Source organism: Hakea prostrata, chromosome 3 (genome assembly GCF_041222555.1).
Source record: "Hakea prostrata isolate BN-2017 chromosome 3, UWA_Hpros_2, whole genome shotgun sequence".
Lineage (NCBI taxonomy): Eukaryota > Viridiplantae > Streptophyta > Magnoliopsida > Proteales > Proteaceae > Hakea > Hakea prostrata.
In genome coordinates, this window is record NC_142602.1 from 5,767,505 (window position 1) to 5,908,520 (window position 141,016).

At 37.3% G+C, this 141,016-nt stretch overlaps 14 protein-coding genes, 1 non-coding gene and 2 pseudogenes across 21 annotated transcripts in view; 9 read left to right on the plus strand and 8 right to left on the minus strand.

The window, feature by feature from the left end:
• The first annotated feature begins 418 nt into the window (after positions 1-418).
• LOC149020328 (HVA22-like protein a) lies at positions 419-7,335 on the plus strand. The gene is made up of 5 exons (XM_089148444.1): positions 419-597; positions 781-807; positions 898-1,020; positions 4,175-4,418; positions 6,975-7,335. Exons 1-5 carry the CDS (start codon positions 536-538, stop codon positions 7,038-7,040), a joined length of 522 nt encoding a protein of 173 aa, XP_089004570.1. The 5' UTR covers positions 419-535; the 3' UTR covers positions 7,041-7,335.
• Positions 7,336-7,700: 365 nt separating this feature from the next.
• On the minus strand, positions 7,701-11,925 carry LOC149020329 (mucin-like protein). The gene is made up of 3 exons (XM_089148440.1): positions 11,194-11,925; positions 8,604-8,793; positions 7,701-8,158 (listed from the first exon to the last, which is right to left on the minus strand). Exons 1-3 carry the CDS (start codon positions 11,826-11,828, stop codon positions 7,952-7,954), a joined length of 1,032 nt encoding a protein of 343 aa, XP_089004566.1. The 5' UTR covers positions 11,829-11,925; the 3' UTR covers positions 7,701-7,951.
• A 410-nt stretch (positions 11,926-12,335) lies between these two features.
• On the minus strand, positions 12,336-19,592 carry LOC149020330 (microtubule-associated protein RP/EB family member 1B-like). 3 transcript variants are annotated; one of them, XM_089148443.1, is made up of 9 exons: positions 19,175-19,592; positions 18,861-19,002; positions 18,090-18,158; positions 17,909-17,995; positions 16,191-16,297; positions 15,969-16,108; positions 15,799-15,875; positions 14,962-15,075; positions 12,336-12,819 (listed from the first exon to the last, which is right to left on the minus strand). In XM_089148443.1, the coding sequence occupies exons 2-9, from the start codon at positions 18,969-18,971 to the stop codon at positions 12,670-12,672; spliced, it is 855 nt and encodes a 284-aa protein (XP_089004569.1). In that variant the 5' UTR covers positions 18,972-19,002; positions 19,175-19,592; the 3' UTR covers positions 12,336-12,669. The 3 variants fall into 3 exon arrangements, with proteins under 3 accessions (XP_089004569.1, XP_089004568.1, XP_089004567.1); XM_089148441.1 differs by having other exon boundaries at positions 12,337-12,819; positions 18,861-18,993; XM_089148442.1 differs by lacking the exon at positions 19,175-19,592 and having other exon boundaries at positions 18,861-19,168.
• A 2,510-nt stretch (positions 19,593-22,102) lies between these two features.
• LOC149020331 (small ribosomal subunit protein uS4y-like) lies at positions 22,103-26,091 on the plus strand. The gene is made up of 3 exons (XM_089148445.1): positions 22,103-22,180; positions 22,368-22,749; positions 25,523-26,091. The coding sequence occupies exons 1-3, from the start codon at positions 22,153-22,155 to the stop codon at positions 25,704-25,706; spliced, it is 594 nt and encodes a 197-aa protein (XP_089004571.1). The 5' UTR covers positions 22,103-22,152; the 3' UTR covers positions 25,707-26,091.
• Positions 26,092-28,495: 2,404 nt separating this feature from the next.
• TRNAL-AAG (transfer RNA leucine (anticodon AAG)) lies at positions 28,496-28,576 on the plus strand. Its single transcript has one exon. It is a non-coding gene; the product is annotated as a tRNA-Leu (tRNA).
• A 3,604-nt stretch (positions 28,577-32,180) lies between these two features.
• Positions 32,181-33,010, minus strand: LOC149020333 (transcription factor ILI5-like). Its single transcript, XM_089146910.1, has 2 exons — positions 32,857-33,010; positions 32,181-32,617 (listed from the first exon to the last, which is right to left on the minus strand). The coding sequence occupies exons 1-2, from the start codon at positions 32,971-32,973 to the stop codon at positions 32,459-32,461; spliced, it is 276 nt and encodes a 91-aa protein (XP_089003036.1). The 5' UTR covers positions 32,974-33,010; the 3' UTR covers positions 32,181-32,458.
• Positions 33,011-43,391: 10,381 nt separating this feature from the next.
• On the minus strand, positions 43,392-46,606 carry LOC149020334 (F-box/kelch-repeat protein SKIP11 pseudogene; annotated as a pseudogene). Its single transcript, XR_016172186.1, has 3 exons — positions 46,370-46,606; positions 45,812-45,929; positions 43,392-45,631 (listed from the first exon to the last, which is right to left on the minus strand). The product of XR_016172186.1 is annotated as an F-box/kelch-repeat protein SKIP11 pseudogene (transcript).
• A 10,877-nt stretch (positions 46,607-57,483) lies between these two features.
• On the plus strand, positions 57,484-63,837 carry LOC149020335 (Cyclophilin-like peptidyl-prolyl cis-trans isomerase family protein). Of its 2 annotated transcripts, none has more exons than XM_089148448.1 (8): positions 57,484-57,661; positions 61,162-61,275; positions 61,362-61,510; positions 62,364-62,436; positions 62,526-62,615; positions 62,878-62,917; positions 63,041-63,094; positions 63,185-63,837. In XM_089148448.1, exons 1-7 carry the CDS (start codon positions 57,557-57,559, stop codon positions 63,079-63,081), a joined length of 612 nt encoding a protein of 203 aa, XP_089004574.1. In that variant the 5' UTR covers positions 57,484-57,556; the 3' UTR covers positions 63,082-63,094; positions 63,185-63,837. The 2 variants fall into 2 exon arrangements, with proteins under 2 accessions (XP_089004574.1, XP_089004573.1); XM_089148447.1 differs by having other exon boundaries at positions 63,012-63,094; positions 63,185-63,836.
• LOC149020336 (tubulin alpha chain pseudogene) lies at positions 63,478-64,290 on the minus strand (annotated as a pseudogene).
• A 3,936-nt stretch (positions 64,291-68,226) lies between these two features.
• On the plus strand, positions 68,227-75,777 carry LOC149020337 (ABC transporter B family member 19-like). The gene is made up of 10 exons (XM_089148446.1): positions 68,227-68,874; positions 69,001-69,055; positions 69,497-69,672; positions 69,824-70,024; positions 70,443-70,702; positions 70,797-71,113; positions 71,220-71,443; positions 71,659-72,478; positions 72,579-72,820; positions 73,964-75,777. The coding sequence occupies exons 1-10, from the start codon at positions 68,629-68,631 to the stop codon at positions 75,170-75,172; spliced, it is 3,750 nt and encodes a 1,249-aa protein (XP_089004572.1). The 5' UTR covers positions 68,227-68,628; the 3' UTR covers positions 75,173-75,777.
• A 5,674-nt stretch (positions 75,778-81,451) lies between these two features.
• LOC149020338 (transcription factor PRE6-like) lies at positions 81,452-83,575 on the minus strand. The gene is made up of 2 exons (XM_089146911.1): positions 83,088-83,575; positions 81,452-82,758 (listed from the first exon to the last, which is right to left on the minus strand). The coding sequence occupies exons 1-2, from the start codon at positions 83,214-83,216 to the stop codon at positions 82,606-82,608; spliced, it is 282 nt and encodes a 93-aa protein (XP_089003037.1). The 5' UTR covers positions 83,217-83,575; the 3' UTR covers positions 81,452-82,605.
• A 9,318-nt stretch (positions 83,576-92,893) lies between these two features.
• Positions 92,894-95,239, minus strand: LOC149020339 (Glutaredoxin family protein). The gene has a single exon (XM_089146913.1). It carries the CDS (start codon positions 95,116-95,118, stop codon positions 93,736-93,738), a length of 1,383 nt encoding a protein of 460 aa, XP_089003039.1. The 5' UTR covers positions 95,119-95,239; the 3' UTR covers positions 92,894-93,735.
• Positions 95,240-103,933: 8,694 nt separating this feature from the next.
• On the plus strand, positions 103,934-106,081 carry LOC149020340 (homeobox-leucine zipper protein ATHB-13-like). Its single transcript, XM_089146914.1, has 3 exons — positions 103,934-104,204; positions 104,295-104,671; positions 105,394-106,081. The coding sequence occupies exons 1-3, from the start codon at positions 104,078-104,080 to the stop codon at positions 105,739-105,741; spliced, it is 852 nt and encodes a 283-aa protein (XP_089003040.1). The 5' UTR covers positions 103,934-104,077; the 3' UTR covers positions 105,742-106,081.
• Positions 106,082-109,843: 3,762 nt separating this feature from the next.
• LOC149020341 (NAD(P)-linked oxidoreductase superfamily protein) lies at positions 109,844-111,798 on the plus strand. Its single transcript, XM_089148449.1, has 2 exons — positions 109,844-110,512; positions 110,789-111,798. The coding sequence occupies exon 1, from the start codon at positions 109,893-109,895 to the stop codon at positions 110,478-110,480; it is 588 nt and encodes a 195-aa protein (XP_089004575.1). The 5' UTR covers positions 109,844-109,892; the 3' UTR covers positions 110,481-110,512; positions 110,789-111,798.
• A 7,948-nt stretch (positions 111,799-119,746) lies between these two features.
• LOC149020342 (transcription factor MYB124-like) lies at positions 119,747-126,111 on the plus strand. 3 transcript variants are annotated; one of them, XM_089148452.1, is made up of 13 exons: positions 119,747-119,888; positions 120,471-120,591; positions 120,696-120,742; positions 120,829-120,885; positions 120,977-121,049; positions 121,515-121,570; positions 121,667-121,846; positions 121,927-122,099; positions 122,383-122,522; positions 123,799-123,941; positions 124,024-124,241; positions 124,346-124,491; positions 125,270-126,111. In XM_089148452.1, the coding sequence occupies exons 2-13, from the start codon at positions 120,505-120,507 to the stop codon at positions 125,384-125,386; spliced, it is 1,437 nt and encodes a 478-aa protein (XP_089004578.1). In that variant the 5' UTR covers positions 119,747-119,888; positions 120,471-120,504; the 3' UTR covers positions 125,387-126,111. The 3 variants fall into 3 exon arrangements, with proteins under 3 accessions (XP_089004578.1, XP_089004576.1, XP_089004577.1); XM_089148450.1 differs by lacking the exon at positions 119,747-119,888 and adding an exon at positions 119,916-120,109; XM_089148451.1 differs by lacking the exon at positions 119,747-119,888 and adding an exon at positions 119,917-120,109 and having other exon boundaries at positions 124,349-124,491.
• Positions 126,112-127,138: 1,027 nt separating this feature from the next.
• On the minus strand, positions 127,139-133,885 carry LOC149020343 (UDP-galactose/UDP-glucose transporter 3-like). Its single transcript, XM_089148453.1, has 7 exons — positions 133,471-133,885; positions 132,956-133,053; positions 132,696-132,826; positions 130,294-130,324; positions 129,168-129,271; positions 128,884-129,005; positions 127,139-128,004 (listed from the first exon to the last, which is right to left on the minus strand). The coding sequence occupies exons 1-7, from the start codon at positions 133,572-133,574 to the stop codon at positions 127,599-127,601; spliced, it is 996 nt and encodes a 331-aa protein (XP_089004579.1). The 5' UTR covers positions 133,575-133,885; the 3' UTR covers positions 127,139-127,598.
• Positions 133,886-139,652: 5,767 nt separating this feature from the next.
• The window catches only part of LOC149020344 (putative serine/threonine-protein kinase PBL3), a 5,713-nt gene continuing 4,349 nt past the window's right edge, over positions 139,653-141,016 (plus strand). The window contains exons 1-2 of the mRNA XM_089148456.1: positions 139,653-139,935; positions 140,919-141,016. The exon at positions 140,919-141,016 is cut by the window's right edge and continues 243 nt beyond it. Coding sequence (XP_089004582.1) covers positions 139,872-139,935; positions 140,919-141,016 — 162 coding nt within the window. The 5' untranslated portion in view covers positions 139,653-139,871. The remainder of the gene's footprint in view (positions 139,936-140,918) is intronic.

Genomic DNA, 141,016 nt, shown 5'->3' on the forward strand with positions numbered 1-141,016 from the left:
TAAATCTTATCAGAAGGATAAATGAGACTATTCACCCTGTTATATATGAAGATATAATGGTGTTAGTAATTATACCACTAACCATTATATGAAACTTCTCTACCAAAAAAAAACCATTCTATCAAACTTGAGTCATATGTTTCTTGAAGGAATCCCCGGGCTATTTACTCAAATATTCTATATTTTTCTCTGGTTGGGCAAAAAAAAAAAGATAGTTTTCTCTTGCTTTTACCCTTCTGCCATGCCATGCCCTCCCGATTACTGGGTAGGTGAGATGCATAAAGAGTTTGATTTAGGGTGATGGAAATCGGATGTTTAATTTCCAGTAGGTAAACTAACATCTGGGACCCACTAGTTTTAGCAGTGGTCAGTGAGTAGCAGTTTTGTAAGCTAATCCTTGGAATCAGGATAGTATTATTCTAACCTTCTTCTATTTGCTTCCAAAATCCCTTTCACACAGTCGCCCAGGCAGGAGTGCAGGACAGTAATCTTATTCCCAGGAGTTTAGAGGAAAGAAAGTAAGAAATCTTAAGATATGGGTTCCGGAGCTGGGAGTTTTCTCAAGGTGGTTGCGAAGAATTTTGATGTTCTTGCTGGGTATGTCTTTTAAGCCACGATTTCCTTTGTTCGTTTTCATTGGAATGTGCTTTTCCATTTTTCTTTCTTGATGGTGAATTCATGGCTGCTTAGTACATATTTCAAACCCATTTGAACTATTGCTTTGCGGACGAGAACGCGTATTTTTTTTATCTAACTTTGTTGGCTTTGTTCGATCCACAGGCCCGTGGTTACTCTGGCTTATCCTCTGTAAGTGGGATTTCCTCTCATTTATCATATTATGAAATTTAGGTAATTTAAATTCTGGGTTTATGGTTTTATTTATTGGCTTATTCACAGGTATGCCTCAATCAGGGCTATTGAGACCAAGTCTCCAGTGGATGATCAGCAATGGCTCACGTATTGGATTTTGTATTCCATGATCACCCTATTCGAGCTTACCTTTGCTAAAGTTATTGAGTGGTAAAATTTCCCCATATGATTTCCTTTGATGCTCAACCAAATTTGGTGATTTTTCTTCTATCCTGAATTGGATGGATCTCCTTACGGGTTTTGCAATCGAGTCAATTTACTGTTTCATACCCCACCAGCCGTACCAGGGTACATATACCCCATGTTTGGAGCATAAATTAATCTTTAAGGAAGCAAATGCATTATTAACAATAAGTGTTGCTTGGTACACGCCTGCTTTGATGAGCCTCGCCTCCCTCGTTCAGGCTCTCGCTCGAATCGGAACTCTTACATGGAACATCTTTGTACCTTACACACCCGTTTGCAATTTTATAATCTGTGGTCAAAAGACATATGAGATAGGTCTTATTCCCCCAGACAACATCAAACTGTCTTTATAAGTGAGGACGTGAAGTAGATATAGTTTTGAATGGCTGAAAGGACTTTGGAAGTATACCAAAAGTAGAGAAAGAGGAACAACTTCACCTTTTGAATTTCTTCTCTAGATTAGTTATAATCTGCCTTAACTGATGCATTTTGTGAAGGTAGCTTTAGATCAAAGGTTGGATGCCATTACAACCTGACTACTGAGTAGACATAAGGTTATTCTTATATCTTTGAGGCAAAAGTTACTTGTGTTATCATATTAAATATAAATAAGGGCACTGTGTTCTTATATAAAATGATACAGATCTTATTGATTTTAGAACTTCTGATGTTCTTGCACCAGCTTGAATTGATTAGGAATTATTCTAAATATTTTGTGTTTTTCCATTTGAAAGATTTCACTGTCTTTGGAGATCAGTATACTGTTCAATGATTAAAAATATGCTGAATTGGCAGAATCTGGTGATTGGACTTGGAATTGACTGACCCAATCCCGACTCTCCGAAATCCTTAACAAGGAAGTTTGAGCCAGTCTAGGCTGAGTCTGACCTAGGATGACCCTATCCACTTTGTTCTTTCCTATTCCAGGATGATTCTGTCAGAATTGTTGAATATTGATCCTATACCGGACCCTGAGTTTTTAACCAGCTTGAATTGATTAGGAATTGTTCTAAATATTTTGTGTTTTTCCATTTGAAAGATTTCACTGTCTTTGGAGATCAGTATACTGTTCAATGATTAAAAATATGCTGAATTGGCAGAATCTGGTGATTGGACTTGGAATTGACTGACCCAATCCCGACTCTCCGAAATCCTTAACAAGGAAGTTTGAGCCAGTCTAGGCTGAGTCTGACCTAGGATGACCCTGTCCACTTTGTTCTTTCCTATTCCAGGATGATTCTGTCAGAATTGTTGAATATTGATCCTATACCGGACCCTGAGTTTTTAACCAGCTTGAATTGATTAGGAATTGTTCTAAATATTTTGTGTTTTTCCATTTGAAAGATTTCACTGTCTTTGGAGATCAGTATACTGTTCAATGATTAAAAATATGCTGAATTGGCAGAATCTGGTGATTGGACTTGGAATTGACTGACCCAATCCCGACTCTCGAAATCCTTAACAAGGAAGTTTGAGCCAGTCTAGGCTGAGTCTGACCTAGGATGACCCTGTCCACTTTGTTCTTTCCTATTCCAGGATGATTCTGTCAGAATTGTTGAATATTGATCCTATACCGGACCCTGAGTTTTTAACCAGCTTGAATTGATTAGGAATTGTTCTAAATATTTTGTGTTTTTCCATTTGAAAGATTTCACTGTCTTTGGAGATCAGTATACTGTTCAATGATTAAAAATATGCTGAATTGGCAGAATCTGGTGATTGGACTTGGAATTGACTGACCCAATCCCGACTCTCCGAAATCCTTAACAAGGAAGTTTGAGCCAGTCTAGGCTGAGTCTGACCTAGGATGACCCTGTCCACTTTGTTCTTTCCTATTCCAGGATGATTCTGTCAGAATTGTTGAATATTGATCCTATACCGGACCCTGAGTTTTTAACCAGCTTGAATTGATTAGGAATTGTTCTAAATATTTTGTGTTTTTCCATTTGAAAGATTTCACTGTCTTTGGAGATCAGTATACTGTTCAATGATTAAAAATATGCTGAATTGGCAGAATCTGGTGATTGGACTTGGAATTGACTGACCCAATCCCGACTCTCCGAAATCCTTAACAAGGAAGTTTGAGCCAGTCTAGGGTGAGTCTGACCTAGGATGACCCTGTCCACTTTGTTCTTTCCTATTCCAGGATGATTCTGTCAGAATTGTTGAATATTGATCCTATACCGGACCCTGAGTTTTTAACCAGCTTGAATTGATTAGGAATTGTTCTAAATATTTTGTGTTTTTCCATTTGAAAGATTTCACTGTCTTTGGAGATCAGTATACTGTTCAATGATTAAAAATATGCTGAATTGGCAGAATCTGGTGATTGGACTTGGAATTGACTGACCCAATCCCGACTCTCCGAAATCCTTAACAAGGAAGTTTGAGCCAGTCTAGGCTGAGTCTGACCTAGGATGACCCTGTCCACTTTGTTCTTTCCTATTCCAGGATGATTCTGTCAGAATTGTTGAATATTGATCCTATACCGGACCCTGAGTTTTTAACCAGCTTGAATTGATTAGGAATTGTTCTAAATATTTTGTGTTTTTCCATTTGAAAGATTTCACTGTCTTTGGAGATCAGTATACTGTTCAATGATTAAAAATATGCTGAATTGGCAGAATCTGGTGATTGGACTTGGAATTGACTGACCCAATCCCGACTCTCCAAAATCCTTAACAAGGAAGTTCGAGCCATTCTAGGCTGAGTCTGACCTAGGATGACCCTGTCCAGTTTTTCTTTCCTATTCCAGGATGATTCTGTCAGAATTGTTGAATATTGATCCTATACCGGACCCTGAGTTTTTAACGATTGATGCTCTTATTTCTTAAAACGCCTATATGGTGTCACTTCTTAGAATTCCTCTATTCTTTTCCTAGAGGATCGCTTCTTTGCATGAAATGTTCAATTATGATAATTTTTAAAGTTTTTTAATCTGTTCAATTCCCAAGTTCAGAGAATAGCATTTTGACCAGACATGGCAAGTGCAGTGAACCAATATTAATGTTAACCTCTCATTTTGCCTGCAACTTTATTTTGTAGAAATAACGAATTATGAGAATTATCTTGTGCAATATGTTATGGTCATCTTTGACAATTTTTTCATCCATGGTAGGCTCCCTTTTTGGTCTTATGCAAAACTGATTGTCACCTGCTGGTTGGTTTTACCTTACTTCAATGGGGCTGCTTATGTTTATGAGCATTATGTTAGACCTTTCTTTGTGAATCCACAAGCAGTTAATATATTGTGCATCCCACGGAAGAAAGATCCCTCAAGTAAGCCAGATGACATTCTAACTGCTGCGGAGAAATACATCGAAGAAAATGGACCTGATGCATTTGAGAAGCTCATTAGTAGGGTAAGCATGATGACCAAGAATTACTTTATGAAAGTCCTTTTTTTTTAGCCTTAAGAGTTAACTTAGTTCTCAAAATTTTAAGTTAAGCTGCCTTCTCAGTGATGTTTGTTTTGAGTTCGGGGGTTTTATCCTGCTAATGGGTGACCTGAAAAACTAATACACATTCCACATCAACTACTTCCTTCTACATGGGTTTGTTGCTTCGTTTTTTTTTTTTTGGGTTTTAGGGTTGGGGGGGGGGGATGAGGGATGAATTTGGTGGACAAAAATTCTAACATATGTAATTTTGATGGTATTAAAATTATAATTTCCAATCTTCTTTACCCTATAGTGCTCTCTGTGTTTGTTAAGCGTGTCCACTGGCTGGGTCTTAATCAGTCTTGCATATCTGAGGCACAAGACTGAAACTGACTATTCACATAATTGGTCCTCCTCAAAGCCAACACCAGTTAATGATCAAATTGATCGTTTGTATTGGTCTTAAATACTTTTGGCTGATCAATCTTAATTGGTTGGTTAAGGAATTTTTTACCTATACTTCAAGCTAAATTGTTCTATAATTAGTCAGGTTTCGAGAAATGCTGTTTTAATTTTAGGCGCCATACTCTTGAAATGGAAGACACAGTCTCAACCACATGCCTTAGCCGTTCTTCTGTTTGTTCATGTACATTCCAGAATGGACCTGTCTGAGAGAGCTAAATTGGCCTCATTCATCTGTCTGTTCCTTGTGCCAGTATTACCTTTCCTCGTGTTGAGGATTGAACTCAGAAAGGGCTATCTGCATCCATCAATGCCATTTTCATCATGGCTTATCTAACCAGAATTGCTAAAAAGTAAATTTAAATATTGAGCTTGGAGGGGGGCAGGTACTGTAATTAGCATCAATTTGATCGTCTTATTATCTAGCCATTTCTCATAAACTGATTCCTTTTGGCAAGCCCATAGATATGTGTTGTGGCCATCAATGGAGATGGTCCCCCAACTAGTCAACTGCCAACTCCAGTTGATGAACTCATGCATAAATTTATTTAGTTTTCTCAGGGGATGGGGATGGGGGTTGGGTTGGGTATCAGTGGGCACTTAAGCTTCAAAGACTGTTCTATCAGTTACTCATTCTTTGATTGTTTCTAGTTATGCTGAATCCTTGGACAGAAGCTGATTGGAGGGCTAGAATTCATGTGGCCCACTCCAATTAATTTATTTTAGAGATTTGGTAGTTGTGATGGTTTTGCCCCTTTGTTTATTCTTTATGTTAATCATTTTCAGTAAGGTATGTTTTTGTTGTTAAAAGTGATCGGTTGCTGTCAGGAACTTACACCATGCCTGTGCTGTAGCATGAGCATTTATACCCAAACACCAACCCGCCCACCCACCCCCCTTCCCCGAATTAAAAAAGAAAGAAACTGTTATGTTTTGACCTGAATTCTTGTACCCGATTGGGAAGATGGACCCACACTGACATATTTTGATAGGAGACCCAAATGACATGTTTGCAAAGATTTGTGGTGGGAGCGGAGGGCTTGGGTATGTAGACCACCATTGATCTTTGTTTGTGGAGGGGGTGCGGGGGCAGAGCCCCTGCGGTACGGTACTGTATGGTACGATCCGTTTATCCGACTGGAGTCTAAACATATGTATCTTATGTTCGCCTACCACATTAATTGAGAGATTTGGAATTTTCGATTAGGATTTTGGGTGAGAGTTGTGGTAACGCCACCTTGGCGATTAGTTGTGAGATCTCCTTTTGTTCTTCTTCTACATAGTGGAAAAACTCTTCTTCTTCGCCCGTGTACGTAGCATACCACATCGGTGTGTGAACCACATTAAATCTCTATGTATTTTCGTTTTTTGTTTTTTTTTTTTTTTCGTTATTTCGTGGTGTTTGTTCTAACAAAAATAATTTAAATCCTGGCCCCTTGGGAAATCTAGCAAAGCCCATTAGATAATGCATAAGCATGTGGCCTGTGGGTCAATGTGAAGCACACCATCGCTGTTAGGGTTTTATCTCACATCTTGTTTCCCTTATTTAAGAAGCCAGATGAGTTGGAATTTAAGTTCTTTCATAGTACTTTGGATCAATTCCAACAACAGTGGAAGCTTGTCCGGAAATTTGCATGAATGCAGCCAACAGGTTTTTTGGCATTTTAATTTTTACTGTATGGTGCCACTTTCAGGGTATTTTTGTTTGCCACTCATTTCTCTGCTTGGGAATCTGAGCATGTGGAGTGTTAAGGTTACTGGTGTTTGTATTATCTGTTGCCAACTGAAATACAATTTGGGTACTGGGGCTCTGATGTTGATTACTAAATTGCACATGCTTGCTAGTCCGGAGGTTTCCCACAATTTGGATGGTTTGATAGCCATGTTGGCTCTCCTGTGGTATCCGACCCAGTTACTGCAGGATTACAAAGTCCTTTAGCTATACAAGACATCACAGATTGTAAAACATTGAAAATTGGAGTGTTTTTTTTTTTTTTTTTTACTTTTTTTAATTTCTCCTCATTTCACTGTTTACTGTCAGGAATGTAACGATTTTCCGTGCATATTGTTTTGCAGGCTGATAAAGGTGTGTCATACAGGGGTAATCACACGCTCTTTGATGATGATCATTATAGATACTGAGCATTTCAATTGTCTATGTTTCTCACAGATGGTTTCTCAGATATAGAGTAAATCCTTGTATCAACTTTCCTCTGTAGATATTTAATCTTGCTTTTTGTGGTCTTCCTTTCCCTGGAGGGAGTACCTTTTGCTTCTCTAGTTGTCTAATACGAGTCAGAAAGTTACTCATTACATTGCACTTCGCTCGGGTTTCTTCGAAGCTGAATCCATTGTTGGTGAATAAACTAAAAACCACTGTGGAAGATACCTCAAGGGGCTGCCTCTGAGATTAGACACTGCTCTGCCCTCGTGATATTATTTATATTCTCAAATAAATCAGGATTATCAGTAAAGCCACACGGCCCCAGGGAATTCCATTTATTTGTTCAAGTGACAAAGAAAGTAGAGATTCTAGAGGAGCATGTCATTCGTTATCTATTAATTGTTACATGAGTACACCATAGACACACAAAGGCTATGTATCAAACTGACAAACTGGCAACATGCAGAAGTGATTTTACACGCACTGTATGGCTCACAAAAAAAGGCCTAGAACTCAACACATACATTGAGATTTGAGATGGTAGAACAAGTGATATTCCGAGAGGACTGAGGTTTAATACAGCTTTGGAAATATGGGATTTGCGTTAGAGCAGATTGGAATGCGCAACAAAGAAATAACATAAACAACTACGTTCCAACCTATTGTTACTTATCCGCTACCTTATTTAAAATTTTCAAATGTATTTCTTGGTAGAATTTCTTTTAAATCTGTGATTACTTCATTACATGCACGCCAAAGAAATAACATAAAACAACTATGTTCCCACCTTTAGCCTGGTTAAATTTTCAACCATGGTTACTTCATTACACTGAAGTTCTCCTGGGAAACCAAATATCAGGGCTCCCCAGTGATAAATTTTAAGATGCAACTACCTCCCTCTTAGAGGTCCAACACTGCTCCCAATAGCTGTTCTCTCTTCCTGGAAAGGTTGGGTTGATGCGTCAGCTAGACTGGGAACCCTTGAAACGCTGCCCTTCCCTTTCCTGGCATTTGGACCAATCACTTCTATCATGTACTTCCATCCATCAATTGGTCTCCTCCGGCTAAATATATGAGATTTGATAAAGCTCGCAATCTGCAAGGGAACAATGAAGGGCATGTATTATCTGGATAAAAAGGAAACATGGGCGCAAAAACAGGTCAAAAGCAACTCTTAAAGCCATTCAAAAACATTGTCAAACAGCTCCCTGTTACAAAATCATGTCATGCCACAATCCAAATGTTTCTATCGAGGAACAAAGAGTACATTTAGATCCAAATATGGACAATTCTGTGTATCGTAACTCTGATTTCAATCTCTGATTTGGGGAATTGCTTTGGATTGACCCTTTACTTCTCCATTTCCTCTCTTTTGATGCAACCCTGGCTTCCCAAACCCTTGTTCTGGGATCACCATGATCCGTCCCCAGGCATCATTAAAAATTACGTTCATACCAATACCATACAACTGAGCAGTTCAAAATGTAATTCAAAGCTCTAAAAACTTCCCCGTTGGAATTTGGAAAAAGAAGATTGTTTACCTGAAATTTACAAAATGCAATTCGACGCTCAAATTCTTGGAGGAGAATGTCTTCTTCCCTCTGCGACATCTCCCAGATATTGCCATCTTGAGTTTTTGATGCTGTTTCCCAACCATCCGGCTTTGTTCTAAACTCTGAAGTGCTTGGAATCATGGAGTCATTTAATTCATTGTTACCAGATTCAAAAATCCTGCAATCAGTGAAGAAGTAGTGAGCAAACACCACTACCAAACCCGTCTAGCATGCAGCATCAATTACTTGGCATCCTACCATGGCCAAAGTAGTTTTTACATTGACACTTCGATTACTTGGATATGCCAAATGATTGTGATAAATGGTCATTAAAGAATATAACTACTCCAATGGTTTTGATATGTTTCAAAAATTTAGAAAGCCAACTTGGCATCATGTAGTTGTTCGAAACTTAAGTTCATGATATTGGAAGAATGAATCCTGAGGTATCAAAAGTGCAATAAATGTAGCAGACTCCACGATGGAAACAATATCAAGCAAAAGGACTAATTAATGGAGTTGTTCTGTTACTGAAACTTGAAAGCAATTGTGAGAAAAAGCAGTTTCTCCCAGTTTCTGTTTGGCTGACTCCTAAAAGATCTCATCCAGCATGCGAGCAATGGATACATCAAGCTCTCACCCTTCAAAGCCAGGAGAATATCATTTTTTATGAGACAGATTTCTGACGTGAACAAGGTCTGTCTGATTCTATTGTTTCTTCTGAGCAACATGTGGCCACCATGTCACAACATCAACCCACTCGAGAGGATCATAAAGGTGAGCATATTACCAAGCATCAGCTACTCATAGAACACTAACATTCAGTGAAGACTTCCACACAAAATAACGGCACAAAGATAATAAGTTTGTATGAAGAGACTGAACCAAAACCAGAAAATGATTAAGTCTTGGTTCAATCGCAAATTAAAAAAGCAATATAGAGGATAATGTTTCAAAGGGACTCATAATATGATAAATGAGAGTACAAAGTATTGAGATTGACAGATTCCTTTAAAACTTCAGCAAAAATTTTATATGACAGTCGAACAAAAAGCAATGATGTTATAGTGCAGAATCTTAGGCAGTTAAGAAGCATCAGATAGATAAACTCAGTGTGAGTGGGATGAGACTGTAATGTTGAGATTGATGAGTGGCAAAGTAGAAAGGATAACATAAGGAATGATCATATAAGAGTTTATCTGGAGTAGCTTAGATACATGCATAGGTTAGACCTCGAACTTGGAACAAAACTGACTGGAGAATAAGGATCCATGAAACTGACTCCATTTAGTCAGGATAAAGCTGAACTGTGGTTGTTGTTGTTGACCAGTTTACAACGTGGGACGCCTATCTTACTTTGGATAATATTTACTATTTCCTTCTTTCTTATTTTAGTATTTATATAAAGCTCTGCCTCCTATTTCATCTTTTATATTGAGCATTTAGAAGACTGGCTTTGCCTTTTTTTAATTCTGAGAGATTTAGAGCAATGTTATGGGATGTAAGGCAACCCTTGCAGATGTTAAGGTATGATTAGTGGGATTCCAATCAAGTTCCAGGTAAAGGAGCTTGGTCCATATGATTCTACTTCTCTTCCTTTCTTCATCATCTTGTTCACCATCAAATCAAATCAGTATTTTCTGTTTTCTATTTTTTCCTAGTACCTATGGTTTCAAAATTCAATCTTCCTGTTGTTTTATTAGAGTCACAGTTTGAGTTTGGTAACTTGTTTTACTCCATTTTAATATCAGATTTGGATTTCCAAAACCTAATTGCTAAATTTTTTAGTGTGTTCTGATGCATTCTCTATTATTGTTTTGAGCCCATTAAGACCCACCATCAATAATCAATCGTGGAAATCTAGTGTAAAGAATCAAGTTACAAACAGAAGATCTTTATAACTAGAAATTAGATAATCATATCAGACCCCTCTCTTGAGGAGCTCCACTTCATAAATCAGATCATCAACCAAGATCTCACTTTAATCTATATAGCTAATTCCAAAATTTTGGTTTCTTCTATATCTAGTCCTTTTCCCTGCACCAGGGGTCTGTTTTTCAACTGAGTTTGTCAACCTAAACCTTCAGGCTCGCCCACTGAGGCCCACCCGAATTTGAAATAGCAAGCTGAATGACAGTAACCAAGCACTAGCTTAAGTCCAGCATCTTCATTGAACAATAAAATTACACTAATGAATCTAGCAACACCTCTCATTGATTGCAAAGTTCTTTGTGAAGACAGGTGGTGCCGTAATGCCATCTGAGATTTAACTTGGGGATGATTCTGAAGATTTCAATAGCAAATACGATGCAGAGAACAAATGACCTAGAGAATTGCTCATTCTATAGATGTAAATAATAGCGACAAATGATCGGAGGGTAACTTGAGCCTCAAAACAGTTCGATGGAAGTCATGAACAGCTTAAAACCTAAAAACCCTATAATCACGCAGTGCCCCACCAAAAAATGTAGGAATCCAAAAACAGCAAAGAAAGAAAAGTAACTAAGAGAAATGCTTCACTCGTAGAATCACAAGATTATGAGAAAAATTATTTCTAGAGAGGACCAGAAGTACTCACTCAGAACAGCTGTCGAGCAGCCGGTCGATATCGTTAGGGCCAGTAGCAGAGGTGGTGGAATCCCCAAGCTTGGCCTCCTCCTGCTTTTCGATTTCTTTCATCCACAAGGCGGCGTGAATTCTCTGCTTCTTCAAACGGTAATCTTTCTTAATGTTCTCTAAACTGTAAAGAGAGCCTTCCCCATGCTGCTGCTGCTGTTGCTGCTGTTGTTGCTGTTGTTGCTGTTGTTCTTTCAACGCGGACTTGGAAGATCTTCCCCTTCGCTCGTTCCAGTTGTCGTTCATGTCCTCAACGAAAGCCTTGGTCTCTGTGTCAACGTCCGATGGGAGGACGACACTGGGGACAGCAGAAGAAGGAAAGTTGACGTCTGTCTCCCATGGAGCTCTGCGAATGTTCTTGTTGTTGTCTTTGTGGGTTGATGAGAAATCATCTTCCGGAAGCCAAGCAGATTCCCAGGCATCGTTCCATTCATCGTCTCCGTTCTTCGTTGAACGATCGGAGGAGGCTTTGTTCGATAGCCTCCTCAGATTGCTGGTGATCTGATTGAGCACGGTTTCCGCCGAAATTTGCAATGAGACCCGTTGGCCTGGTGAGCTTGTTATTGCTACAGCTGAGAATCGTCTTAGGGTCTGCATCCTCCCTCTACAGTGCTTCAACTCTTAAACCACTCTTTGCTTAGCTTTGCTTTTTCAGTCAAAGGAAATGTGATCTCCTCCTTCGCCCGTTAATCTTTTTATATACAATTTTTATTTTTATTTTTAAGGTATTAAAAATATATGTAGAGAGAGAAGGTATTTTGGATCCTGGATTGCATTGCCCTCACACCCCTCCCCCCTCCACTACGTTTAAAAGAAAAACCTCTACCACCTTTGGTTCAATATCAATACTATGCTTATGCAAGACCACCAAAGAATAACATTGTGCTCGCCCTGACCGGTAAAGGCCTGTGCTTCCCTCGGAGGTGGGGAAAAAAATAGAAGAAGAAGAAGATGAACAGAGGAACATGTAAGCCACCATTATCTCCGTACCAAAAATGAGAGCCATCATGCTTAATCAGATAATGTTTTCTATCTTTCACCACCGGAAAACATCAATATCATAAAAATGTTTCAATAAAATCATTATATAATTTACTTTTAAGATTATTTCAGAGATGGCAAATGGATTGGCTCTAAGGGTTGCTAAACCGGAACCATTGTGCCCCTTGGCCAGCATCCTGATCAACATCCTTTGTACAGAGAGAAGTTCCAAGAATAAATAATCCAAAGTCCAGAAGGCTAATTAATTGGCCTTACCCAAATGAATGACCAAACTCTAAATTCTGTTACAAGATGTTGGGAATGAAGAACAGGAAGTCAGACCACTGGATGTTCCTCAACAAGGCAGCTCTCCAATGAGTTGGGATTGAAGAACACTAGTAAAGTGAGCACCAGGTAAATTAGAGCTGGACCGTGCAGTATGGCAAGATTTACACACCTACGCATCATCTTCTACTTCAGCTGCATCTGCATCAGCATCAGCATCAGCATCAGCATCCACAGTTCTACTTAAGAGTTCTTGAGCCTCAGCAAGAGGTGATTCTTTTTCATCTACTGCATACAGGATCTTTCTGATTGCTGCAGCCATCTGAATGAGATATACAAAACACTAGCTTAGACTACTTAATAATTTCATTCTGGGCATCTTTATATGTATTTTCATCAATTGTAAGTATGTAAAACAATAACCAGTGCCCCTAATATTGATAGCATGAACCATGGTTCTGATAATGCATGCATGAGAAATTACACACACCCCTCCCCAACAGGGGGGTGGAAAAAATAGTCATGACCAGCCAAACATACTCTCATGAACACACTCACTATTAGGCAAGGAGAGAGAAACCTCATTTTGCACAAAAAGGAAAATGAGAGAATCTACTTTGGACAGATTTGATGTGGCATCTTTTGGCTCCCTTCTAGCCTTACTTTTTTAAGAAATAACAGTAGAGATTTGAGGTACCCCCCCAGGGGGGGAAGGCGTATTTATTTTGTCACGTGGAACAGGTGGCAGATAATAAATAGATAAATAAAGGGATGTAAGGATTAATAAATCTTTTCATCAAAAAGCTAATTATTTCGATCCCTCAGATCGTCTTATGAGACAGGATTTTTTTTTTTTTTCTTTTGGGGGGGGGGGGTGTGCACAGAACCATCACTTCCTTGACAGATGAGAGACCACAATAGCACAGTCCCTTTTCTTAATAAAGGGATGAAACTCCAGAAGAAAAGGAAAGTCAAGAAAACATTATATGCAGAGTACTTGAGTCACTTTCAACCATATAAAGATTTTTAGGATATAGACATAGTAAGGATTAATGTTAATAAGAGGATCACATTGTACAGTTGTTTTCAAATAAAATAAAAAAGATGGTCAATGTACAAAAATGGTACATCATAAATAAGAATCTACTAAAAAGAAAGACTAATAATCTCAATTACCACATTAGCTTTTTTTTCTTCCCAAGATATTTGAGAGTCATAAAGCGCATGCATTTTGTTGTTTTTGAAAAGATACTTAGTCCAGGTCCCAAAAGAGGGGAGAACCATACAAAGCATTATCTCAGGACCCTTGAAGCTGAGATGTTTCCTTGCTTCTGGGTGAAGCCAGCAGCTGAGATATGTTACATTTCACGCCTTACATATACTTCTAAAACTAATATTTTCTGTCAGAAATTTCTCTTCTGGACTCCCAACTAAGATCCACGCTCAGTATTATCAAAACAGAGCAGAGTGGGAACTAGAAAGCTCTACGCAGCCTTACCCCTGTTTCTAGAAAGCTGTTTCCAGGACTTGAACATGTGACCAAGCTTTCAGATTTTTAACATTCAGACTTGAAACAGTAATTATCATGCATACCAAACCTCAGCTAACTCAACAATCTTCAGCTGACATTAACCCACCTAATCACATTTTTCTTTTGGAGATGAATAACCCACCTGATAACATTGTTCTGATACCCATTCTATCTTTCCCAAAAACCCTGGATGAATCATTCACTGAGGAAATGTAATTTATCTCTGCTAGATTCCTGATCCAGAATTTCAGTCGCCTCTTATACAAAACTTTATTTTCTAATGTCTAAACGCTGGATAGTGTAGGATCAAATAGGAAAGAATGGAACTTGCTACCTGAATAGTACAAAAATTCTGGCAAAAAAATTATAGCAGAAAAACTTGACCCCAAAAACCATTGTACAATAAACACTAAATGTCATAAGTGCAATTTCATCTAATTATACAAAAATCAGCCTACTTGAAATAATAAAGTTCAGAGAAATTAAAGATCGCAATTTTTGAGCAAGTAAATGATAGTTTTTGCATAGCAAGAATATGTAAATTTGTACACCTTAATAACAATGGCATTAGATAGAACAGAGGAATTTTAGGAAAAAGATAAAATAGAGAAATAGGAAAGAGAGCAAGCACAAATGCACTTTAACAGTAAATTAAGCAGTTAAAATGCCCAACTGGGAGCTACTTATTACCAATCATTTGGTGGTTTTTCTTTTTCTTCTTCTTCTTCTTCTGCTTTTTTTTCTTTTCTTTTTTTTTTTTTTTTTTTTTTGCAAGGGGGGTGGGATGCTGATTAGGGGGGGGGGGGGGGGATGCTGATAAAGAAGGTTATAAAATGGTAGAAATTCATTCTGAAACTTCCCCTTAAGTAGAATTTCAATGTCTCGTATAGTAGGAAGTCATTCTGAGGCTTCCACTTAAATATTAACTCTTACCGGCTGACGTGCCAACCCATGAGTCTGACAAAGAATTTCAATGTCTCGTAACTTTGCAAAGTAAAAATCTCTCTCTTTTTCCAAATGATCCACTGAAAGCTTGAGGTCCATAATCTGCATGAAGCACAGAGAGAACATTTTATTAACACCATGCAAGCACCTCAGAGCAAGGAAAAGCAAAAGAGAAAATCCGTCACACCCCCCCCCCCAATCCCGCCACTTGACATAATATTTGTAACAAATAAAAATTTGAAAAGTACATGTATCATTAAATTTGGCTAAAAGCGAGCCACTGAAAACTATAGGAAAAAAAAGAGGGAAGAGATGCATCAAGCATGACCGTTATTAGTTAAATGAATTTGGCCGCAAAGCAGGGAGGGGAAGAGATGCATCAAGTAAGAGGTGGATTTGGTCACTTTGAACCCCTATTGAGAACGGGGGACACAGCCATGCATGCTTCACATGAAACTTTTGGTCACAAAGATAAATAAATAAATCAAGTATCAGACGGTGCTTGGCCATAAGACCCATGACTCAAACATGGTTCACATCAATCTGGTGCATAAAAAAGCTTCAGCATACTAGGCAAAAGGATATGATATTACAATTGCTGTGGGAAATTTTATAAAAGAAGATATCCCTCTCAATATCCACACAGGAATAATGGGGAAGAGAGAAGATATATCAAAGCCATTAAATGGTGCGCTTTACTGCCACAGCACAAATAGATAATATCATCTCCTCAATCAGATACACAAATGCCTCAAGATTATAAAAAAAAAAAAAAAAATCATTTAAATAATAGGGAGAAAAATGAGAACAAGAAAAGGAACCTACTTGCTCAGACATTACTTGAATCTCTGCAGCAGTATTAGCTCCATCTGACACTGCACAATTTCTCCCTTGTTTGGGACCTATATCAACAGAATTGAAATTTAAAAGTAAGACACAACAAGAAGTAAAACAGAATTTATACAAATTTGAGTTGCTTAAAAACATAAGCTGACCAGAAATCTTAAAGCCTGTTCCATTGCCTGAAACAATACTGGGAAAATTGTTTGCTTGGAGTGATTTCGAGGCTTTGTGTGAAACCCTCGTATTCCGTTCCTTCCCACCTTTGCTTCTTCGCTCCACTGGGTTATAATTCCTAGAGAGGACAGATAATCAAGAGGTCACAACCAATATGGCAGGAAAAGAAGACAAACACAAAGAAGAAGAAATTTGCATACTCATTCATCATGCCTCCATTTACAGAATCACAGTAACGCTTTAGCCATTGTAAGAACTCCAAGTTGTCCAGGGGCCGCCCTTTAACAAGCTTATTTACTTCAATTTGCTGCAACAAAATTATTTCACATTTGTTAAACAATTTGAAAGAGAACCATTCTAACCAAGATTCAATATGAATAAGCCATATAAACACATCAATTCCTCTTCTATAATTCATGCTAAAATGCAAATGGAAGTAATATTTAAAAGGTTGTGCTTGCTTATTTTAGTTATCAAAGGAGACAATCCACAGTAAGTTCCAAACCATGTTGTTGGGATGTGGCAGTGTCATAAACCAGTAAATGGTTGACGGCTATCGGAGGCATAGATATTTGAGTGTCAAAATCAGTTCAGTCACGTAATAGGCTTAATTGGTTCTAGGAATGTGCTGGGCCAAACTGAAGTCAGACACCTTAAGGTAGTATTCAGTTTTGGTCAGTCCAGCTTATTATTTTCCTTAATGTGTACTGCAACTTTTAATCAGGGTTACTTTGGGCGTGGTTTATTTTTCTAAGTTTCAGGAGATCTGGTTAGTTTTGGTTCTACCGATTTCAAAAAAAAACCAAGCCAAAGCCAAAGCATTAACCATTAAATTGGTTTTGGTTTTTACCAGACAGTTCAGTCAAGCCAATGGTTTTGAACTGGAATATTGATGAAAATAACTTTCTGCTCCAGTGGATAAACTTACATGACTCCAGAGTTATGCCAAAACCATAACTGACCAATCGCGACAATCATACTGTCCACACATTACCGGTAAGGAAGCAAAACTCGAGGCACATATGATAGCCTTGAGATCTAGTAACTCACCTAATGTTAACTCAACTGATATGCTATCAGGGCTTTAATAATGTCATATAAGAGTGGGGGCCACATGAACATCTGAAGTAGAAGGTAGTTTGATTATTGAACCAACTGGCCTAATTGGATGGTCCCAGTTTGATTTTATCTGGTTCCTACCATTTTGGGTAACAAGAAATTCAGTATTGTATGGCCTAATTTGGTTCTTTTGTCTCATGTAAAGGGTCTGTTTGATTCCAATGTGTACAAAGCAGTTGCAATGTGGAAGTCGTGATAGGGTAAGAAGCCTGAAATGTAGATACATAGTAAACAAAAGACTTGATCATTCTTGTGAATATCCTAGCCTAGCAAACAGATGGCTTGGGGGTGACAAGATAACAGGCCTGGCCAAAGTGAAGAACAGACGTGCATTGTCTTCAGCGAGAAACAACTTGTTTGAAGTTAGAAATAATAACAAAAGAAGAAGAAGAAAAAACGGCAACGACATGCTAATGACCCAAGACTAGTTCATCTGTATTCACATGAAATATAATCTTAAACCCTATGTTCTGATATGCAATATATGACTACCTAGGAGGAGAAGAATTTGAGGCTTGAAGCCAATAATTACAAGCCAATAATTACAATAGATAACCCCCCTATAATCACCTGGCACCACCACCTATAATCTCACCTGGGCAATTAAAAAATTGGCCATGGAACAATTTTGTTCTTGCACATGTCACAACAATCCAGATCCAAACAAGTAAGTCCATAACAGATTTAACCCTAATATAACCTTCCCTTCAATTCAAACATAAAATGTAGTACATTGGACATTGTTAGCAGACAAGAAGAAACACAAAGAAATGAAACTGTAAGCACAATATCGGATTACCTTCTCTACTTTCAACTTGTTAAATACTTCTTGCAGAACCTTGTAATTCTGGATCATGTCATATTCTGTCTTTGCATCAAAGTTCACCTAAAATTAAAAAGACAAGTATGAACACCAGAATAAAATTTTCTCAAGATCCTTGTGGGAAAGAAACAGCATACTAAATACAACAAGCTGGTACCTTATGCATTGGAACAACTCCAGGATGGGTCATGTCCATCATCTGACACTGGATAGCACCAGAAGCAGCCTATGAAAAAAAATTAATAAATAAATAAGATAAAATGCAGGTGAATACTGATACAGGGGGAGTCTTCAGTGGAAAACAGCACATACACCACTGACCCATTACTCTAGGCTACACAGAAACTGTCAATGAAACAACTTAATCAGCCAGGCAAAGCAATCTGATATGGCTAATACTTGCTATAAGTCTTGCACCCTCTGAATCCAAAAAACTGTAGAAGTTTATGGGCTTAGAAAGTAATCCAAGTAATAATTATAAAGTCCAAAGGATCAAGTTGAAACAGAATTTCTCTCTACTGGTGCTGCCAATACTCAGATTCTAATTGCAACCGATAGGAGATAAAGTTTAAAATTTTAATGCCATCCCGAAAGAATAAGATGCAAAAATGAGAAAATGAAAAAAATAATAATAACAACAATAACAAACAGGTTCATATGTTCACACTGCATGCGGGCATGCTCCACAGTCAGGTCATATTATAAGTGCCAAATTGACTTCCTCAAGCACTTGATTTCCCAATAATCAGTAAGTACCGCAAAGATTAGAAACGAATTCATTAGCACAGACATAGTCGATTTTTCATCCAAGGAGTTAAAAATATGTTCCATTTCACAATCAACGTATAACACAACATAGATTGAAAAAAACAAGAACCCAACACTCAGACAACATGAAAGTCCATGAAAACCTAGACGTAAAAATTACCTCTTCGATCCTGGCGATATTGAGCTGAAGCGTAGCATTGATCCAACTCAGAATCTCATTTCTGCCGACAAAATAAGCACCGTCCATCATCCCTATCGCCATTGCCGCCATTTCTTATGCAAATATTTGAGTCCTTACAAACCTCAAAAGTACGGAGACGAGATACAATGAGATTCAAATAAAGTTTTAAGAGGAAAACGTAGCGATTCAAGGGTTTTCATTTCAAATTCCACGACATGGAGAAAGTAGACATGGTACGACCGTACGAAGAGAAAAAAGAAGAGCTGGCAAAGAGAAAGAGAGAGAGCACTCACAATGAGTAAAAAGAGCTTTGAATGGCTAACGAACCAAAAGCACGGTGATCTGAACACCCGGGAGAACCCAACTTTGAATATATAAACACAGGTGCCTTGCTAGAAGAAACTCAGAAATTTATCATTTTTTTTTAGGGATTTGGTTAATCTTTGGAAAAAAAAAAATTAAAAGAATTTAAAATCCTAACAGTAAGGAAAATGACCGTTCAAAAGTTTCAGTTGTTACGAGTAAATGGGCGAGCGTTCCATGATGGAACATGTTGGAACTTGGAAGAGATGCTATTAGATTTCAGCCATGAATTTAGGAGTCGAGCTCGCAATCGCAACCACTAAATCAAACTCAAAGATTTGATTGTGAGCGATTCAGCCTATCTCGAGCCATCAATCTCCCTCGATTTTCTCCTCAATGAGAGGGCAACTGCTAGTGTTATGGTCCTATGGACCAATTTAGATCCTCAAAAATAATTAACGTTGGCCATCCGTTTTTTGAGCTCACCTCCCTAATTTTTTTTTTTTTTTTTAATCATTTTGATTGAAATTTACTTGCTAAAATCAACATGTCTTTCCTTCGTTCCGGCCTATGCTTTTTGATTACATCTTTAGGGGGTAATTTTATATATATATATATATATATATATGCTCACAGGCATGAGAAGGTTTAGAGGGACGGAGGTTCGAATTCAAGACTTCCTTAAACTTATTACCTCTACTTATGAGGTTGTCGTCCTTATACTAAAAGCGCATCTACCACAACTTAAGAACTAATAATGCTCGAATGAAAAATTAACTTGGTGGTGTAATCTATATCAGCACTAAGTCGAATAAAACATGTAATAAATATCAAAGTATATTTGTATATTTGTGTAGAAAAAAATATTTTGCTTTTTTTGTTAATTACATATGTGGAGAATATATATTCTAGCTAATTATATTTTAAGGTCTGGTCAATGTTATAATGATAGGGATCAGTTGGATTAGTGAATCCATATTAAGAGACCGTAACTAATGGTCCATTAAATCATCAATGTACCATTTATTTTCAATTATGATTGGGTACCCAATACTGAACTTTACCTAACCACTCAATAATCAACATTAAGTTTATCTTCTTTAACAATATTTTAACCAATAAGACATGAAAATGTTATGTTAGCTAAAATGTCCACACACAACAAAAATTCCTCAAGCCAAAAGATAAGAAGCCACAAAATAACCTATCTTTTATATATTTTAACATATCTACTAATCCCACTATCACTTGTAAATTGATCAAAAGCAAAAATTATTAAACAAGATGTGGGTTTGTGGACTTTCGACACTTTCCAACAACAAAATCTTTTTATTTAAATATTATGGTGGGTTGAAAATTAATTTCGTTAATATATATATATATATATATATATATATATATATATATATATTATTTAAAATCTTAAGATGTTTAATTATTTATAATTCTTATGTAATTATGTGTTGGTCTTTCCTCTTGTGAAGTGGTACATTTGATTCTTACGAAAATACAATCTAAATGCAAAATGCAGAGACATACCACAAGCAACAGTCTAATACCTTTCTATTTTATTTTTATTTATTTTTGTGGAATACATTGTTGCAATAGTGACACTTTACTTGTGTTGCAAGAGTTTATATATATATATATTTTTTAATATACAATATAATACATAATATTATTTTATGTGAGAGTAAGTGTGGGTTGGAGGGCAGTAACGTCAGTTTATGAAAATTGATTCGGTTTTTATAATAAAGGGAAAAAGAATCCCATGAATTAACAATTGAATTTACAGTTCTCATGGGTGATGGTTACGAACTTGAACTTTACAGTTGGTTTAAATACAAGAATGACATAATAAATAGAGACATCATAGCAAACAAGTTCCTAACAGTAAGTACTCTTGGGTTAAAGTCCCTTGGAAGGGTTCACATATTCCATCCATGTAGTTGTTCTTTCAACTCTCCACTTAAAATTTATGGATTTGATAGCCTAATAATTTTTTTATTTGACTTACAAAATGCTATTTTTTTTATTTCCAGTTTTTTTATTAGAATATCGCTATCTCTTAGAGGAATGACGCTATGAAATGATTTGTTAATGGAGACAGGAGACCTGTATATTTTATAATGTGAATTCATTGAAAATAAATGAAAAGACTAGACAGAGAGATTACGGATTTAGACTACATAGAACACTCGACTTTCATTTTAAATGCTAAAAACTTTAAATGTTAGATACTCCATTAAGCACTTACTTAAAGGACAGTCAAATTTCAAAAACTATGGAAAAATATAGATCTTAGTCATATCAGATCTTTAACTTTGGTTCTCAAAATTTCAATGCTAATCTATCCTAAGGTTGAAAATCTAATTGGGCTCTTTTCCTGTTCAAGGTGCAAAGGCCAAACAAACCAAACTTAAATCCTATATTAGGTCATGAATAATTAAAACTTCCAAAATTTATTCCAGTTGAATCTTGCCCTAATTAATCATAATTGGTTAGACTGACCTAAGTTTGCCCTATTGTTGCTATTTGATAATGATATTTATTTTTTAGTCGCGTTTTTTTCTTCCTTTAAATTTTTAAGAAAAAAATTTTCTTCCTCTATTTTATTTATATAATAATAATAATAGAAATTCCATACGATTTACAAGTAAAAGGGAACAAAGAAGAAAAGAAGATGAAAGCTAACAAAGCTCACAACACAAGCAAATTTGTAATACAAAGAAAGTCAAAGCTAAAATCAAGACCAAGTTGGACATCTCAACCCAATAGGCCCGTGAAGCCCAAACCCAAGGCCCGCATTAATTAGCCCATGGGCCAATTTATCAGATGATCAACCCGATCCAGCCAAGTTAGGGTTTAGGGTTTCTTATATAAAGTTGAAAACTTCGTACTCTGCTTAGGTTGTCTTCGTCCTCGGATCTTTACGCCAGACACTAGAAGAGAACGGCGACAGAGAGCCATGGTTCACGTTAATTTCTACAGGAACTGTAAGTTCTCCATCTCTCTGTGTTTTTGATTTTGTATTTGATTGGGATGAAAGTTAGCAATTTAATCTGAAAGATTGTAATTACACAACCCCATGGAAATTGTCATTGTGGCTATATCTTGCGTTGTCGTTGTTGATGAATATGTGTTTTGAATGTGTAAATTGATCATTGCACCGAACCATTTCAGATGGGAAGACTTTTAAGAAACCTCGTCGTCCATACGAGAAAGAACGTTTGGACGCTGAGTTGAAGCTTGTCGGAGAGTATGGGCTCCGATGTAAGAGAGAGTTGTGGAGGGTTCAATACGCGCTTAGCCGCATTCGTAACGCTGCTAGGGAGCTTCTCACTCTTGATGAAAAAAATCCACGCCGGATCTTTGAGGGTGAAGCCCTTCTTCGAAGGATGAACAGATACGGGCTCTTGGACGAGAGCCAGAACAAGCTCGATTACGTCTTGGCCCTTACAGTGGAGAATTTCCTTGAGCGCCGTCTCCAGACTCTCGTGTTTAAGTCGGGTATGGCGAAGTCTATTCATCACGCCCGTGTGCTTATCAGGCAGAGGCATATCAGGTGCATATACTAACTCCTATGTTTTATCTGTATAAGTCGCCCTTCTTGGCTTTCTGTTCATACGTGGTTGAGTTTTGCTGCTGACAATGTTTAATCAACAATGTTTAATCATTCTTATATTAGTTATTAATCCATCTATGAACATATCTTCTGTGGTTGCATTACTTCATGGATTAGTTAAGGAATTTAGCTGATAGTTTAATTTGTTTTTGTCTGTCATTTTCATCACATCGTACTAGTAGTATTCAGCATTCACTATCAGAGATTCTCAATCCATGTTAAGTTACTTAAATATTCTGTATTTTGAGTGTGCTCTGTGGTTGCAGTGTTTTATGTATCTTCTATATGTCTTAACATTTCTGAGTTAAATGTACGTGTGTATATATTGTCATGAATTCATGATACCTTGTAATACTGTTCATTCCTGGTAGCCCTGCATTGCATATGTTGTGCGGCGGTATTGTCCTGTCCTGTTTCTTACTAGAGTGAGTGTGAGGGAGCATATGCAGTGTTTTTCCACTGTTGCTGCCTTTGTTGCCAGTATTGTGGTTCCAAAATCATGAGCTCCCGTTAGCTGTCAAATCATAAATATTCTTTGATCATCCCCACCTAGAACCGTACTATAGGGTTTGGAACATATTGGAAGGAAATTTATTCTTTTCACAGTTTCTCATCGTGGTGTATTTTTCCCCTTTTCTTGCTGTATGTGGTAACTAGGGAGCTTTGTATACTTCGTTGAGCACTCACAAACCAGGTTCTCCTTCTGTTTCTTCTCCCCCCACCCTTTTTTTTTTTTTTTTTGAGTTTTTTACATGGCGCTACTATTATTGGGGTGAAACTAGTGACCACCCACTATTATGCTCTAAATTACATGGCACACACTATCAAAATAACAAGCTACCCCCAGTTAAGATTTTCTGTTATGGATAAAATGACTTAAATGCCTTTACCCCCATTTAACTCATTTAAAGCCCTTAGTGGAGTAAAATGACATAGCTACCTCCATCTAGTACCCTCCCACTCCCATCCCTTGGGTGGGTGAAGGAATTCTCTCATCTTCTACCTACACCTCGCTGGAAGCCGCTCACCACCGCCTCCGGAAATCAACCTGCCCCCTCTCTCAAGTTTCACCAAAAATGAGTGTGATTCAACATCCCTGAGGATTGCGTATATGATAGTTGTAGGTCCTATTTTGAGATTTTTTCCTGTTTTGAGATCAAAAAAATTTCGAAGATAGACCTTTGATTTCCAAAATCGGGTGGGATGTTTGAATCTCAAGGGAATCATTGTGGACTAAAATGGATTTTTGGATTCAAAGCTTAACTAAATTTCCATATTAGAATCTGTTGCCAAGTGAGCTGTCAATGTCAACGATTTTGTTACCAAGAGCAAGGTAACCTTCTTCTTCGTTTAAATCTCACGAATCAAATCATTTTGTTTTTTGACCACCTCACGTAAAAAGGGAGGGGGGGTCGCCGTTGGGGGGATGGGTGGGGTGATTTCTCGTGGCGGTGGGTGGATGGTTTCCGGTAAGGTGTAGGTTGAAGACGGATGAAGAAAGATTCATTTCACCCACCTAAGTGTTGGGTATGGGAGGGTATTAAATGGAAGATAATTATGTCATTTTGCTCCACTAAGAGCGATACGATCATTTGCCCAAAGGGCATATGAGTAATAATGACATTTTACTGTCCAAAGGACATTTGGGTAATTTGCATTTCAAATTTTAAATGAGTTAAAATGGAGATAAGAACAATAGAGACATTTACGTCATTTTACCCATCAATTTGACAGAAAATCTTAACTATGGGTAACTTGTAATTTTGACAGTAGGTGCCATGTAATTTAGGGCATAATTGTAGGTGGTCTCTAATTTCACCACAATAATAGTGGATTAGTGGGTGATGTGTAAAAAATTCTTCTTTTTTTTTCTTTTTCCCCTTTTATATTTAAGTTCCCAGAGTGACCCCCCAAAATTTTTTTTTTTACTTGTTTTGTCGTACCTCTAGATCCGAGTCTATTACTTGGGTGGGTCTGAAGCAAACATAAATTTGGTTTTGTGAGTGTAGTTTTTTTTAGTTTATTTTTGTAGTTTCTTAGGCTACCTTTTGTTGAATTACTGCTATTTTAAAGCCAATGTCAGCTAGTACTCTAGAATGACTTCTGGGTTTATCAGAAAATCAGGAATAACATTTGGAAGACCCTTTTACAGAATAAATAATCAGCAAAACCAAAGACTTTCTGGGAGACTCTTCTAGGGTAAATTTTCTTAATGGGTTTGATTTCCACCATAAAGGCCTCAACCATGGTCTGAGAAAGTAAGAACAGAGGGATAAATCAGGCAGATAAGGTTACATAATGGAGGCAAGATGTGGTATGGTGTCTAGTTGTGGTTTGATTGATTTCGTGAAATAGTCAATAATAGTATTTTAGTCATATTTTAGTCAAGAAATTGAAATTTTTGTGGGTGCATAAATCTGAACTATTTAGACAATTAAAACCCATTAGGCTATTCAATTTCAGGGAGGGATCTGTGGCAGGTGGTGGTGGCTAGCATGGCAAGTGAAGAAAAGGGTAGAATAAGGGTGTTTCACTTTTAACATGAAATTAGTGCTTTGTACTTAAAATTAACCATGTCCTTATGGTGGAGAAAATGTAAACCAGACATTGTTTTATCCCCTGCATGACAGTGCTGCTTCAGGTTCACTTTTAATTAGAATATGATTGGTTTGCAATTCTGGCAATACTTTTGCGTAATCTTGTTGCACTGCAGAGTTGGGAGACAGGTGGTAAACATCCCATCCTTCATGGTTAGAATGGATTCTCAGAAGCATATTGATTTCTCGCTCACTAGCCCACTCGGCGGTGGTCGGCCCGGACGTGTGAAGAGAAGGAATATGAAGTCAGCTGCAAAGAAGGCTGCTGGTGGGGATGGAGACGAAGAGGAAGAAGATTAAGCCTAATTATATATCTTGTCAGTTTTTCCCTTATAATCTTAAAAGTTCTTGAGTTAGAAACTTCGGCTATTTTATGTTACTTTCTAGCTGATGGTCTCTCCCTAGAAGAGTATTGTGTCGTTTATTGTAGTCCTTATCTCCCTTCGTGAGAACTTTATTGGTTGTATCTGGTTTTTTGCCCAAAAAATTCTTTAGGTATCATAAATAGGCCGTGATTGCGTTTGGTGTTTCTTGCTGGAACTTGGTTGTGCTGCTGTACAGCCTCCTTGTTTGAATTCGAGGTCAGGCTAGGCTTAGGATTCCATCGTTGCCCCGACTGACTTGTAAGTTGCAACACTTGCGAAGCTCCTTGATATTCTGCATCTTGTGAATCCAGAATGCTCGTTTTAATCCAAGGCGAACAACCTTCCACCCCCACCCTTCAAAAACCCTACCAGGAAAAAAGGAAAAATAGAGATGAAAACCTTCCTACCAAAAGGTTGCCTAAATAGACTTGGTGAAATACAATTAGCACTCAGTAAAGAATTTGAAATGAAAGTATTTGTTTTTGGGTGAACACAGGTACATTTGAATCTTTCAATACCATTTAATGCAGAAGAAACAGAGGAGCCTATCTAATAATTCCATTCAAATTAAAAATGTAGAAGATCAATTATGAGTGAGAAAGGAGAGTACTCTAAATCCTTCTTTAATGAAGTAGTCAAACAAGGAAAATGAGATTTTAAAGGGGATATCAATACGATGTGGAATGAGATGGGTATGTGTATTAAGAAGGTAGCTAAAGATGTTCTAGGTGAATCAAAAGGAAAAATCCATTCTTATATAGAGACGTCGTGGTGGATAGTGAGGTTCAAGTTGTCATTAGGAATAAAAAAACTAGTTTTAAGACATGGCAAAGAACTAAGGATGTTGAGGATCTTCAAAGGTATAGGTTGGATAGAAATGAAGCTAAGAAAATTGCGGGAAAAGCAAGGGAAAGGAAGTATGAAGAATTATACAATAAGTTGGGCACAAAGGAAGGAGAAAAAATCTATTTATAAGATAGCTAAGATGAAGGATAGGAAGAGTAGAGATCTTGACTATGTTAGATGTATTAAAAATGGAGATGGTAAAGTATTAGTTTGTGAGGATGATATTAAGAAAAGATGGGAAACCTATTTCTCTAGTTTACTAAATGAACATTCTTCAAGCACTTATGTTTCGGACGATTACACTTTTCACCAAGGCACTAGTGTCCGAACTTATATATGTAAAATTTCGATGTCCGAAATAAAAGAAACTTTAAGGAGGATGAAACTCGGCAAAACACAAGGTCCTGATGAAGTCCCAATTGAAGTATGGAAGAGCTTAGGAACCCATGGACTAGTTTGGTTGACTAAGTTGTTTAATAAGATTATGAGCATAGGGAAAATGCCAGATGATTGGAGGAGAAGTGTTGTGGTTCAAATTTACAAAAATAAAGGAGATATTCAAAGTTATAATAACTATAGAGGCATTAAATTGATGAGCCATACGATGAAATTATGGGAGAGAATAATTGAAACCCGTTTGAGACACTTAACTACAATTATGGAGAACCAATTTGGGTTTATGCCGGGAAGATCTACAACGGAGACTATTTACTTAATTAAGAGACTTATAGAAATGTATAAAGAATGTAGGAAAGACCTTCATATGGTATTTATTGACCTAGAAAAAGCTTATGATAGAGTCCCTAGAGTGTTAATTTGGCAAGTACTAGAGAAAAGAAATGTTGCAAGTAAATATGTAGATATAGTTAAGGATATGTATGATGGTTCGGTGACTAGTGTTAGAACAGTGGGGGGACAAAGTAATGAATTCCCGATAACAGTTGGGGTACATCAAGGGTTAACTTTAAGCCCATATCTATTTGCACTGGTAATGGATGAATTAACCAAAGACATTCAAGATGAGGTCCCCTGGTGTATGCTTTTTGCGGATGATATTGTGTTGATTGATGGGACCCAAGTGGGGATTAATACCAAATTAGAATCATGTAGAGTAGCTTTGGAATCAAAAGGATTTAAACTTAGTAGATCGAAGACAGAATATCTAGTTTGTAACTTTAGTCATAATCGGGCAGATGATGAGGTGGTGATACTTGACGATAAAGAGATTCATCAGAGTGATTATTTTAGGTACTTAGGTTCAATCATAAGTAAAAGAGGTGATTTAGAGGATGGGGTTTCTCAAAGAATTAAAATAGGGTGGATGAAGTGAAGAGTTGCGTCCGAGGTCTTATGTGATAGGCGTATTCCATTAAAGCTTAAAGGTAAATTTTATAGGACCGTTGTCCGATCAGCTATGATGTACGGTGCAGAGTGTTGGGTTGTTAAAAAGAATCATATAGATAAACTCAGTGTAGTAGAAATGAGGATGCTAAGATGGATGAGTGGTAAAACTATGATGGATAAGATAATAAACGATCATATTAGAGTTGGTCTGGGAGTTGCTCCCATAAGTGATAAGCTTAGAGAAAGTCATTTGAGGTGGCACGGCCACGTTCAACGGAGACCTATAAATGCTCATGTTCGGAGAAGTGATATAATCCATATTGAAGGAACTAGAAGAGCTAGGGGTAGACCTAAGATAACCTTAGGAGAAGTGGTGAGAAATGATATGTATAGTTTAGGACTTGTATCTAGCATGGCTTCGAACATAATTGATTGGAGGGCAAGAATCCATGTAGCCGACCCCATTTAGTTGGGACAAGGCTTACTGTTGTTGTTGTTGTTTTATAAATTCTGAGTAAACCAATTACATCCATTGTTGAGTTGGCCGAGTTGGTCTAAGGCGCCAGATTAAGATTCTGGTCCGAAAGGGCGTGGGTTCAAATCCCACACTCAACAAAATAATTTATATAATTTTTTATTTTTTTTTCCTTCTAATTTTCCATTATATATTAGTTAGGATAATGTTGATTTTTATCCTCACAATTTCTATATAATCTTCCAAAATGCAAGCATTTTATTTTGTAAGATTCAACAAAATCATGATAAGATAAGAAATTTCAGAGCTACAATAAACCTTAGAACTCATAAAGCAAAAGAAATTACAGAGCTACAATGAACCTTAGAGCTCTAATCACCAAATCGATAGAATCGTGTCACATTACTCTAGAACATAAATCACATCAATTATAGTGATGGTCTTGAGATAAGAGTGTTGTACTCATAACGTCTCCTATCACATTCTTTAAGCAGATTTGGAGAACCTCACAAGTTCTTTCATACGTTAAAACCATAAAAGATAAGGCCACTAATAAGCTTTGCACCATGCCTATCAGGGCAATGAATTGTATGTTTAGTAATGGATTCAGATCCTCTCAATCTGTACAGGCTATCCTTCCATGCCACTTCCCTCACAAAGGACCTATCAATCGTCCCGTGGCTGCTTTGGCACCTAATCAGCAGCTAATAGAATGCCTCGATCGTTATCTATTTCTTTTGGTTGGTGTATTTGGTGAGATAATCTAAAGTCTACTCCTCGTTTTAGTTGGAGTTATCAGAATGTCGTTCTTCAGATTGGCTGTTTGGTTTAGGTCTCAGAAGGCAGTTGGAGAACAGCCACATGTAAGACATGGATGATTGTTTCATCTTACGTAGTACGAAAAGAACAGTAGTGAGTTGCAGGCCAAATGTTCTAAACCTAACTTCTCTGCTTTTTTTTTTTTTTTTTTTTTTTTTTGGTCAACCTAACTGGTTAGTTAAAAACAAGGAAAGAGACGGGACAGGTAAATGCTCTCTCTCTCTGTGTGCAAATTGTGCCACGTGTTTCCTTTGATTCTAACTTTACTGCTATGGTTGGCCTCTATTGCACCACACCAAACTCGCACTCCACACCTGCACCCCTTGGCTCATGCGAAACCTTCTCCGCACCTGCCACTTGTAAGAATTGAAGGTTGTACCTAATTTCCACCTGATGATGATCCGATCTTATCATTCAAACCGGAGACTTTGAGATTTTGAGATTGACCTGAAACAAATCTCCCCAAACTGCTCCGCAGCTGGGGAGTCTGAGACACGTATGAATCCAAATGCGATCCCGATTAGAAAATTCTGAATGTCTTGCTTCTAAAGTACAATGTTGGATGTCTGACAAGAAAAGATTCCGATCCAACCGTACTAGTTTATTGGTTTCAAAAGTTGATTCTTCGATTTTCCACTTTCCACTAATACTAGGTTGCTTTGATCTACTTGGAAATATAAATTAAAAAAAAAAAAAAAAAACAGATCTTCTAACGTGGCAATGAAACCTAGGATACCGAATTCCTACTGGTTCTAGTTGGTCGTTCCACATGTGACACGTGGTGCAGAAACGTGTCCTCACCGAAGGATACGTTTGCGAGGCGTGAATTCTTCAGACACCACTGGTGCCTATATAAACAACAGTAAGGACTTTTCCGAGGAAATCAACATTGTATCTTTGTAATCTACTTGGATCTTCTTGGAAGGAGGCAAGAAACCTCTGTTGTGTTGTGTTCTTTGGGTTTCCACGATAAGTAAGCATGAAGGTGGAGAGAGCAAGTAACCCTAACGAAATGAAGACCTCAAGGTTTGGAAAGATCAGGAGGATGAGGAGGGCACCTATGTGGTCAGCTACGAAACAAGCAGAGGAAGATGCAGAAAGCAAGCGGTTATCGGCGTTCACTCTGTACAAATCCCCCAAATCGGGCTGGATGGATGATATCGGCGTTGTTCATCATCAAATTTTGAAAATCATAGAAGAAGATTCGTATCTCGGTAAGGATGTGGGAGAGGGATTGAGTGCGAAAGAGAAGCTCGCCGTCTTCAATCTCGCTTCTCAAATGGACAGTTTTATTCTCTCGAGGCCGATCTTGCCTTGTTCTCCTCTCAGCGGCAAGACTACAATCAAATCGCGTCGCTAAGCCAAGGTTCGTTTATTTATTTATTTATTTATTATATTCTACTGTTCTTGATTATATGTTGTTCAAAGTATGAATTGCAGGTGTTATATGTTTATCTACTAACTCTTTATATCTGAATTTTCTTGAATGTTTTTTTTTTGAGCAGGTCAAATATATGGAGATCATAGGCGAAAGGAGAGAGTGTGAGAAGACGTAGATACCTCATTTGGGGTTAAAGTTTGCTTTCCCGTCTTCCTTTCTTCTTCTTGTTCTTCGATTGCGAATGGCAGAAAGTTTTTGTACATATGGTAGTGAGTGAATCGAGCTAGAATGTTTGAAGAAAGCAGAGCAGAGATTTCTCTGATCCCTTTTAATACTCTGCAATGTTTTTCGGTTTTTTTTTTGAAATAATTTATCCCCATAAAAATTCTAAAATGTATGCTGTAGCGGATTCTGCAAATCGGTGCGAGACGGGTGGACAGTCTGGGCTGGGCACCCGTTGGGGGAAAACACAGCCCAGGATCCTCAAGGATCTGCTAAGCCCAGCCTGACAAAAAGCTGGGTTGAAAATTTTCAGCCCAGGCCCAGGCTTGAGTTCATCATTAAGATAATCTTTTAAAGTTAAACCTTATGATAATCACTAATGTTATAAATTCGTAGCACCCATGTGATAAACCAAGAACTCGTCTTCTTTTATGGCTTGTTTGGTTATTTGAATCCAAATATTTCAAAATCTCGAATTTATGAATCAGAGATTTATACCTGTAGAACATCCTTGGATTACTTTTTTGCCTAAACTCGTGAATTAAGTCATTCTTGGATATTAGATGAAATTCATGGATTCCACCGTAAGTATAAAATTGATTATGTTTGCAGATTCACACGGAGTAATTCAATGAAACTCTATGAACTTGGACAGATTTGAGGCTAACCAAACAAGATTTGAAATCTCATTTTATTTCAAATTCTTGGATTTATGTATGATTAATTTATGATATCTTAAAAAGCTGGTGAAGGGGACATTGCGCTTGAATGAGATCTAGTTAGGAAACTGTAAAAAGCATTTCTCCAAAACTGGGGGACCAGGGAAAGAGACTCACGAGCTGTAACATACTAACATATGTCACATATTATGCTTTTATATGTAATTTTTAAAATATTTTAGAATTAGTTAAGCAATCACATAATGTAATCATTAAGTTTTCTTTTCAATTTTAGCCTTCATTTGATATCCCTTCCTTTCCGAGATGATGCTATATACTGTACCTACCACAGCTTATTAAACTATAACATGCAGAGAGCCAGAGAGGGTTATACGAAACCTCCCTTAACAAATCTGTGGATCATCACCAGCCCTGTAGGAGGTGGCCACAGTAAGATAAGATCATCCACAGCACCTTCTGGGCCCTGTTGGTTGGGGAAATGAGTTTATTAGTGATCCACCGTAGATTTTTTTAAATTTGTTTTTAAGAATTGATCACAGCCGACCAATTCTTATGTTAAGCTGAAAACTTTCATTTATAAGTTGCCATGCCTGCATAGCTAGGGACCCAATGTAACATTTTCTTTGAAAATAACTTAAATGATATACTAAATATTGGTACTATGAGACAAACTAAGGCATCAACAATTATATCTCTTCCCGAATATCTAAGAAGAAACTCTAAACTATTTAAATATAAAATTGATAGAACAGTAACATAAAATAATTCAACCTATGGTTTCTGCAATGAACTGTGAACAACTTCCACAACCTACGGTTTCTGCAATGAACTGTGAACAACTTCCACAGGAAATCCCACTAAGACTACTTGGAAGTGAGGGAGAGAGTTTTGGGCTTGGCAGAATACTCATTGATGCTTTACTACCGCTGGATAAGTACACTCAACACTAGTTCTGCTTCAGCACTGTCGATGTCCATAGAAGCCATTAACGCAGAGAGTCTCTCACTGAGTTCCCCCATCTCTCTCTGAAGCTTCCTTATGTAGTTGCATGTTTCCTTCAGAATCTTCGATGCCGATGCCTGAATCCATCATTAGGACGTATAATAATAGATCAGAATGAGCCACAACAAGCTAATTAACAAACACTAGATTTTAAAACTGAAGGTGAGTGTAATTTGTCGACACACAGGATAGAGGCACAAAGCAGGTCATCATCAGCTTCCAAATGACACTAGATGATGTCCTAGTCCTGCTATTTGTGCAGCATTATCCTCAATTGTTCAAGCAAGCAATGGAGAACAATAATATTTTGGCATACCCTGCTAGTTGTGCCGGTCAGTTGGATCTCCGACGCCACGGCTAGTAGTTTGACAGCAAGCTTGTTTATATCATGTACTTCTGTGATTCTTGATTCTCTTGATCTTCTGCTAGACATAGTGAATGTGGTTCTTCAGTGAGCTCTTCTGCAACTCTTTTTCAGGGTCAGGAGTGGAAGATGAGGGGGGAAGGGTCAGGGTTTATATATATATATATATATATATATATAAATAAGGCAATCTTGTTTGGGCCATCAAGGTTGGACCATTAAATCATTTAAGGGCAGAATAATGTAGGCCTTTTTCTCTCAGTGGGCAATATATCTAAAGCCCACCTAAATATAAATATACCTTCAAATAGTTGTATGAAAGTTTTTGAGGGAAGGGCAAGAATTAGTTGTGTAAGTTGAAGTTCAATGCATTTGGCTCTGTTGTTTTTGAGGGAAGGACAAGAATTAGTTGTGTAAGTTGAAGTTCAATGCATTTGGCTCTGTTGAGAAGCGTTATGGTCATAAGATAAGTCCCAATTCCCAAGTGTCATTCTATATTTTTGTTTCTTCTCTTTGAAGTCCTAGCCCTTACCAGAAGATACCTCATCATCATCCACTTGGCTTGTGCTGCTGCTGTTTTCTGAAATCATGTCTGTTTAGTATGCCACTTGTCATGTTCCTGTCCTTTGAATGGCATGCGGCCACGTGTTCAAGTTGTGTTTCTATAGTAAACTGTCATGGCAACATTGAAGTATGGCACCATGGCAGTTTTCTTTTCTTGGGAGCCCGTCCTTGTTTGGATGCAGTGGAATGGAATTCCGGGGGCTGGCACTTGGAGTTGTTAGAATTGGAACTAGGTGCACACCAAAGACAGAATAGTATGAAAAACACATAAACACTAAAAAACAAATGGGTTTTGGACGTATTTACCAAACAACCATGAATCCCAGCACCTAAATTTTGGGAAACAAACAGAGACCTTAAAATAGTTAGAATCCAAATGGCACCACATGCAGAGTGATTACTGTTTATGAACCCGTTACCTTCAAAAGTAGTGACGAAACAGGGACCAAAACCTTTTACAATCTTAGAAAACAGGGATCTGAAAAAGAATAGAAGATTAGCAGTCACTCAATCAAACCCAGCTACATGTTCTTTTTTAATTATATAGGAGAGTTTGAGCCACACTTTCAATCAAGCTAGTTCTCTTTCCATTATAATAATGTTCAGATTTTGCCAACATGGCAGAAGATGCTTCAGAGTATAAGGGATTGGGCTCATCTGAACCTTCATCTTGTGATAAATTCTTCTTGGGTTTCATGCATGTAGCCCTACTAATTCTTTTATGGAAAAATCATACTGAAAAGATTATATGTTAATGAAATGGTTTATTCCCCAATATCAACCATTCATGTTCCATATGTCATGTCAAACATAGATCACTGGGAATGGCCTTCCAGTTATTTGCTCACGAAAGGTTAGCACTTAGCCAAGTCTTTAGGTATATTATATCATGCAATAGGTGTTTGATGAAAGGGCCAAATGACCTTACCCAACACGCACGGCTAGATCCAAAATTGAAAACAGTACATAGCATAGGAAATTTATTAATACTTGGGATCCATTGCTCCTGTAGTCAGGTTGTTTGAACTTTAAAAGAGAGTTGGGTTATGGACAAAAGCGACAATCTTAAGAGTAAAAGAGTTTTTTTTAAATCTATTGTATCACACACATGGAAATTGCTCTATGGTTCTCATGGATTTTATGAGATTCATGTGGATCGCATGTAGGTCAGACTTGAACACAAGGTTTACCATCCTTGCTTGGAGTATGGGTTTGGTTTTTTATGGTGTTTACTTGTACCGTATTCTAATTTGATGCTTCGATGGGTTTTAGGCCAAATTAAGACTTGAAATTTTAGAAAATAATTAAACTATATATATACATTTGAAGATGTTATTTAGTAAAAATAATAGCTTGACATGGCATTTAGACTTTTATATCATTAACATTATACAGTCAAATTTTTATGTTTATTTAACACATTGTTCAAGAATTAGATTGATTCCTTGTAAGTTACCTTTAAACTATAGAACAAACAAATGAAAAATATGTAAGTTTACTTGTGGACATAATGAAGGTAACTTGTCATTTGGGATTTTTATAGATCATCAAATTGAGACAAAATTCAATGATCCATTTTTGCAAGTCTCAAGTCTCACTGACCTGCCAATAATAGTTTATCACTTTATTATTGTATCTTTAAAATATAGATAATTATTTAAAAAGAACATTGAGAAAGGTTTATATTTTATTACTGATGGATTTTTTTTTCTTTTTAATAAATAGTTTAAGATGACTTATACTTGCTCACCGATGTTTATTTCATTCATTCACTTGATTAGGGAAGAGAAATATATCAGTTAGGAAGAAGCACTGGCTATCTCACCTCCCAGCCCAACCTTATATAAATAATTGGCTGATGTAGGTTTTTTTTTTTCAAGCTTGAATTTATGGCTTATAGTATAATTATATTCTTGCGTCTCTCTTGATCTCTTGATCAAACCAAGGGAGGTAAGGATGTCTTACCATAAGTAAGGAAGAAAAAAGACTCTAGCAAGTGCTGATTTAGGCTAACACTTTGTGCAGGGCAAGCACAGGATTAGCAGAGGCTAATGAGGGAATATACACACATAAAGATGGAAAATAAGGGGAAAGCTCAATTTTAATTTCATATGTAAACTCATCCCCAATACAAAAAATGGAAACTTTCACTAAAATTCAGCTACCCAGTTCTGTATTTTCTTTCTTTATCCCTGCCCTTCTTTCATCTTCTTGTTTCTGCACCAAATTCACTAACCAGAGGGGTACAGATAGAGAGAAGAACAAGGTATATAAATATACTACATGAAGAAGTCGGACTGGGAAAGAGTACAGTATTGGGCACTTTGATGGTCGAAATCTTCGAAATCCCAGAACCCATCAGGGAAATCAAACAAAGAGATGGCAGTATTGCTTTCCCCAATATTATTGCTGCCACCAGAATATATTTCTGCACCATGGATGATGTCTTCATCTTTAAAGGTCGTTTGCAATCTCATCTGGTTGGCCTTTGGAATCCCAAGCTCATCATCAGATGCTTCAAGAAGATGTCTTATAATAGTACTCCCTTTCTGTTCTCCTTCCTCTTTGATTACCAGTGGAGACAAGGAGCTGGTGTCTTCAATATTAGCAGTGGTGGTTGGGGGTTCCATAGGACCTGTTTCCAAGGGAGTAGCAGTAGTAGTTTGAGGTAGAGAAGAAGGGTAGTAAGGTTCTGAAGAGGAGAGCTCTTGCTGGAGGGTTGTGATGAGAGAAGAGAGATCATCTTGGTGAGGCTCCTCTTCCTCATCTTCCAGAATAGACAGTAAGTCATGGTATGGTCTTTGGCGCTTCTTTTCTTCTTCCTCTTCTACTTGGGTATCTTCCCTTAAACGTTTCAATGGGTTCTCTGTTTCTGTCATTGTAGATACCAGAGGTAGATGCAGAAACACAGAAAGAGAGAGAGAGTGGGTGGGGAGCTTAAATAATGGAAGGATAAAAAAGTAAGTGTGAGGTGATGATGGTGTTTGTTCTGTATGGAATATGGAGTGGGAAAGAGATGATGCTGGAAGAGAACAGGTGAGAAAGGGTTATATATAGTGGTTGAAGTTGAAGGAGAGACGCAGGTCAAAACCAAAATAACTAAACAAATTCAGAGAGAAAGGGGAGAAAGAAGAGGGGGGAAATTTTCCAATTAAGAAAAGCATTAGTGTGATTGTTAATTAAAAGGAAAAGGAAAAGGAAAGAAGGTGAGAGAGATATGAAGTGTTTTGGAAGGTGAGGGTTGGGGAATGAAGATTACTGGGTTAGGAAAGGGTAGCTAGCACAGGAAGATGTGACGGAAGGTGATAATGGTGAGCACAAGTGGGCTATCTGTTTCAGATGTGGAAATTGAGGTGAGCAGCGAGAAGGAAGGGTGGGTGTTGTTTGTCCAGAATCAAGACTTATGACATGTTTTATGCCTAGAAGGAGATAAGAGATCAACATGGGTTGGCTTCTTAATTTGGTTCCTAATTAATATTATTAATAATAATAATAATAATAATATATTAATTGATGATGACATTGACTGGAACTGGTTTTACATCCAGAGGATGGATATCTGATATCGTGTGGACAATCACAACGCTCAGACTTGATTGGTTAGGTCGCCTTTCCTTCTTTTCTTCTTGCTTCAATTCAATCCTTACCCAGAATTCAATATATATATATTACTAAAAGTCTGAAAAGGTTAGCTCCAGAGATTTAGATTTTCATTTCGTTTCATTTCATTTCAGTTTGGTTTCATATCGCATTTCATGTGATGTGAAGTTGTTGATTACAATAAAAGTAGTGTGAAATTGTGGTGGATGTGTTTCTGTTTCTATGTATGGTTAAAAGGTATCTTGATTTTGATAATTTCTTCCACAACGCTGCTTATCTTTCACATTTTTGTGATGCTTACATTCTAATTCAGCAATTTTCCAACCAAACCGTCAACGACACTTATCAGCCCAAATATCTGATTTAACAGCTGGTTGGCCTACACCCAATCTGATTCAATTATTGATAGAATATGGGCATCGATCCCAGATTAAATTCTACTCTTTCAAAGCAACTTTTCATATATATATATATATATGTGTGTGTGTGAACGAGACCGGCTCTATTGAGGTTCAGATTTGGGGCCGAGACAGAGCAGAACCGGGACCAGGTCTGGGGTGAACCAGACCGGCTCTATTGAGGTTCAGACTCTGGGGCTCCGGTTAGTGAGACGTAAGAAGACTCGCTCCGGTTAGTGAACCAAAGACGAGACAAAATTGACCTTCGGGATGAACAAGGTAAGTTGATTGTAATGTACTTGTCTCGAGACCTAACATTTTGTATATGTTAAGATATCCGTTGAACCTAGTCAGGCGATCAAGTTAGGATTTCTCAACATCAACCTTTACTACTATGCCAGTGTTGGTCATAGACTCATTAGAACGATCATATACCTAAGAGCAACATGTTGTACTTAGAGAAAATCCAAGACATGCTGGACAATCCAACCACCTAGAGAAATCCGGTTCAACTACAAGTCTATAAACATCCCTCACTTACCCCAATATCTAGTAATGCGTATTTAGTCATAGAGCATTTGCTACTATGTCCTTATTCGCGAGACAATATTGTTCTTGAATTTGACTTATTCTTCGAAGATGGTTGACCGACTTCTGAGTTGACCTACACTCACTTTTTCTTTGAAAACAGATTCTCGAGCCAGCCAATGGAATAGTCCACGGTTCATGCGAAGGGATCAAATCTGGTCCCAACAGGGATAAAATGTTTTCCAATTTTGTTTTCTTCTTTTTTTATTCTTTATGAGTTTCAATGTGGACCAGCTTTAATACAGACCAAGACTGATCCGATCAATCGCATACAAATTTCTCGAATCTAATTCACACGTGCGAATGACCTGACTTTTAATTTTAGAAAGGATGTATCATTTATAAAATAAATAAATAAATAAAAAAACACACACACATGTGTGTGCGAGATGACGCAGAAGGTGAGGAGCAGCCAAGACAAACCTGAGTCCTAGATTAGACCACACTTAATTAGAGACTAATTAATGATGGGCTTAAGAGCCTGACTTGGCAAGTTAGCTGAGTTTTAATTAATTAATTAAAGCCAAAAGACGTATTGACCCTTCCATTCCGCTAGGACCGGTGCCTCCCCCTGAAACGGGCACACTAGAGATGGTTGACCCATGGTTTCGTCTCCCTTAATCTTTGAAGGGTTGCTCAATCGGTAATAAAACGTTACTTCTTGGTAAAGAAGTCATTTGTTTGAGGCTACATGTGATATATGTAATATTCCTCGAACCTAATCAACATGTCACCTTACCGGTCGAGACTGGCTTAATCGACAAAGGCCAACTAAATTTGAATGTCCTTGAGGCCCCGTGTGTATAAAATAGTTATCCTCCTTACATAAAAGTTAATTGTCGATTTCTTTGATTAGATTCGATGACAAGATATATACGTGCAAGCTTCTTCATTCATGCTTTCATTGTTGGATGGCTGGATTTTAAGCAAAGTTGTTTAATCATTTGTTTAATTAAATAAAAAAAATTGATTAAAAGTTAGATTAGCACTACAAGCAAGGACGAAAAATATAATGTGGAATAGTAAGTCATTATTTTGAGAAAAAAAGTCTACATAGGACTTGGACAAATGTAGTTGTGAATCTACCTTTTCTTTTGTGTAAATGGAAAAAATGCCTTTGGTGTTGGTGTTTTAGAGGTTTACTTTAATTTATCCGAGAGATCCTTTTTGACTTTATATATTCGAGAAGACATGAAATTCACGCCTACCAACAGTAGAAACAAAGTTTAAGTTTCTTAAGACTCTTTCAAATTAGAATATTGATTGTTCTTATCAAGATGTCTTGATGTTAAACAAGACTAATTGCTATTTAATTAAGACCTAATTGGGTCTAGCTCTACGTGAGACATTACGTCTGATTAAAAAACATTTTTAATATTGATTTGGTTGAAGAATTAATGCATCTAACTATTTAGATATTAGGTGAAAGATAGTGATATATAAATTAGAATGATGATTGAGGTAACGGGTTTCGTGTTAAATAAACCAAAAACCCTAACAAAGTGCATGAAACAACACATGGGTGGGTCTTAGATTTATTTTTGCTTGCCCAAGAACATATGGGCATGTGTGGAGGTCACCAAATTATATGATTTAGGAGTGTAAGCATAACAACTCATGTGGGTATGGGATCCAAAATGGCCTTTCACATGGTGTGTATGTATAGAGTTTCTGAAAGAACAAAAAAACTTCCTTTTAAGTATCTTTGGGTTTGATTTTTGGAGTGATTTGAAATTTCTGTTCTAAGTTTCAACTTCAAAATGATGCATATATGATGTTGGACTTTAAAATCAGAGGACCACAAGTAGTGGGCATTACCAATAATTTCAAATAAGATTCTCATACATTGATGAAGCAGTTTGTGGGGGTGGATGGTATAGCAATGAGCTTTATTGACTCAGATTATTATTCTCTATTGGTTGAATAGCAAATAATTTCAAAGCCCAAAAGAGGTCATCGGATTCATTATGCCTCATGCAACATGGTTTATTTGAAGATCAATGTATGATGCTGACCCCACCAGAAATAAATAAATAAGCAACTCATGCAAAAAAAAAAAATTGAGATATTTTTTAGGCATTTCTTTGTCAATCCCTTTAAATATAGAGATATAATATTACAAAGATACCAAAAATCACTTAAAATTTCAAATTTAATAGAAGTCAATAAAACATGATTGCAGTGTACGAGTTTTATAGTAGGTTATTTTCTTTTTCTTTTTTTTCATTTGATTATATGAATCTTCTTATACAAGAATCAAAATTTCTCATTCTTTCGTATTTTAATTGTGACAATAAAATGATGTGTTTTTTCAACTTGGCCTACTCTATTCAAAATTTGATTGTTGAGTATTTATTTTAGACATCTTTATTTTCTTGTACAGTTGTACTATATAAGCAGGGGCTGAATTATCTGAGGTCCATGCCGCCATAGACTTTCCATTTTCTGAAAAATTTCCCTCCCCACCCAATATTTTGAGAATTTCCCTCTAGTATTCTATCTATGTGTGAAATATATACATCAGCATTTAGCTCCCTTAATTTTTTTAAATTTTTCTCTAGTTCTCTTTCCATCTATGAAATATCAGTATTTGACTCCGTCAATGTTATTCCTAACATGAATGAGATTCCTTATTTTTTTTTTTGTTTGGTAAACCACATTTCATCACGAAACAAAGTAGTATATCCGAGCTACAAAGCCGGGAAATCCAGGTAGTGGAAATCCAGGAGATTCCTTATTTTGCATCTTAGAAAAAGAAGAGCTAGCATTCAAATTAATAAATAAATTTCTTAGGATTTTATGATGGATGAATGCGATCTTTAATTTCCCTCCTCTATTTATGAATGTCCAAATATATTATCTTTTAGTGCAGACTAACGAAACTCGACCCATAGACTGTCGTGACATTTGTCTCATTATTATTGCTTGTTGATTCTACAAATTATTTATTATTGTTGTTGGCAGAGAGGTAGAATTTGCACCCGCATCTTTCCACTAAAGATGAGATTCTTAACCATCCTACTAACCCTCATATATGCCATCTTTCTTTGAAGGTATCAAATTATTTTACACCCATGATGGAGGAAGAATCTCTTGACCATTGAGACCATTAACTATTTGTCTGCATGGATTTGTACCAATGGTCTCCATAGATTAATGAACGTTGATTGTGCTAGCGTGGCCTTAATATCCTGAAATGGAAATATAAAATTCTCCCCTCTCCCCACCAGAAAGTGTGCTAGTGTGTTGGCTCAAAAGCCAAACTGAAGCATCTTGCACCAGAGGAAGAATGGTTCCATTGTCAGGGGCTCATGAGTGGGCCAATCACAGAGTACGAAAATGGTGGTTAATTTGTTTCTGCTAAAGCTCCAGCAATAGAAACCATCAAATTTGGGATTTGGGTTTTGGGTTTTGGATCTACTGAAGACTGAGTATATATAATTTTCCTTTTCCTTTTCCTTTTTCTCATGTGCTTATTAAATGGTCGGCCTCTAAGTCTGTATCCTCCTCCTCCTCGTACGCTATGATCAAGGCATTGGTGGAAGATGAAATGAAATCAAAACAAAAAAGAAGAGAGAATAGCAAAATGGAATCCCACAAAGACAAAGCCCCTAGCTAGCTAGATGTGATCATTGGAGAGTTAGGAATCGAATAATTACTTGATTTGAAGTCTCTCCACCGTTCATGTCAACTTCTGTGTCCACTTTAAGAGTTAGATTCTTAAAAATGGTTCTGTTTAATTCTTGTCTTGGCTAGCTCTAGCATAAGAGTACGTACTACCGTGTGTGAACTCACCACTCATTCACTATTCCTCACTCACCATTCATGAACAGGAAGGAGTGACTTCAAATTCATTGGAGGAAAAGATGATCAGTGGTCCAAAAGGTTATATAAAGCCATACCCACCTAGGAAAGGCCGGATATTAATGCATGGAATATCATACAAGTATTAATATTCCTTGTTATCGATATCTCGATGGTCTCTGTGTCACTGTGTCACTGTGTCACTGTGTGTGTGAGAATTGAGATCAATGGTGGCATCAAAGCATACCATGCAAAGAGGAAAGAAAATCCCCAGTAGTCAAGTTGAGATTTTAATGCACAGCACCACAGAAAAGCGAACTGGATATTTGGCACTTTATTCTGTTTTATATATATGTGTCACTGCTAGCTAGCTAGCTCTTAATTTACACTAATAATCACACGTCAAGGATATATATTGGTTTTACAAAGTCTTTAAGGATTGATTGGTTTCACAAAGTCATGGCCCCCACAAAGGCCAGGGGGAGAGAGACCCTACCAAACCCCAGCAATGCAACAGCGAAGACCGAAACGAAGACGGACAACACGGAAAGCCCGGCAGAGCCAGACGGCCAGCAGGCAAGGGCAAGACGGGAGCCCAGGGCGCAACACCAGGAGGCGGCCGCCCCCCACGACAGGACAGGAGCAGGGGGGGGGGGAGGGGTGGATGGTTTCGGGCTGGCGCGGACGGCGTGGTGTGTGTGCCATCACAGATTTGTGGGGTTGAGGAACACAGGTGAGGGACTGACTGAGGGTTGAGCTACTTGACTTCTAACTTCTAATCATGTTGACGACGAGTACAGGAATAGAAAAATGTCCTGGAAATGGACTGTCCACATGGATCAATGCAATGGAATGGTACAAGAACAGCTAGGACCCATAAGCCGTAAGAAATCGGCTGGTACACACAGGCACAGCAGTCACGTAGGTCCCATTCCCATCGATTTTGAACCCAATGAACCGGTTGGTCAGATGTAAGAATCATCAAAACCGGACCAGACTTTACCCTCACTTGTTACTATACTAGCAAGTCCCACCCGCCATTCACTTATACTGAAGAGAAGGATTCAATGTTTTGTATAAACCAATAATAAATACAGAGAGCAATTAGTTTGTTGAAGGGAAGGGAGCCACGAGCCACCGACAAACAAGTGAACTGAGAGAGTGAAAAAGCAAGAAGCTGAAGAAGCTCTCCTCCTCAGGAATGAAACAGAAAGGTTAACAAGAGCAACCAGCAATGGCGTCATAATTCACAGAGTGGATGGATGGATGGATGGATGATTCCAAGGTTGACTCCCTCGAGTTTACCGGGGAGTCAAAAGAGTCCCAAGCAAGCAAGTACTGAACCCAATTTCGCATCATGAGTTCCCCAACTCAAATTCTCTGTTTTCTCAACTTTATTGTTCAAGTTTTTAGAGAATTAACTACTTACTACTGTGGTCCTATGATCATAGAAGTTGGAGCCATTTTCTCAAGCTTTGCAATTCTGTTTACTCGAGGAGGAAGGGAAAGAAAACAAAGGAACAGTAAAAGTAGCCAAACCAGATGGTCCCCCAAGAATTGGTGATCTGGATATCTTCTTCCATATTAGCCGCCCACCACCATATGCCATATGCCATATGCCATATGCCATATGCAGTCGGTCATTTAGAAGATACGGATACTATGAGATTAATGAACTTCTTTTATCTCTGTAATGCTCAACAAACATAAATATTATCTTTCATCAGGACTTCTGGGGAGTTGTCTTTTCCCCAGAATCTCTTTTATCTTTCATAAAAGGGAGAACTAATAAAGTTTCCCAGCATTTCCACACACCCGAAAATGTACTGGCATTCTTGACAACCTACCTACCTATCAGTGTATCTGTGTATGTGTATAGGATCTTTTCATTAAATAGGTGGAAGTGAACTAAGAATAAAAATAGAAGGCTAATTTGAAGAAAAAGGTCAAGAACTCCTTGCAGGAAAACCATTCTATGAATCTCTAGTAAAAAACCTGAAATTTCCCAGGGAAGAAAAAAGGAAAAAAAAATCAGAGGAAAACAGAGCAGCAGCAGAAGGCTAGAAGCAGAAGCAGCAGAGAATTCCCTTTGGAGACCACCAGCCTTGAACTTGAGCATCCCATCCCATCTTCCACAGATAGAAATAGAATGTGGGAATAGTTGGTCTTAACTGTTAACCCAAGACATTAGCCATTAGCCATTAGCCATTAGCCATTAGCCATTAGCAACCCATGACAGCACAGTTATAAACAAAGTTGGGTGAATGCTTGCTGGCGAGTAAGTCCCACTGAGGTGGGCCCTCACTGGGTGACCATGAATTGAGCTCAACTATCCCACCGGCCAAGGCTCTTGGCCCACCAATAACAATAAGCTGGCTACCACATGCCCTAAATGCAAGCCCCCAGCCATTCATTGAAACTGCTCTCTCAGGCAATCTCCCGACGGTGACCCACGAGTTACTCTCCTTTATGTATTTCTTCACTTCGTTCTCTGCACAATCAGCTGCGTACAGTTCATTCTGTACAACTGCAACCAGAGGAGGTGCAGTTCCTCCATTTGCCCCGTTCTGTATGGGATACATGTTTGGGATTTCACGCCAACTTCTACTCTTCAGATCGTATTCTTCTCCGCTCGACAGTGCCTCTGACTCGTCGCTTATTCCTCCAATTACATAGAATTTCCCATCCATGAAAACCCCAGAACACATTCTTCTAGCCCTCTTCATGCTTGGGAGAGTTTCCCAAGTTCCAGTCTCCGAATTATAAAGCTCTGCCGAACTCAACACTTTTCCCTGCGATTCAGAACCTCCAGCCAGAATCGCAATCTCCCCAAGGCTTGCAGACCCAAACAAACACCTGGGCGCGTTCATCTTCAGGCCGGTAGACCATGAATTTGTTAATATACTGTATCTGTAAATGACTTGAGACGTTACCTCCTTTCCGAATACAAGAAGCTCAGTACCCACAGCCAGGGATTCCTTGTCAGCGCACATGAAACACTCATTTGCAGGCATCCTTGGTAAATGCATCCATCGACGACGAATGGGATCAAATGCCTCCCATTCGAGTAGGTGACAAGAGAAGTAAACCCAGTGCTCGATCACGCCCTTCATTCTCCTTAGCTTGTAAAGCTCACCAGTTCGAATCAGATGACGGAAACTCTGATTCAGTGAGGCCAGTGAACCATAATCAGACCTTGAACAACGAAGGAGACAATGAATCGAGATGTCCCGGCCAATGGGTTGTATAAGGGAATCCGAATCTGATTCATCCCCTCCATTATGTCGCCTGCTACCAGATTGATCTTCACCAGGGTATGAGAGAGCATTGAAATTGTCTGCAAGAGAGCCGGAGATATCATGGAGGTTTTTCGACATTACCTCTCTTTGACGCATGTCAGAGGAGCAGGATGAGGAGCCGTTCTCTGAGATGTCCTGGCAAATGGGCTCCGCGAAGGAATTTAAATACGATTGATCCCCACGACAGTGGTTAGAATCGAATTGGTCCGCAGAGACAGAGGGCTGATGGGCCGAATTTTGAGACGACTTTGATAACTTTCTCTGCCGAGGTTGTTCTTCGTCTTCGCCTTCTAAATGACGCTTGCCATTAGAGACCTCGATGAGACGGCAAGGCATGAAAACCCAGTTACTACTCTCTTGCTCACAGGAACTAGAAAAGCCCCTCGAAATCAAACAAGAACGATCCTCCAACATATCTCCGGAATTCAACCGGGGAAAGCGGCAGAATTTCAACTCCGACCAGCAAAAATGCCTCTTTTTTTGTTTTTTCCCGCACCAAAACCAAATTAAACGAATCAGTCAAGAATAGAACCCTAACGCTTGAGTTACAGTTACATCCGGAATATATATAAACAATAAATAGAAACAAAAATAACCAATTTCGGATAGGAAATATGCGATCTTTCAAGTAGCCGAAGATCAAGAAGCCCTAACTGTACATCGATTTCCAGAATTGAAGGAAACGGAGGGAGAAATCCAATGGAGAAACTTCACAAAAAAGATTCAATCTTTACACCCTTCCCATCCTTCATCGATCCGAATCCAAGAGCACCTATTCAGATAAAGGTTAACAAAAAGAAAACAATACATATATAAGTACCTGATTTACAGGTTAATGGCGCAACAAATTCATCAAGCAGACAAAAGCAAAACGAAAAAGCCCGGAACAGACAAAGAAACCACTAAACTACGAGGAAAAGTCTCCCAGTCATTAGCAGAAGGCTAAGAGAAATCTCGGTTATCCGGGGAAGATCCTGTAATCAAAAATAAAAATAAAAATTCTCTGGTTGAAAAGCAAAAGCTCCATTTTTGGATTGGTAATTAGCCAGTTCTCTAATGCATTTATGGAGAGAAATGGAGATCTCAAGCCACTAAGAAAGAAAGCAGGGAGGGAGGGAGGGAGGAAAGAAAGAAAGAAAAAAAAAAAAAAAGAAGAAGACGGATGTAAAGAAGTAGAAGGTTTGGGGTTTGGGGATTGGAAGAAGAGAGTACCTGAGTTGACAGACAGAAGAAATTTGATTATGATGATGATGATATCGCACTCACTCCCTCATCTCTGTTTCTTCCTGTTCGTGCTTTTGTCGTTCATCCGATTCCCTCTGCAACACACCCGAAACCTGAGAACCTACACAGGTTGGGCCTTCAGATGCTACCCTACTTGGGCCTCTTTATATCTTTCTTATTCCACCTCTTCTCTTTCTCTCTCTCTCTCTCTATCTATCTATGAGTTTCCCACCCACAGAGAGAGAGAGAGAGAGAGAGAGACACACACACACACACACAGCTCAGTCTAGTCTGCGCTCTCTCTCTCTCGCTCGCTCGCTTCTTTGGGTTTGTTCAAAGAGAGGAAGTGGGGCCCAGTAAGGCCCAATGGGGGTTCGCCTGCAGTCGCAGTTTCAGGTCACGGTCGGCGGGTCGACCTCGAAACTGCTAACTGAAGTTTCGGCACGTGTCAAAGTGGAAACGGCCCCTTTAATGAGAAAAGTGAGGTCTCCGTTTTCCTCACGCCTCCCTCCCTTCCTCCGTTACTCTACACTGTCAACTCCTCCGTTGGGTGGGGCCGTGGGGGTGGGGTGGGGCTATGAGAGAGAAAGACACAAACGCGACCGAGCTATGGGCCGAGCGACCTAACCGAGTCAAAGTCAATTTTTGCGATTTTGAAACGTTATATCAGAAGGGTTTCAATTCATTGATTTGATTCGTGACAATACGGTTCCGACAGTCTATACGGAAGGCTTTAATTGTTCGTCCCGGTTCGATCTGTAGTTCGAGGTTGAACCCAACCTGGTTCAACAATAGCCAGGTGGCATCAATGATTATTGTGAATATCGATCTGAGCAGTGAGCAGTTGCAAATTGCAATTTCTCAGGTGCTGTGTCAAGTGTCATGTCTTGCAGGAATATTCTTATTCTCTGGTCCTGATTTTTTGCTTATTTTTTTCCAATATATATATATTTTTAAATATAATGACGAATAAACGACATCACGGTGAACCTTCGACATATAACAGGGAAAATTTTCAGCAAATAGTGACAATTAAAAATTAAAAATTAAAATCAAGATTTCTTGGCCCTACTTAATTTGTGACTAATAAAATCTGCATGGTATTGGTAGGTTAGGTGCTAATTGATAAGACTGCCTTAAAGGGATTGGATGGCAGATATATAGGCCGGTTTGTATTCAATAATTTCAAGCTGGAGTTGAAGCTTTAATTTGTAATTAAATTCATTGCCCTTTTTATGGCTAACTAAAATTCTCCTTCCCTCCTTATGACTCACTAATTCTCCTTCCCACCAAGACTCGATATTAGGTAGTTTTTACTTTTTATAACCTCAACATTTAGTTTCATGGACTAATAATATTAGGCCAAATTACTCGTATCGACAAATTTAGTTGTGAGATGTTCTTTATTTACTAACAAATGATAGGATCGGATCATATGGAATGAATAATTATAGTACGTAAAGGAAGACAATAAATTTGGATGAAAATCATGAATATTTTAACTTAGAGGCTTAGCCGTTAGGGAATAATGGATGCAAAACCATGAACAGAGAAAACATAAGCAAAGCACACAAGGGAAATTTAACATGGTTCAGCAAAATCATGCCTACGTCCATCAGAGAGAAAAATAGTTTCACTATTTCCAGGAAACCTCACACTACTCTCATACCCACAAAGTGCTACCCTTTGTTTGTTCCTCCATCCTTATCAGATGGGTACCCCAATCCCCTACAGGGATTGATTCCCCAATCTCTTACAGAAATTGATGTTTATAGATTATCCCACATAGACTATTTATAGAAAAACATATAATCCTAATCCCAATGTAATTACAAGTTTAACTCAGTAATAGTAATTGACTCAAACCCTGTTTCAATTATAAATACAACAAAAACCATAATTATATGGGCCCACATAATACAAGACACCCAAACCTAACAGTAGCAAACTAACAATGATGTAATCTCATAATGAATCCTCAAATGCGACTTTATTAATGGTCCAATCCCTTGCATTGAAATGTTGAAAACTGGTTGAGCCAATTGGTTTGAAATAGCAACTTTGGTAGAAAGATTTGTTGGCGACTACCGCGTGAGATACAGGGAAAGCCCACAAAAAGGAACGTTTCAAACCTGGAATCAAATCAATTGATAGAATGCCAAGTTAGAAACGTAACAAAAAGGTTGCAATAATGGAAACTCTTCTTCAAAAATGGTGATATGACTACCACGAAATTCCCTTTTCCACTACCAATTACCATTACAAGGAATAGAGATAGACAAGGACACCATGTTTTTGAGTTTTCAGGCTAAATACTGTTATAGTTCAAGTTTCCAGTTTATATTTTAAAAACGCACTGCACGCCCAAGATGAGATCCAACTTTAGTTTCAAATTTCTCCAAAAAAATCAGATCAATTCAAAATTTCGTTCACATTGTTTGTGTTATTATAATATCTTAAACCTTAGATTCGACCCCAAAACCAGAAAACTAGTCAACCATGTTGGGCTCATGCTTTTTCATCCTTCCACCACCTCAGCTCATAGCTCACATTAATAGACGGGTCAAACCTTGGTTTCTATTGCACCACAAGTTCAAGTTGCTTTAGTGATAAAGATCAAACACTTTTTAGTGAAAATAAAATCTGCTAAGCCTTTAGATACTTGGGACTTGATTTGCAAAACAGTGTTAGATGTGGTTCGACTGTGGGATCGGGGGCCACCTCTGAAACCTAAATTAGTAATGGAACTGATCACAAAGCCCTGATGTGCTGCAGAGTTGGAATTTAATATAGAATGGAAGGAAATGATTCAGGTATCGTTATTGTACCTCATTCTTTTGTTTATATAGATTTTACTTTTGATTTCCGACCGTTGAATTCGTTTGAGCTTCATTCTGATGGTCGTTCGATTTTATGGTTTTACTCTTTTTTCGGAGATGAAGGTAGTTAGTTACCTTTCTTGGCATGATCCTTCACTTTGCATTAGTGGTAGTTAGTAGTTATGACTCAATTACATATCTCAAAATTTTCGGTACCACGTTTATCTCAATAATCACAAAGTTCCTTTACCATTACATAACTAATAGGTCCGACCATCCGACCGGTACTAAGAAGGATTCCCCTATTTTCGACCGAAGCCTTTGATCCGACCGTGGTTAAACCCAGCTCGATACTAATTTATCCTCATCACATACATAATCAAAAATAGGTAATATAGTGAGTTATGATCAAAGACCGACAACATGCATAGGATCCTTTATGATGAACCAATGGGTGCCTTTTTTTTTACAGTATTAATCAGAGCCGTGGCATGTGCCATGCTGGTGTGCTGCTTTGTGAAAAGGGGATCAAAATTTATACCCATTTATGGAATAGGAATGCAATTAAAGCAAAAACTATTATTCCATCACAGAACCAACAAAGAGCCAAAAAAGGAGAAGCAGAAAAAGTTGTTTTTAATCTCTGTTAACGATGTTTATATATTTTTTTTGGCAGACATGAAAAGGATTTTATTTTACTTTCCATTCATAGATTAAAACGGTGAAAACCCAAGTTAGTCAATATGAATTATGCTCTTCTATCCAAAGTAAGTGGTTTTAACTTTATCATAATTGCTATTAAAACGTGATTCATAAAAAACACACAAGTGTGACTGCTAAGGTAAAAAAAAAATTGGTCAATTTTTACGGTATTTGAACTTTCAGGTCGGTGAATTAGATTCTAAGAATGATGGGGTGACTATCTTATACAATGAATCAGATTTTCTTTGTATAAATATGTAATGAAGAACATTAATTGATTCTATGTAACTTTACACTTGTACATAGGTCCTAGGATTTAAAACACACTGCCGACTTAACATTTGGTTTTGAAAAGGTCAAAAAGTTTAACTATCAGGATGAAACGACCAAATTAATGGTCAAAAATTACAAAAGCAATAGTAGAAGAAGCATTCTCATGTTGATCCCACTATTTGCTTTTAGACTTTTGAGATTAAGATAAGTTATAATATATTTGTTGAAATCTTAGAACAAAAAATGACTAAACCTAACTCCTTGTATTTTGGACATTCCGCGCTTAGAATGATCACAGAAGATAATATGGCTGACACTGTAACACGTATGACATTGTTGAAATCTGATTTTGTACTAATTATTAATGTTTCTTTCTATATATGCTTGACAACATTTTTACTTCATTAGAATTATAATATTTTTATGAAAAAATTGTTCAGTTGGTAATAAACAGCATGGGTACCATGGGTCCTGTGATATATATATATATATAATGGTCCCACCTTCAAATATAAAGATATTAATTTCGAGAAAAATATCTAAATAATATTTCATCTCATCATCTTTTTTTTTCATCTCATCATCTGAATCGTTGAAAAAGTTAAAAGACATTTTTTACCCCCAAAAAAATGAATGAAAGACATTTGCTTGGTAATGTGAACCACGTGTCGTTGCACGTGAGGCCCCACTCAAATTCGAGTTTCTGATCCAAAAAGCCACTACGCTTTTCCAATATCTTTCCTATCCCGGTAAGCGGTAACTCTCTCATTTTTCAAAAAAATTATATTTTATTATTAACGAAAAATAAAATAAAAAAGGGAAGAATGTTCGTTCGTTCGTTCCCTCGTGGGCCCTCATGGGCACGTGGCAGTTTTATCGTGCAATGACATGAATACCCCTTTTAATATCGATCCAACGAATTTCATGTTTCCGTGATTCGCGAGGTTCCGTAATAATATATTACTGAGAGGAGTCATATCATATCACATATCACACTCCAACGCCACCGTGGACCGAGTCAAACTAAGACAATCAGTAAAAAATTTATTTTTAATTTTTTTTTAATCGTTTCCTTGGATTCATCAATGATTAAGTTGGGTAATTAGGCAAATCAGCGTGCAACAAAACCTGATTAGACTCTTAAGAGTTAAGACAAAGATGAGGTAATCAAATTAATGTTGTTGACTAAGAGATGCAGAGTTAATTGAAACCAACTAATTACGTACACATCAGCAGTCTAATCCATGCTAACCCTAACCTAATCTCTTGTTCATCACGTTAGAATCAAGACTTGTAAAAAGACTAGATATGCATGGTCAAATCAGCCGACATATATAGGAATATTGATTCAATTTTCTTTTTCGCTTTTTAGAGGAAACTTTGTTATCTAGCTTTTGTCCATCGATCATGTTTAAATGCTCACTTAATTGGATTATTATGTTTTTCAAATTACAATACAAGTATTCTAGAGATGGCAACAAAATGACAAACAAGGTGAATTGAGGCGTATTTATATCGATCACTACTCTGTAGTACACGAGTAAGGTAGAGTGGTGTTTGCTGGTCATTACCTTTGTATGTAGAGACTCTAGAGAGGTGTGGGTTGGAAATGTCCCAAGAACCCATGGGCCATCCCATCTGCGTGCGTGTGCATGGTGTACAGTCAGATCCCCGAATACCCGGTACTTACCTCTTTTCTAGCACACATCCAATTAGGGGCAATTAATATTTATGCATTAACATCATTATCAGTTATCAACTTCTGTGGGCTAAAGTAAGTAAGGTAACTTAAATTACACTGCATACATTGGAAAGCGAGGATTCTTTAGATTGAATGTCTTAAAAATACAAATTCATAATAAAAATAAAAACTTGAGAGAGTGAGAGAGGTTTTAAATACTTTTTTAAAATTAAACTTAAATAAATATTGATACTATATTATCTTAAAAACAAAATTCAACAGCCTCAATCCTTATGACTAGTACACCCAAGTGGTCTATATTAATTAATTCTCCCACCAATAATAAATAGATTTTATTAATTTATTTGTTATTATTGTTAGTGAGAGGGGACCCTTTTACTCTCTCCCTTCACCACTTTTTTTCTATATTTCTCTTGTTATTTTAATAAATAATATATAAATATAAATAAAAGAATATCAATGTTTTTAGTAAGAAGAAGTTTTTCTTCAAAAGGAAATGTGGTCCATGACTAGACGCTAATGTGGAAAATGACTACATAAATTTTTATTTACAATTAAACTAATACCAACAAAATAAAAACAAGATTCTTAACCCAATTTTTATGCTTATCACAATTTGACTTATACACCAGAATGTTTATTTTATTTATTTTCGTTTAACTCAAATATGCTTTGGTTGAGTTAGATTAATTTCTATAGTCATCCAGCTCTTTTTGAGACTTTTATTTATGAGTTGCATGCTATTTTTTTATGTGATTATAGATATTTTCCCTTGGATAAGGATGTTAGGAAGATCACATTTAATATGTCAGTATATTTGTTCTTTCGAAAAAAAATAAAAAATAAATAAATAACCTTCTTCACAACATTAAATATTAATACATTTTCATACAAGTCATTCTTTGAAACCAACTATTAAGGATATATACTTAGCATATAGAAGTAATATCGTGAGACATAGTTTTATCATTTGTAGCCGTTAAAAGCTGTATACTAGTGAGCATTTAAGGGTCGCAATGAATGATGACGTATTTGCTTGTTACAAATATATATACACTAATAGTGCATCCTTATTTTAATAAGTATGGTTAAGAGGAAAAAAAAATATTGAAACTAAGCAAAGGATAGAGTGGGGGCAAGAGCTAGGGACCAATTTCTCTAGGAGTGTAGACCTAATAGAGTTTCGAGACATCAATGGTGGTCCCTTTTAATTGTTTAAAAAACAAACACTACACTTCTGATTCAAGTCTTTTGATTTCAACAATTGGTCTTGAGTTCCACTTAATCCAATGCCTTCAACTGCCCCCATGCACCCTTAAATTAGGGAAGCTATTTCCCCATCTCTACCTTTTTTTTTATTCTTTTTAATAGTAAACCACCCCTTAATCATAAATAATATAAACTAATCATATCAAGATATTTTATACCAGATTGAAAAATCATACAATATCAAGATTCAATGCATTCTCTTATTACATGTTCTTGCATTCTATTGTGGCCTCTTAGCAATTGTTTGAATAAAGCAACAATTTTTCCATTAAGTAATATGATAGGAAAGCTTGACAAATTTGAATTGACATGAAAATCTACATTCAATAAGATCAACTGGAAGAATAGGAATTCTTTTCCTTTTGTGAGGTTCACACTGATATTTTTCTCTCATATGTCAAGATGTGGTCCTCGTTAATGTAGTATTTTACATTGATATTGTTGAAACCTCTGACTTTTAAGGTTGGTATATAAGTTTTTATTTATTTATTTCGTTTTAATAAGAAGATAAATATATAGTTTAAATCATTGAAAATGAGTCCAAATGGACCCTATTTTGGTAAATATGTTACGTAAGCCTGATTTTTTTTTGCTTTGGGTTTATGGAATTTGGACCACCCCGGTCAAGAAGGTAATGAGAATTTGGTCAATTTAAAAATAAAAACAAAAACCCATAAAACCCATTTATTTTCATGATAACCAAAGTGAGGAATGATTCCTTTGTTCCAAACGCTTTTAGAGAGCATCATTTCTCAGACTCTCAAGGGATGTATCTGAAGAAGCTTTTCTTCTACCTTTTCTTTACAAATATGTTACCGGTAAGAGAGAAAGTATCCTTTTTTTCTGGTTACTGTGTTCTGTGCAGGAATAGCTGCTTATTTTTAATTTTTGTAAATTGTTTCTGTTTTGATGGTTAAATTAAATGATGAGAAATGCAAGGATTTAAGGAAAATCTGATATGTATAATGTGGACATTGCATGTGCAAACATGATCTTGTATCTTATTCAAGTAAGAGAAATAATTAAAAATAATGAAAAAGAATAATTTGAAAAGAAAGTAATGAGAAAAGCCAAACTTGAATCTTCAAAACCAAGGCTAAGTACTCCACCACCCAAGCACAAAAAAAGGGATTCTGATTTCTGGCGTGCACTAATCTTTCTTAAACACTAAACTATTATTTATAATTAAATCCTCAACAGTGAGAGTGAGAGAGATGCTTAATTTTGGTTAATTGACCAATAGGGACCAATTGCGCGTCAATCTCTCTTATCTAAAGACGTGTGGTCATGTGGAGCATTATTGGAGGATGGGAAAGTAGTTCCTCCTTCACTAACGGTTAACTCACTTAATTCATTTTTAACTACAAATCTATATAGATTAGAAACCCTAATTCTTAAAAATGGAATTAATCTTCAAATTGTATATTTTTTGGTAAATATTGGGAAGGTTGATAATTAATTGTAGAATGTTAATTGATTTGCATCCAAGTTTATTAGCTACATAATAGTGATACGGCCTATGCAAGATCCACTAGAAAATTCTGACTTTGATTCAGGTTGTCAGTATTTAAAAATGGGTTCCACTCAAAAGTACATCTAGGAATAATTTTTCTCTTCACCGCTATATGATTTCTTCTCTTTTCTTTATCTTAAGCTTGACTTACATGATCCAAGAGCCAAAAGACAATTGTATGTTTTGAATGGAGACACGTATATATGAGATTGAGATTGAGATTGTTTGGTTGTCAATGGTGTTCACTGTTGACTTGTGAAGGAGACAAGGAAGAGTACACAGTGCAATGAAGTCATAGAATGGCAACTCACCATCACCACCACCACCTGATAATATTGACAAAATGTAGAAGAGATTGTATGCTAGCTAGCTTTGCGTAATGTAACTGTTAACTACTGTTCAATAGTGCACTTCTCAGTTTCTTGTTAGTCATCCAAAACTGGAAATGAAAGCGAAATGATGAAGCTCCATTTTCCTAACCCAGCGTATCTATCTACCCATTTTAGCATTCATGGATGCTTTCCAGCCATAAGTTTTGAACAAATCTACTCCCAGTTGATAAAAGTGGAAAAAGCCTACCAAGAAAGAGAAAGGAATAGATGAGCTTCATAGAGTAGATGCGTTGTTTTCAAAATCGGAATCAACCGATCTGCAGTTAGATCATCTAAGTAGTGTAACTGAGTCGATCGAGATGATTCAACCAAATTCGGATTAATGTTGGGTTTATTCTGAGACAATTGGAATAATTAGAGTGCAAGAAATATCAAAACCCGTATCTGGTTCTAAGTTTTTAAATTATGCTTACATGAAAAGGTTTCATTTGATTTATCAATGATCATGGAAACTTTATCAAAGAAGGACAAAAAGCAAGCTTCTTCTCCTTCTCCTTACTAAGAGATCCAGAAGAATTAAAGGGGATTGGGTGAGTACGTACAGAGTACTGAGTGGGGTAACTCGATCATAACCTGAGTCAGGCAGCAAAATAAACAGTGAGCGATTGAGCGACTCAGAAAATTAGAATATAAGGAAAAGCAGATGTGAAAGAAAGAAGTGATGAGTGAAGGTGATTGGAATGGGAATACATTTATAGACAGAGACCTATCAAAGTAAGTCACAATTAAGGCTGGGTTTTGGACACGTAGCTCTTACTTCTTCTTTTTTTGTTGAGGGAAAATAACTTATATAGATTCTTCGTTCACCCCATTTAAGAAGGCAAGTATTATTAAGAGATATGATGAATGTATATGAAGGCGGTTCATTCATGATTTGATTTGAGGTTCCAAAGATAATAAAACCAACACCTGCAACCTTGTCTAACAAGTAATCAAAGAAAGAGGGTCCCTCAGTTCGATCTAGATAGGTTTAAATGAAAAGATTTGCTCTTCAATTCAAACTTTCTTTTCAGAGTTAAAACTGAGATGATAAAAACAACAGCATCAAAATCTCTCTCTCTCTCTCTCTCTCTCTCTCTGTTGGATGGTGAAAGCCAATGAAATGATAGCAGAGATGAAAGGTCATGCTTAAGAATTAAATTAAAAAAATACAATACAAACCACTCAAAAGGAAAGAAGAAGGAAGAAAGAAGGAAAGAAGGGAAGAAAGAAAGAGATGCTTGGCCGGCCTAGCTTCTTTTTTTCTTTAATCTTAATGGAGCAAAGTCATTATCATCAGCAGTTTCTCTTCTAAATCATTATTTTGGATTCCTTTTGGTTTGGCGAAATTCACGGATTTCGTGTCCCCTCATCTCTTCTTTAACGTCGGTGACTGAAGATGACATAAAGCAAACATGGTTATGGTTATGGAAGAAGAACAAGAACAAGAAGTGACCAGTTGGTTTATTGGTAAAAATCTCCTATCAGAAACTTGGATTTGGGTAGTAGCTACTCTTTTTCTAAAACGAGTTGTTTTTCTTCCTGAACAATCTTTGTTAATTAGGGTTTATAATGATAGAACGAGGAAGGTGACGTTTGCCTAACATCAATTCCTTTGTGTTCCAACGCCACATATGTATCTAAACTTTCCCTTTTGGAACTTCTTCGATTTGGCTTTTACTTGTCTTGATTAACTCTCCTCTCTTTTATCATTTAGTCAAATGTTAATAATATCTTCTTGTGTTCTTCACACCATTATCATATCATATTATTTAAAAGTTCTAATAAATCATGATTTCTAATGGACCAAACATATGGATATCCATCCACGTAGACACATCATCTGTTCATATCGTCATTTTCTTTTCTCTCATCATGAATCATTGTTTTTGTTTTTTTATAGAAGAAGGATTGCTTTCTTATGTACAAAGGAAAGGAAACTTCATTTTTTAGCAAACAATAATAACCCTCATGTAAGTATGGTTGTAAATGGATAATTAAAAATGTAGTATTCAAATTTGCATTTATATCCATTTAAAAAAATTCAAATCCGTCCAAAAATCAATCACATAAAAACCAAAAAAAAAAAAAAATTGCCATTATTAGGTGAAGTTATCTTACTGGGTGTGAATAAATATATATACAGTATCTTTTTATATATTATAAAGAAAAAAAAAAAAGAATTAAAGGCTAAGAAAAGTAGAAAAGTTGGTGGTGAACTCTGAATTCTCCTTAAGAAAATATCTTGATCTAAGCGAAGCCCATACAGCCTTGGGCTGGACTTTGTATCATAAAGGTCCGAGAAGAATATACATATTTCTTCCAGGTTCCTTATTTTGTTCAGAAATAAGAATCGCAAAAAGGCCCAAAACCCGTAAAACATTAGGGCCTGGGCTTCTCTCATTTAAGGCCCACTTACTTTCTTCTCTTTTCCCTCTCTAGTCGGTCTTCTCTGCGCGGTGAACGAAAATTGGTACTGACGCGAAGGCTTCGTACTGAGATCTCGCGCCAAAGTTCCCAACAAAAATGGGAAAGACCAATTGGATTTGGATCTTGGCTTCCATTTCTTTGGCGTTGAATCGAGTTTCTTCTGAAGATTCTGAACTCGGATCGGCTCGTGTTGTTTTTCAGGTTTCTTTGCTCGACTGAAACGTTTCTTTGCTGTTATTTTTCTACTTTCTATCCTTCACTTCATGGTGTTGATATCTTGCATCGTCTTTGATTAGCGGTTCCGGAATTTTTGTTACTTTTTGAAAGAATTTGTACTAAACAAGGAAATTCTGAGTTATTCGTAGACGGTATGCAAGAAATTTGAGACTGGTTGAATTTCCAAAAACCAGACCTAGTAGTTATTTTCTTTTGGTATTTACTTGTAGTTGATTTAGATTTCTTCTGGATCAAATCAACTTGCTACTCTTCCAAATGCACTCTCTGTTGAATGTTCTATGCGTGAACTGTGACTGTACAGTCTTGCTTTTGCATTTTAGATGTTATTCGGTCCATCGTCTAAATGATGCTTCTTCTGCTCAAGTAGTTAGCGATTCTACTGGATGGCCACCTTCATCGCCTTTGGCAATGCTCGAAATTCACATGCCTTTAGTGAATGATGAATGCCACATTGTATTTGTTTCCTACTGCAATTGTTGATGGGTAGGATGGATGGTGTTGGGCTGTTAAAAAGCATCATAGAGATAAACTTAGTATAGCAGAAATGAGGATGCTAAAATGGATGTGTGACAAAACTAGGAACGATAAGGTTATGAATGATCATGTTAGAGCTAGTTTGAGGGTAGCTCCTATAAATGATAAGCTATGAGAAAGTCAATTGAGGTGGCTTGGCCACGTTAAACAAAGGCTCTTAAGTGCCCTCAGACGGTGAAGTGACTACTTCCAGATCGGAGGAATTAGAAAAGTAAGGGACAGACTTAAGATAACCTTAGTAGAAGTGGTGAAAAAGATGTGTATAGCTTTGGCCTTGTATTCAGGATGGTCTCAAATAAAGCTGATTGGAAGGCAAAGATCCATGTAGCCAACGCCATTTAGTTGGGACAAGGCTTCTTTTTGTTGTTTTTTCCCCCTAGGAGGAATGCTATTCTCCCATTTCCCAAGATGTGTATTCTCCATGTCCACCTCTCTAGGTTCTTGACTCTTGCTAAATTCTGAAAACATTCTAACAGTCAATTCATTGGTTTCAATAACAAATACTCATTTGATGATACCAAGCATCATTGGCATGCTGTGATTCTGCCTCTTTACAGCATGTTGCCTTCAGGTGACAAGGTTTCTAGAGGATGTAATAGGTCATTCTCTTGTCCATATTCGTGAATCTTTCACCTACTCTATTGTATATCCTCTGTTGGCAATGCTCACAAGTTCTCATTTTGAACTGCTCCATGCTTCACTTTTCAGTGAGAAATATGTTCAATGGACGTGGTCCTCTAACTCTTAAAAAGTTGGATTGACGCTAATGATTTGTGGGGGGCAATAATCAATGTTCTTTATGTTATCCATCCTAGTATTCTTTCCTTGTTCATTCTTCTTTCTTGGTTGAATGAAGTGCAATAAATTACCTTCAGAAAGCAGTAGATGGTATTTTTTCATCAGAAAGCTGGCTTTCTTAGGAACACTAACCCAGTCCTTGCTACTCGGAGCAGTTTGTCCACTTGCAAAATGTCAGTTTTTCTCTGGTCTTTTTAACCAGATACTATCTCTTTGCTGCTGTAATGGACGTCGAATAAACTCTCATTGTTTGGTTAAAATGAATACACAAACAGTTGGTGGCTCAGATATCTCATATTACTGTGATCTGTAAGTTAAATTTGTGTTGCAATTGTTCACCAAACTTCTTTCATTCGGTTAGAAAACTTAGTGTATAAGTTTTATCTCTCAGTTTGATCTAGTTTCAAGATGTCACCACGGTAATGCTAAAGCAACAAGCCAGTCCATGATGCCAAAGGGGACTGTTGTCCTATGTATCAAGGTGCTTGGACCTAAAAGATTGAAGAAATATTTGGTGTTGCCAGAAACATATATACCTGTCCTATGGAAAATCTTCCTTAAATATTGTTCCACCCTTAAGTATGTTGGCCTTGCATGGGCATCATGACAACTATGCAGTTTTCTTTGGGGGAACATATTCTTTATTCCTTAGGCAGGGGATCAGGATTACAATTGCTTGGTCAGCACCTGGAATCTGCAGGGGGAGAAAATCAGCTTACCATTTGGATATTTAAATCAGGTCCGGTGGCATTCCTACATTTGAGATTCTGATGGGTTACTTTAGGAACTGTGCCAAGCATGTTAAAGCCTCAACACTGCATGTGGAATTTTTTTGGAGGATAGAACCCTTTTCCTACTTTAGTGTAGCTTCTGTAATGCATCTGATTTTGGAAAACCATCTGTGACCTTAAGTTGGCCTTTCAAATAGGTAGCTGCTTCAGGGATTAGGGGACTTAATGGCTCCCCCATTGAATATTCCACAGCAGGGTTTTACCCAATTTATGCAGTTATAGGATGGGATCCAGCATCAGCCATACTGCTGTAGCATTATTTCTTATACAATAACTCTTAATGAGGAGAAAGCTAAGTTACTGTTACGGGTTGAAGCAACACATGTGTGTGCATATGTTTGTGTCTCTGTTACCTGTGGGTTGCACTGTGACTGAAAGGCATTTTGCAGAGGACCATTAAGATGGAACAAATCTACAAAATAAAATGCTTAGACGCAGATCAACTAGTTGATTGGCAATCTGAATGGCTTCATGGTGACCTTTCAGTTTATGTCAATCCTTGGGTCAGCATGCTAGTGAATAGTGGATTGATGAAACCCTGGTTACTTCGATTAATGGATTTTGGGCTTTCAGTTTCAATGGTTGTGGTTATAATGAGCTTGTTAAAGTTAGAAAACCCATAATGGATTTTAATATACAAGGTTTACGAGTTATTTCTATTACTGTGTCAAGCAAGTCAATTTGGCATAGTTTTATATGAGTTAAACCTACATATGGACTTATATGACTGGATGATAACTGGATTTTTTTGTTTGATGAAACTGATGAGGTTTAGTTGCTTTATTGCCGAAGGCGTACCTTAGGCTGCAGTTAGGTCGATTGTTATCTCTAATTAGTTTTTCTTTCCAATTGCTGCTGCCCAATTACCTGTCACCTTGAATACGTGCGAAGCACAAAGTAGGTTCTTGTTGGTACATTTGTTTCAGTTTTCCCTTGAATAATTTTGGTGTTCTGTTAATTATTCATTAATTGTCTTAGTTGCTGATGGATTCCTAGTAGTTTTCTTGACACTGTAGCTGCTCTATATTGTTGAAATATATTGGGACATGGAAAATTCTCATTGTAGTAATCTATTGTTATTCTCAGTTGCCATATTTTTCCATGATAAAAATCTTCTTTATTGAATTCCCATCCCAACTGATTGGGGCTATCAGCCCTTGATTTAGGTCCTTTCAAATTTCTTGATCTAAGAAAGTAAATTACCCTTCAACAAAATATGCAACCGATTCTTTTATTGATACTCCATAAGGTTACTAGTCCCATTACATGTTTCTTATGCATTAAGCAATTTGGACTTTGTTGCTGATGATATTTCCAATTCTTTGGTTCTTTGGGATGCAGACAAATTATGGTGACATTGAGTTTGGATTTTTCCCCAAGGTTGCCCCAAAAACAGTTGAGCATATATTCAAACTTGTTCGCTTGGGATGCTACAATACTAATCACTTTTTCCGGGTAGTCATTTAAACCTTCAGAATTGTGGCTTGCTTATGAAAAGTATATTTAGTCTCTTATCTGTGACATTGAATAACTGGATGCAGGTTGACAAGGGTTTTGTTGCTCAAGTGGCTGATGTTGTAGGTGGCAGAGCAACTCCTTTGAATGATGGGCAAAGAGAGGAAGCTAAAAAAACTGTTGTTGGTGAATTTAGTCATGTGAAGCACGTAAGAGGCATACTTTCTATGGGGAGGTAAACTCTATTAAAAAATATGCTCTCCAACTCTTAGTTACTGAGGGATCGCACCTTCGTGTCCAATTTATGTTTCTCAATGCATCTTGCAACCTTTTAATTCAAGAATGTTTATCTGAGACATCATGTAAATTTTTTTTGCTTGCTTATGCAATAATGAACATTTAGTTGAGACTTCGGTTGGCTTCGTATCTCAATTATTTCAATTAGTTAAACAGATTTAATTGTCAGTTTAAATCAGTGCTGCCAGATTACCAGGACTCATCTGTGGTACTAGGGTCTGTCTGTATCGGCACATGAGTCTAATTTTGCTATTGGTTAAGTTGAACAAATTTTTCTCCCCTTGTTTTGTTCCACTTGGAGAAGAATCTGCTCAACAAATTTCAGAGTAACCTAAAGACTGGGTGATGTTGTCAGACAGCTTGATGGAGTTCTCAACTGTTTTGCTGCATTAGATTCTTCTGCAACTTCAATTAAGAAATTTATACGTTAAGCTAGTTGCAGTTAATGTCTCTAACTACATTGATATGGTATTTGTCCTGTTATCCTGGTAGCCATAATTTTTTTTTTTCGTGGGTCAAAACCAGATTTTTGCTGAATCCCTCAGGGATAATTTTCATGAAGCCTTTTCATTTTAAACTTCACGATGACAGTGAGTATGATAAGCCTGATACTGGTTTGGAATCTTTATTTATTTGATATTCTATGTGAAACGCAAAGGCATGTGGTCAAAATTTGCTTCCATTCAGCTTTGTGCTATTTACCTTCTCATTTTCCTGGATCTTGTGGGCATTTGATCAATTCTGACCTCTTTTGCTGCACTGAAAGCTTTTAATATTCCACTTTGCTGTAGATATGCTGATCCCAATAGTGCATCTTCCTCATTTTCAATCCTTCTTGGAGATGCCCCTCACCTCGATGGCCAGGTAGTGTCCTTTGACTTGGTAATTTTTGATAAGCATCATTGTCATGGTTGATTTATGTACTTATTTTCTCATTTTCTATGCCCACTTAGTATGCGATATTTGGTAGAGTTACTAGCGGTGATGAGACATTAAGAAAGTTGGAGGAACTCCCTACCCGTCAAGAAGGAATATTTGTTATGGTAAATTTCTTATATGTTTGCATTTGCGCATCTTACGTTGTGAACCCTTGCCAGTACATAAAATATATCAAAGAATTATGCATCTTACTTTTAATACACTCATGACTCTCCTTGACACAGGAAGTCTAGTTTTCATAAATTCTCCTTTTCAGAAAGACAATTGAAAGTTCTACTTTATTTTTGAAGGAAAAAAATGGAATAAGCTTACTCTTCTGCTTTTCTGAGAGTACAGAACTAATTAGTAACCATGCTTTTGTTTCAGCCAATTGAGCGCATCAATATCTTGTCAACCTACTATTACGGTGAGCACTAAAAATAGTGCTTAAAGCACCAGTTATTACACAACTGATACAGAGCTGAACAAAATTAATGGTTTATACTTTCATTGTGTGATAGATACCGATGCTGAAAACTGTGAACAACAGGTATCAATGTTGACAAGAAGGCTTGCTGCTTCTGCTATTGAAATTGAAAAACAGGTATATAAAATTTTGAGTATAAAATTAATTGTTTTCTCCTTCAATTATCTAATCCTAATTGATGCAAATTCGATTGATATTTTGTTGCAGAGGATGAAATGCTTCCCATGATTCCGTGATTCTTGAGGCTTAGTGAGAGGGGTCTAATGATACTGAATTGTATACAAACTGCAGAACTGTGTGTAAAATTTCCCAATTAATGCATTCATGAAACTTTTCGAATTTCATTCTGAAGTAGAATATAGGTTCATGTAATATTCATGTAAATGTTAAGACCTGACACTCTGGGAAAACAAAAAGAAACCTAAACCCTACAGAAACTGGATGGCAAATTCCCCCATTGCAGAATGCAGTAGTGAACATTAGATGCTGATTTAGGTTGTTCACGACTTTAACATCTTGTACTCATCGCCTTCGTCATCTTCCCCTTCCACTGACTCTGCACCAACCTCTTCATAGTCTTTCTTAAGAGCAGCTAGATCCTCCTGGGCTTCAGAGAATTCTCCTTCTCCATCCCCTCACCAACATACAAACATACAAAAGCACGCTTTGCATACATCGGGTCAAAATTATGATCATCCTCGAGAAAACCTCAGCGACATAAGTAGTGTTTGAGATCATACTAACTACCCTTTGTATTTGATACCACACTTGAATCCTGTAGGGCACCAGTCCACACAAACTGGATGGTCCTCTTTGTCTTGTTTGTGGCAACTGCAGCATTTACATCTTTTGGTACCACATCACCCCTGTACATCAAACAACAGGCCATGTTTTCCCGGCCGGCGCGACCCGCGGGGGCCACACGGGGGCCCCGGTAAACACTGAAAAATAATAAACCCCGGGGACCCCGTGTTGGGTCGGCCTGGAGGTGCCCCCGCGGGGGTCCGGTTCGTATTTCCCATGGCGAGTTTCACACTTTGCCATCATTAATGATGGCTCAAATGCTCCATTAGTAATCTCAGCAGCAGAAAGCCGTTTATGGTATGCCTTCTCTGCTGATAGCACTGGTGCATAGGAAGAAATCATAAAATGGATACTTAGCCCAAGTCAGTCTGGAACTCTGTGACATCCATCAAAGCAGAGCAGAGAGATGCTGTGAGTGAGGAAATGACCTGCAGAATGTTACATGGCACCAGAATATATCGAACAAAAACAATGACAGCGATGTGCAGAAAACGATGGACTTGGTCCATTTAGCTCATATGTAGCAGTATGACTAATGACTGATATTCATAGTTGGTTGTTTAAAATTCAAATATTTTTCAAATTTGGCTGATGGGAATCACAAAAACAACTAATTACATTGACATACCACACATAAATTTAAATAGCTCAACAAGATTATCTACATCCACATTGATAATCAGATCTTTCCCACAATAAATAGTGAATATGTTTGCCAGTAACCAGTTCTGGATAAATTCTTTGATTAGGATTTGGTGTGAATATTTTTGCCAAGCCAAAAGACAACCCAGAGAACCCACCAGGAAACGGGAAACCCTAACTTTATAAGGCAATTAAAAAAATGACAGCAAAGCCTAAACCTAAAGTAATTAATCATAATTAGATTCCATGAATCTTCTTCTTTCGGCTTTGGCTTAATCGATGCCAGGATACTTAGTTATTAAATATACACGTGTATTAGAATAAAGTTATACTTTACAGATGTGATGGGCTTACTTGGTTCCTCTTTGTGAATCCAAGCTCTGCCAAGTGCCAGTGGTTACCGAGACTTGAGTTACACTTACACCCCAAGTGTCTTTTTAAGGGCCAATAAGTAGTTCTCAAAAGCTGCTTGATCTTGTGCTTGATTAGGAATTAGTGAGCAGGGAGATGAGTAATCTTACATCACTCGGAATGTTGTTGTATTTAGGATTCCATGCCTTCAAAGTCTGTATAGGTTAATAGGTCCTTATTGTGGTTCCAAGGGAATAGATCCATTTGATTTATTAATTTTATTCTGATTATAAGTATCTAATTCTCCTCAGGATCCTAGTTAAATTTGATAGTGACCCCGAGGTGTTTGATAAAATTCCCAAATGGCATTTGTTTAATCCATCTCGCAACAACCGAATGGGTGGTGTAAGCCGTGGAAGCGCTAGGTTGTAGAGATTAGGGGGAGCAAGCCACAGCTTTTAAGCATGCTCGCCCATATCAACTTTTGTAAAGCAAATGAAGATCAAAAGTTAGGTAAGGTGGTTTATACGACGAGTTGAAGACTGACTGGCCCATGACTTCCAATCACCACCCAGGTGTTGGAATCATCTCCTCTAACGCCATTTAACCTGACCACCTTCTATGCCTCGTACAAGTTGTTAGTAGTTTTCTTCTTAAATTGGAATCAAGGGTCCCCTCTCTTCACTTTTCCTCTTTTTCTTCCCTTTTCAACAAACCAATCTTCCTAAAACAAAGAAAAAGAATAAAAAGTTGTTGAGAATTCCTGCTCTACATGATCACCTTAGATTCCAAAGCTGGAGAGCCCACCAACATGAGAACCAAGAGCTTAGTAATGATCCATGGAGATTGGGTCATCATGGGCGGGCATGGTGCTATGTCAATGGTTTTAGCATGGCCAGGGCCATATATACTCATGTACATCAGAGTGGTAGCTAGTGTGGAAAGAGCTTGTGGGGGTCGCCCAAATCAAGTTGTGTAGTTTATAAAGCAAAGCATGTGGCTAGTAGTTACTAAAGCAAGACTAAAACTAGGTAGGGTTCTTAAATGTTTCCCGAAATGGCAACATTACAGCCTAAGTTTGGGAGCTTTGGATGGTTGTATTCATCTGTTACTGACTTGTATTTTTGGAATCTTTGTTTACTTTTGCATTATAAGAATTTCTAACAAAGAAAAGAAAAACTGGTTGGTTGGTGGACTCTTGCTATCTTTTGAAGCCATAAGACATGACAAGAAGAAACCCAACCAAGAACACTACCTTGTTTTTGGATTAGCCGACAGATTTGCGGCTAATCCCTTGGCTTTTCACACTAATCGCTATTATAATATCCTATATTGCTTTAGGAAGGATGATGGGCCAGGAGGCCCAGGACCCATAATCCATCAATTTGCACAATTTTCCAGCTTTAAAATTGTACCTGGTCCATCGATTTACAGAAGGAAAAAAAGAAAGAAAAAGCGACTGGGATTTTGCCCAAATATATAAACATCAACAACTCCAGATGGAACTGAAGATGTCTTTTATTGTCCCGGTCTTACTTCCAGGTAATGCTAGCTAGGGTATCTGGTTTGATGAGTTTGAGAAAATCTAGTTACCAAACAGTCCCCTAATGATTGATTCTGTCTTTGACATATCTCCCAAGTGATGTCGCCCCAAGAAATGGTCTAAGGCCAATCAATTGTGGGCTGGATTCTTCTGTACACTTGGAAAGCCCATAAAAAATGGTCTTTTGGGATGGGCCCATAAAATTATAAATGTTTTAGTTTTAACATTTAACACCCCAGGGTAATGTGCTGAGCCAACTCTTTACAATGTTTAGGGCCGGTTTGGTTACTTGAGTCTGGAGATTTAAAAAATCTTGAAATTTCAAATTATTGAGTCATGATTAATGAAATTAATTGTTTGGTTAGCCTGAATATTCGAAATAAAATCTATAAATTCATCTTGAAAAAACATCTATGGAGTCATGGCTAAAATGTTTAGCGCTTGGATTTCACCTCATACCCATAAACCTATAGATTCATGTTTTTAGTGTAAGAAGGTGAATCTTAGATTTCATAAATCCAGGAATTCACATTACAATCAAATAGACCCTAAAGCAAGCTAGAGAGCCCTTTTTACCTTTAGGTTTGATGTAAATCTCCCTAATTTTGCTTGGTTGTCAATTCTCCTTCCCCACATGAACTTTCTCCTTGCCCTTTTGTATATATTGAAGCAAACCAAGTGTATACCAAAATAATAATAATAATAATAAAAAGCAAACCTTATCATTAAACTTTTCCATATTATACAATAGCAAATTAGAAATTTCTCTTTATTTATTTTTTTTTTATTTTATATTCTTTCAGGTTATTTTTGGTAGGGGACATAAACTTAAGGGATCTACTACCTTGGGAGAGCTTACCTCTAAATATGAATAGCTTACAATGGAAAGTAGGACCCCACATTTCACTGGTGGAATCCATTTTTCGAGATGTGGGCCTATATCAGTGGTTGGTCTAAATTTAGAGGCATGCCAGTCCAAAAGTAGCTATTATCAACTCCTTAAAAATTTACATAAAAATAAGAATAGAGGTTGTGATGTGGGCTCTATATCTTGTGACTGATCCAAACTTAGGGGTAGGCTCCCCCTTAAATAACATATTTCAATTCCATAAATTTTCACTCCCTAAACGAAATAAAGATATGATTCATGACCTTCTAATGTACAAGGGACCACAATTCTTAAAAACAACAACCAAGATTTGTTCCACCAAAATTTTTAGCACTAAAAGGGAGTAATGTCAAACCACCACAGCAAGCAAGGATTGGATTGTTTGGAGTGAAAATCAACTATTATGTTGAACTCTTTCCCTATAAGAGATGTAGAAGAAGGAAAATAAAAAGATATAGAGCTATGTAGTGTAGTGTATATGTAATTATGAGTGAAATCTTCTTAGATCCATCTATATAATGGTCCCCAAAAATTAAATAATAACTGACGGGTCAGCGAGGTTCATTGAAGATTTGGTTTCTTCCTCTCTCCCATTCCCAGCTCAACCAATCCATTCCAGGCAGAACGTACTCAAGGTAGAATCGAATTAGTTTTAGTGTTTTACAATAAGAAGAGACAAGAAGAACATAAAACAGAGAGAGAAATTTAATTAACATTAATGGCACCTTCATTCATGGCAATTACCATTCTTAATCACAAAAACTACAAACTTTAGAAATGTAACTAACGAGAACGTGAGATTCTGTCAGTCTGTAAATTTGTTTAAGCTGCACGATGATCGAAGCATCACAGTAAACAAATAAATAAGCGTAAGGTACTGTTTCAATCAGTTAACCAGATTTCATATAACCCTAGTTAAATAATTCTCGTTCCAAACCCAACTATGGTTGGTTCTTGAGTTATATATTCCATTCTCTCCTATAAATGGTCTTTCTGTTTCGCCTTTCGTTTGACCAAAGGTCTTTGCTTTTGATCTTTTATCTTTTCTCCTCTTCACACTTCACAGTCTCTCTCTCCCCCTCCCGGCGTCTCTGGGTTCGAACGAAGCTCCAAGGTCTTGGACTGCAAACCCATCCGACATTATCAGTTCTCTTAAACAGAGAAAAAGGAAAAACGGGTTTCTAACTCCGAAACCCGAGCTGTAATGGTGGAAAACCTATATTTATAGTAGCATTTACAGAGAACTCACAGATTTTTCTGTGAGCTACTGGGTCATTGAAGTTGACACTCTGAATGGACAAACAAGAAGCAACCAGCAGAGACGAGGCAGCGTTAACAGTTTCTCCTTTTTATCCAACCTTTTGAATCTTGGTTTTTAAACAAACACGGTGAGAGTTGCAGGAAGCTTGGTCTGGTCTTCCAATGGCGGAAAACACAGAAACTAAAAGTATGCCAGAAGCTGAGAAGAAAAAAGAGCAGAGTCTCCCCTTTTACCAACTCTTCTCTTTTGCGGACAAGTATGATTGCTGTCTGATGATTGCTGGGAGCTTGGGAGCCGTTGTTCATGGCTCTGCCATGCCGGTTTTCTTCCTCTTGTTTGGTGATATGGTGAATGGGTTCGGTAAAAACCAGTCCAATTTCAAGCAGATGACTGAAGAAGTCTGCAAGGTTTGGTCTCCGACCATCTGAGAACCTCATTTTTTTTATTAGCTTTTTTATGTTCAAAGTCCTGTAGCGATCTTTGATCTGAGATCTGCGTCATAAATATTTCTTAATATGTTCTGTTCAATGCAGTATGCTCTCTACTTCGTCTACCTTGGACTCATTGTGTGCTTGTCGTCATACGCCGGTGAGAATAGCTGTCTATCTATCACTCTGAATCTTGAAATCCGTTATATTTCTTTTGGATAGTTTTGCTTCACCTCAGCTCTAATGGCATTTCATGCCAACGAAGATCCCTATATTGAAACAGAGTGGCACGTAGTGTAGTTTGTGTTCCATCTAGCATTCCATGTTCTTTCAGAATCTTCGCTTGTCACACTCAAAACATGTTTTTTTTTCAGGATATTTCCTCAAAAATACTAAATCTCACGATAAAATCAATTTCTCGATATAGTGTTAGACGATTATGTAGCCGTCACTTTCTAAACTCTATTGGCATTGAGCATTCCTTCCTTAACTATCATTATCTGGAATTATTACGCGTTCTAATGATGTAATCCAGGCATGGTTATATAGAATGATTTAGTTGATTAATTTTAAAAATTTTGGGAAATTTATTGCTCTACAGAGATCGCTTGTTGGATGTACACGGGAGAGAGGCAAGTGAGTACACTGAGGAAGAAGTATTTGGAAGCAGTTTTGAAGCAAGATGTTGGGTTCTTTGATACAGATGCAAGAACAGGAGATATTGTTTTCAGCGTCTCTACAGATACCCTTCTTGTTCAAGATGCCATTAGTGAGAAGGTTTGTTCTGCAAATTTGGAAATTTTTTTTTTTTGTTTTGGAAAAAGAGAAACCCATTTCGATTTGCATTTTCCAGAACCTTTTTTTCCCATCATTGTTGCTCTTGACTGTGTGAGGAACTTATTTTGGGGGTGGTTTTTGGTTATTATAGGTGGGCAACTTCATACACTACCTTTCTACCTTTCTTGCTGGGTTAGTGGTAGGTTTCATATCGGCGTGGAGACTGGCACTGCTGAGCGTGGCCGTGATTCCAGGGATTGCTTTTGCTGGTGGTTTGTACGCTTATACTCTCACAGGCCTTACTTCCAAGAGCAGAGAATCTTACGCCAACGCAGGCATCATCGCGGAGCAGGTAACTCATTCTTCTTCTCTCTTTTTATATTTTGGCAAAGAAACTGTCTGTGACCGGAGATTTTGTCGATGATTTTATTGAACTCGAGAAACTCTGTAGGTATACCCTTTTTCAGGATTTGACCCATTATGATGACTTTGTTTGGAAAGTATCCTCATTTCTTCATTCCAAGACTTAACAGCTTGTGAAGTTTGTTGTGAGGAAGTGGGGACCTGGGAATTCCTTTTCAAAATCACTAATACACCCTTCTCCACGCATGAACGGTCTTACGATTCACTAGAATGAAGGACTTGTAACGTAGGAAGACTGGAGTCACTCGAATTCTTACATAGATTAATAATAGTTCTGAACATTGAATGGTTGCTTCTGTGATGAGAATATGAGTTACGATGAACTTAATCATGTAATTCATGTACAGGCAATTGCACAAGTTCGGACTGTATACTCATATGTCGGAGAGAGCAAGGCGCTTGACACCTATTCAGATGCGATACAGAACACGCTTCAGCTTGGATACAAAGCTGGAATGGCCAAGGGCCTTGGAATTGGATGCACATATGGTATTGCATGCATGTCATGGGCTCTTGTATTCTGGTATGCCGGAGTTTTCATCAGGAATGGTCAGACTGATGGTGGGAAGGCCTTCACTGCAATTTTCTCTGCAATTGTTGGTGGCATGTGAGATTTCTTCTTCTTATACCGTTTCTTCTGCTCTTCTGTTAATATTCTTCATGTTATAATGTGATTCTCATTAACTGGTCATCTTAAACAGGAGTTTGGGTCAGTCGTTTTCAAATCTTGGTGCATTTAGCAAAGGAAAATCAGCTGGATACAAACTTATGGAGATAATCAGGCAAAAACCCTCTATAGTTCAGGACCATTCTGATGGGAAGTGTTTGGAGGAGGTCAACGGGAATATAGAATTTAAAGATGTTATATTTAGTTACCCATCACGCCCAGATGTTATCATCTTCCGAGGTTTTTCAATTTTCTTCCCCGCAGGGAAAACTGCAGCTGTGGTTGGAGGCAGTGGATCGGGAAAGAGCACAGTTGTTTCACTCATAGAAAGGTTTTATGATCCTAATGAAGGTAAGTAATTAAATACTCGTCTCTCTTAACTATTTCCATCATTTCAAATCTAATGGCTACCTCAATTGTGCTGATAACGTTTGTTCTCCTCTTGCTATTTGAGCAGGACAAGTATTGTTGGACAATGTAGACATAAAAACCTTGCAACTGAATTGGCTGAGGGGTCAGATTGGTTTGGTGAACCAAGAACCTGCTTTGTTTGCAACTACCATACTTGAGAACATACTCTATGGAAAGCCTGATGCAACCACTGAGGAAGTGGAAGCTGCTGCTTCTGCTGCAAATGCTCACAGCTTCATTACTTTGCTTACAAATGGTTATAATACTCAAGTGAGTGTAGTGGTTGCACATTAAGTTGACATTCTTAATCAGAAGATATTTATCAATGTTTCAGACCCTTGTTTTGTATTGTGATTGAAAATTATAATCAAGGTCAATCGTGAATCCTTAATGTCCATGTATTTTTGAAATTATTTCTACTTCCTTAAGCATAAGCATGCTGTTTCACATGAAATCCTAAACAGTGTCCTGTTCTACAAGCACAGGTAGGTGAGCGAGGAGTTCAACTTTCTGGCGGCCAGAAACAGAGAATTGCAATTGCCAGAGCAATGCTGAAGAATCCAAAGGTGCTTCTCCTTGATGAAGCAACCAGTGCCCTTGATGTGGGTTCTGAAACCATTGTTCAGGAGGCTCTGGACCGCCTCATGGTTGGGAGAACGACCATTGTTGTTGCCCATCGCCTCTCCACAATAAGAAATGTCGACTGCGTTGCTGTTATTCAACAAGGTCAAGTGGTGGAAACTGGAACTCATGATGAACTAATTGCCAAGTCTGGAGCTTATGCCTCCTTAGTCAGATTCCAAGAGATGGCCAGAAACAGAGACTTCGGAGCCCCCTCAACCCGTCGTTCAAGGTCATCACGCTTGAGCCATTCACTTTCTACCAAGTCTTTAAGCCTCAGATCTGGTAGTTTAAGAAACTTAAGCTATCAGTATAGCACAGGAGCTGATGGTCGGATTGAGATGATATCCAATGCTGACACTGACCGGAAAAACCCAGCACCTCATGGCTACTTCTGCCGACTTCTGAAGTTGAATGCACCTGAATGGCCCTATGCAGTAATGGGTGCTGTTGGATCGGTTCTGTCTGGATTTATTGGCCCAACATTTGCAATTGTGATGAGTAACATGATCGAGGTGTTCTACTACAGGGATCCTAATGCTATGGAGAGGAAAACAAAGGAATTTGTGTTCATATATATAGGGACAGGTTTATATGCTGTTGTGGCATATTTGACGCAGCACTATTTCTTCAGCATAATGGGGGAGAACCTAACAACTAGAGTGAGACGGATGATGCTTGCAGGTATAGTTCTTAAACAGTCCCTGTTAATTTTCTCTTTTCTGGGTTACATGGACATAGCCCATCTCCTACCATGATGTGTTGTTTTCATTTTTCACTTCAGCAATCCTGAGGAATGAAGTTGGATGGTTCGATAAAGAGGAGAACAACTCAAGCCTGATTGCAGCTCGTCTGGCCACTGATGCAGCAGATGTAAAATCAGCCATTGCCGAGAGAATCTCTGTCATACTGCAAAACATGACATCGCTGCTGACCTCTTTCATTGTTGCTTTTATAATCGAATGGAGGGTTTCGCTCCTTATCCTCGCAACGTTCCCTCTTCTAGTCCTTGCTAACTTCGCCCAGGTACGCCTTCTTTACTCTTCTTCAACTACTTTGACCCCCGGTCCTCCTGTAGTTACTCCGAATGACTACTGTGAAGTTGAAATCTGAAAAATGGTGGATTATAGTGGGTATTTGAGCGTGTTCTATAGTAATGGTTTTGTTCGATCTGTTTATCGCGATACCAGTTAGATTCTCTGTTGCAGAACCGGAGAATATTGGCAAATAATGTTGAGGGTGCTGGATACTGGAATAGTGAAAACTTAGATCGAAAACAGTGTAAATGAATAATTGAGCTGGGTCTGGTGCGGCCATGTTGGTCAAATTGAGATTGGAGTAAAGATTACGTTTGGGACCCTAGTTTTCTGATCTGGACTTTGTATCTGACTCTCTTTTCCACCAATAAATGACAAGATATCAAAATTCCACTGTAACGAAGAACTCCACTCCACATGCTTCCTCTGATTCCCAAGCAACTGTAGACCTGATCACTGGATAAGTATGACAATGTGCTAGTCCTGCAGCGTATGTGTCATTAAACGCACACACAAACACACAAATAATGGCCTCTGTTTTTCTGCCATATTTTCCCTCTTAATCCGAGCGTTAAATCTAATGTTTCATGGTTTGTTTCACTTCTACGTGTCCTCCTATTTCCCTTGAAATGATTGATGGGACATGGGAGGTAAGGTAAGTGACAAATGAGATCCTGTGCTCTTGCTGCTGTGATTTAGTGTCTTGGAACCCACGGAAGATTTGCCGTGAGTTTGGCCCGTGATCTTTTGTTTTTGTTTCTTTCTTTGCCATCATCACGCCCATCTTCCATTCTCCTCTCCAAATTTCCAGGCTGATTAGTATTCGTTTCTTTATGAGAATCTAACCACCTGCAATTCTCCTCGTGCTTTTCTGAGACTAGTTCTGTTTCCTACAGAGAAAATGATGACTGTGTCCTTTACTTATTATTTGCTCACTCAAAATAGAAAATTAAGGTTAGACGGTTAAATGAGAGATCCGTTTGCAAGTTGTATCATAATCTGTTCTGTGAATATCTTAAATGGCTCATTTTGCAAGTTGTGGTGAATTGATTGCTCCTCAAAACTACTAGTTAGCTGACTATCATTCTGGGTTTTCCACACTCTTATTTCCACTACCTACTGTCAAATGCAGCAACTATCTCTGAAGGGTTTTGCTGGAGACACAGCCAAGGCACATGCCAAGACAAGCATGATTGCAGGAGAGGGGGTGAGTAACATCCGCACAGTGGCAGCCTTTAATGCCCAGGACAAGATCCTCTCTCTCTTCAGCCATGAGCTACGAATCCCACAGATAAGAAGCCTTCGTCGTAGCCAGTCTTCTGGCCTTCTCTTTGGACTTTCCCAGCTAGCTCTTTATGGCTCTGAGGCCCTTATACTCTGGTACGGTGCACATCTTGTCAGCAGAGGCATCTCTACTTTCTCCAAGGTCATCAAGGTCTTTGTTGTCCTAGTCATAACAGCTAATTCAGTGGCAGAAACTGTTAGCCTTGCCCCCGAGATCATAAGGGGAGGTGAGGCCATTAGCTCTGTTTTCTCAATACTTGATCGCTCTACCAAGATTGATCCTGATGAACCGGAGGCCGAACCGGTTGAGTCAATCTGTGGGGAGATCGAGCTCCGCCATATAGACTTCGCATACCCGGCTAGACCGGAGCTCATGGTGTTCAAAGACCTCAGCCTCAGGATCAGAGCCGGGCAGAGCCAAGCACTTGTTGGTGCAAGTGGGTCTGGGAAGAGCTCAGTTATTGCATTGATCGAGCGTTTCTATGATCCATTGGTTGGGAAGGTTCTAATTGATGGGAAAGACATCAAGCGTCTCAATTTGAAGTCCCTGAGGCTTAAAATTGGGTTGGTTCAACAAGAACCAGTTCTGTTTGCAGCAAGCATTTTTGAGAACATTGCTTATGGGAAGGATGGAGCCACAGAAGCCGAAGTGATTGAGGCAGCCAGGGCTGCAAATGTACATGGGTTTGTCAGTGGATTACCAGATGGTTATAAAACACCAGTGGGTGAGAGAGGAGTGCAACTCTCAGGTGGACAGAAGCAGAGGATTGCCATTGCTAGGGCTGTGCTTAAGGACCCAGCAGTGTTACTATTAGATGAGGCTACAAGCGCGTTAGATGCAGAGTCAGAGTGCGTTCTCCAAGAAGCCCTTGAAAGGTTGATGAGGGGAAGGACAACGGTACTTGTAGCTCACAGGCTTTCAACCATTAGAGGGGTGGACAACATTGGTGTGGTGCAGGATGGCCGCATTGTAGAGCAAGGCAGCCACACTGAGCTTGTTAGCCGAGTTGATGGTGCTTATTCAAGGCTCTTGCAATTGCAGCACCATCACATCTGAAGAGCTTCCAAATGTATTGGATGGTGTGATACCTGGGTCCATCCTCCATACCTCCTGGATTCAACTCTTTCTACTGTCCAGTGAACAATGATAGTGATGAATGTAGATATGGGCATGACTGCATGGGTTTAGTTATCTATCTAATTTATAAGTACATATGGGGCACTGGTTGTAATCAGTGTTGTGACTTGTGTGTGGCCTATAGCGTCTGATTGTCTCTCTCAAAACGAAACCTGGAAATGCACGCGTGAGCCACAGAGCTTGACACAAACTTTTCAGAGTTTTTTAAAAGTGACTGACAGGGTTTTTGCTTTCGAAAGGCATTGCCTTTCTTCATCTATCCTTTTCTTGATCTGTCACGGCAAGGAAATTGAGGCAGACAATCGATCTGATAAAGCTTTGGAAAAAATTTGATGGGAGCTACCTCTTCTATTGTACGGAAGCTGTATTTTTGAAAAGAGGAGAGATTCATGTCAAATGAATGGTAGAGTCCCAATACGATTCGGCCCTGATTCAGAGATTCATTAGATGGCTCGCTCTGCTTTTTCTGAAATGATGGTACTTAACCAAAATGTCAAAAGATGGGTGCAGGTTGCATATTGTTCTGAACTCGGACATTGTCCAAACTCCAAACCCCACCTCGGAAAGATAACAATTTTACATGCAGCAGAACTTCTGAACAGAAACAAGGGCTAAATCATAAAATAGGACCCTTCTTAGTCTCTAACTTTCAAAAGCTCTCACTATCAGGTTCTAAACTTCTAACTTCTAACAATTGGCTTAAGGCTCCATCATCCTGGGCCCTCTGAAAGAATATTTTCTTCGCTCCAACCCCACTCCACCTCACCACATCATCTTCAATAGTGTACATGGGTTTCTTCTCCCTTCTTAAAAAAAAATTGATTAGGGTTCCGACAGTTTGATCTTCACGTTTTTCTCCAACTAGCAGTCACAGAAATCATCATCTCAAATGCCCAGTGAAATCAACCCAGTTGTGTAAACGATGCAACTGGTCTTGCCTTCATAGGATTATGACTCTCTGAGTCTTGATCTAGAATCATGAAGCCCCACCAACCAGTTAGCCAGCTCAGTTAGCTGGTCTATAATGTAATCAATTCTTTTCAAGACAGTCATACCTCCACTCGATGCAAGATGAGGAAAAAGTGAACAGATCATACATGCTTTTTAATTCTTAAGGGCCCAACGAGGCAAGGATGGTGGCAGGAGCAGAACTCATCTTGGCCATATATGGCGTCGTTAAGCATAAGCAATGCTGTCATGTATGAAATTGACAGATCCATTCATGGCACTAGATTGATAGAATCATCTCAATCTTTCTTTAGCCTAGGAATCAGCAAATTGAAAAAAAATGGATACTTGTTCATTTATTTGTATTTTTATGGTGACCCACTTTCCTTACAAGTTTCAACTCCTGAGTGATGATGATGATGATGATCTACTAAAAAAAGAGTGATGATGATTGTGTTGATCCCAAGTTCTGTACCTTTTCATTTTCCCAAGCCAACTGTGCAAGCCCATTCCTTTTCATTAGAGAACCTGGCCCATTTGGGTTGGCCCACTTCGAAGATTACTTGTCCTTACTCTGGCCCACTCCATTATGGAGACTTGGTTATCCTATATAATCAAAAATGATTGGAGTTCTATATAGAAGAAAGAATGCATTCATTTTTAAAATAAAAAAGGATTCTATCTCTACTAACGATTTACCTGTTTGGTTATACAATCTTTCGCACAGTTTCTCTTAGATGTGTATTTTTAAAAATTTACTTATATCCAGTAGGAAAATCAATATTCGAAACTTTAATATTGGAAACAATATAAAATGTTTGGAAATCAAACCAATTAAAGAGGTGCAGATTAGGTACAGGGATGATATAGTTGGAAGCCGCAATGCTGGAAGGAAACAAGAAACTAAAATAAAGAAGTTAAGAACTCATTTCTTCTCCCTGATAAAAGCTAAGAAATCCGTTGCAGATCAAAATGTCTGGGAAGGAAGGCACTTTAGTTTATTGATGGTTCACCTTAAGAGCCCAAGTCACAAGTTTTTCATGCGAGTAAAAGAGAGATGTGTCAACAAAGCCCACTCCAATGGGCTTCCTGCACTTTGCTAACATTTCCCTTTAAGTTTCGTTCTCTTCACTGATCTCATCAGGATTTCAGGTGCTTAAACCCTTAAAGGGCAAGGAGGAGAAGAATGGTACAAGACTGCAAGTTGGGCCATGCGAGAAGGCAGTGTTTCAACTTCAGTATTATGGGCTGGGCCGGGACAGCCCATAAAGTAAATGTTAAGGTTGAACTTGAATCCTACCACGTTTTAAAGGGATAGAAAGAAACAAATTCCTATTAGAAACATTTCCCAAATTACTTTAAAGGGATGGAAAGAAACAAATTCCTATTACCTTCTAGCTAGCTATTGCTAGCTAGTTAATTGATAATTCCATTTAAAAGTTTGATAGAAAAAGGTTTCGTACAAAGTGCTTGTCCCCCACCTCACATGATATCCTCGTCATAGCAAACTCTTCTCTTGTTCACTCTCTCTTGCAGTTGTAAATGAAAAGTGAAAACCTCCTCTCCTCTCCTCTTCCTTCTCCTCCTCCTCCTACTCTCTTTGTGTTGTCAATTATCATATATAAGGCCAAAAGGAATTGAAGTAACGTATCACATGAATAAAATTTGAAGGAAACACAAGCACTTTATTTCTTCCATGAGGCATGCCGGGCAAGTGGGGTATATGAAACCTTTGAATGAGAAGACAAACATCCTTTGCTAGTCACTTGTCAAATATCATCAACTCCAAATTCTATTCGTTCGATGAGTCCAGATCATCTCTCTATCAAGGAAGAATAACGTGTTTCTCTGACACCTCTCAATCATGCAACAAGGGTGAACTTACTTTTGAATGCCGATAAACTAAGTAGCCGAGTAGGATCCCTAGTAAGACTCATGTGGGTCTCACTCATATTGTGGTTGAGAGATGTTAAGAGAGTACACTGTACTCCCTTGACAAGGAATCGATCCAAACTTTCAATCGATAACATTTACCAAACTATACGAATTTCATAAAAAATAATTAAACAGCCTACCTTGTGTTGGATAATAAATCATCTAAGAAGGACATACCTAGTTTCTCCTACTATAATTTAGACACCCTCTAACTTTGTCATGAGTAGAAAATAATGTGTGTGTTGCCTTCAAAAGCAAAACAATCATATAATGTCCACCTAACTACATTTAGACAATTTCAATACACAAAAATTATTATAATAGATTTTATTTATTATTTTTTTTTTTTGCAAATAATATAAGCTAGGGGTCAATGCAGTAATGCACCAATAAGGCACAACAAAATAATACCAAATATTAGGAGTAATAAGTTCATTTCATGCGAGATGAAATATACCGATATTAGAAATTATAGTCAAAAGAGTTTTATCGCATCCTACACATGATTTAGAAAATCTTATTTCCCCCTTTAGAATACATAAAAAAGTTCTTTAAGCAATGACACAAGGAAATGCAATAGTAAAATGCAACGAAATGTTACCAAACGGGAGTTGGTCAATGTGGTAAGCAGCTTGGTCCACTTAAACAAGGTTCCAATATCAAAACCTTGTGGATGCAAAAAATCCCCGCTAGAAGATTCACCCACCACAGCTAATGCAAAAAATTCCCGCTGGGAAACTCACCCACCACAGACCAGGTGTGCGACCTAAGTCGAACACCGGATTAGTCAGGGCAAAACCTTGAAAACCGGGGTTGGCAATAAAAAAAAAACAGCAACGAAATGTTATTTAATATACAATTGAAGAGCAATTGTTTTGTTTCAAGCAACTAATTATCCGAAACATTAAACCACTTGTGGGTCGACAAAGAAAGGTTTCTTTTTTTTTTCCTTTTTTTTTTCTTAAGTTATACCATTTCTCTTTTTTTCATAATTTTTAGGATTAGAGATTTTAATCATTTAAACTTTTCTTGTGTCCTTTCATATGTACTTAAGTTGGACTTAATAAGATAAACATGTTCTAATGATTAGGATACATTGAATAATTAGATTATATATATATTTTTTCCTCCTATACTTGCAATTGATGAAAAAATGACTAGGAGGGCAGAAAGTCGAACCTGATTTGAAGTTTCATTATATGGATTTTCCTACCACATGCTATTAATGCATGGTGGCTTCTGGATTTTTTGTATTGTATGTCACCTTCATAACAAGAAGCTTTGGTTAATGACTGAAAGCAACTAAAACCTGCTTGGCAAGTAAAGATCAAAGTCTCATACGTGATGGATCATATGATTAACATGGATAAAACAAACATAACATGTAATTTGGCTTATCTAAAGAGAATTAATATTTTCTTGTAAGTTAAATAACAGAAATAATCAATCCATATTAAAGAAAATTGCTAACAAGAATCCCTTGTGGTTGTTTTTCTCAAGGTCTCTTCGGGTTCATATTCATCTACAATTCCCACCCGCGCAATTTCTTGTAATTTCTATATATGATTGTGACATATAGCAATTAATTATCTAAGGGTTAGAATTATAAACAATTGGAAATTGAATCTAATAAATCCCTAAAATTTCTTCCAATTTTGTTTCTTCTCTTTTCTTGAGACTTAATTTTAGGGATTTATTAGATTCAGTTTCGAATTGGGACTAGTTGGGATATAATTCTGACTTTGGATAATTAACTGTCATGTGTCGCAATCTTAGATAAGAATTATAGGAAATTGTAAAAGATGTGAACTCGATTTGATCTCTTATGGATAAGTTTTAAGGAGATCTTAAAAAAAAAAAAAAAATAAAAAAAATACCAAAAATAAACCCTAAGGGCTGGGCAGAACGAGACAAACCGATCATGAAAAACCCGGTGTAAAATCTATAGCATGAAATCAGAGATCACCTAACTAAAAGGAACAGATTATGGGAGGGGATATCCAGTTTCAAAAAAATATACATTTGCAGATTCCACAAAATCACGTCATTAATATATACATCTAATTTTAAAAAATATAACTCCAAATTTGAAATTATAGTTTGAAATCCTAGATATGAAATCTCCGGATACAAACTAAAATATCTAGTAGATTCTAAAAATAGCCATCCTAGCATGCATCCAATTGTGTCATTTATGTGAAAATAGAAAAATAAATTGCTAATGCAGGGTTGATTAAGTAGTAAGATTCATACTTCTTAGTGGAGAGGTCATGGGTTCGATCCTTGCGGGTTGATTTCATTTAAAGTACTAAAAAAGCACCAGTATAAAAAAAATGAAATAGGAAAAGAAATTAAACAAATGCTGTCATTTATGGATGCCAACCTAGTAGTCTAGAACTTCATGTAATGTCTTCCACTGATAAAGGGACTTTAGTTTAGTTCTACATATTAAATGCACAAGATTGTCCAGCGAAATAAAGGGAACCATCAACAGAAATCTTAGATTCGAGGGTCCAAAATTTTGCAAGACGATAATGCGTAGGACTGAAACTTTTCACAGAAAAAGACCTAGTCATGCTTTTTTTTATTTTTTATTTTTATTTATAATCTTTAAGAATTCCTTTGGTTTATTTATTCCTGGTTTAAAAAACAATGTTATAGTAATGTTTAGGTATTAGTAAGCACACAATAAAAAAAAAAAAAACTAAATGTTTGTTACATATAGGAAAAGTGAATTTTGCTGGGATTGTTAGGATAATATAAGCTGTTGAAAAATCAAAGAAAACCCAAATTTGTTTGGCCAAATTAAGGATGATTGATGTGAGCTACTAAATTAAATTGACTTCTCTAATGGATGTTAGCCACATTTATATGACATACCCATAACCACGTACTTGAAGGTTTGATCGATACCTAATATAAAACCATGTGTATGAAAAACCTTCGAAGTACATTTACACTATGTGCCTACAATCCAGGGGCGGAGCTGCCCCAAAGCTAGGGGGCGTACGTGGCCCCTCTCCTGCCATATGAGCACTTGTTTTCCCTCCCTAACAATTGCAAGAATTATAAAAATATGAACAATGAGTAGAAAGGTTATTATGACCCTCATGGTTAATCTTGACCACGTACGCCCTTCTCTACAGCCATGAGGACCCTCTCTCCAAATAAACACACAAAAATACTAAAAATGAGTCTTATTTGCACTTTTTTTTTCTTTTCTTTCAGTACTGAAACTCTTATAAGCACGTCACATTGCTTGCTTGCTCAAGTGACTACATAACATGTGCATCAGCTCATGAAGAACCACGGAAAGAAAATAAATCAATGTGGCACTAATTGCTTTGATAGTGTTTGATTGATCTTCATCAAACACGCAAGTCTAGTAATAATAAGTAGTGAAACTAGAAAAGAAGAAGACAGAGAACCACCATTAATTCACCAATATAGAGAAGGAGAAGCTATGTATACCGAACTGATGAGCAATGAGATAACCATCAAGCATTAAATAAGAAAGATAACAAGAGAAGAGAAGATGGAATACGAAAAATACCTAATAGCTAGGTATACTGAAGAAGTCCCACCTTATCTAACTCGTCATCAACCTTCAAACCATAACCACATAAGAATTTGAACTGGAAATATGTTATAGTAAAAGTAGTAGCAGTGGTGTAATGTAATGCCCTTCGATCTATTCATTTGTCTATGCAGCTGTGCAGTTCAGGCGTTGGATCCCCACGTTACCCTGAGTTACATCATGGGTTCCACACTAGCAACCTCTCCCCACTCCCTGTAGCCCACAACCCCTATGGCCATGGGGTCGGGTCACGTGATATGCCTTATGGGCTTTAACGTTGACCCCTTCATGTTTTCCTCCTTAGTTCCTCCAAATTCCTGCCCATGACCCACCAATGAACCACCCACCCACACATCCAGAGCTACAGAAAGCCAGCCAGCCAGCCAGACAACACAAGGTTGATTATTAGCAAGTGCTAAACCTTTGGGTCTTGAAGACTTGAAGACTTGAAGAAAACAAAACATTCATACCATGTGCTTATTTTTCTATTCCATTATGAGAATCTATGATACAGTTTTGCCTTTGAAGGCTCAAACATCCATAAAACCCTACTGAACTGGTGATGAAGGAAAATTTATGATAATAATAATTAATAGGGTGTTTTACTTAACGTAGTTCTTGATGTATCGAAGTTGATGAGTAGATAAGTTGCGAAATGAGAAGCTTTGTCAGTGGAATAAGCCTTGTTTTTTATTATATAACATAAATTACTACAGTCTTTTGGAAAAGGATTCCGTGGAATCTATTCAGCCATTGTTTGGTCCACAGACCAAAACCTAGAAGAAAGAAAGGAGGAGGAGGAGGAGGAGGAGAAGAAGGACAAACAAAAGTGGAAAGAACAAGAAAGACATAAAGGCTTCTAGCTAGCTAGCTAACTCATCATCTATATCTATCACATAAGTAAACTCCTAATTATGGCAGCTTGGGCACTACTGCTGTCTGTATTGGCCAGTAACTCGGACAGTCGCTCGCTCAGGTCGTCCACTTCTCTGTGCAAGTTCCTAATGTAGTTGCAGGTTTCTTGTAGAACCTTTGCTGCTGATACCTGTATATCCAAATCAAACTTGTAATTAGAAATTATTATAACTATTTTGTAATTAGAAACAACTATTTCAAATTAAACCCAGGTTTAGTATTAAGGCATAATCATATTAATGGGTTCATGGGGGGGGTGGGGGAAGAAATGGAGTCCCACCCCCCACACAATAAGTGAAGGGTTTGATAGACCACAGAACATGAGGTTGTGGGCATGACCCAACTTGGCGTACCAAACCAGGCAAAAAATAGGGGGGGCCAAGCTAGGGAGACCACACAAAATCAAGAGAGATGATAAAGAAGAAAGAAAACTAAATTTCAAACTTAAGGCGCACACACCTTGTCGGAACGCCTCTCACGAAGCTCAGGTAGAAGCTGCTGTAACTTGGAAACAAGATCATTAATCTGATCATCTGTGATCCTTGAACTTCCCGATGACTGCCTTGAACGCGACCTTCTGCTAGACATCTTTAGGACTTGACTGTCGAAGAGAACCCAGCAAAGGCAAATGTAGGAGAGAGAGAGAGAGAGAGAGAGAGATCTTGTTGTCAGGTGAGAGCCTGAGAGACACACTCAAGGGGGAAGATGTCCAGGGAAGGGACGAATCTACCGAGAGAGCTAGCTTAAGAGAATAGAGTGTGGGGATACTTAGTTATATAGAAAAGCGAAACCCCCTGTAGAAGACTAAAATTAAGATTACGAAAGAAGAGAAAACAGAGGAAAGGGAGAGCTAGCTAGCACAATAACAGAAGCAGTGGTGTTGGGAGTGAGGAAGACAAGTGCATGGGAGAAAGCAGTGGGCTAGACTGGTCTTTAAATAGGGCTTGAGAGAACATATGTGCAAGAGAGCAGCTAGAGAGAGAGAAAGAAAAAAAAAAAAAAAACAGAGAAGGAGAGAATCGGTTGTAAAGATTCGCCATACCATCACTCTCTCTCTTTGTGTCTCCAAGTCGGGGTTTGGTTTCAACTTTCAAGTGGGCTTAGCTTGAGCCAACGACCCGGGCTTCTCTCTCTCTTGTGTCAGATTCAACACGTTATAGTGAAGTAAACCAATTATTAATTAATTAATTAATTATTTTAACAAACTGTAAGAAAAAAATTAATAATAAATAACACAGAAATACAACCTCTTTCTTTCTTTCTCCCTTTCTCTCTCTGGCCTTTTCTAAAAGCAAAAATATTTGTAGAGTACTTCGTTGACCGGTCAACTGTAGACAACTCGTCAATAGCTTACAAACACGACACGTGGAGCATTGAAAAGCTAACACCGACCCGATTCCTCCGCAACCAACGATTGCGATATCTAAAATCAAATCGGTGTTTGGGGTGAGCTGAGCCATCGTCACTGGTTAGAGAAAGGTGACAAATGATGATTTTGATTTTGATTTTGCTTGGTACACCATTCATAGGCCGTCGGATTGAAATCTTGATCGAGATTTCGATATTGATTGTTGAAAAAACGAAAGGTCAACATTGCGATCCAACATCCTAAAATCACATTGAATAATTATTGTACTGAAATGAAGCAAAATCTCATAAACAGGGAGATGAATTCATGCTCTTTCATGACTTGGGGGCCACAAAACAAGTTAGCGTCACACTTTGGGCCATGGGATGGTGGGAAGGCTTCAAAATTTCTTTTCTCTCATCTTTTTTCATTGTCAATCAAGTAAGGTATAGTATAGTTGGGAAAAGAAAAAAAAAGGTACCATTATTTTGCATCATAAGTCTTCTTTCACATTGATCTTCTCTTAAGATGCGCTATTTTTTGCCACGTAACCCTTTGAGAATTTAAAGATGGGCTTTTTTCAAAGCAACTCTAAGAATATATTCAACATAGTCTTTCTCAATTACCATTGGGACTAAAATTGTAAGAGTTTTTGTCCAAACCAAACCAAACCAAACCAAACCAGTGGGACAGAGGAACAGAATCACCCACCGGCCACCCTTGAAGGAGATTGATCATATGATAGTAATACGTACATAATGTTATTATTTGGAAAATAAATTACAAAATTTTAGGCTTTAGAGCATAAGATAAGATGTGATCAATAGTTTCGCATGTCTCCAAAAGGATGAAAATGGCCAAAAGAGAGACCTTGCCTCTATCACATGGTATGTTTTGCACAAATAGATCGGCAGCTCGATCGCCGTAGTCCAAAATGCATGCAAATCCATTTTTCAAGGATCCAGATGCATGTGGAAGGGGATCTCCATTCTCCAACCAGCTTTTCTTGGAATCGTCTTCCGGGTTGAATTGAATCACTTAAAAAGTTGGGTTACGTATCAAAGATTCAAAGGAAAGGAAAGGAAACGGTAAGACTGTTAATATGATACGTACGTTGAAAAGTCTCATGTAGCTATAGCTATTAGCTATGCTTGGCATACACAGTGACGACATTTGCAAATTAAATGGTATGGTATATTCTCTCTCTCTCTCTCTCTCTCTCTCTCTCTCTCATCAGATGAAACACAAATGATCAATGGCACGTGAAATAGAAATAATTCGGATTTCGATTCAGATCGGTGGAATTCCCCATGAAATTAAGTTAGCTAAAAAAGTTTCAAAGTAAGAAAGAGTGTGATACAGAGTCACAGACACACACCCTCGCGCTCGTACAGACTTTATAACTTTTCATCTGGTTGTTCTTCACTGCAGGCTGGAGAAAAAACAACATTAGAAAGCAGCAGGTACAGTTGGACACAGTGATGGCCTTAGATCGTCAAAAGCTGGGACAGTAGAGTTGAAACGCGTTAAATTTGCAAAGCTGGGACGTCTCTTTGAAGTTTGAACTTTGAACTTTGAACAACCAAGAGGTACCGGTGCATGTTTCTACAGTAGAACTGTACTTGGTTAGATGCATCATTATTCTTAATAATCCTCACTTTCGAATCTTCATGATTATAAACAGTAGCCAGAGTAGGTCAAGAACATCGATTTTGCTTCAGTAGGTCAAGAACAAGCATGGGTAAGGTAAGCACCGCACGAGAAAGTAAAGAATTAAGAAGCTAAGCGTTTATCACTCCGGTCCAACCTCCAAGCAAACGAATTAATATTGTTCAAGTCTACAAGATACCACACCTGGGAGTCAACATATACAGACTCTCAACACGTACAAGGCCAGCCTCGATCGAAAGAGAGGCGGAGATTAAGGCCCTAGTTAAGGCTCTTCTGTCAAATCTCTGCTTCAAACTTCAACGCTAGCTTCTCCCTCATGATCCTCGAGGAGGAACAAGAATTAATATTAGAGCTAGTGAAGTATAATTCTTTCTAAATGCAAACTTAAAAACCCTAGCTACACATGGTGCACACCGGATCCGGAGCTGTATTATATATGGAACACGTATTGCTACAACCTTGGAAATTGAAGCCATTCATAATTATGATGGGCGTTTTGAAATTTATTGGTGTTAGGAATGAAATTTTTTGGAATACGACATGTATCGTGTATGTAAAATCAATATTCATTCATTTTGTGTTTTCCAGGAATGATTGTTGAAGGAAAAACATATTACTTCTTTGTTGGAGTTTATTGGAATTCATGTTTAAGAAAGCATGACTAAAAAAATATCTTTTTTAGCAATAGTTTGTAGAGCTAGGCAGTACAAGATGGAGTATGGAAGTAATATCTGATGGACAATTAAAGTATCTAAGTACAGGAACACTATAGAAGGAAAACATCGTTGAGGCATAACTGATTGGATTAAAGGATGGAATAGATAAGCACTGCTCTACAACCTTCAATTATAGGTGCAATGAAAAAGAAGTGTTAGATTTACTCCTTCTACTTAATCATAGCAGATGGCCGATAGCTCATGTCCTAATTTTGGTAAATATAGTAAGTAACGTTAAGGATACAAATCTTAATGGCTTTTGTAACACCACACTCCACAAATGGCTCACGTATTTAGTTTTTGAGTCCTCCATAGACCATAACAAGTCATTGAATGTAATAGATCCTACTACTCTATGTATTTGTTATCTTAATTAATATCAAACTTTTGTTTAATATAAAAAAAAAAAAAAAAAAAAAAAGCAGTAGTTTGTATTGTGCTAGCTTAAGGTCATATCACCTTTGACATTCTTTTTTTCAAAACAGAAACGCAAATTTGTTACCAAAACCTTAGGTTTACTTTATTAATACATATTCTATATTTGTATTTTTTTTTTGGGTCAACAATTCTATATTTGTATTTATGCTCTTATATAAACATACCTAATCATACAATATTATGTGGTAGGGATCAAAAGGATTATTGGAGGAACAAAATCTAACACATAAATAGCTATGACCAAGCCTTTTTTCAATCTCTTCAAACTTTCATTTCGAAAACTATAGTCATAATTAAATACAAAATCCAGCTAGATTCTTTTTAATTAATTCAAGATATCATGTAGTGCATTAACATCTAGAGATCTGCATATGCACAGTTAATATTTAGTACTTCTCCAGAATCAGATTGATTTAGGTTATCATTTTATTGGTTGTCATCTCCATTTATTTCTTAAAACTAAATAATTGTATTCTTACTACTTCATTTTGTGGCATTATCACTCAACATCTATCATCTAAAAATAAAATAAAAATCACTCAACATCTATCATTGTATTGGAACATGGAGAACTGCAGATTTTGTAATTATTTAAATTAATGAAACTTATAGATCCCTCATTATTATATAAATTAGATTGATTAATCAACCCCCAAAAAATATAGGATCTGCAAAAAAAATTTACAGAAAAAGAGAATCCTTTCAGTGACACGAAGAGCCAAATAAATTATATCATGCCAACTCCTTGAATTAATGAATTGATTAATTGAACAAGATCAAACGCAAAGATATATAAGTTTAACACACTTTGAATAATGATCATTCTTCCACTTATAAAGAACTTTTCTTCTACTTTGTCATTGTCAAGATTTCTAGAGATTGGATATTTGTTCTATGCACTCAGGGGCTACTTGTTCAGAAACTATATAGTATTACTGTTAACAGTGATTTCCTTCCTGAGGTTTAAGATCACATAGATTAGTTAATACAAATTGATCTTAAACACCTTCTTTTAAGTGCTAATGTGGGCGATTACATAGGCGGCAAATTGAGAATATGGACGATAAACACGTGAATTGTTATGTTAACCCTAATCAAACAATTAATATGAAATTTTGCCCTAATGGCTCCCTTAAGCATCTAAATTAGCTGTATGATCAGTAGTTAGTCTCCAATTTGCCACATGCAACTTGCATCCAAAACCTCAAATATATTTTCTTTAATCTCTGAGTTTATAAATCACTAACTGTTATTAACGTTTTTGACAACTAATTAATATTTGGAGGAGGAGACATGGCATGTGTGGTAATATACTAGAGATTCCATACTGACAAATCATAAAATTCATAAAATTTTTACATATATTAATCGAATAATTACCAAAATGAAACCTCTCCCTGAAACATGTGATATTCCAGATTTGGAAAGTGCAAATTAAAACAGAAATAATTAATGGAGATACATATGATATTGTATATATATATATTACAGGTAATTAATTAATGATTAATGAAAAGAAAAATCTTGGAAGATTCATATGAAAAAATGGGGTGCCAGCGTGCATCTCGGAGCACATGAAGTTGATCCAATGGACAGCGAAAACCGTACCAACATCACGAGGAGGTGAAATTAGTTTATCTCCAGACCTGTGGGCCGGCGATGATCGATCAGAAAGTTAAAAACCCAAAACCCAAAACCCAAAACCCAAAACCCAGTTAGAGTTTAATTAGAAGAGGTTTTCAAGTCCAAGAAGATTCAGTTTATCTTGCAAGCATATGCTCCATTCTGTCCTAAAATTATAAAACAATCCTTATCAGTCCATGCAATTGTTTAATGGATAATCCAACTTGCATGCAGAGATATTTTATATATCGATCTTTGTGTTGAGGTCATCACTTAGGTCGGTGAGGGCTGGAACTTGGGAAGTTGAGCTTCAAACCCTTTTAATGCACTTAAAACTGTCAGAATTTAACTAATACCGACCACATATGTTTAATGATTGCAGCAAGCACCTGCATGAGCTTGAACTGATGAGTTAGCTTACTCTTGTTTGTTTTGATCTTGTCTTTTGACCATTCACTGTTCATTAGATATCTCTCTCTCTCTCTCTCTGTTCAACTATGGACCACACAGTGTCACAGTACTCCAGTTGTTTCAGAGATAATCTCAGAATCCGATCAAAAAAGTGATTTGGTCACAGATCATTACTTCATACCCACCTGACAGGTTAAGGTATTTGAACAATTAAGAACAAATTAAGACACGATTTAGTACTGTTCTGGGAGTAAACAAATCCTAATTTGATGATTAAGTTCAATGTATGAAAGGGGTTTAAGACCAGGAGTGGTACCAGGTTTCTGGGGAAACGTGTGTCTTAGAAATCAGGAGCGATTTATATTTGACTTGGAAGTTGGAACTGTTTGAGTTGGATAATGAGGTTTGTCCAGGGAGGGCTAAGTAGGGTATAGGTAGGGATCGATCTACTAAAACAAATGCGCATGTTGGACAGGAAAGCATGATTCATCCAAGTCTTCCTGAATCTTTCCATGATTATCGCTTTGTTACCAGAAACTAATACCACCTGGTCTTCCTCTTTCATGTTATCAAGATAGTTGCTGAATTGCATCGATTCAAATGAACTAATTGATGTGGGCTACTGGGATTTTAGCCTTTCAAGCTCTTTGCTAGCTGCCTGAGCGCGTGTGCCTCTCAGCAGAAATTTGGGATTTGGATCTTTTTGGAAATTTCAACCTTGATTTGGAAAGTTGAACTTTGACTCTAGGTGTGCTCAAGTATTCTTGAATCTTGATACCTGGATCCTGTCCTCTTTACCTGTTTGATAAGTATAGGCACACACATATATATATATATATATATATATAATGCTCTTTATTTCAAAAGTTGACAATGGTAGTGTGGATTTGGACATCTGATTGACATGGGATAACAAACTTTTTGATTGGTTTCTCAAGGATATATATTTGTCGTTTGATCAAGTTGGACTTGCATCTCAATGATCTTCTAAACCCAGAACGATCTGAATGGCATAGCTCGATCTCAAGATCACACCAACCTTGCCTATGCCAGATCAAGGTCAGCCCTTGTTCTCTCTCTCTCTCCCACTGGCCACCATAGTAGTGGATGATGACTCATCGCTTCTAGAATGAGCCTCAACCAGTTTCAAAGTCTCTCAAGCCCTCAAGTGCTTGCAACTACTAAGTCTTTGCTATAATCAATGTTTTTCACCCTTTTGGTCCCCCAGTGTCCTCTTTGTACATTGGAATTTTGCTTCACAGCGATCGCTTACGCCTTTTCGAAATGGGAAAGTTCCTACTCATGTTAGAATGTCTTAGTAGCCACTACATCTACATCATGCCTTTGCTGTATTTTTGGAAAGTTAAAAAGACTGGTAATCAACAAAGAACTTCCCATTTGGAGGACAGCAAGTTTGCCTTTAATTGCTTGCTTGCCTACTAGGAGAATCAATGGCGTGTTTCACTTTAAAAGAATCAATCTTGCCCCAACTTAAAAATAGGTCCAGGGAGTAACTTTCTGTGGGTTTTTTATTTTTTCCTGGTGGGGATATTTAACTACGTAGGTTACATGTGCTTAGGTTAAGCCATATTTTGTGTGGATCTAATCCAAAGGTTGAGAATAGGGGTTCTAGATCCTTTGCCCAAATGCTTCTGTGTCCATTCGTCCAACCGTTGGATAAAAGACATCTAGATGCAGAACGAATTGGACCATCAGATCCATAAATATATATATGTTAATAATATTCGACAGTGTTAGATGAACGATTTCTGGATGCACAAAGAGTACCAAAAAAAGAATGGATCGAATTCTAGTTATTTTTTTATTGGGGGTTAAAACAATTGACTCTCTTTTTTTTTTTTTTTTTTTTTCTCTTTTCCCTGTTTTGTAAGGGGTTAAATCAATTTACTTAAATGGGTATAAAATGATTTCAAGAAAAGTTGCAATTTCGCTTGCCGTCGTTAGTTAATAACTTTGGGCCCATTTAGGAACCCATCTATTTGTGAAGCCCAATTAAGAAACTTAATGCTTTTGGGCCTGAACCATAGCATTGAATATATACACTTTTCGGGTATAAATAGCATTGGATATTGACTTGTAAAATCTACATTGTTTACACCAAATATAATAATATGAATACCCTCAAGAAGCCCACTTAAGTCCAAACTGACCATATTCAAGTCCATCTCTTGAGCTTGTGCTGGGTTCTAGCTAAGCATGCTTTTAGTTTACATTTCCATTGAGACTTTTGTCTTCTATACTAGATCAGTTTTGTGAAAGTTTTGTGCATTCTGTTGAAGAAGTTTCATGGTCTGATGGGATCCTTACTGTTGGAATTTTAAATCAATGGTGAGCTTTAGTTTCTATTTTGGATTCTTTGTTGTCTTCAATTGCCAAACACAAATGAGGAAAGAGTATTGCAGTTGGGGCTTTTGGTAGTTAAGTGTAAAATGTATTCCCCTTTAGAAGGCATAAGACTATGTAATATCAAATCAGCACATTGCAGTTGTAGCTTGGATTTATCATTGGTAAGTTGCAGTTCATTATCTCTTTCCTCTCTTGTTCACTTTCTTTCTATTAGTTTTCACCTCCCCTGCTTGCTGAACACTTAATTTGTGTTCTACATCAAGGAAAGATGGATTTACCTTTTGGATTTACAATAGTGCTGGATCCAAACAAGAATAGGAACTTGGTTGATTGATGATCTATAAGGTGCTAAAGGAGCTAGAGGCAAATCTAAAATGACATTGGGTTAAGTTGTTAGGAAAAACATACATATCTTAGGACTTATGTCTAGGAATGACCTCGAATAAGGCTAGTTCGCTGGTAAGGATCCATGAGTTTGCATTAATTTCTCACAATTGTAATCATATTGTTTTGGATGTTTATTTATCATTTTTGTGAAACTTCAGTGGAATATGAACTACTTATGGGGGTGTTGAAGATGATTTTCATCATCCTTTAATCATTATTTTGCTAGTTGTGTGGTATGAGATGATGGTAAAGACTGAAATTGTGTGGGTGTTGTACATTAATCGTATTGTGTACTTTGAACCACTTATGGGAAACGAGCGGTCGAGATCGAGACTTTTCGATATCCACTATAGCATGGTGATACGTATTAAAGTTGGACTCAGTAAATACTTTCAAAATTAATATTTTTTTCTTTCCTTTTGGTGGGTTAGCCGCTAGCTAGTAGGATTGAACTTTAACATAAAAAACACTTACTTTGTAGTCACCTCAACAATAAAGAACACTAACTTGTAGTCTGAAGGATATTATTTATGACTACCTAACCTTATTATTTATTCCCATCTAAACAAGGAGAAAGACTCCCTATCAATTTATATATTTGGTTTTCACAAAACCTTCTGTAGTTATGAATCAGACCTAACAAAGTCAAACACCGACTACTTAATATTTGACTATTTCTCTTTCTTGAATAAACCTAGATGCATTGACTTAGAAAATTGTTTAGGTGCTGCATAATTAATGCGCAACACCTGCAGTGAATGGTCGTAATTAAAGCACAGCACCCACAGAAAAGATCAAGATCGAGCACTAAAGTCAAGCTCATTGACTTGAGCCTCGAACATGAAAGGTTATCCCAGCCACTACAGCACTAATGGAATTTTGACGAGGACTTGGCTACATTTCTTCTGCTTTTTTTTTTTTTTTTTTTTTTTGAAGAATCTCTTCCAGCATTTATGAGGCTGGTTTCTCGACCCTTCAAGAAATGCTCAGCCCTTTAGAATGCTGAACAATTCCTTGGGCGACTAGGCCAACCTTGACGCAATGTGCCCCCTGACAAAGAAATGAAAAGATTGAAAAAAAAAAAAGAAGGGCGCCAAAGAAAGGAAAAATTCAATAAATAGAACATTGATCATGAATCACGAAAAAACAAGTATACCCATAAAAAACCAAATATACTATTGATGTTGGAATCGTTAATGCTAAATGATTATTTAGCCGTGATTCATCAATAAACACTTTTAAACTCTTAAGGGTGGAAATCATGAGGCATGGCCGAATGGCTGATGCAGGTCAAAGTGGGCAATTATCATGCTATGATACTCGGAACAGCCATGGATGACTTGTGACTCCATGGAAAGGCCAAAAGGAAAGCGATTGATCATATTGCCTAATATCGTCTGGTAGTTCTGGTTTTTGTCTGAGAGATCAGAAAGGAATTTTAGTTGTGCAGTAGCCAGTAGGAAGGATTCATGTCCAGCTTGCTTGTTGCTTGTTTCTGCCTAAACTATTCTCTGACGACAGTCGATCGTCCTCTTGCTCTCATCGCATCTACTGGGATGAGACACTCGTGGGGCTTCATTTCTAACTTCTCTGTGCATTTCAATTGGGTGGGTGGGTGTGGGTGATGCAATCAAGCTGGTCCCTTCTTCCTATCATATTAATGTGCTGGGTGGATGGTCATAAATGAGTTAGTTGTCTTCTTCACTCACAGGGCAACAAAAGGAAACTGAAAATACCAATGTCTGCATCCAGATTCCATTACTTGCATAAAATCCAGACTTTCTACAGACACTGAAAAGAAAAGAAAAGAAAACAAACGCAAAAATGGCACGGCTTTTCCTTCATTTCTGGAAAATTACTATTATTTGGTGGAAAATCTAACAAAATCTACACCAATACTCATTTCTTTTTGCTGAGTAACAACAATCTCTCTGTTTCCTTTTATCATGCTCTTGTAAAGGGTAATGTTTTCCTTCATCAACAACAGGGAAGTGTTCACCCATGAATCAAAACTTATGTACAAAATAAACCACAAAATCACAAAATGGACAAAAAAGAAACTAGTGGAACTGCAACTGCAACTAAGTAGTTGTCGATCTCTGTACCTCTCTACTATAACCCAAGAGACAGGAACAATGGGAAAGAACTAACAACAAACAGGGCAACGTACGATCCCATTCTCATTGCAGTCAGGGCAGCGTATGAACCCACATTCAGATTCATGAGTGGCTTCATCATCTTCTTCCTCTTCCTCATCTTCACTCCCAACTTCATAATAGATCTTACAACTCCCTGAACACCTCTGGCAAGGCACAAACCTAATATCCCCACACGACCCGCACAGTCCACCACCACAGGAATCATCGACCTTCTCACACCCATTAACAAGCTTCTCTAAACCTCCATCTTCGTGCAATTGCCGTATTTCATCGACACCACCAATATAATTCCCATTCACAAACACCCTGGGCAAACCTCCACCTCTGTATTTCTCCCCCAGCAACTCCTTCAGCTCCTCCTTGAACCCGTAATGCATCGATACGTCCCTTTCGTCCAATCGAACACCTAATCCTTTCATGATCACCCTTACCTGACAGCAATCTTCGTAAGTCTTCCGAACCCCTCTCAGGCTGGTGAAGTAAATCACCACCCTCTTTTCTCCACCAGGCGGGCACTGACATGCTTCGCTGTTCTCCACCGCCTCTTCCTCAGATGAAAGGATCATACACCACCGGTTATTGATCGGGGATGCAATCTTCTCCACCTCCGGCGACCGGAGAAGGGAAGTGTTTGTCGGCGATATATCTTCGAGGGCTTTTCTGAAGGTCGAGATGATCTCCGGATCGAAACCTGAGACAATAGGCTTTGCGTTGGGATCAGGCTCAGGCTCAGGCTCAGGCTCAGGATCGCTGTTGGACATTTGATGCCACAGATGTTTCTGCGTTTCGTTACTGTTTTCTTGCTTAAGTTTGGGACTGTTAAGTTCGAAAGGTGAGCAAATGCGGGCGGCGTTAAAGGAGAAGCAGCGTTCTGGGTCTGCGAGACTGGGGAGACGAAGAAGAGTGCTATCTTCTAAGCCTTCCATTAATTCCCAGGTGTTGATGCTCTCTGGTTCGCCCGGCGGAGTTCTGATAGGGGTCTTGGGGAGGACCTTAGGGAGCTTCTGGTTGATCATGTCCGACCAAGTCTTGGCAATCCGTATCTCCCTGGAAAATGCCTCCTTACTTTCGTCTTTGCCTGGAGTATCATTGGAATTATTTCTCTGTTTCTCTCTGCTCAAATCCGAAACATCATCGTTACTCTCGTCATAATCATCATAATCTTTGTAGTGATTGTGTAGTGGGGTATCAAGCTTGAGAGTACCCAATGTGGAGGAAGTGAGGGAAACTATGTGGTAACTGTCGCCATTGCGCTGGGCTGGGTGGTGAACGGGATCAGGAAGGTACAGAGGCATTGAATTGCTGCGAGAGACAGATGGGTTATTCCCGCAGTGGCGGCATGTCGCTTGCTTGGAACTCGCGCAACCCATTATTGAACAATTTCAGAGAAAGAAGGAAGAAGAAGAAGAAGAAGAACAGAAACAGAATAAGAATTAACTAAGGATAGATGATGATCGTGCTACCAAAACAGGGGAAAAGGGGATCAATTTAAAAAAAAAGAAAAGAAAAAAGAAGGCTTTTATAATTTATACATGAAACTGAGGAACATTCTTACAGCTTACATGAATTAGCTGTAAGGTTTTTCATCGGTTCCTTCACTAACTGCTTAATTTAATGGATTTCCAACTTTCTGATATAAATGCGGAATATACGGGTTTAGATTATTATTGAATACTGAAATGGAATCTGCAGAAGTTACTTTTTCAGAGGACAATCAGAAAAGTAAAGGAAAAGACTCCTGAAATGCGCAACTACTCTTCTAAATGGGAAGATGAATTAAAAGAGATCCTTTCCCTGGTTTCTGTAAATGAATAAAAACAGATCGAATATAGACCCAATTGAACCAAAATCGCAACTTCTTGAATTGTAAATTTGTAATTCCCAGAATAGGCAATCAATCGGAGAGAAGAAAATCAGGAATTAGAAGAAATACCTCTCAAAAGGAAATGATTGTTGGGTAGGGAAGAAATATCGGAATAGGAGAGAAAATTGCAGGCAGATGGATCAACAACTGCAATACCCAGCAGCCTCTCTAAGTCTCCAGTCCTCTGCCTCCTTCTCTTGTCGTCCATCAAACTCAAAGTAACACCCTCACCATCCCCATCACCATCACCATCACACGAGAAAACCAGAGAGAGCTCCTGCTCTCAAGTCTCAACCTCTATAATGGAAAAGGAATATTTATATATAGTGTCTGCTTCATGGAAAATTCAGGCACAAGGAAGAAAGACCAAGGGAGCTTCCAGAAGGAATAAGAACCAATGGACGAAGGGTGAAGTGGTGAGAGACATTTTCAGTCAAACGAAACCAATTCAACTCAAGCAGGAATCGAGAGAGATGACTCTCTGGCTTTTTATTTGGAAACAACTCCTTCAACGCGAGAGTGGATGGTGCTTGCCAAGATTGGGTTTCTAGTTTTATTGGACAGCTGCCATGTATGGACTTCCAACTTCCAACCAATCAACCGAATCAGCGCAGAAATGTAATTGCAGTTTTCCTTTATCCACTGATCCACATCTAACGGTTATGCTTTTCTTTTATTTATCAATCTTTGAGGAAAAATGGGGAAGTTAGCCATTATTTTTGACTCGATCAAGTTTTTGGATCATCATTATGATGCTATAAGTCAATGAGGAACACGGTTAGATTGACGGCTTTAAGAAGAAGTCAGTATCTATTATCAATTTAATTGAAATTCCTTTATATTTAATTTTACAGTTTAAATAATTTTCTTTTTTTTTTGGTAAATTTTAAATATTTTCTTTTGTATGAAAACTAGAGATTTTTATTTGTAAACAACATACCTGTATCTTATAAAAAAAATCGATGAAAACATTCAATTTTAACAATTTAAAAAGTTATAAATCTAACAGCGAAAACATGACATAAAAGAAAATTAGACTACAACATTAATTTTCATGTAACGACTACAAAACATACCTAAAACTGCTCCCTCCCTCTTATCTCATCAAATCATTACTATTTTCTGTTATCTATGTTCTTCTCTTTATCTTTCATACACAAATATTGCCTTGTATCCATAAAGGTTGTGAGAATTTCTCCTCTGATATTGAGATTTTCATAAGATTGACTTCTATTCGAATATAAATCATGAAAGAGGTAGAGGAATGGAACCGCTAACTTGCATGCAAGATTTAGTCAAAGTGATGTTCACCAAGTGGTAAACGAGGCTTTGAGATACTTTAAAATAAGGCTTTTCTACAAAGAAATAATGAGTGAAAAACACTAGCATATAATTGAGTTTGAGTTAAAAATATAAATTTCAAGCTATATATTATATAAGAGATATCAGTTAGTGTAGTGAGAAGATTTTCTTAATTTTTCATGAAAAAACAATATACATCGATCAAGGGAAGGGGGAGACTAAATCATATCATCGAAAATGACCTTATATCTTATTGAGACTCCTAAACTACTATTGATATTTAAAATTAAGCTCTAATACCTTCTTCTCACCTACACATCAACTAACTCCATTTTTTTTGAATCTTCCGAGGGTGTCTTTAAGAAGCTGAATTGATTCATAGAATTAGTTTATTTAGATGATCTTGACTCTAGTCAACTCAAAACAATTGGTCACTATAAATTGTTAGGTTTCAATTTGATTGAAATGTATTTTAGACTAATCAATTCAGATTTTGAGTCAGAATGGTTTTGTTTAACTTATTTCATTAGATAAAAGTAGATTATGAAAAATAGACAAAAACTGATTCGGGAGGAAAACTAAAACTTATCAATTTGAGCTTTAAAATTCTCATAATAATAAAGTTAAAAAATTACCATCGTAATTATAAGATCAACAACTTTTAGTGAAGAGATCGAGATCGTGAGTTTGACTTTTAGTGCTGATATACATAATATCTCTGTTCCCATCTCCTATTTATGATCCAATTTATATGGGAGAAGTTAAAAAATAAAAAACATACAAGATCTAATCTAAATTGGATCCTATTTAATTATCACCTTGGATGGTATGGTTTCATGTATCATGACATCCACTTGGGGCATACAGATTACCACATGTGTAATGCATGACCCAATGATGACCATACACGTGTGGTCTCCATTTTACCGTACCTAGATAATGATTAATATAAACAAATTACAACCTACTACCTTTGTTCCATCCATTCATCATGTCTGCACGTCACATTTGGATCTACAAACAAGTTGTATTTCATTTTCCATCCACTTTGATTATAATAATGTAACAGGTCACAACCTCATATTTGCTTAATGATAAACTTGTGATTTTTAATGATCTTTATGTTGTTTAGCAGGTAATTAATTAATAGAAAATTTTTACAATGCCACCCCTGAGTTACCCCTAATATTAATGCCACCCCTGAGTTGTTTAATCAGACCCACTATTAATAACATTGTTAGTCTCTTTTGGTTTTTAATTATCCATTTTTAATAATGCAAGTTGCACTGACATCCTAAAATGAAGAGTTTTAAAGCACTAACACTCCACTTTTCTGTTTGAAAAATACATAGGTCATTTTTTGTTAGAATTGTTAGTTATATTATTGCAAAGACTATTATACCCTTCCAAAAAATCTTATTCTCATTTACCAAAAATAAAAGAAGAAAAAAAGACATTCTTTCACCTACAAAGGTTATCCGATGAATACATTGTTGTTGAATTGTTTTTTCTCTTTAGATTTTGGTAAGGGTATTTTTGAAATTAAAGAAAAATAAATGTGTGGGTTAACTATTTTACTAGTAGAATAACTAATGTGTTTAGTGAATTGGGTGTCACTCTTTTTCAAACATAAAGTGGGGTATTAGTGCTTTAAATATTCATTTTGGGGTGCTAATGCAATTTGTTCTTTTTAATATTATCCTTACATCATAAATTTAAAAAACATTACCTGTCATATATCATATCTTTCAAATTTTGTGAGAATTTATGATTGCGAGAGAAAGAAGTCGCGGACTAGAGGTAATAAAAGATGATGAACAATTGAGTGAGTCGAGGTAAGGTTTTTCATTCAAGGTCATTCTTGTTTTTTGAAAAAGCTTAATTTTCTTACATCAACATTTATCTATAATTTTCTAACGACATGACCATTGGCATCTTCTCATCCTACAAGGGGTCTGGTGATAAATAGAACAACTCAGGGTGTGACAGTAATTTTAAGGGTAATTCAGAGGGGGCTGAAAAATTCCCATTAATAAAAGATAGCAGGAGATGGGCTTGACATGATTCGAGTCAACTTTCATGGCCTGCATTAATCATCATTTGATACCGGCCACTATGGGAGCCCACCACTTCGAATGGACGGAACCTGGGCTAAGCTGGAAATTTTAAGCCCAGGATCAGCCTTCCTATATTTCCAAAATAGCCCATGAGGGACTAAACCTTAGTGGGCCATATAAACGGCCAAGGTTCCTCAGCAAGAATTTGACATTTCTAGTGAGGTGAAAAGCATTAAATATTGGAAGCTACCACTTGGGCTTGGACTTGTTGACTAACTAGTTCATGAAATCAATTCCTAAACCTGAAAATAAAGGGCCCAAGTATAGGAAGCCCTATGAAGCTCTGAGTCTCAATCACGTAGGGCCCATGCTCATACCGAAATTTCTTCTTTTGCCAAAACATGAAAGCGATTACATTAAATGAAAGTGAAGGTCCGGAGATATACGAACGGGACCATGATTTGGATTTGAGCATAAAGTGTAGGTACTCATGAGTAAGATAAATGGATAAATGTTATTTGAAATGGCTCGATTAGAAATAAAAGCACTCTAAGTTTGACTAATAATGGAACTCAAAATGAATTTTAATCAATTAGCCACCAATTTAGTTATGACTTTATAAGGAGTAGTACATAGATTGTTAGGTTTAAGACATTCTGAGAATGAGGGAGATAAAGGTCTAAAATGAAAATTTTTTCTTTTGTCACTTCTATCGGTTTGGTCCCTTAATCGGTATCTCTTAACAATTGATTATCTATCATTTCCTTTATGGATTTGTTCTTGGTTTTTCATTTACTAAAATATAGATATTAAAAAAAAAAAAAACCAGTTTTTATTAGGCTTTCCATTGATACATTAATTTAATCAATATTGTCAATTTAATTTGAACATAACTTGGGTACCGCACAAATAACTCAACAATTAAGACCGCAAGATCAAATTGAATTTTTATTTCTAATTTAAGCACAATGAAACCCACAAATTTGATCTTGGTTCTGCTTTATATCGAACAACTCTCCATGTTGACAGTCCTAACTAGTTACTGAGCTACTTCCATAATGCAATGGGTGTATAATGTAGAAAATGATAGCCACTTTTCCTTCGCCTTGGGGGGGGGGGGGGGGGGGGGGGGGTGCAATGGGGTGTGCGGTATGGCATGTAGCAAAAATCGATATTTTGAGGACGCACCGCCCGCCGTCCCTTAAAACCGTGCTCTAAGATTGTATTGTCAGCCGGCCTCCCAATATTTTTGGGGGCAGACACAAATTATCTAATTTGCCTAGTTGTTGTTTGTGTGTTCTCTAGCTCGAGGGGAACATTGATCAAATAATTGTATTGATCTTTTATATATCCACACCGATATTTTTCTTATTTTAGATTATATGAAAATGAATTTTTTTGTGACATCGGTTCAACCATCTAAACATTTAGAAAACAAAATCAGTGTCTTCCTTTTATACAAATTAATTTTCGTTTAACAACAAATTATTGACCTGGTCATTAATCTAGTAAATATGATAAAAATATTTAATGGCTGATTTATAAAACAAAATGTGTATTACAGGCTTACAGGTCGATTCTTTTTTTTGGTGAACTATTATTATTATTAATTTTTTTATTGAGTAGAATATTTTGGTGGACTATTACAGCTTATTGGTTCACTTGGGAATCGGCAAGATTCAGAATAGACTGCGACGGTTTTGGGTGTGGGCTGGGGGGAGAGAGAGAGATATCTGAATGTTCCTGATGAGTAACCAATCATGTTCATGACAAGCTTGTAACAACAGCACAGCACAGCAGAGCAGAGCACAGCACACAGCACAGCACACAGCACAGCACACAGCACAGCACAGCACGCTAGCTAGCTAGGCGGTGGGTGGGGTGGAGAGTGGAGATCATATGAAGAGGAATTAAGGTTAGAAGTAGCCGTGCCCAAAAAAAACCAAATTGTGTTTAGACCAAAATCTGCCAAACCCATGCCCCCAGAGACCCAGACAAGTGTCTGGTTACGAGACCTGAAATCCTCTCCACCCCAGAACTTGAATGAATGAAGCATTGAATTTGAAAAGTCCTACCCAACAACCAATGAACGATCCTGATCAATCACCAGCTCTCTGTTAACTAAATGATTAGCTAGATCGGCTCATTCATGCCATGCATATAGCTACTGATGTGAGAAAAGACATACAAAGACAATCAAAGTAACTGTAATGATATGGAATTGGAAGCTAAACAAGAGAAGAGAAGAGAAGAGAAGAGAAGAAAAGAGAAGAAAAGAGTAGTTGACGTGACTAACAAGCACCCCCACAGATGACCCACAGGTGACCCCCAGGGGACCAGAGAGAGATTGAGAAGCACAGTGACGTCAACCATGCACATGGGGGATCTATTCAAGCTGAACACCGCAGAGCTCTTGGCATGTGGATGAGAAGATTCACTCAGTGGTATTTTGCCTTTATTTTTGGGTCATGTGAGAGAGAGAGAGAGAGAGAGAGAACTGGTACTGATAAGAAGAGCTTCAGAGCTAAAGAAGAACATGGTGGATCCACCCTATTCCACAGAGGATGGGGATCGATGCCCTTAAATTTCCAACTAATAAAGCCATGTGGGCTCTTGGTTTGCTCAGATTAAAGTATCATGTGGGATCCACAACCACATTCTTGAGAATTTTTTTTTCGAAAAAAAAAAAAAATTTCTCTTCCCTCTTTGGATCCCACATCTTCCCTAAGATACACTCCAACACCAATATAGAATAGAAGGAAGACAACTAGTGATTTCTCTATATCACTCCCTTAGATATGACTTCTTTAATTACCACTGCATATCATCCTTTCTAGTTTAAGATTCAACCCAAAGTAAGGTTTTTGTTAGGATGGATAAGAATTGTCATTTTTTGGATCATAATTAATCCTCTTAGAACCCTGCTGGTATGCTTGTCTTGTTCTGTCATTTTCTTATTATAGTAAGTCCTCTCTATCTCATTCTCTGTTGAAAATTGAGAGAAAAACAGGAAATGGGCTTTGCAGGAGCAAACCACTTGCTGTATTTATGATTCAATGCATCTTTCTAGTATAGTCCAGGTCAGTAAATGCAGCTTCTATCCATGGATTCTTCAAATCTTTCTTTGCCAATTCATATGTTATTCTGATTATCTAAATTTGTTTTGGTCTGTAGTGAAACCTATCATTAAAAGAGGATTAATTGGTTAGAGATCAACAAATATAACCAAAACCAAAATCTGATAATAAGGGCAAATATAACCAAAACAAGAATCTGACAGAAACACTTATTAGTTTATAGCCAATGGAAGAGATGAGAGATCTTGTCCAGAGATCACACACCTGTAAGCCATCCAACCCAAAAAGAGATTTTAAGAAAATTGCACATGGTTTCACCCGGAGTTGCTGGCTTTTGTATTTGACATTCCTCTTAATGGTATTGAATATACTCTTCCTTACAGGATGTTCAGCAAAAACTAATCTCATTTCAAAATTTTATGAATAGAGTTGACCTTTGGCCATCTACTATAAAAAGAGGAGCTAGATGTTTTTAATTTGGGATTATCATGCAGTGAGAATCTATCAATGTATTACCCATTAAAGGAATGTATTAAAATCATGTTAGTAAATCATTAATTTCACCCTCTTCTGGCTTGTCCCTATGTGCATAAGCTAATACTTTTTTGTTGAAAGAAGCTACCTTGTCATTTGTCAATCAAAAGCTAGGAGACTTTATCTGTGTAGATAGAAGGATTTGATAGTTTTGACTTCAAGCATAAGAGTGAGAAATCCAGCTATTAATCACATAGAAAGGATTAAGAGGATGGAAGAACAAGTCGCTTTGATCAGGATATTTATGCATTCCAGGATAAATGAATGTAAACATATGTATGTGGGTCTATTAAAAATACATATATAATTGGAAAGTGATGGCACTAGAAAAGAAAAACAAGCCAAACAAATAGGTTAAGGCCGCAGGTTTTGATGGTTGTAAAACAGAAACACAGGAATACCTTTTCTTTCTTTACTTTGTAATACTGTGTGTAGAGGATAACTTGGAGAATTGTTCAGATTGAAGACTGCTTGAAGGATCTGAGAATTAAGCAGGAAGCAGAGACAGAGAAAGAGAGTTGATGATGATGATGATGTAGCCATGAGAGGAGTTGGGAGGACGAAAGGGGCAGAAAGGAGAGTGTGGTGATGTAAATGGACACAAGAGCACAAAGACAAAAAAAGACCAGGTCGGTAGGGCTACTATAAGGTGAGGAACTTTTTATTGCTGAATGCCTGAAAGGATAATGGATGGGAAAGAGCCCTCCTGATGCACGATACCTGTAGGTGGGTTAGGTAGCAAACCCTGCAACCCCATTGGACCATCCCTAGATTCCTGCCTCTTCCTTCTCTCTCTCTCCACCTCAAAACCTAAAGATAGAGCCAACCCTTTTCTCTTTTTCACCCATTTATATAATACCATAGTCATTAAAACCCAAAGTAAAATATTGAGCTATTTAATGATTTTCTAAGAAATGAAGCTCAAATTCAAAATTCTCAACTAGAAATTGAAACAAGGAGTGCTCACTACTGAAAAAAGAGACTACAAAGAATATAAACAATGAACGATTTTTTGTTAGTATCAGTTGGTTATTTAGGTATGCAAGTGAACAATAATTTCCATTAAAATTTGGAAACAATAGTGCATTTTCTGGACCAAAATCAGTGGAACTTCAATGAAACAACGCTTATATCTGCATTTGCAACGTGTTTGATGTGGATAAAATTTGTGAATCTAAAGAAATTACTGCAAGTTTTTGAACTCTGAAAAGCTTACAAACTTTCCACTGCATAATATTCTCTGCACCCTTTTTTTTAATTTTTCACTAATGCCGCACTATTTTCTACGACTCCTTTATTTAATTTTTAGTTCCCCAGTGATATATAATATATTACATCTCTCCCTATTTCATCTGTCACTCGAAATCTCTCTCTACCTCTCTAGAGCCAGCTTTCAATCGTCTCTCTGTCTCAGCATCTTTCTCCTTATCTCCCTTTCCCCATGAAAGTCAGTTCATCTCCAGAAATCTTCATTCAGATAGAACGAGCTTGAGCTATGAGTTGCAATGGGATGGCCTTCTTCCCTGCCAATTTCTTGTTACAAACTCAACATGAAGAAGAGCACCAGCCTCCTTCCACTATGAACCCAGTTCTTCCCTCGTGCTCACCTCAAGATTTCCATGGTATCTCTCTCGTAAAATGTTATCTTTATTATCGTTTCCTTATATAAAGGCTAAAATCCTTAATGGTATCAGTTGTTTATGGTGGTGCAGGTGTTGCTTCGTTTCTAGGGAGGAGATCCATGTCATTCTCAGGTGTCGACGTCTGTGAAGAAACAAATGGAGAAGATGATTTATCTGATGATGGGTCACAGGTGGGAGAGAAAAAGAGGAGGCTTAACATGGAACAAGTGAAGACACTAGAGAAGAACTTTGAATTGGGTAACAAGCTTGAGCCTGAGAGGAAAATGCAGCTTGCAAGGGCTCTTGGTCTGCAACCAAGACAGATTGCTATATGGTTTCAGAACAGAAGGGCTAGGTGGAAGACCAAACAATTGGAGAAAGACTACGATCTACTCAAAAGACAATTCGAAGCAATTAAAGCTGATAACGAAGCCCTTCAAACCCAGAACAAGAAACTTCAAGCTGAGGTATGCTTTCAACTCCAAATTTCTGAAATGACTGCACTAGAATTATTTCAGGAAATTCCATCTATATACTTAACACAAATAAGAGAGAAATATTTTTCTTTTTCTTTTCTTTTTTTTTTTTTTTTTGGGGGGGGGGGGGGGGGGGGGGGTTAAGAACTATGGGGAGAAATTCAAGGTCTTCTAACCCCGTCTGGACCCAAAACTGTAGAACATCTCTTGTGCTTCCTTGAAAATAAATACTACATCTACTATTTTCTTCTTTCTTCTTTATATATATATTTTTATGAACTTTAATTAGTTTCTGTGATTTCTTGCCCCACCAAATCAAGTCCTAATTATATGGGATTGGATTGATTGGTCATCATGTTTGATCTAACGGAAAGATCAGTCATGGATAACATCTCTTGTGCTTCCTTGAAAATAAATACTACATCTACTATTTTCTTCTTTCTTCTTTATATATATATTTTTATGAACTTTAATTAGTTTCTGTGATTTCTTGCCCCACCAAATCAAGTCCTAATTATATGGGATTGGATTGATTGGTCATCATGTTTGATCTAACGGAAAGATCAGTCATGGATATGGCTTTGAGTAACAAGGCTGAAATCTTTATTGGGTTCAAATGATTGAGAATGGACATGATTGTCAGTTCAAAGTTGAGTAGGGTTTTATCTCTTTTTCCACTATCAATGATTTAGTTAATCCATTTTGGGGTGCAGATATTGGCTCTGAGAAGCAGAGAACCGACTGAATTAATCAATCTAAATAAAGAAACTGAGGGTTCTTGCAGTAATAGGAGTGAGAACAGCTCTGATATCAACTTAGATATCTCAAGAACACCAGCAATCGACAGTACTCTATCTTCCCATCCGAACAGACAACTTTTTCCATCATCTATGAGGCCAGTGACAATGACCCAATTCCTCCAAAACCCATCAAGGTCAGAACTCCATTGCCAGAAGATAGAGCCAACTGTTCAAGATGAGAGCTTCTGCAACATGTTCTGCAGCATTGACGATCAGCCAGGATTATGGCCGTGGCAGCCGGAGCAGCACCATTTCCCTTGATGAATTTGTTGTCACAATCGACAGGGACCCAATTTGCATTTGCGGCTCCCGCTTTTGGCCGTGAAATGAATGAAGTACAAATATTTGTTATGCATGGCCAATTTATCGATCTTGGACTGAAATGTCTTGGAAAGTCTTTTAAATGGTTGTATAGAATAGAAAGAAAAAAGTTAAAAGCAGGTAAATCAACTTAAATTTCGGATGAGCTGAAAGATTAAACCCATTTTCTTTCCCGATATTTAAGAGATGTTTGTTAGGGTGGATCATGGAGGCAATCTAATATAAGATTACTTGTGGTAGTGATTGGCTTCAATTTGCTAATGGTCAGTGAAATAAAGAAAGAATTTTTTATCTCTGTCTTTTACGGATCTTTCTCTATTACTCATATGTCATTGATTTTAAAATTTCTGCATTGGTTTTGATGTCTGGGGTGTCCCATCTTTTCTTCCAATTCCCAATTCAATGTTTTATGTCTGCAAGCCGTTCGAAGAAAGTTCTTAATGAGGTAAGACAGTTTATTAGTCGTTAATTAATTGGTGAACCAAATCTGCTAGCTCCAAACCCCCCACCTCGATTAGGGCTTCCATCCGAGATTGAGTGCGGATCCAAGATGACATTTTTAATCTGTGGAGAACGGTGTCGATCGAGAGAGAAAGAGAGAGAATCGATTCACGCATTCCTAGAAGGAAAGGAGACAAACAGAAAGACGGGAAGAAAACAAGGGTGGGTTGGAAACGGTCGCTCTCGTGAAAGAGACGTTAGTAATTAAACTTCTGCTAAACATACAAGAGAAGGTACCCATCATCTCCTCTTTACGTTTATACTGATCGATCAAAAGGCCCTTTCTCGATAAGGGTTCGCTACATGTGACCCACTGTCATCCATCCATGTTTCTTTTCCACTCCTCTGACCTCTTCTTCTTTCTCTGTATTCAAACACTACAGAGTATCCATGACGTCGATCTATATGATTTCATTCACCACTACACAAGCCTATCCAGAATCGACATAGAGATCATCTCCCAATAGGAAAAGGAAACCAGAAAGCACGTACAAATTCAAAGTAACCCAAGGAGATGATGAAATGGGCCCGACTCTTACAAAACAATAAAAACTTCCATCAACTCCCATCTTGCATTTAAATAGCTTGAGCCTCTGTTTACACAGAACCATATTCATGTATCATGCAAATATTGATTAAAGTTCTGGGTCTTATTATTACAAGTAAATCCAGGTTTTGTGAACAATTGCCCATGAAAGAAGAATCCCCCTCCTTGCCTTGGGACTTGGAATAGTGGAGCTGCTAAAGTTCCACAGTCCATAACCATCCACTAATGAAGGAATAAGGATCTCAGTTTCTGCTGTTACAGGGAATTGATGCAGAGAAGAGTGGAGAAGCGTTTCACTGTAGGACCTTAGTGCCTGAAAAGAATCTTTTCAGTAGCCTCTGACTAACCCACTGGTTGTATCTCATAATGCGTGAAGAGAACTCTTTTCAGTAGTCAGTCTCTAGTTTGTTTCACAGATTTCTATCGTTTTGATGTACATGCACTAATGGCACTGACTCTGAATCTGATAGCTATGGGCCAAACCACCATGGGGTTGACACATCAGCCTTGCTTGCGTCAGTGCTCAAGAATTAATGAAACTTGAAACAAAACACACACTGCAAAAGCATCAAAGTTAACCCGCCCAGATGCCCAAAATTAAAAGCCGAGCAGTTGCTGGTTAATTATGCTAGCATTACAAGCTAGCTTGCCTCACCAGTTATAGATTTCCCTCGAAACCCTAGTCACTTTTCATTGCTTCATCGTGCGGGAAACCACAAATTTGAACCTGGGTTTTGTTTTTCCTCTTTATCTGGGTTTCATTTCTTATAAGAAGAACCTGGATTTGCATGTTATGGTAGTTGACAATGAGGCGCTGGAACCCAGTAGTTTATGGTTGTTAATTAACAATTAAAATGGTGTCTGCTGTAACCGTTAAGCCTGTCCATTTGGGGAGCACATGGAAGAAAGAGATTCAGAAATGTTGTTTTCAGTGACATATGGAGGAGGGTTAAGTACTGATCTGAGAAACCAGCAGCCAGCATATGGGAGAGTTGAGCTATAAAATAATGTTTGATGGTTGGGAAAGACTACTTGGGACATAGGATTCTCCAATCCCAAAGTTAATAAAGTCCTAAAGAAGAAGTTATTTGATTAATTAATTACTTAACTAATGATATAAATTAACAAGTCAAATAGATGGTAACTACCCTATAGTGGCCAGATGGACTATTTGATCATAAACTTAAAAAAATATAGTAGATATATAAGAATGGGACAATTATGAAATGGAATCAACCAATCACCGGCATGTTTGTGATTCTTATGACAAGAAGATCTTGGGTTGTGAACTAACCTGGATTTGTTGCTGTATTATACATTTTTCTTTAAAACCTAGCCGCCCTCCATTCCCACATGGAAGACCTCTTTGTCAACTCTGTCACTTCTTCTTCTTCTTATTCACCCCCAGACCCAATAAAAGAAAAATTTTCAGCAGGGGAGGGGGGAGTGGGTGGGTGGATTAGGAGGGTGGTGGGGCTGATTTGGTATTTTGAATTGACTACGAAACAAACCTCTTAGCATTAAAGCATAGATATGCCCCAATCAAACAGGTTCAGATCTACATAAAATGATAGGGAAAAGCTTATCTCGTCATGTACTATGATAAGACATGAAAATGAATTTGAATGGGACCAAAATTTATTGGATGCACATGTACATGTCAAGTTAAATGCGAGGAAAGTTGCTTAAACACTTAATTCAAAATTTTATTGTGAGATAGAGCTTAAAATAGAGAATAACAACTTTTGAAGATTTAAATATTTCTGTTCCAATTCACTTTATGTTGGAATTCATATATACCAATAGAATTCTTCCTAGGTGCTATTTTACATGAATTAACATGAACTCTATATGGTAACATATAGAAGCTTTTCTTCTTCACCATGCACAGTGACAAGAAAAAAGAAAAAAAAAAAATTTCTTGGGGGATGACTGGAGGAGAAGTTAATAAATGTTTTTTCTTTGAAATGACTGATCAGAAGAAACTGGAAAGCAAATGGTTTAGGAGTAACAACTAACAACACACCTTATTAAATGAAACAACTGCTTATTCCTCTCTTCACCCCTCGGAAGATTTGAATTTTTTGACTAGACTATTTACTTATAATTGGAAATTTGACCTCCATTAACCCTAGCCTTAATTTGAGTTCACTGATTGAAATTGATTAAATTCAGGATTGATGATCAAGTACACAGACAATTGGGCTCATCTACATTCAACATCATTTAAATGCTTTGGTTAATGAGGGGAGAATCTTGCCAACTCTTGTACAAAATGCAAGGAAGGATGTGGATTGTTTCCAAATGTTTGGAACGGCTTGTGGGATAGCATGACAAACAAAGGAGGCAAGAGATGAATTACTTGGGATGCAGTACAATGCAAAGAGGGACATGGTAATTCGACTACAGCTATAAAGCTTGAAGCTGTGAAAAATGGATTGTTACTAGGGTGGTATTTGGATTTTTCAAATTTGCAAATAAACTCGGATTGCATGCCCTCCAAGGCTTCCCCTCTTCTTAGATTATATGTGTTACAGAGTCTTGTTCAAGAGATTGTTACCTTAGTTCCTACTTCTAATTTTCTTTATTTCAAGTATGTTCTTGGGACTTCTAATATCCTAGCTGATTTTAAGAGAGCTCGTTGTCTCTCTTTGACTCGGTCTTGCTAGAGCATCTCACTGATGTTTATGGTTGATTCCTCTTTGTTATCGTCTAGGTCTTCTGGTTTTTTCAAATTTTTATCCAAAAAAAAAAAAGTTCATGTTAATAAGCCTTACTGTATTGGGCTTCAGAATTATCTTTTGCTGCCCAAATCTCAAAGATTGAGGCCCAGCCCATATTTGACCTCTGATTTCAGAAATCTTTCTGTTTTCTTGGAACCAAGCCCAGTAAAGTACGAACTAGATGGGCTTTAGATCGAAACCAAATAAAATATTCTAATCTAACGGCTTTGTGTGAGCAGTGGATGAATGGAGGTGGAGGAAGAGAGAGAAAAGTTTCACTTCTTCAACCACCGAACTGCTCATACAGATGAGATAAACCCATGGCTTCGACTCCTGTGCTCTCCCACCGTTCCTCTACCAATCCAACCCTGCAATTCCCCACTAAAGTATCCTGTAAACTAACCCCAACTTCGTTCCCTTCTAAACCCACCTCTGCAACTATCAGAACCAGCACTAAACTCTTCGTCTCCTCTCCAACCAACAAGCCTACCCTCAAGACGCCTTCCAAACCCACTGAGGAAACCATATTCTTCGACGGTGGAGCTCACTATGGAGATCTCCTCGCTAACCTTCTTCTGGGTTTCACTCTTCTCTGGTTACCTCTTACAATAGCGGCGGTTTCAAGGGCTTTCTTTCTCAGATACAGGTTCACCAATTTGAGAGTCACAGTTATATCAGGTCTAACGGGCCAAGACCGAAGTGATTTTTCTTACAAAGTGATAAAGAATGTTCAAGTGGTGCCTCGTTTCATTGGAGAATGGGGTGATATTATTATTACTTTGAAAGATGGAACCAAGGTCGATCTTAGAAGTGTGCCCAAGTTCAGAGAAATTGCAGATTATTGCCTTTCAATGGCAGACAAATCTCCGGTTTCGGAGGTGAAGGAAGCTACAAAAAAAGGGTTTTGATTCGTTTGGTAAAGGAAAACTTCTCTTAACAGGTATGTGTGTGTAGTCTTTCGAAGTCCCTATTTTCTAATTCTTTTTGGGGGCAATTAGTCAATTAAGCAGAAACGCGAAAATGGGCAGTGTACAATTGTTGCTACAGTATTAAAGCACATCTGTCATTTGTGGTTTGGATTTCTTGATGAGTTATATAATCCTTGCAGGGTTAGGTTCTGACTAAAACATGTCTTCGACAAATGCTAATGGAAGAAAAAACATTTTTTATTTACTTGTTTGGGTGGATTTGATTATTATGTTTTCTCAATTCGCAGCTATTATCAAGTTTTGCGAATCTAGTGGGGAGAGCAAGTTCGATAGATCAGTATTAGCAGGCTGCTTCAAGGATACGTTTGTGTCTTCTTCTGCTTGTCAGTCTCTACTTGTTTCTTAATGCTTTGATGGAGACAAGTTCTCCAGATTGCTGCTATAAAACCTCACAGGCTCCAGCCGATGCTTGATATCAGCTTAGGTTGCTTTCCTTATTTTCATTTGTAAGTTATGATTTTGAACTATAACGTGCAAAACATGAAATTGTAATTATTTTTACGGGCAGATTTCATAGCAGATGGTGATTCTGGAATCAGACAAATTTGTTTTCTTTTTTCTTTTTGAGTAAAAGAATCAAAACAAAATAATTTCTTATGGTAATGGAATATGAATTACTGTAAATAAGTGTTAGTGAAGCCAAAATGGATCATCCATTATCTACAGAAGAACTTTTGACTGGGAAGCTCTAGCATCTAGTGACATGCAAATAATAGCTCCGACTGCAAATCTATACCATCATACAAACTCACTCAACATTTTTATTAGTAGGGAGGAAAATGGGAAACATGTAAAACGAAGAGTAGCAAAATAAGGCCAGGATTAAAACTACGGGTGTTAACAAAGCTAGAAAATAAACATTTAAAAGAAACAACCAAGAAAAAGGAATTGGATACAAAGTAGGAATCTGCAATAGCTTGTCCACTCTCTCTACTTAGTAATCTCAAAGTTTATAATCCGCATGGCATGCTCAATCAAAAAGTGCCTTGAAATCATTTTGAGAGATCAGTATGTGCAAATAAGCTAGCTTATGAACAGCTCATTCATTAGCTCAGGGCAGTGCAGAGAAGTTTCCTTTTCTTGCCATAAGTTTCAATGGACTGTTCTCTACTGGGAGACTCTTGCATTCTGTTCCCAGTTTAATCTGGGAATGCCATTCTTTTGATCCTTAGAAATGAAAGGTTCCATACCTAAGCGTTTCTTTATGTACACTGCAATCTGAGACTCTGCATTTATTGCTGATTATAGTAAACTTCTTTGTTGTTAACTAAAATGTTACAGAAGAGATGTTTGGCACAAAACAAGAAAGCTATCTCCCAAAAGACATTTCCATGCAAAGCTACTGCTTTTACAGAATTCTTTTCATATTGCTTAGTACATGAACCCTACGTCTTTCCTACATGCTGATGTGCCTGTGATTTGGGTGTATGATTTTCGGTCATTTTTTTACTTTCAGAATTCAATCACACAGTCAACATGACAAATCATTTGAATATGCAACCACAATCAAGAGATCAAGAACTCTGCACCAAAATTCATAAAATTTGGACGAGACAATCGTCTGGTGCCCTGATCTTCTTAGTTGATCTTGCCTGCTCTCTTCTCATCTAACAGCCAGAGTTAACAATTAATGGGCATTGCTGATAAGAATAGTGAACAGTTGATTTTTTTTTTTTTTTTTTGGTTGTTGTGAAAAGAACAGTTGATGCTTACCCAAATTAGGCATAATTGCAGTCTTAGTAGGTCCACATATTACTTGACAAATTAAGAAGGTTGATAGGAAAGCCCATCACCTGTTAAAGATCTCTCTTCCTATATTGGGCTACATGTAGCTAAGCCCATAGGTTAACTACCTTAGACAAACCCAAGTCAACACAAATGACTATACAAAGCACATTGCATGTGAAAATATTACATTCTGTAAAGTGCTACCAACAATCTGACTTGAAATTGGTGGCACAATCCAGGTAATCACTGTAATGCCAAAAGGTTCAGTAAGTCAGTTCTGGTTTCTGGCTACCCCATGAGATCTAACACAACCTAAGCCCCAGTGTCATCATGTGAGCTCATTCTATATGCTTTCAGACTACCCACGCAAGAAATGCAGCATGGCTCATCCCAACCTGGCTGTTGATGTTGGCGCCTTCATCTTTGCGTCCCAGATGTAAGTAATGAGCTCTTTGCCAACTTGCTCTGGAAAGAAAGAAGAAAACTTGAATTCCCATCTCATATAATCATGCATTAGTACAGAATTCAGATTGGGGTCCATGGAATGGAACTTTGAAGATTGAAGGGAATCTCACTCAAGCGCTGGGGCTTACAGTTTTGGAGATTAAAAGTTTTAAAAGTTGTAAAACCATATAACCTGACAAAAATAGAAAGCGAAAGAGCCATCCTATCCCTCAGTGTCCTTTTCTTATCATTACCATGTCTTTTGTATACTGTATACTAATGCGTGAATGAACAGGTTCTTTAATGTATGTTGTATGCTCCAATCCCCTATTTCATAATTGTTCATAAATTTACCAACATACATGACCAATGTAGAGAACACGAAAACTTGCCAAGTGGTACTCTAATTGGTGTCTTGTGAGTCTCTTTTGCCTTTGTTTCTGAACTAATCCACTCGTATAGTCACTGTGAGAAGATAAATTTATGAGACCAACCTGAGTCTAAAATTTAAAAGTTGTGGTTAATTACTGACTCAAGGATAGAGAACTTTGACCATGTTGGCTGTTCTTTCTATAATTTGTTTTATTGGGCAATAAGAAAAGGAAAGCCAGGGCTCTGACCTTTGAGTCAGGAGACTTGGATATCAAAGATACTGTGGTGCTGTCTGGTCATAGTTGGAAGTTTAGACCCAGAGTGGTTGGCCCGATCAATTGAGTTCTTTCATAAACACTTCTTTATTGAAAGATGTTAAAGAGATTGACGGAACTAGTGCTCCTCCTCAGTTTCTTTGCAGGTTTTGTTTTAGGGACCCCTCTCAGTTGCTGTAAAGGAAAAGGAGACTTGGAAGCATCAGGCTAGCATCGGGCCTCAACACAATATATGGGGAGGAGCGGCTCCCTGAAATGATAATGATATGTTTGTATATCTCATTTAAATCTATTGGTAATCATCACTGGTGTTCTAATATATTTATTAGCCTTTGTGATTATAAAAAATAATGATCTTTTAATCTCAAAACATGAAGAAATGTAGTAGTAGTGTGAAATGTACCACTTCCCTATAAATTTATCAAGTACTGGAAATAAAAGATTTGATGGGATGATATAGCATCCCACTTCTCTTTTATTGTATTTTTTTCTAAAGAAATATTTATAGGTGTTTTTCCATTGGGAGGGTTTGCAGAGAGTCCAATAGTTTTTGCGCTGGAGTTCTTACAGCTAGTGAATGACTGTACCAAACCTATGTAGGGCTCATATGAAGTGCAGATGTATCATGTTCTGTATAGTTACATCAATAGAATAGTTCTTTTCTTCGATCATGTTGAAACAGACTAACTGATTCAGGATGAACTGACGATATCGAGTTTGTTTGATCAGGCTCATCAGAAACAAAGAGCAGGATGCAGAGTATCATGGCTATGCCCTAATGTAAACAGAGTTATTCTCTTTTCTTTTTTTTGTGACAAGTACTGGCTCATGGAATGTCACTGATAATTCCACCAAGAAAAAAAAAAGGGAATGTCACTGACAAAACAACTTTGCACTATTCTAGATTTCACCTAACAGATTTCACCTAACATAAGCAGAGATCTTATTTTGTTTTTTGCAGTAGCATGTTAACTATGTGTAATTAATATATTTTAGAGAAGAAATATCTTTCAAACCCAAGATGATCTTGACTTGTCCACTATCACAGGTCACAGCACTATTTAATTTCAAAAACTAGCGGGAACCACTAAATGTAACAGTAACCTATTTGAGATAATGACAATTATACATGAATATAATCTACTACACTTTTTCAGTTTGTGTCTTATTAATAATCTTGAGGAGCGTTTTTTGTTGTTTATTACAGCAAAGAAGCTTCTATACTCTACATATTCTATAAGTTTTGAAGAGTTGATAAAGAAAATAGTGATCACAGTGGAATCTAAAGTCATCCCAAATGCATTAGAACAAGAAAGAGTCAATCAAAAAGAAGGCATATGAAGAACATAGGATGCCAAAATACTTTCATGTACAAGAGCGTGTTTTGTAGGGAAAAGTAGAAGAGGATGAACTGAGGATCACCCTTGAAAAGGCAGCTCAGATATCGAAAAGGGTACCCACACGGATGTAGGAATCCCAAGCAGAGAACCTAACATCCATATAAAGCTAAAAATGAGCTATACTTAAATATGCTGAGCTTATGTTTTTCCCCACATGTAGGGCCTTTCTTACTTATCTTTTCTACTTGGAATCAAGGAATATCTCCCCACACAAAATACCAATTTTTTGTTGCTTTTTTCCATTTGAAAAAAGAAAAAGGAACAAATAAAGTACCCCCTTTTTTATTCTGCTTTGCTCTCTATCAAGCTTTATTTTTAGAACAGTAGAACCCCATCCTTTCTTTTTCTCCAGTTTCTTTCATTAGCGTGCTCTATCTCTGTTGCAGTATGCTTACTTTCTTGAACAGACATCTAATTAGGAGCTATACTGCTAAACTTTTTCTAAAGGAAAAGCAGGGGAGTTATTTTCATTTTTGCAATCAAAATTGATTTGAAAATTTGAGAAAAGTCTAGCCCACAATACACTTAAATACTAAAAATCAAAGTTAGAATGTCCCAGACCAAATTATTCTCCTTTTCAAAAAAAACTGAAAACAGGAGACTTTATAATGTTATAACACTGGAATTATAATGTTTGTGATCACTTTCTCTCTTAACATCCGGGTCTAAAGTGAGGTTGCACTTGAAAAGTAGTTAAAAAAATCTTTATTACATTACCCAATCTACCATACAGATTAAAAGGTAGTCTGAAATTAAGAAGCATTTATAGCAGATTCTACTCAAAGCTTAAAAGTTAGTAAGCTGTCTCAGACAAACTATTTTCCTTTCCGCTAAGTCGGAGAATGAAAGCACGTTTATCGCTTGCTGCTGCTTACATTTCTATCCTTATCCTATTTTTTGATATTCTATGTTTAAGAAATTCTTGATTTCTCTCTCTTTCTCTCTGAGAAGCAAGGTTTGAAAGAACTTTAGTCCAGGGACATGCCTTTCTCAGTGTGAGCTGATGTTGTGATTCAGTAATGGAGTTTCAAACTTCTAATTCACTATTTTGATTGATCTGAATCTACATTTAATAAGAGGGGATAAGATTGATCAATCTAAAATGTTGAACAGAGCATCAGCCATCAGCAATGTTAGTGATTTTCATATTTCTTGGGCCACTCTTTCTAAAATATTGAATCCCCAGAACAATAACATTACAAGAGATGTTGATGAGTGCGGTTTCTTTCTAAGCTTTCAACAACTACAATTGAGTATTGCTATGTGGGTAGGCTAAGAAGTGAAGTATAAACCTAAAAAGAAAAGATGCAGGAAATTTGAGAAAGGCCTAGAGCCCAACGTAATTGAAGGTTAGTAATAGTTGGAAGGGATCTCTTATCATACTGCCATTGAATATTAAGTTCTTAATGATTCCCTATTAGCTTTTTGGCCTAAAAGCATATATAGAAAGACCTACGTGCGCTTCATTCTTTTGACAAAAGCAGAATTGTGATAAGAAAAGCCACACTTGGCATCATATCATTGGTAGGGTGGCTGCTGAGATGCAAATGATGGAGCTGAAGAAAGTGGCCACCCAAGTCCCCCACCCTCCCACCGATCTCTTTCGGAACTTGGGCCTCCCTGGCCCCATCCATTCTCTCCTTCTCTTTCTCTGTTTCTCTCATACTTGCCCAAAGCTTTGGGTCCCAATTTGATTCACAATGAATCCAATCTCTCATTAGGTAGTTATGCCATAAAACTTGGGATTAACCATTCACTAAACACCCTCTCACAATCCTCCTTTACCCTAGATAAAACAAAGAAATAATAGCATTGAAAAGATTTTGTGGAGGTTCACTTGCTAGGAAAGACTTTATGCAACATTTGATATGAATCTAAAATTGGTTTTTTAGGGTGAAGGAAGCTCTGGTTTTGGTATATTAGTAGCTTTTAGGGTGTAGGGTTTGGGAGAAGAGGTGAGTAGTTAGATGCCCATTAATTTGAATCAACAGACTGGCGAGAAAAACCAATATGAAATTGATTGAGAGAGACATTGACCTAATTTAAAGAGGCAAAAAAACAGAAGCCAAAAATGTGGCAGCATATTCATGTTGCCAAGCTTAACAAGGAATCCTCATGTGATTTTGACTTTCCGGCTAGAGTTGTGGGAGTTTTTCATCGTATAGATATTGATTGGCCTCATGTCACATTCTATGCTAAAATACAATATTAGTGTCAATTTGTTCATTTACCTCAAAAAAAATAAAAAAATCTAATCTTGTTTTGATTGAACTAATTTTTCTTCATCTACTTTGTCACGTTTGGCTGAAGTTTCATAAAAGATAGATTTGTGGCCAAGGCTGGTAGTACCTCCACATCAATAGATTCAATACAACCAACCCAAGAAGCCACAAGGGGTTCAAAATTCAAAATGAAACAATTCGTACAATGTTGAATTTGCACCTTGAAACCAATTCCCATTTAAAATTGTCAAATTAATGTAACTTCAAAGTTTCAACACTAAACCCGGTCAAGAAAACCTGATAATCAGTTCAATGACTGCAAGGGTTTCAATTCACTTGCCATCAGATTTTTAATAATTAGTATTGGTATCACATTCGTCTCGACCGATACTGATCAGGACCAATCAACCCGTATTGGACTGGTATATGATTTATAAGACTCTAGATCATTTACTTATATAACAATCACATCATTTCTCACAAAAGCCAAGCCAGAAGAACAGAGAAGCAGTAAAAGAGTGAGAAACGATTAAAATTAAAGGAAACTTTGATCAGTTTTACTCCAATGAAAGCAGCAAACTGACAAAAACCTAACGCATAATGGGTGTGTTGAAATTTTCTTCTACCCTTTTTGAAAGAAAACCCATTTGGGACTGTGTAAACTCTTTAAAGGAGATGGTGAGGAGGGTATGGAGGAGCTTGTGACTTTGTAAGCTTTATTTGAGCATAGGGTTCCATCGATTCAGATTCAGATTCAGATAACCAAATCCAATGGCTGATTTCTCCCTTTTCACTGTCTTCTTTCCATTCTTATTTTTGTTTGTGGTGGGACATTATCACCGACCTCCACCCCCTTAGGCCCCCTCAACCCTCATCTCTACTTCTTCACTTCCCAATTCAAATCATCAAATCAAACCCAACACTTACTGACCTCTTCCAATCAATTTATTCTATTCTTTCTTTTACTGCATTAAACTACATACAGGTATGTACAAACCGCTGGTCATTCAAAGAGGACCAGTACTAGTTCATTGTTAGTGCTCTGTAACCTTCCTTTCGTCGCTTTGTATTCTGTTGGATTATGACCCATTTTTGGGCGGGAAAGAGTTCACTATCAATCAAAGTATGAAAGAAAGAAAGAAAAAAACAGAGACGTTTCAAGAAAGATTTTTGACATATTAGCATATGGCTCCACCCATCTTCTTCAGTTTTCTAAAGTTTTGATAAGATGTAGCATCATCAATCCATTTTTTTAATCAGTCTCTAGTGGCTAGAAGTGATCACCACCTGTTAGTCCATTAGTAATTGCCAAACAACCAAATTAAAGCTATTCCTTTGTTACAGATATCAGAGAAATTCAAGTTGAATCATATCATTATGGAGGAGCTACTCAAAATTAGCTCCTAGTTGTTCATTTTTTTGGCCCATATCTATTCTAATTTATTCAGGTTATTATAAGAGGTCATACCAGTGAGATCCACATTTTATTTATTATAGCTCCCTGGTTTCCCTGTTGATGTCTGATTATGGCTTTTATTATTTATGGACCCCTTTCTCTGTGTCCTTTGTTGAATCAAAGTGTGAATCTTTTCCATTCTCTGGCCCTCATAAATGATAATGGGCTTCCACAACCCAGAACAGGACTCAAGGAGAAATTAGGGTTTAAGGTCTCCAAAGTGGGGTCAATCAATTCTATTTCTCAAACTTATTGTGATGTAGCTGGTCTGAAAATGGTTGGTTTTGCTACTTTCTCCATTACTGTATCTAAGCCCAACCAGTCAAACACTCCTCAATTTCAGGCTTTGGTTCTCTCTATTTCTTCATTTCCCATTAACAAGTCTCATTTTGGCCGTTGGACCCCTGCAATTCAAAAAAATTTATAAAACTGGTCTGCAAATTAAAGGTGGGTTGAATATTCCCCACATGGCCAGTGTAGGGTTTTCTTCCCCACTCATTTCTCGCTCCAACTAAACCACACTTAATCCAGAATACTTGATCACATCGATCATAATCAATTCTAGTGCCAAATGAGTCAATCCACCTAATTCATAAAATCGCAAATGGATGTGGCGTGTAGATTCTTTATTTGAGGATGTGATTACTTATTTAAAAATTAGTATTTGATTCATGTACTCTTTTGGATTTGGAAGTTTTTGTATCCGTTAACATCGAAGATTTTTGAAAAATCAACTTGCTAACAAAGGTATCTTCATGAGTAGAAGGTTTGAATTATTAACATTTTAAATTTATATACATTTTAATCGAGTCCGAATATTCTGCCAGCGAAGGATAAAGTACTGATTCGTATCTGATGCTGGGATTTCAACTCGTTCATATCTGATGTTGTTCGTCTACTCTCATAAAAGCTTCTCAAAATGATTATGGCAGTTGGGTCTGTAGCACCAACGGTCCATATGTAAATCAGGAGATAAATATATGGATTTGGGTCAGAATCACAGAAAAAGTGCTTTGTTTGAAGAAATTTGAGAGAGAGAGAAGCACTTAATTGAACAGTAACGAAGTTAAAGAGTGAAGCTCACGAATGAACGTCATTTTCAACAGTTAAAGTTCAGGGAATCATTCTCTCTCTCTATATGTGGTGAGTGATGAGTGGTGCAACTTGCTCTCTACTATTAATCTCGTCGCGTGGATTTCAGCGTTTTTTCAAACCGTCCCTCATAGGCGGCAAACAAAGAAACTCACCAAACTCAGGGGATTTAAATAAATCACAATCATTAATAAACAAATAAAGAAACCAGAAGAACCCAGAAATCCTTGTGATCACATTATACGATCTGCTCTACAAAATCGTATCTTTTTCAGATTTTATGTTTTCAGCTCATTTTCACAAGATCCACCGCGTCCCGGAACCCAGATTTAGAATACGTAAGTATAATGTTCAAGTACTAATCACCAATCGATCCACGCCCATTACTGTGGGGTCACTTACTGATGGGTTTAGGGATTCAAACTTCAAAACTAGAAAGTTCGTTCTCTGTTTTTGATCTAATAAGAATGATATTGAAGTTGTTCGTGAGATACCCATTTCAGTATTTGAACTCGTATATGTCTCTCTCTGGTAATACGACGGTGTGTCGCAGCACTGGGTAGGTTCTCTTCATTTTAATTTATTTTTTGGGAATTTGAGGGCAAGCTGAAAGTAGGCACTCGATGACATTTAGCAACAATATTTGGTATAAGAATGTCAAGATTGGTTTTGATTGCATTGATTTTCACAATTTTTGAGATCAAAGGTGATTTGTAAAGTGAGAATCCTAGGCAATTCAGTGTCGTAACTCGTAACCCTCGAATGCTTGTGAACTCCACTTTGTTGGAGCTGCTGTTCCCTTCCTGAAAGGAACAGTTCCGTGTAAAGATAATCGGAGGCGAACCCAACCCTTTTGCCTCTTTTTTATATCATCGAGAAAACCTTTCTCCGCTTTAACATGCGGGTTGGTCTTGATAAAGGGAGAAGAAACGTGGAAAGACAAACAGAGGAGCCATGAGGAATATGAAGCTCAATGAAGCTCCCAAACCTGATTCCACAACCAAGCAGAAGGAGCGTCACATCGTTACCTGGACCCAAGAGGTGTGTTCTTCCTTCATTCTCACCATCCTCTGTTTCAATTTGTTATCCTTCCAGTTTGTTCTTCTCTGCCCATTCTATAACTAAAACGGAATATTTGAATGCAGGAGGATGATATTCTTCGGGAGCAGATTCGTCAACATGGAACTGAAAAGTACGGTTTTTCCCTTCTCCCCCTCTCATCTCTGTTTCTGGGTAACTCAATCTCAAATCTTTAGCGATCATATTTCTTGCTTGCAGCTGGACGACTATTGCTGCTAAATTCAAGGATAAGACAACCAGACAGTGCAGAAGAAGGTTGTTCTTTCATAGAAATTTTCATTTCCCTGTCTACAATCAGTTTCGTTTCCCTGTAACTGTTTGTGCTGATTTCAAATATGAACTGCAGATGGTACACTTATTTGAATACCAACTGCAAGAAAGGAGGATGGTCACCCGAAGAAGACATGATCTTATGTGAGGTAATTATTATAATAAGCGTTGCAATAACAACTTCTGTACATGCCACTGATTTTAGGGCTCTTCAAAACAAATACCTTAGCACTGTGAGTTCGTTAACTCCAGATTATGATTCTCTTCTTCTGAGATTAGCTATCTTTATCCATAGGGTACTGTCAACTGAGGTCATGGCTAAACGTGTGTCCTTGTGTGGCAAGTTTCTGCATGAAGAACTTTATTTGGATTGAAATTATTCCACTCTTTTTTAGTAGCATTTTTTGTTCTATTTCATGGGTCACAGTGTTTTTAGCTTTTTTATCATTCCTCCAGTGATGTTTGTTTTTTCTTTGTTTTTTTTTTCAAAAGAAAATTTGTGATCCAAACATAACCAGTTTCAGGATGCTCCTTACCTTCTACTGAATGTTCCACATATAACTTCTAAGCCATTAAATGTGGTGGGGATCTCATTGCCCAGACATGATCTGCAGGCTCAGAAGATGTTCGGCAATAGATGGACTGAAATATCTAAGGTGGTTTCAGGAAGGTAAATAAGCATCCATTGCAGTCTTCAGGATTTGCTTGATTTAGTTGTTTCAGCGGTAAAAGCATTTGATGACTGACTGTTTTTCTGCTAATGCAGAACGGATAATGCAGTGAAAAACCGATTCTCCACCTTGTGCAAGAAAAGAGCAAAACGTGAAGCCTTATCAAAGGAGAATAACATTTCATGCAGAAACCCAAACAATAAGAGAGTCATAGATCATAATGGGTTTACAGTGAATGGATCTTCTGAATCTACACCTTCTCTAAAGAAAATGAGGTATAGTAGAAACAGTTTTCCAAATATATGGGCAATAACATATAATGTTTTTACATTGACACTTAAAAGTTGTGATGTAGGACCCAAATCTTGAATCTCACAGAAAACACCAAAGAAGGATCTCTAAAGGAATGCATCTTGAATAGCCAGTTGAGACCACCCTTTGCAGTATTGGTTCAAAACCTTCACGATATTGGCAGCTTGTCATCCGAGCAACATGTCAGCAACAACACCAACGCAGCCTCTACTGATGGTAAACAATCTCTTGGACATTTGTCAATGTAGTAAACAAGAAAAAGAAAATTCAGTAACAAATCTGTCTTTCCCTGGATAAGAATATTCTCAAAAAAATTAAAAAATTGCTTAGCCGTGGTGTTGTCATCCGTGGTTAAGATTGATGGGAATGGCAGCATTTATGTTATGTATGGCCAAAGATTCTCCCTTATCCTTGTCATTTTTTTCCTTTTAACATACACCATTTCTTTCAGGAAAAAAATTTAACAACTATTTTTCTTGATGATCAAAACTATCTGCAGATGACAAAAGCCAAATAACATTTCTTAGGAGGGATGACCCAAAGATCACTGCTTTGATGCAGCAAGCAGAACTTCTCAGCTCACTCGCACTGAAAGTTAACACAAATGATACCAATCAGAGTCTTGAAAATGCTTGGAAGGTAAGGAAAATAATCATATTTGATCAGAATTTCAATCAAAGCTACTAGATGTGATTCTTTAGTAATGGTCTAGCAAAGGTCCACCATCACACCAACACCCATGCATTTCATATCTCCAACAATGTCCCACCCAAGGAAATCCTATGGCCTAAAGATCAATCAATATCTCCAAAGAATGACCAGGCTCTGGGCCTAGAGATCAACACTCCAGGAAGACAGCCAAAGTGTAAGCTAAGTGAACAGGATTGCTGAACCTAGTAGTCCATCAAGGAAGAACTTCAATGTTATCCAGCCTAATTTGGCGAGGGAGGGGGGAGAAAACCTTGGGTGACAAAATTTTGACTGAACCATTTTCTCGGTTCTGTCCAATGCAGCTAATCCAGGTTAGAAAAATATCCTACTCCAAATAAAGCAGGTCAGGTTTATGTTGACAATTTGGATGCAATGTCTTGGCTTGTCTGTAATTAAATTATTAACCTACAATTAGTAATAGGATTATTTGAATTGAAGTTACTAGACTGTGATTTTGAATCTTCAATAGACCATGACTTGTTTTTTACCCAACTCTATTCAGATCAAAGAAATAGGCAACAAGCCAGATATTACACATCGTCTGACCCATACCTAGATTAATCAGAATCAGGGATCATTCTGGGAATACCATACAAGAATGCTGTCCCAGTGACCCCTAATGGGTCATGTCGATAATTGAGTTATGACCAATACTGGTTTAGGGTATGTTCCCTGTTTTATAAAAGCTTGGGCCCTTACCCACCCTGCCATTGCTTCAGCCTGCAGGGGTTGCTACTCCAGTAGCCATACAGGATTGGTGAGCCCCATGTCTGTTTTGTGGGGAAGGGTGGGTCTAGCTTGAGCAATATTTTTGAATGGGTTTGGGTCCATCACAAGATAACTCTGCCTCGCCTGCTCTGTTGCCATTGCTGGTTGAAGTTTTGCCATTCTTAGCCCGACACCCAGTCTTACTGTCAGAACTTTTGCCACCCTCACATCAACATGCAATCCGAATATTCCATTGAGACACTATTAAAATTAACCTGCTAAGATGGCTCTAATCTTCATTCCTGAAGATGATTCTTTGCACCCTCAGATAACCTCAACATTCAGAGGAAAATGTGCTGGTAGCCTGGTAGGCAATTGTCAGAGTGTTCTCAGGGTTCACCATATAAGTTTTTTGATTAAACACTCCATTAGAAAAATCAATAAGATCGAAGCAGAATATGGTTATTTACATAGTATCATCAACCTGAACTTTCAGGAACTCCAAGATTTCTTGAACGAAAGCAAAGACAGTGATTTGCTAAGATACAGAATCTCTGAGATGGATTTTCTACCTCAAGATTACGAAGAGTTGGTAGAGGATTTAGCAAGTGGAAATTTGGGAAGTCAACAGTCATGGAGGTAGCAATTGTATACAGATATGCTAACTTAAGTAAGCTTTAGACAGGACAGGGTTCTAAACAATGAAAGTTTTGTTGTGTAGGCAACCTGACTTATATGAGGAGTCTCCAGGCAGCTCTGAGTACAGCACAGGATCAACTCTCCACTCCCATGCAGCAAATGATAAAACTGAACACCATCAAACTGAAGTATGTTCACTGCACCAGGATAGTATTGTTGAGCCACAGTTACCTCAGGCAGGAGAAACACAGACTGGTCTTGTTGGTTGCAATGGTGGGATTTCTACAACCAGTACTCAAGGTAACACCTTTGACTCTTGTTTATTTTTCTGATCCTCGACTGGATTTCAGAAAATATTCACTTGTTTGTTCCTATGGACAAGCTGAGAATTTATCCCATTGCAGCAGAAATCTACCTTTCCAATAAAGAATCAGAGGAAAATGGAGTCTCGCCGGTATTGTCAAATACAGAATTCAATTCCCCTGTCCAAGTAACCCCACTATTCCGATCATTGGCAGCGGAGATCCCAAGCCCCAAATTCACGGAAAGTGTAAGTCTTCTAACCATCACACTGTCAGTTTTCCAGGGTTATGGCTTCTAACATATTTACAAAATTATGTCCGTGTTCAAATTCCCAACCCCCTCCCCCTGCTGACAAGCAATATAATAGTCTGCTTTGATAACAACACAGGCAAAAAAAAATCCATATATTTCCATCTCATGAAACTTAAAATCCAGGCTGGGAGACTGGACAGGGAAAAAAATAAAAAAACTGCATAGACCCAGAAAAATTAAATATTTCAGAAACCATATCCTTCACTAGAAGTACTCTACGTTTTTGCCATTTTGACATGGTTTTCATAAGGAGAATAGTTACTACTTCTGTGGAAATATATGCACTGATATCAGACTCAGAACTTTCTTCTACTGAACTTTTGTCTTCAAGTGAAGGTATGAACCAGGTGCCATGAACAAGTAAAAAAATCCAGTTCTGGTTTTACCAAGTCTGTTTTAATCTGCCTATTGACTTTAGAGATAAGGTAGTGACACTTAAAAAGATCTAAAACAACCTTGCTCGTCACTGAATCTTAGCATGGGAAGAAAAATTAAGAGGTTCTTGAACAACTTTTCTTCCTCCTTATTCTTTGAAAAAGTTGAAGGTTTTACAACTTTCCCCCCTTTGCTGATGTTTTTGAGGTCCTACCCCTTCACCTCACAGCTGTTAGTTTGAAACACAAACAAAGGATTAAAATTTTAAGGTTAAAACTTATGTATCAAATATTAAATTTTTTATGCAAGACTAACTATTGATTTGAATGTTCATGCAGGAGAGGAACTTTCTACTGAAGACACTTGGTTTAGGTACCCCACCCCTTCACACAAACACTGATTCTTCCCAACCACCCCAATGCAGAAGGGCACTCCTCCATAGTCTTTGTCTTTAATCTTCTCTATTTCAATTTCATACAGTTCAAAAGTCTCCTAAGGCTGTTTCTGAAATTCCTCTAAGAAGTCTATATTACCTGGTCAATGTTACAGGTCTGCATTCTGTTTCTGACATTAGCAGAGTTACAATACTCACATTGAACTTCGCCTTTGTTGAGTTTCATTTTCCCCCTTTCTTCTCATAGTTGTGACCCGGTTATTATTTTGAGGTCCAGTTTTTGGTGTTTGAGTTGTCATTTGTACATAATCTGCAGTAAACTCTAGTACCTTTTCACAGGAAGATTACAAAAAGAAAAGAAAAAGCTAAGGAGGATCAACCATTTGATTGGATACCTATTGATTTGATTTTGGTGTGCATATAGGGTATAGAATAAGAGTTGTAAGAGTTGTATTTTTCTATATATTCTCATGATTCATTTTTGGTTTTCCTTATGTAATGTAAGTATTGACTGTAACTTTTTGAGATTGTTGAGAGCATAATGTGTTTTGGGCTTGGAGTGTACAAGTGTCATTTGTGTCATCTAATTTCTTCTCTTGGGTTCTATTTGCATCAGTGGGAAACAAATTATGAAGCCCAAAAAAAGAAAAAGAAAAAATGAAACAAAATTTCAACATAAATGGAGCAGAAGAAGAAATCGTATCAGCAATGTGATGAATTTTGTTTGCAGTCAAAGAAAGAACAAATCGGAGACAGAAGCGAAAGCTGTGGATTTATTACTTACAGATGGTTTGCTGATTTACTTGAAAGGGCGGCCAGTCTCTCCCCCAGAATTCTCCTTCTCCCTTCCCGCTGTGTTCTCTTCTGGTGATGGTTAATGAGGGAGGGTTCTGAGAAATCTGCATTCCATTTAAGGTTCGAGGAAGCGACAACCATAATTATGAAGAACGCAACAGCTTTCGGTGAAAGGTTCGTGATTCCTTCATTTTTAATGGTGGAGTCCGGGAAGAAGGGAGGGAAGCCAACACAAAATAAAGTGCATTCCCAGGAAGGTGAAAAGATCAGTCTTTGCAATTGCAACCACTTCACCAGTTCACGTTGCCTTCAAAATGATTGGTTTTACCCCTCGAGATTCGCGAATGAATCCTTTGTAGATTTCTCACAAGGTGAAGATGGGATTCATGATGATTCATATCACAAGGCCACAATCCCACAAGGGAAAAAAAAAAAGAAAAAGTGGAGATGGGGTTATTTATGGAAGATTAAAGGACAGGTGTCGGGCTTGACGCATATGAGATCTACCGATATATGATTGGTTTAGAAGATTTTAGGGTTTTACCACTACCGGAAAATAAAGTAAAAGGAATCAGGGTTTATTAAAATAGTCATCGACACTTATAATAGCTAGTTCAACAAACATTTATGGGGTCGTTGGAAGGTATTATCATGGGGGCGGGATAAACATTTATGATCCTGATGGTGTTGAAACTTACTCTCACCTTTCTCTTAATTTCAATGATTAAAGGAAAATATGTTAAGGAAATGGGAAAATGTAAGAATTAAAGCCCATTATTTTGATAAACGTCTACAAAGATATATATAATTAGAAATAAATTTGCAAGACAAATAAGGGTAATATAGTAATTTTATTGGTTATTGCCTCTCATTGAAGAGGTCATGAAATTTGACTTTTCCTCTAAAAGAAATTTTGAATTTCTAGACTTTCAATATGAGAAGTAATCTTTCTATTCTAACAAGAAAGGAAACAAGAACTACCTCACAACACGTTACAACACCTAAATTTATAGTCGGCACTCATGGATAGGTGTTACCACTCAAATCACCAATCTCTTTGGGGATCGCAACTTCACAAGTACATTATGAAGGGTATTTTTTTTGCGTCGATAAAAATCTTAATCCGAGCTTTTGGTATACGACAATGTATCATCTTAAGCGTTCAACTTCAAATTGGCAAATTTCTGAATTTTTTTTAATCTTAAATGTATTCCTTTTAATTACTCAACAAACATCAAGTTTACAATTCATAAGATTCCTGTAAATGTTACCCCAAATAAAGGGTTCCTGTAAATTCCACCAAAAAAACAATAAGGTTCCCGCAAAGAAATTTGTATGTTCTATTGTCTTTGACATGTCGCCATTATACACATTTGTGCTCACATTCATCTCACTCCTGAATAATCTAAAACCAAACGGCTGAACCTTGTTTCTGAGAAAGGTAAAGTAATGATAAAAACAAAAATTATACATGCTCTTTATGTGGACTTTTTCTTCCGTTGTTTCTGCAGCTTCTTCCACTTGAGGTAGATCTGGTAAGACAACCCAGAAAAGACCATGAAAACACTCCCCCATTGTTTTGCTGACAGGGGATTGCCACTCAGTAGTGAAGACACCACAATGCTCACAAACTTACGCGTGGTGGTGATGGTGGTGTTAGCAAGTGAGCCAAAGCGGCTTATTGTAAGGAAGATGAAGTTCTGACCCACTGCTCCACAGAGACAGTAAAGAAAGATGTCCCATGCTGCCTCTGGATGCTGCTTGCAGAACTGGACTGCCTCATATCCACTTCCATGTGGCCAACCAAACATATAGACCATGTTGTAAATGGTACCCCATAGATTCATTCCCAACATTATATCCCAAGCACTTGTTTTAGGATACCTATCGAGTTCAAGCAGTGACGTTCAGCCGGAGAATGGGAAAAATATTTCAATGTATATATTACATGCTCACTAAGCATATATGGCAAGAGCTGACGGATGCAGACAGGCGATTGAATGGACAGCAAGAACAAGTTCTATCATGAAAGAACAAACATTTTCAGGAATTTACACAGGGAAAGGATAGCAATGTAAGGTATAGCCTGGGGTATACTAAAATTACTTGGACTATCAGAATCAAGTTATGCTATTAATGTATATTAAAATTATGACTCTTACTTAGATATTCACACAATTTATAAGTTTTAAATAACTTGTTTTCATTTACTTTCTCCCTTATCTAAGTAGATGTTGTAAATGGGACTCCACAACGTACATCACTTTAGTCCAAAAAGCTAATGAGACTATCGTTGGACTGGTCAGCGGCGACCGCGATGTCGGAGGTGTTAACAGGAATCTATAGGTCTGTTTGTAACCTTGAAAGCCCCAAACCCACAATCTTAACCAACCAACTCCCCCCCCCCCCCCTTTTCTCTTTTTCAGAACCCTCCAGAACAGGGCATAAAGAGACATATTTTTACAGCTACTCACTGGTCTGATGTTCCGTCACAAGGCAAATGATGATGCGAATCCATGGGTCCTCATTATATGGATGGATGCTACTAGCTAGTACAATAATTTTCATTCTCAGTTCTATCAAGACAAGAAAGAATCTGCAAAGAGCATTATGACATTACATACGCCCAAAACGCACAGACCATGGGACTTGCTTTATCCAACAGAGAAGATGAGTAAAAATGTACCTACTTCCAAAAATGATTAAGAATGAATAATCTCAAAGAATCAAGCACCTTACCAGATAGTATCCTCATTAACATACCTTTCTGTTATGGAGTCCTGAGTAGCATTTGTGAACCCATCAAAAGCTAAGTTCAGGAAACACAGTCCATATCCAAGAGGAGCATTAGGGTGAGCTAGCTTGCTTATGGTCTTTGAACTAGTCTGCAATCAACCCAAGGGGACAAGAGAAAAAATAAGTAAGTGATCAAAGAACTAAATAGGTATATCCATTAGCTTACTAAACTGGATCAAAGCAATAGCAATTTTTCTGATGTTTTACGAACATATAACCAAAAGAAGGCTTGAATAGATAAGACTCCTCACCTTTGATAGAGCAAAAGCTGATACCCCTCCAGCAACAAGGAAAGTGCATACATACTCTGGCAATGTGTATTCAATACCATAAACCACAGCTCCCATCAGCATCACTGCATGGATATCAGAATCATTGACTATATTAATCAACAAGTATAACTCAATATACATTATTCTTCACAAGCTGAAAGGATTAAGGATTAGCATAGAACAGAACATGAATCATTCTCCTTGACATATCAAAGAGTATGCATCCAAATCCCGAATTTTGATGCCACAATTCTCCATAGATTCAGATATGAGGGTTTCTTTATCAATGTGTGGCAACTTAACTCAGTATTAGCCCCCACTAGTTTGTGAATAGAAACAATTTATCCATAGGAAGACCCAGCATATGGTTTATAATCCTTGCACTACCATGCAATTCCATTTCATAATTCAACACATTCTTGTTTTTCAATGTTTATACTTACTAATGTTTTTCCTTTATATTGATTCTTCAGTATAGAAAAATTGTCCATCAGTGAACCACCAAAATATCTTTATAATTTATTCAACCAACCAGCGAGCAAACCAAAATTTTACCCGTTATTTTAAAATCTTAAAATTTTCTGTGATGTGGAAGCTAGTTAATCTCAAATTATCCTTTCAAACCGTAGAACCAACTTTATCTTTTATCTTATAAGCCTGAAGTCCTTTAAGAGACACTACTAGTGGCAGTCTGGGTTTCACTCTTCAGGTCCTTCTTCACTCTAGTTACTCCATTTGCATAAAATCATTAAGAATGCACAACGTACTCAGAAGCAACTGATCTAGGAGCAGTTTCTGTTCTCCCAGCTAGACATTCCTTTCCCTGGGCGAATAGATTGCCTTGAAAAAGTCACATTACACTACCTAAAGGCCATTATTAAAGCAATCAAAAGCTTCTTCTTTATAACCAAACACCCTTCTCTTGAAATTTGACCTCATAAATTAATGATATTACTTTTTAAAGGATCAAACTACAATAGGGCCTGCCATACAAGATTACCTCATTGGTTCAATTTTACTACTACAACTTCAGTCATGATGATAGTCTAGAAACTACGTTATTTAAGTGATCTGCCACACAGATACACACGCACAAAAACCTCACCTGGGATCATCTTTGATGATTTAGCCAGCACCTGCAAGTTATAAAATATCATTAGCATAAAAGAACAGACCTAATTTGCTTTAGCATGTTATTTCCCATTTTTAGAAATAATATGTTCCATAGAAGAAACAGGGACCTGATAAATATAGGATATTCCAAAGAACAACAAGAAAATATGACACGGTGAGACATGATTTAAGTCTCCGATATGCATATATCATCTCTAAAGAACTATCTTTTCTGTTAATTGATACAAACACAGTCCACCAAAAAGGGTAACATGTAAGTTGATAAACAAAAGAAAAAGAGACAGGGGAAGAGAAGAAAGATGGCTGTTTAACTATGGGAGTCATAACACTTGTGTTGAGACTCCTTTCTCCATTCTATATACTTAGGCAGAATACAAGTAAAATAAAATAAAAGGAGGACAAGAACCCCTCAGGGAAAAATGACTTGCACCTAGCACTAGCCACAATTCCCTCACAATTGCTTGATACCTTCTAACACGATGAAAATAAAGAAATTACAAGAGGATTTAAGTTCCATCTTCTCAAGCTTTACCAGAATAGATCTGCGAGCTTTAAGACCTGGAAAATGTTGCAAGCTGATTGATGGCTCCTTTATCTAAGACTTGTCTTTTCACTTACAAGAATGCTTATATATTTTTAGACATACAGCCATTTGGGATACAAGGAACATATTCCTGCAATTCCTGGCTACAGGAAAACACATGAAAACTCAGTCGATCTCAAGATTAGAACCTTCCATAGGAAACATTTTTGTTTCTTCATTCCTGCTTAAAACCATTCCTAGTATTAGGAGGGTGACAATCTCTTCTTCTTTCTTTTTTATTTTATTTTATTTATTTATTTATTTATTTATTTTTTTAATTTGGGTGGTCCGGGAGTGGGAGGGGGCAGTAGTTACTCAGCAACTTGGGCTGTTAAGTTTCTAATGGTTTATTTCTGATTAGTCCTTCTAGTCATACTGTTTATAATTTAGTCCATCTCAGGCAACTCTCTCATAACTGATGATGAACCAGAGCTACCTCAACTCAGTTCTAATGTGGTCTTTTCTTACTTTGTCCTTCCTAGTTTTGCCACAAATCTGTCTCATAATCCTCATCTCCATGACACTTTTTGTCTATATGATGATCTAACTACCCAACATTCTGGACCACACACCACAAATTATTACCTAGTCATATAGGAATTCCTGTAAATTCTCTTTAAGCTTTAAAGGATCACCAATCATACAATACTCCGGATGCACCTCACTGCTTTATCCATTGTATTTAATTCTCTAAACAACAGCATCTTCTATATTATCTTACTTATGTACTATATAGCCTAGATATCAAAAAATATTCACTTCAAGGAATCTCCCTTTCATCAATATCAACCACCTCGAAAAATGTCCTAGTGTGGCCAAAGTTATACATGTACTTTGTATCTGTTCTACTTATCTTTAGACCTTTTGATTTCAAGGCTGGTCTCCATTGTCCCAACTTGGGGTTAATCCTTGCTTTTGTCTCATCCACCAAATATCAAATGTAAAAAGCATCCACCAAGGGACCTTGAATCAAATCATCAATGATAAAAGCAAATAAAGGCTTCACACTGATTTGATGAAGCCATCTTGCAATTGGGAACTTACTTCCTTGACCCCCAACAGTTACACCATAATAAATATATCTAATTACAAATTGGAACACAAGAATGAGGTGGTGTACTCAAAGCCAAAGCTGCAGGTTAAGGACTCAATAAACAGAAACTAATAGACAGTACTTTGGTGGGACACTTCCAATTTGCAATGATCTGGGGAGGAAACTGTCCACATGTTGGCCCCGTGTTCCAATTCTGTCAAATTATACATTGATGGGAGTTATTTGCATCAAAAAAATGAAGGGAATCCAAGCTTTCACTCATGACTAAAATGACAATTGTGTTTCAGTGTATACTATATATTATGCACGGTCCTGCATAGCTTGCAGTCTGCAATGCCTGAAAGATTTATCCAGTTCTACCACTACAGCAGGTGAACTATGAATTATACAGAATTACTTACTCTAAGGCCCATAAAACCTGTTTTTATCTCAACTCCTGTTCATATCATTATTGAATTTGAAATCTCCTTGCTATTGGCACAATGAATCATAGATCCTCAACATACCAAAGCTTGAGAGACACTACACCCAGCCCCCCCCCCCCCAACCCTCCCCCACAAAAAAAAATTCTACAACACTCCAACGGCCAAAACTTCAACAGTTATGAGTTCAATGTTAGGAACTGAGGAAATGACTAAATAAGTGCAACTTAGTCAAGATAAACAGACATGAGAACTTGTCACTAAAGCAGCAAAATTCAATGATAATATTAGATTGAGCGACGGACTACACATGCCTGGGCTGGGTAACTAATGTACTTCAAGGCCTCAATTCCCATAGCAGGACCAACTGTGTTTGTGATGCCTGCACTCCAATAACTCCACCAGGGAGCACCCGCACCTGTGCTTCTAGACCAGAGCTTAATCACTGGAGACAAACGAATGAACCAAGTGAAAATACTAATCTAAAGTAGCCCTGTGGCCCCTGTCTTCCATCTAGAGTGAAATGAGAAATAAAATGATATAAACAAAGCAAAAAAAGTAAATCGAAACTTACTCATAAATGACCATATTAAACAAACTACATTTTGTGCCAGGTTCAAAAATGAAAGATGTTCAAACCGTTTCCTATCCGGTCCAAATCCCTTGGTTGACCTGAAAAACAAGACAAAGCCTTCTTTGAGAATTCGGGATAATTTATATAAATCCACGAGACTTCTCTGAAAAACGAAAAGGAATTCTAATGCTTCTAAAAAAGCAACTCTTAACCTAATAGCTCTAACTTCATCAAATCAGCTAAACAAAATTGAAAGCGAAAAAAAAATGAAGAGCTATAATCGGACGACATTGACATGCCTCTCTGAGGCAAATTCTTCAACAGAAGTAACCGCAATTTTTCCGAACCAAAATCATCGCGAAGCGATAAAAAATTTATCAGTCTTTTGGTGATATAATTTGAAGGAGAAAGATATCACTGTCAGCCTCAGAACTTAACTTCCAAGAAGAGAATCAAATAAAAAGAAAAAAAAAAAAAAAAGCAATGCTAATAAACCAATAGCACCGTTTACTCACAAAGTTTCTTGAAGAATTCCTTGAGTGATGTAAGCCGACCAAATTCCAACGACGCAGAAAGTGAGCAGGAAAACGCGGCCAACTCCGGTGCCGTGAACCTCCATTCCTGCCGAAAGCAATCCGCAACTTACAGTTCCGGCATCAGACTAAATCCCTGGCAGTTCTCAATGAGAATAAATGAGGAGAAGCGAGTAAGAGAGAGAAGAAGAAGAAGAAGAAGAACAGAAAGTGAGGTAACAAGTTGTGAAAAGTGGCGAATCGAATCGACTGGAAGAGAATCCGACATTACTTCCTTCCAGATGGAGCGATGGTTTTCTATGGAAGCGCGCCAACGCAACTATAACTGTACACGTGGCCTTTTCTTATTGGTTGGAAAACATAACTCTGCCTTCCAATTGCCTAGGAAACGCGGACCATTCACTTCACGCATCCAAGGAAGCAAAAGCACTCCATAACTGGACTTTCGCCTTGCCCTGGAGGCTTGGAGCATTTTCAGACGATTTCCAAAATGGAAAAACATTTCAGACCGGATCAAACCAGAGGATCGACCAACCCAACCAGACCAGACCAGACCAACCAAACAATTATTTTTTTGATTGTTTTTGCTGTATTAAATGTCACTGAGTCCCAACTCAGTGTTCAAGTTCTGCTAGTCCGATCAGGGCTTTTTGCCAAATTTAAAAAGTCAAAACAATGAGCCATCTATTTGGACCGGTCCAGTGGGTCCTACAGAAAATATAAGTACTTTTAATTTTAAAAATGCTTTTCCAGTAAATGTTACCTAAAACTTATTTTTAGTTGTTTCAAATGATCTCGCTAGAAACAAACATCTATTCAGATCATTTTCGATACATTAATGGCCATGTTGCTTTCGTGTCACCATGACGAGTGCAATACGAAATTCCAACTAAAAGGTCAAATCCCTCTTTTTCTTTTTTCATAGTTGGAACTTGGAAGTAACTTTAAGAAAGGCTTAAAGCAAAACAGCAAAACTGTTAGTCCATGTGTTTCTGTCAAAATAGCTATAAAAAAATTTTAGATCAATTAACAAAGGTATAATGTTTAGGGCTACTTAAAATTCTTCATTTCAGGATATAGGTTGGTCAGTTCTCTTCATTGCACCAAATTTCCTATAGTTGAATTTGTTGTTGATCTGTAAATTTGATGCCTTCTTTGATTTCATGAATTATAACATGTCATTGATCTTTTGTTGATGACACATTTATTTAGGTTTGTATTTTCCCATTCCACAGGACCCCAATACTCCAAGCTGCTCTGCCTAGCATTGGTTTATAAAGCTCTGCACACAATAATATAAGTAAATAGATCTCCTTTAATTTTTCACATATACATATATTGATGTTTTCATAAGGTACCTCCAGGCTTAAATTAGTGTCACTAAGCTCTAGAAGTCCTGATAATTTAAGTTGAAATTTTTTCCACCTATCTAGTAATGGCATTGAGTACCATTTTTAAGTTTGATTTTTTTTTCAAAATAAATGCCTCATTTCTTTCCATTCATACAAAATAGAAAGTCATGCTGAATATTATGTCAAATCCCACTAGTGAGAAAACAACACTATACTTTAAGGTAAGATTCCAAAATAATTTACAAATTTCAATTACAAAATAAACGCAACACGTGAAAAAGTTAAAAAAGCAATGTAGAATTATAACCTAACACTACCGCGCACCAATCATGACCAAAGTTTTCCTACTTTTCAAATTTTCAGAAAAGTCATCAAAGAAAGAGTCTTTACTTTTGGTTTCCCTTGTAATTTTTGTCAAACGTTCTTCCAAAAAGGTTCTAAACCCTAAGAATATCACCCTCTTTACATGTGTTCACACTTCACACCAAGAAATATAAATTATCATATAAAGAAAAAAGAGAAAGTCTAGAATCCATTTGGAGATATGTTTTTTCCGACTTAACGCAACCCTTGACTTAATATGTAAAATGATTACTCCACAGTCACAATCACAAAAAAGTAAAAATAATAATAAAATAAAAATAAAAATATAACATGAAAATAAAATTAATGCCTTTTGCAAAACTCCTTGGGATTCTAACCCTCATGTTACCAATATATATAACAATCAAGTGTAGAGCTTGAATTGGGTTAAAAGTTAAAACAAAAGTTTGGTGGTCAAAGTCAAACATTTCATACTAGCTCATGAATGAACATAAAGATACAGGTAACTAGGAAAAAAAAGAAAAAAGGAAGAGAAGAATATGTAGGCCTTCATGTAAGTACATTGAGTTTCCTAGACAAGCACGTACTTGTTATAACTTCATTAGTGACCACACCATTAATGAGAACTTAGAACAACTTCTCATTATGTTTATTTTTGAAGTTACTTGTTTGGTATGACTGTGTTGTAATGAAGCTTATGTGGACCAGAGTTTTGAATCTGGGCATCGTCCTTGAATTTGAAGAGAAAATCCTTAGTTGTTCGAACATTTCTTGTTACCTGCGTTTTTTTTTTCATCTTATCTCATTTTTTGGGTTGATTTTCAATTTATTTGTTTTTTTTTAATTATTTTTTGTTTTGATAGATTAAATAAAAGAAAAAAACTAAAACAAATAAATTGAAAAAAAAAAAAACAAGAGTATTTTCGTCACAAAAAATATTAAACTAACGGTTTATGTTAAGTTTGTCCTTAGTTAATCATTTTTGAAACCACAGAGGAGTCATATGCAAAAGAAAACACAAACTAGACTAAAAATGACTTGAACCAAACCTCAGGGGTCCAGATGAAAATTACCCAATTTTTATTGATAATAGTTAACGTAAAACTATGGAGCATTTTTTTCCATATTGATGGTATAAGCATCTCACAATCATTAATGATAAGAAAATTCACTTAGTTTGATGCTTATGTTTTCATTTTTCCTTCTTTTATCTCTCTCACCTCTCTCCCTCCCCATAAAAGAAATCTTTAATTCTAAGACATAATATGAATGTCCAACCAATATTGCATTTTAATTCAATAGGCATGTTGTATTTTATATATGTTATCTTTAATTTTTACATATCAACACTTTTAGAGGTTTGGTTGATGGAAACTTCATTTAAGTTAGATTTATTTAAATGACATATCTATTATATTACGATTAGTAAAGTGCTAAAATAATTTATTTTTTGAATACTCACATATATTTTCTTTTCTTTTCTACTAAGATGTGTAAAAGTTGGCTATTTGGTAAAAGTACATCCTTAGGGCGGGACGAGGAGACAAAAAGAGATTCAAACGAGACCAAACCAGAGAGGAAAAAACGTGGTAGTTGAATGGAAGAAATCAGATTTATCCTAAAAAAAAGAATAGGTCAAACTACGCGAAGTAGGGACGGTCCCCAACCCATAAATCTCTTCACGTTTAGAAATGGAATCTCTAGATCATGAATCGAGAGATCACACAAAAGAAATCTCCCTTGAACCAGCCCTTAGAAAACTCGAAAGTTTTTCCAGAAATAATTGACAAGAGGTACGATAAAAATGTAAAATATATATTTTGAATAGTATCATAATTTTCTTCTCTTTCTTCAAAGAAAACTGTTGTATATAATTAGTGATAAAGGAGAAATATATCAAGTAAACCAGTTCGGTACAAACCAAACCAGCTCAGCATGAACCTGACCAGTTTAGTACAAACTTGACCAGGTCAGACCAAGATGCCGACCAGGATAAAACCGACCTTATGGAGGTCGGCAGAATGACTAAGATTTGAACTAGACCAAGTAAGGTCGGCGGAATAGTAAGTCATATTCCAAGAAGAATAGTATTCTAGTAGAATTCAACTATTCGTATTCGGGTGATACTCAATCACTAGGATTCGCGAGCCGATTTACTAAGGTTTGAGTTCCAAGAAACTCTGATCTAGAAAAACTATAAAAATGTATGACATCACAAGAGAAAGGTACGCTGAATAGAACTATCACTATTCGAATTTTTATTTTTCATTACTTTATTGTCTTCCTTAGTCGGATCCCTAATTAGATCGTCGGAGGTAAAAACTCGACTTCCACGGTCGAGCTCTTTTTTGCAGGTTCAACCGGCTGAAGGGACGAATAGGATTGTGCAACAACAATTAGTAATCAAGAATTATAAGTTCTTCCCTTTTAAAGTTGCACTACTTGATGGAATGAATGATGAAGCCAAGATATTACTTGAAATTATCTAAGTGGAACTGTTAGAAGGAAGAGTTGTAAGGCCAACATGATTTATCAACATCGTCATGAAAAAAAAAACTACAAATACAAGATCTCTCCATGCATTAATTTTGCTCACACGGCAATTTGACTAAGAAACCTTATTTAGGTCTGGGTAGTTTAACAAATGGATGACTTTCACTTGAAGACGTTTCATGAAGGCATAAGGTTTAGATTTTCTTACTCTAAAGGAGAAAGTCTACGGGAAACTATAAAATAGGAGGTGGTATGATTTTTCCACCTCATGAAGACAAAAATTCCAACCCCCCCATAGTATCATGCCATGTATTCTTGTTAGTGTCTTAAGAGCCATCTTTGGCGCTATCGAGTTACATTTAGGTTCATTAAAATTTTGATCGAGATTTCGATTTGAGGGTGGAAACTAACGCTTAACTAGACCTGTAAATGGATTGGATTAGGATGATTTACCTCGGATACACCAGTATCCGAATTTGGTTAGCAAAACAATTATCCAAATTTGGAAGAAATTTAGAGAAGACATCTGAATTCGAATCTAGAACTTTATCACATATCCGATAATAATCCAGTTCAATAAGCTATTCGATTATTGATTGGTATTTTTTTTTTTTTTTAATATCTGATTTCCATTTCCAGTTACTAATTACAAGTTTCCGAATCCCATTATCAGTTTTTCTTTTTTTTAAGAAAAGTGTTTAGTATTTTATTTTAGTCGGATAATTTTTTATTTTCGATTATCTGGTTACCGATTATCATTTCCGAATCCGATTATCATCTATTTTTAAAGAAAAAAAATGTTAAATACTTTATTCTATTCTGATATTATTTGATCCGATAAGTAATTATCCCAATCCAATTCCAGTTGTTTAGTAAGTGGATACGGATATTTTTTGGTAAGAAAAATTCTTGATATAAACACCCTTAAATGAATCGAAATGTGAATTTTGACTATCCATTCACAAGTTTACGCTTAACAGTTCAGCACATTTATGACGTTTGTTTGACTGGAGGAAAATCCATCTGTTTTCGGTAGAAAAGAAATTTATTGCTGAAAGAAATTGCTACAAACACTAACATCTTTGTAATGTAGACAAAAATCTTGAACCGAGATATACGACCAACCGGAAAAAGTGGACCACATCCAACGAATCAGATCGGAATTCTCATCAACGTCAGCTCTTAGGAAGGCTGACGAAGTTCCAAGCTTAAAGGGGTGTTAGTTAATTATTTATTTTATGACGTGACGTGTCTCAGAGTCAAGAGTCAAAGGCTCTTAAGAATTTGGAATTTGTAATTTCTAACCTTTTTCTAATTTTCTTTGTGTGTGTTTTTAAGGATAGCGATGTTGATGCCTTTGTTAATCACTCAATCGTGTTTGCTTGTGTGGAGATTACGGCAACCGGCCCGCGTGTGACATTACTTTTGTTTTTTTGGGTAGCGCGAGTGACATTACACGACCGCTATTCAAGTAGGCATTCACTTCAGTCTCCTCGTGATGATCAATATCATGTCTATTTCACTCAAGAAAATGAATGGTTCATTTTTTGTAGATGTGTGACATGTGTCATAATATCACATCAAATGGTTGAAATTTATTTATAAATTACGTAAAAAAATTGATTGATATAACTTACTTATAAATGAATTTTAACCGTTTGATTTAATATTATGACACATATCACACATTGCAAATAAATGATGGTCAATTTCTAACAAGAAAATGGACTGGATAAATTACTGGTAACTGCCACGTTTAGTTTATCGCTCTTCCGATCTGTAAGTTGACGAGTCTCTTTTGAACTTTGCTTCAGTATTGTGCATTTAGTGTAGAAGACGATGATTCAGTACATTTTAATCCGTTAGATTGAGATTTTTATCGAAAAATCGACGTCAGAATCGAAATTTCCACCCAAATTTTGGATCCAACAGTCCAAAATTCTGCTTGACGGTCATGCCAATTTGGCTCAAGAGCCTTTGGTATTTCTTACTAATCCGCCTAAACACTCTCGCGAGTGGGAGAGACGATTCACACGCGTTGTCGTTTCTCCGAAATTGCGGTCTCTGCTTGCACACCGCCTTTCTGTTCACTTTGCTTCTTGCGTTAATCCTTGAACCACCTCCTTAAACCAGCAGAGATTCATACAAGGAGAAGCTAAATATGGTAGAAGTGGTTTCTTGATCGTTTCACTTTCTTCAGGGCTTTGATCATCCATGGGGAACTGCTTAGATGCTTCAGCCAAAGTTGACAACGCTCACACTGCTCACAATTCTTCTGGTAACCTTTTCTTTCGCCTTCTTCATGAGCGAGCTTAACTTCGTTTCTTTAAGTGATGGAGTTTCATTAATTATTGGTCTTTTTGAGTTCTTATTTCTGTTAAAAAGTATTGTGTTTACCATGCTTATTATCTGATGAAAATTTGTTGTAGTAGTCTTCCCCATATCATTTCGCGTTAAATGCTGTTGGGCTTGTGAGCTGGAATTTTAGTCATGTTGCCTTCAGTTCTTCGCTTTTTTTATAGGAATTGAATATGAAATTCTTCTTGGTTCTTTCTTTTTTTTGCTTCAAAAGCGGATTCTTTTTGATGGATTTGAAACGGAATTCTTGTTACTAGTTTCGGTCGTGGTATTGTTCTGCTATTTTAGCCTTCAGATGAGTTCGTTTGGAGGGTTTAAGTCGTGGGGTTTAATCTGCGAACCGGTCCTTGTATATTTCTGTTTTCCACCTTTTGGCGTTTATTAATTTGATAAATTTATTATATTTGGTAGTTTTACTTCTGTTGCTTTTAATGGAGTTTTGGATCATCTCATGATGTTCATCAATTCAAGGTTTTAAAAATTTGGAAATTAATTAATGAAAGTTATAAATTATGTTTGGTTGATAGTACTTCGAGTTCTGTCATATATCTATCTATGTTTCTCAATAATTTTCTTAAAACTGAAAAGAGTGAATCAAGCATTTTGATATCTGATAAGCTCCAGAGTGTAAATGATCTTCATGGAATGGAAAGTAATCTCGTGACCTAAATCATTTGTTTTAGAACCAGAAAGTGAACACTGTATTAGATTGTGGACTTAAAGTCTACCTCACATGAATACCTTATACTGATGGACAATATATTGATAGTATGGGACATTGCCTATATTCTAAAGTAATTGGGAATATATCCTTGAGAGGGTATATAGATAAGGTTAGCTCTTTAACTTGTGTTCGTATTCTTGGAAATGATGTACTGATCGGTTATCTGTTTTGATCTTTAGCCAACTCAAAAGATACGACTAGGACGACCCTATCTTCAGCAGTTTCCTGCCAGTCAGTCCCATCTTATATTGAAAAGAATACTTTGGGAAGTCTTCCC

Excerpts from the sequence above, each read along its gene's own strand:
- LOC149020338 (XM_089146911.1), bottom strand. The coding sequence starts at position 83,216 with ATGTCTAGCAGAAGGTCGCGTTCAAGGCAGTCATCGGGAAGTTCAAGG. Across the intron at positions 82,759-83,087 it reads GTGAGAGGCGTTCCGACAAG|GTATCAGCAGCAAAGGTTCT; the intron begins GTGTGTGCGCCT and ends TTGGATATACAG.
- LOC149020335 (XM_089148447.1), top strand. The coding sequence starts at position 57,557 with ATGGGAAAGACCAATTGGATTTGGATCTTGGCTTCCATTTCTTTGGCG. Across the intron at positions 62,437-62,525 it reads CCCCTCACCTCGATGGCCAG|TATGCGATATTTGGTAGAGT; the intron begins GTAGTGTCCTTT and ends ATGCCCACTTAG. Across the intron at positions 62,616-62,877 it reads AAGAAGGAATATTTGTTATG|CCAATTGAGCGCATCAATAT; the intron begins GTAAATTTCTTA and ends CTTTTGTTTCAG.
- LOC149020331 (XM_089148445.1), top strand. The coding sequence starts at position 22,153 with ATGGTTCACGTTAATTTCTACAGGAACT. Across the intron at positions 22,181-22,367 it reads CGTTAATTTCTACAGGAACT|ATGGGAAGACTTTTAAGAAA; the intron begins GTAAGTTCTCCA and ends GAACCATTTCAG. Across the intron at positions 22,750-25,522 it reads ATCAGGCAGAGGCATATCAG|AGTTGGGAGACAGGTGGTAA; the intron begins GTGCATATACTA and ends GTTGCACTGCAG.
- LOC149020328 (XM_089148444.1), top strand. The coding sequence starts at position 536 with ATGGGTTCCGGAGCTGGGAGTTTTCTCAAGGTGGTTGCGAAGAATTTT. Across the intron at positions 598-780 it reads AATTTTGATGTTCTTGCTGG|GCCCGTGGTTACTCTGGCTT; the intron begins GTATGTCTTTTA and ends TTCGATCCACAG. Across the intron at positions 808-897 it reads GTTACTCTGGCTTATCCTCT|GTATGCCTCAATCAGGGCTA; the intron begins GTAAGTGGGATT and ends GCTTATTCACAG.
- LOC149020330 (XM_089148443.1), bottom strand. The coding sequence starts at position 18,971 with ATGGCGGCAATGGCGATAGGGATGATGGACGGTGCTTATTTTGTCGGC. Across the intron at positions 15,076-15,798 it reads TTCAAGTAATGTCTGAGCAA|ATTATGGACCTCAAGCTTTC; the intron begins GTAGGTTCCTTT and ends TGCTTCATGCAG. Across the intron at positions 12,820-14,961 it reads ATGGGTTGGCACGTCAGCCG|ATGGCTGCAGCAATCAGAAA; the intron begins GTAAGAGTTAAT and ends TATCTCATTCAG.
- LOC149020329 (XM_089148440.1), bottom strand. The coding sequence starts at position 11,828 with ATGCAGACCCTAAGACGATTCTCAGCTGTAGCAATAACAAGCTCACCA. Across the intron at positions 8,794-11,193 it reads CTGCTCGACAGCTGTTCTGA|GATTTTTGAATCTGGTAACA; the intron begins GTGAGTACTTCT and ends CACTGATTGCAG. Across the intron at positions 8,159-8,603 it reads TTGCATTTTGTAAATTTCAG|ATTGCGAGCTTTATCAAATC; the intron begins GTAAACAATCTT and ends GTTCCCTTGCAG.
- LOC149020341 (XM_089148449.1), top strand. The coding sequence starts at position 109,893 with ATGGCTTCGACTCCTGTGCTCTCCCACCGTTCCTCTACCAATCCAACC.
- LOC149020342 (XM_089148450.1), top strand. The coding sequence starts at position 119,955 with ATGGGTTTAGGGATTCAAACTTCAAAACTAGAAAGTTCGTTCTCTGTT. Across the intron at positions 122,100-122,382 it reads CAACGCAGCCTCTACTGATG|ATGACAAAAGCCAAATAACA; the intron begins GTAAACAATCTC and ends AACTATCTGCAG. Across the intron at positions 124,242-124,345 it reads TTCTACAACCAGTACTCAAG|CAGAAATCTACCTTTCCAAT; the intron begins GTAACACCTTTG and ends ATCCCATTGCAG.
- LOC149020337 (XM_089148446.1), top strand. The coding sequence starts at position 68,629 with ATGGCGGAAAACACAGAAACTAAAAGTATGCCAGAAGCTGAGAAGAAA. Across the intron at positions 68,875-69,000 it reads TGACTGAAGAAGTCTGCAAG|TATGCTCTCTACTTCGTCTA; the intron begins GTTTGGTCTCCG and ends TGTTCAATGCAG. Across the intron at positions 72,479-72,578 it reads GAGACGGATGATGCTTGCAG|CAATCCTGAGGAATGAAGTT; the intron begins GTATAGTTCTTA and ends TTTTCACTTCAG.
- LOC149020339 (XM_089146913.1), bottom strand. The coding sequence starts at position 95,118 with ATGGGTTGCGCGAGTTCCAAGCAAGCGACATGCCGCCACTGCGGGAAT.
- LOC149020340 (XM_089146914.1), top strand. The coding sequence starts at position 104,078 with ATGAGTTGCAATGGGATGGCCTTCTTCCCTGCCAATTTCTTGTTACAA. Across the intron at positions 104,205-104,294 it reads CTCACCTCAAGATTTCCATG|GTGTTGCTTCGTTTCTAGGG; the intron begins GTATCTCTCTCG and ends ATGGTGGTGCAG. Across the intron at positions 104,672-105,393 it reads ACAAGAAACTTCAAGCTGAG|ATATTGGCTCTGAGAAGCAG; the intron begins GTATGCTTTCAA and ends TTTGGGGTGCAG.
- LOC149020343 (XM_089148453.1), bottom strand. The coding sequence starts at position 133,574 with ATGGAGGTTCACGGCACCGGAGTTGGCCGCGTTTTCCTGCTCACTTTC. Across the intron at positions 133,054-133,470 it reads GGAATTCTTCAAGAAACTTT|GTCAACCAAGGGATTTGGAC; the intron begins GTGAGTAAACGG and ends CTTGTTTTTCAG. Across the intron at positions 130,325-132,695 it reads ACATTAGTTACCCAGCCCAG|GTGCTGGCTAAATCATCAAA; the intron begins GCATGTGTAGTC and ends TATAACTTGCAG.
- LOC149020333 (XM_089146910.1), bottom strand. The coding sequence starts at position 32,973 with ATGTCTAGCAGAAGATCAAGAGAATCAAGAATCACAGAAGTACATGAT. Across the intron at positions 32,618-32,856 it reads TGACCGGCACAACTAGCAGG|GCATCGGCATCGAAGATTCT; the intron begins GTATGCCAAAAT and ends TGATGGATTCAG.